At 44.0% G+C, this 109,888-nt stretch overlaps 3 protein-coding genes and 1 pseudogene across 3 annotated transcripts; 2 read left to right on the forward strand and 2 right to left on the reverse strand.

Moving 5' to 3' along the window:
• Positions 1-11,228: 11,228 nt before the first annotated feature.
• On the reverse strand, positions 11,229-17,419 carry LOC135514603 (ankyrin repeat and SOCS box protein 15-like). Its single transcript, XM_064938027.1, has 12 exons — positions 17,340-17,419; positions 17,188-17,225; positions 16,672-16,800; positions 16,386-16,544; positions 15,999-16,105; positions 15,708-15,846; positions 15,302-15,473; positions 14,710-14,870; positions 14,200-14,344; positions 12,088-12,295; positions 11,584-11,767; positions 11,229-11,404 (listed from the first exon to the last, which is right to left on the reverse strand). The coding sequence occupies exons 1-12, from the start codon at positions 17,417-17,419 to the stop codon at positions 11,229-11,231; spliced, it is 1,698 nt and encodes a 565-aa protein (XP_064794099.1).
• Positions 17,420-19,864: 2,445 nt separating this feature from the next.
• On the forward strand, positions 19,865-23,274 carry LOC135514818 (NADH dehydrogenase [ubiquinone] 1 alpha subcomplex subunit 5-like). Its single transcript, XM_064938448.1, has 5 exons — positions 19,865-19,933; positions 20,400-20,444; positions 20,536-20,652; positions 20,902-20,967; positions 23,065-23,274. Exons 1-5 carry the CDS (start codon positions 19,913-19,915, stop codon positions 23,164-23,166), a joined length of 351 nt encoding a protein of 116 aa, XP_064794520.1. The 5' UTR covers positions 19,865-19,912; the 3' UTR covers positions 23,167-23,274.
• Positions 23,275-24,371: 1,097 nt separating this feature from the next.
• On the reverse strand, positions 24,372-102,786 carry LOC135514604 (conserved oligomeric Golgi complex subunit 5-like; annotated as a pseudogene).
• LOC135514819 (G-protein coupled receptor 22-like) lies at positions 100,806-108,734 on the forward strand. Its single transcript, XM_064938449.1, has 5 exons — positions 100,806-101,182; positions 103,344-104,358; positions 105,232-105,358; positions 105,872-106,018; positions 106,297-108,734. Exons 3-5 carry the CDS (start codon positions 105,236-105,238, stop codon positions 107,380-107,382), a joined length of 1,356 nt encoding a protein of 451 aa, XP_064794521.1. The 5' UTR covers positions 100,806-101,182; positions 103,344-104,358; positions 105,232-105,235; the 3' UTR covers positions 107,383-108,734.
• Positions 108,735-109,888: the final 1,154 nt, after the last annotated feature.

Raw genomic sequence — 109,888 nt, forward strand, 5'->3', positions numbered from 1 at the left:
CCAGGCTAGGGTAATAACTCTCTTTTGGTAAAGGGCTTGTTGTTGTAGGTGCCTAATTCCAGAAATTCAAAATGGGGTTGACGTGTGTAGATGTATGATGTGTGCATACTGTTTCAGGCAATGGGCAATGATGTGGAGTCTATGAGACTTTTCTGTACATACATTTCTACGTACAGCAGAATTGTGTGTCCAAGGCCTCCCGAGTGGCACAGTGGTCTAGAGATTCTGTTTGAGTCCAGGCTCTGTCGCAGCTGGCCGTGACCGGGAGACCCATGGGGCTGCGCACAATTGGCCCAGTCTTCCGGGTTAGGGGAGGGTTTGGCCACCAGGGATGTCCTTGTCCCATCGCGCACTAGCGACTCCTGTGGCGGGCCGCTGACACGGTCACCAGGTGTACGGTGCTTTATCTGACACATTGGTGAAGCTGGCTTCCGGGTTAAGTGGGCATTGTGTCAAGAAGCAGTGCGGCTTGGTTGGGTTGTGTTTCGGAGGATGCATGGCTCTCGACCTTCGCTTCTCCCGAGTCCGTTCGCCAGTTGCAGCGATGAGACAAGACTAACTACCAATTGGATCCCACAAAAAAAGGGGTCAAAATAATAATTAAAATGTAAAAAAAGAATTGTGGGTCCAATACATTTTTCCCTTGGGGACAATAAAGTGTATTGTATTGTGTAATGACACCCAGAGAGGGGCTACTGTGAGTGAGGAGGATGGAGGATGGGCTTTAGGTCAATGTGGTCTCAGGGCAATTCATATTATTCTGTATGTAAATCTGTGACAATCCATTTAGTATGTGTTACGTAACATTAGGTTTACAGTACATTATGAATGGAATAGTGGTCGTACTTAACTTACAAATTAGAGGATGTATAGTATCATCCCACTGGGCACACAATGACATTTCAACATGGATAATTGGGTAATATTTGGTTGAGACGATCAATGAGATTACAATTTATGTTGACCCAATCAAAAAGACAGCTAAAAGTTAGTTGAATGTCCAATGTGTTACCACTATGCTTTCAACCATCAAAAACACAACCAAATTCCAATGAAAAAACAATGACAGATTTTTTAAAGAACAGCATAGTTCAAATGGGAATATAATTTCAGATATTTTGTTTATTTATACAACATATTATCACTGTGCTTCATCTAATAGCAGAACCAAATGACCTGGATTGCAGTTGAAATTACATTAAAAGTACATGGTGCAAGTCATCAATGCTGTTCAAGATTCTGCTTCGATTATTACAGTAGTTTTGAAGATCTCCACAGTCCTGCGACAACCCATGCATGCTACTGTATCTTGAACATGCACACTCTATATGATTACATAAGTAGACATTTATAGTAACAGGAACCTCAAAATGTGGCCATGGATGTGTTACTCATTTTAAGGTTGAATGTTACGTTAGTTTGTAAGATAGTCTTAACTTTAGGCTATTTACTCTATTTTGAATATCCCACCGATCCTTTACTTCAACGAAATCATTTACAAAATAGCCTCCAACACTCTACTCAGCAAATCGTATGTGGTCTACCACAGTGCCATCTGTTTTGTCACCAAAGCCCCATATAATCCCCGAGGGCGAGCCCTCGCTTCATATTCATCACCAACCCCACTGGCTCTAGGTCATCTATAAGTCTTTGCTAGGTAAAGCCCCACCTTATCTTAGCTCACTGGTCACCATAGCAGCACCCACCCGTAGCATGCGCTCCAGCAGGTATTTTACACTGGTCACGCCCAAAACCAACTCCTTCTTTGGCCGCCTTTCCTTCCAGTTCTCTGCTGCCAATCAAATCAAATCAAAGATTATTTGTCACGTGCTCCAAATACAACCTTACAGTGAAATGCTTACTTACAGGCTCTAACCAAGTGCAAAAAAAGTGTTAGGTGAACAATAGGTAAGTAAAGAAATAAAACAACAGTAAAAAGACAGGCTATATACCATAGCGAAGCTATACAAGTAGCAAGGCTACATACAGACACAGGTTAGTCAGGCTGATTTAGGTAGTATGTACATGTAGATATGGTTAAAGTGAATATGCATATATGATGAACAGAGAGTAGCAGGAGCGTAAAAAGAGGGGTTGGGGGCACACAATGCAAATAGTCCGGGTAGCCATTTGATTACTTGTTCAGGACTCTTATGGCTTGGGGGTATAAACTGTGGAGAAGCCTTTTTGTCCTAGACTTGGCACTCCGGTACCACTTGCCATGCGGTAGTAGAGAGAACAGTCTATGACTGGGGGGGCTGGAGTCCTTGACAATTTTTAGGGCCTTCCTCTGACACCGCCTGGTGTAGAGGTCCTGGATGGCAGGCAGCTTATCCCCAGTGATGTACTGGGCCATAGGCACTACCCTCTGTAGCTCCTTGCAGTCGGAGGCTGAGCAGTTGCCATACCAGGCAGTGATGGAACCAGTCAGGATGCTCTCGATGTTGCAACTGTAGAACCTTTTGAGGATCTCAGGACCCATGCCAAATCTTTTTAGTTCCCGACTGTCTTGGTATGTTTGGACCATTCTAGTTTGTTGTTGATGTGGACACCAAGGAACTTGAAGCTCTCAACCTGCTCCACTACAGCCCCGTCGATGAGAAGGGGGGCATGCTCGGTCCTCCTTTTCCTGTAGCCCACAATCATCTCCTTTGTCTTGGTTATGTTGAGGGATAGGTTGTTATTCATGACACCACCCGGCCAGGTCTCTGACCTCCTCCCTATAGGCTGTCTCGTCGTTGTCGGTGATCAGGCCTACAACTATTGTGTCGTCTGCAAACTTAATGGTGGTGTTGGAGTCATGCCTGGCCATGCAGTTGTGGGTGAACAGGGAGTACAGGAGGGGACTGAGCACGCACCCCTGTGGATCTCCAGTGTTGAGGATCAGTGTGGTAGATGTGTTGCTACCTACCCTCACCACCTGGGGGCGGCCCGTCAGGAAGTCCAGGATCCAGTTGCAGAGGGAGATGTTTAGTCCCAGAATCGTTAGCTTAGTGATGAGCTTTGAGGATACTATGGTGTTGAACGCTGAGCTGTAGTCAAGAGTCCCGCACCTTGAAAGCGGCAGCACTACCCGGCAGCACTACCCTTTAGCTCAATGCGAATTTTGTCTGTAATCCATGGCTTCTGGTTGGGTATGTACGTACTGTCACTGTGGGGACGACATCCTCTATGCACTTATTGATAAAGCCAGTGACTGATGTGGTGTACTCCTCAATGCCATCGGAAGAATCCCGGAACATGTTCCAGTCTGTGATAGCAAAACAGTCCTGTAGTTTAGCATCTGCTTCATCTGACCACTTTTTTATAGACCAAGTCACTGGTGCTTCCTGCTTTAATTTTTGCTTGTAAGCAGGAATCAGGAGGATAGAGTTGTTGTCGGATTTACCAAATAGAGGGCGAGGGAGAGCATTGTACCCGTCTCTGTGTGTGGAATACAGGTGATCTAGAATTGTTTTCCCTCTGGTTGCACATTTAACATGTTGATAGAAATTTTTTAAGTTTCCCTGCATTTAAGTCTCCGGACACTAGGAGTGCCACCTCTGGGTGTGTGGTTTCCTGTTTGCTTATTTCCTTATACAGCTGACTGAGTGCGGTCTTAGTGCCAGCATCTGTCTCTTGTGGTAAAAAAACAGCCACGAAAAGTATAGCTGAAAACTCTTCTGCACATCTATCACAGTGTTTAATTGCTAAATTTTAATTATTTTGCCACTATGGCCTATTTATAGACTTTTCTATTGTGTTATTGACTGTATGTTTGTTTATCCCATGTGTAACTCTGAGTTGTTTGTGTCGCACTGCTATGCCCTATCTTGGCCAGGTCGCAGTTGTAAATGAGAACTTGTTCTCAACTGGCCTACCTGGTCAAATAAAGGTGAAATAAATAAACAACTTTTTTTAAAGTAAAATTGAATTGTGTTTGGTTGGCAATGCAACCAAATATCAACATTTGACAGAGATGTATTTTCTGCTTGGATCTTTCCATCAGTGCCACTGACTCTGGCTTTAATTCCAGTTTGTCTACAAATTAATAATAGACATTTTGGATTCACATCTACACCTCAACCGAAAATTACAGTTAAAAAATGGGACTATATCAAATCATATTATACTTTAAAATAAATGCACTTTAAATATGGATTTGGTCCTATTTTTTTTCCTTCGATTTTTGGTTGAAATGGAAATGTGAATCCAACATATCAAATATTCAAATTGTAGACAAACTGCAATTAAAGCCAGACTAATTCAGTGGCACATATGGAACTATTCAAGCAAAATAAACATCTCCTTCAAATGTTGATATTTGGATCTGTTGACAGCCAAACACAATTCAATATCACTAAATATCATTTACATCTAAAATCAACCAGAGCTTGAAATGCCTCTATTGAATTGTCTATTTGTTGTTGAATTCTGGGTTAAATTGAAACAATAGCTTTTGATGACTGTAAATGCTATGCAGGTCTAAATAGCTACTAGCTTCCATTTACTATTAGAATGTTATTTTTAAGTAACACTGCATAATCCATAACCCCTGAGGGGGAATTGACTGACGTTGTGACAAAGCTCTTGAAAGAAAAGGAGGAGGGGAAAAAAGGACTGTCTTTTATCCTACTGTTTTGACCTAACAAATGTCAATGAAAAGCATCACTAATGATCTATGAGTGATAAAGTATGGTCACGTTTCATTTGCTCTATTAAACCTACCCTTTGGAATGACTTTGATAGCAACAGTGAATTTCGTTTTTAAGTGGAGGTCTCGCAACAATCACTCTCACGATAGCACATTGGTAATAGTCAGTGACAAATAGCTAAGCAGAGCTGGGCTTGGTTAAAGCCCAGAGATGGGAGACCAAAGGGTACCTGTAGATAGATCACATTTTCCAGTAGGAGGTGCTGCCCAGCATGTATTTTCTTCTTTGGTTACCATGATGACATAATCCTGTGGTTGAAATCTCACCCTCAAAACAACAATTTACTTTCTTTTTCCAAATCCAATGTATTTTCCACCACATTCCACGTCACGACACGTCGACAATTACATTGAAACAACATTGATTCAACCAGTCTGTGCCCCGTGGAATATGTCTTACCCGGTTACGAATTGGATGATAATCATTATCTTATTATACTTCTTTCTCTTGAGACCAGGTTGCTTGTTGCGTCTTAACAACAGAGGAGAATTATGGGGAGAATTTAAGTTGGTGGTTAGGTGAACTAATGATAAAGGTTAGGATCATTTATGTGAAAGGTTAGGGGAACTAAAATGACAAAGGTTGGGCAAGTTACATTGCAGGTTAGGTGAATTGGGTTAAGTTAAGAATAAGGGTTAGGGGAATGATTAGCTAAAATCCTACAGTTGTCTCCGATGTTAACTCGAATGTGCAACCTTTGGAATGCTAGATGGTTGCAGATTACTCTCACCCATCCTCCTTGAACAACTTTTCTACTTTTTTCTGTCTCAAGTAACTAGACCATTAGTAGGTATCATACGTCTTGGTGATGCTAAAAAATGCGTAAGTATGTTTTGTATGGCTCTGAGGCCAGGCTGTTTAGGTAGATGACCAAAGACTCATAGTACTCATAGTACTCATAGTACTCTCTTTAGTGTGACCAGCGAGGTCTATGGCAGAGTTTTCCAACCCGGTTCCTGGAGAGCTACCGTCCTGTAGGTTTTCACTTCAAACCTAATCTAGATGATTTATTCATCACAAAACCATTTGATGTTGGCAATTATTTTAATGAATACTTCATTGGCAAAGTGGGCAAACTTCAGCAAGAAATGCCAACAACGAACAGAGAAACATCATATTCATGCTTCAAATATTGAAAGAAAAGCATTGTAAATTTGAATTTTGTAAAGTTAGTGTGGGAAAGGTGGAAAAATTGATATCGATCAATAATGACAAACCTGGCATTGACAACTTAGATGGAAAGCTACTGAGGATGGTAGCTGACTCTATGGCCACTCCTATCTGTAATATATTTCATCTGAGTCTAGAGGAAGGTGTTTGTCCTCAGGCCTGGAGGGAAGCCAAGGTCATTCCGCTACCCAAGAGTGTTAGAGCGGCTTTTACTGGTTCTAACAGCAGACCTATCAGCTTGATGCCAGCTCTTAGCAAACAGTTGGAAAAAATTGTGTTTGACCAAATACAATGCTATTTCTCTGTAAACAAATTGACAACAGACTTTCAGCATGCTTATAGAGAAGGACATTCAAAATGTATGAATGGCACTGACACAAATGACTGATGATTGGTTGAAAGAAATTGTGGGAACTGTACTGTTAGATTTCAGTGAAGCCTTTGATATTATTGACCATAACCTGTTGTTGACAAAACATATGTTTTATGTCTTTTCAACCTCTGCCGTATAATCTATTCAGAGCTATCTATCTAATAGAACTCAGAGGGTTTTCTTTAATGGCAGTCTCTCTAATGTCAAACATGTAAGGCGTGGTGTACCACAGGGCAACTCTCTAGGCCCTCTATTATTTTCTATTTTTACCAATGACCTGCCACTGGCATTAAATAAAGCCTGTGTGTCATTAAATAAAGCCTGTGTGTCATAGTATGCTGATGATTCAACCATATACACTACCGTTCACTTAGAAATGTCCTTGTTTTGAATGAAAACATACATGAGTTGCAAAATGAATAGGAAATATAGTCAAGATGTTGACGAGGTTATAAATAATGATTTTTAATTGAAGTAATAATTGTGTCCTTCAAACTTTGCTTTCGTCAAAGAATCCTCCACTTGCAGCAATTACAGCCCTGCAGACCTTTGACATTTTAGTTGTCAATTTATTGAGGTACTCTGAAGAGATTTCACCCCATGCTTCCTGAAGTACCTCCCACAAGTTGGATTGGCTTGATGGGCACTTCTTACGTACCATACGGTCAAGCTGCTCCCACAACAGCTCAATAGGGTTGAGATCCGGTGACTGTGCTCCAATTAAGCGCTGTCCACAGGGTATGGCATGGCGTTGCAAAATGGAGTGATAGCCTTCCTTCTTCAAGATCCCTTTTACCCTGTACAAATCTCCCACTTTACCACCACCAAAGCACCCCCAGACCATCACATTACCTCCACCATGCTTGACAGACGGCGACAAGTACTCTTCCGGCATCTTTTCATTTTCTCTGCATCTCACGAATGTTCTTCTTTGTGATCTGAACACCTCAAACTTGGATTCGTCTGTCCATAACACTTTTTCTAATCTTCCTCTGTCCAGTGTCTCTGTTCTTTTGCCCATCTTAATCTCTTTTTTTGGCCAGTCTGAGATATGTCTTTTTCTTTGCAACTTTGCGTAGAAGGCCAACATTCCGGTGTCGCGTCTTCACTGTTGACGTTGAGACTGGTGTTTTGCGGGTACTATTAATGAAGCTGCCAGTTGATGACTTGTGAGGCATCTGATTCTCAAACTAGACACTCAACCTGTCCTCTTGCTCAGTTGTGCACCGGGGCCTCTCACTGCTCTTTCTATTCTGGTTAGAGTCAGTTTGCGCTGTTCTGTGAAGTTAGTACTACACAGCATTGTACGAGATCTTCAGTTTATTGGTAATTTCTCACATGGAATAGCCTTCATTTCTCAGAACAAGAATAGACTGACGAGTTTCAGAAGAAAGCTCTTTGTTTCTGGCCATTTTGAGCCTGTAATTGAACCCACAAATGCTGATGCTCCAGATACTCAACTAGTCTAAAGAAGGCCAGTTTTTTGCTTCTTTAATCAGCACAACAGTTTTCAGTTGTGCTAACATAAAATAACGTAAAATTATTTTCTAGTGGTCAATTAGCCTTTTAAAATGATAAACTTGGATTAGCTAACACAACGTGCCATTGGAACTCAGAAGGGACGGTTTCTGATAATGGGCCTCTGTACGTCTATGTAGATATTCCAATACAAATCAGCAGTTTCCAGCTACAATAGTCATTTACAACATTAACAATGTATACACTGTATTTCTGAACAATTTTATTTTAATGGACAAAAAAAATTGCTTTTCTTTCAAAAACAAGGACATTTCTAAGTGACCCCAAACTTTAGATCAGTAGTGTACGTGTCAGCAACCACAGCTAATAAAGTCACTTAAACCTTTAACAAAGAGTTGCAAGTCAGTTTTGTTATGGGTGGCCAGTAATAAACTGGTCCTGAACATCTCTACAACTAAGAGCATTGTATTAGGCACAAATCATTCCCTAAGCTCTAGACATCAGCTGAATCTGGTAATGAATTGTGTGGCTGTTGAACAAGTTGAGGAGACTAAATTACTTGGCGTTACCTTAGATTGTAAACTGTCATGGTCAAAACATATAGATTCAATGGTTGTAAAGATGGGAAGAGGTCTGGACGTCATAAAGTGGTGCTCTGCTTTTTTGACACCATATTCCAAAAAGTAAGTCCTGCAGAGTCAAGTGTTGTCTTCTCTTGGTTATTGTCCAGTCATGTGGTCAAGTGCTGCAAAATACCTAGGTAATAAGCTGCATTTGGCCCTGAACAGAGCGGCACATCTTGCTCTTCATCTTGCTCTTCATCAGAGGGATAATATAAATAGTATGTATGCCAGTCTCTCTTGGCTAAGAGTTGAGGAGAGACTGACTGCATCACTTATTTTTATAAGAAACATTGTTGAAAATTCCAAATTGTTTGCATAGTCAACTTACACACAGCTCTGACATACACACTTACCCCACCAGACATGCCACCAGGGGTCTTTTCACAGTCCCCAAATCCAGAACAAATTCGATAAAGCGTACAGTATTATAGGGAACCATTATTGCACGGAACTGCTTTCCATCTCATATTGCTCAAATAAACAGCAAACATGGTTTCAATTAACAGATAAAGCAACACCTCACGGCACAACGCCTCTCCCCTATTTGACCTAGATATTTTGTGTGTACGTATTGATGTGTTGGCTACCGTATGTTTGCCATTTTTAAAATGCATGTAGTTCTGACCTTGAGCTGTTTATAAATGTTATGTCATGTTTCATGTTTTTGTGTGGACCCCAGGAGGAGTAGCTGCTGCTTTCACAACAGCTATTGGGGATCCTAATACAAAATGACAAATCTAGCTCACATGATTCTCATAATCAGCTGGTGAATCAGGTCAGATAAAACAGTGATTAGGGCAAAATCCTCGGGAAGTTAGCTTTAGATAAAACAGGGATGAGAGCAAGAGCCTCCAGGAAATTAGCTTTAGATAAAACGGGGATTAGGGCAAAATCGGGAAGTTAGCTTTAGATAAAACAGGGATTAGAGCAAGAGCCTCCAGGAAGTTATCTTTAGATAAAACAGGGATTAGAGCAAGAGCCTCCGGGAAATTAGATTTAGATAAAACAGGGATTAGAGCAAAAGCCTCCAGGAAGTTAGCTTTAGATAAAACAGGGATTAGAGCAAAAGCAGGAAAGCCAGGGATTAGGGCAAAAGCCCAGGAAGTTAGCTTTAGATAAAACAGGGATTTCCAGGAAGTTAGCTTTAGATAAAAAATCCTCCAGGAAGTTAGCTTTAGATAAAACAGGGATTAGAGCAAAAGCCTCCAGGAAGTTAGCTCTCCAGGAATAGGGTTGGAGAGCCCTGGTCTATGGTATGACTAGTGGGTAGGAATACAGTGTCCACTCCACTGTGTCTCGATGAGCGGTAGGCTGGTGTTGACAGGGCAGGAATGCTGCTGTTCAGATAACAACAACAGTCTGGCAAGCGAGAACTCTCTCAACATGATTCTACATTGGACCATGCTACTCTAGTCTACCCTCCGCTAGCTGTGCCTTCACAACAGCAGAACCCACGTTTGGTTCAGTCAGTTAACTGGGGTGTTCTTCAGTTTAAACATATCAACATATCATGATATGATCTGAATACAGCAATTGTTGTTCCGCTACTGTAAAGGCCCAAGGCTTGGTTGGAGTGGAGGATACCAGGCACTGCACAGTGCATAGGACTATAGTCTTATGCGTGGACGCCGATTGTAACATTGCCACCCAATGGTGTTTTAGGGTTACTCAACTTTGCTTTTGGAAAATGGCTGAAATCCTAACATGTATTTGGGGAATGTTACGAGATTTGCCTCATAAGATCTCTGTGTTCCAGGAAGAGTTGAGCTGAGGGTTGTACTACAAAGCAGGATCATTGAGTCAGCCAGCTAACTCCTAAATATTCTGAAATAACTTTTTTTTAAATTTTTTAAAATAAGCTTGAAATAAGCTTGAAAATTAATAGTTATTTGTGGTTGTTTATCAAAGTTAGCTGGCTAACTCATTGATTCTGGTTTGTTGTTCACCCAACAGGTCTCAGTAGCCTTGTTTATACCTGCTGCAAACATGCATCCTGTCCTGATCTTCTCAACAGTCACATTTTCAGACATTCTTTCAAAAACAATGTGTATTTATTTATTTTAAGACTCATATTGATGCCATAAGTCAATGCTCCAATTTGTCAAGGATTTTAGAGTGCTGGATAATTATGATTTAATTGGTTTCACTGTCCAGATCTGTCTACACTTGCAAGCCTGACTACCTCCGGAGGTTGTCAGGGAAATCTGATCACAATCAGATCACAATGTGTCTTTTAATCTTCTACACCTGTCTAAAAATGTGGTCACAATCAGAATGTGGACAAGATCAGGACAAAGAATGCATGTCAGCACCAGTCACGGGGCTAGTGACAACACAACTTGCTCCCAGAACTTTGAGGGTATAATATGGATGAGCTGCTGTCTAGATCTAGATCTCTCTAGATTTAAGCCCTGGTCTTATGAGTCAGGTAGGTGTCAGGGTCACTGTAAAAGTCAACAGTCCATTGCAGCAGAGTCATTCAGACCAGTGTCCCATGAGTGTTTAACCTACTTATAAACTGAATGAGCTCTCAGAGAGTTATTTTTTAGACCTGACCTGCTTTTCCCATGGGGAGATCTTGAAGAGTACATCACACGACATGCACTGTGCCATGCTGCACAGCTGTGCGGTCTAATGTATGCAGTCTAGTAGAAGTAGCAGTACTATGATAAGGACAATTGACACAATTCAGAGAACATGAATCAGTGTGAAAGGAATTGTAGTTATTACAAACATTACATCACAAGAACAGTTGCCATGCTTCATATAAGCATATGTATATGAGCTGATGCATTATTCACGAGAAAGAGCGTAATGTGATTGATCAGTCATGCACAGAACAGGATGACTTTTTGCTCTTCTAAATATGTTTTCATTGATATAGTCCAGTTATGAGTGTGAGGCTTCCAACCCACCATACTCGTCGTACTCCCTGTAGGTGAGGTAGTGTTTGAGTGTCGGGGGGAACGGGACGGTAGCCATGACCTGTGGGTCATTCAGTCTTCTAGGGGTCATCTGTCTCCTAATGACCAAACGACATTGGTGCTGCAGGGACCGAGGGTTGTCTGGGGATACACACACATGGACGGGCACACACACACACACACACACACACACACACACACACAAAGTCAGGTTATTCTGTTCATGATGATGGAGAGTTGATCTGTAAGATATTTCAGTCTTTCCATTCCCACTGTTTTCTGTCCACTACTATTGTTTATTAGCAATGATGCTGCCTTACCCAGAATGTCACAGATGTCTGGCCACTCTTTCTGTTTCTCCAGGACCCGTAGGAGGTTGGGGCAGATACGTGGGTGTCTGACGTAGTCCAGAAGCATCCGTACCACACTCCCCGCCAGGTTGACCACCGACGACAGGGAGATGATTTCACAGAACTGGAGCAGAGAGCGAACAGGACAGTGAGACTGACATCAGAAGGACACGCAGTGGAACTGGACTTGCTGTTATGTTCTAAGTTAGACCAACACATTCTACATCAGTGGCGGCCAACCCTGGTCATAGAGGACCACAGCGTGCGCAGGCTTTAGCTCCAGCCGAGAACAAAAACACAGAACCTGTCTTCCTCCAGAACCAGGACTTGCCTACTTCCTGTATTCTAAATCAAAGATTGGGGGCCTACTCCTGTTGTACTGGAATAGGCCAGGAATAAGTCTACATGACTTACCGAGGCTCTGTAGTCCTGGTTATAAAATAATGTTCTTCTATGGTTATGTTGGTAGTCGACCCCGGAGTCGCAGTCCATATCCTGTCCGTTGCCGTGGTTACACAGGAAGCACTTCTCTATGTCGTAGCCGTTGTTGAGCAGCAGGCGCAGAATCATGTGATCTCTGAGACAGTACTGCAACGCGGTGGGAAACAGTGTGTCACTGATCATTCTGAAGTAGCAGTTGACTTCGGCACCCCTGGACAATAGCAGACGCACCAGCTCATACCTGGGGTGGGATGGGATAGGGTTAGACAGGTGATGTCATAGAAGAGACCAGGAAGTAGGAAATATATGGGAGCTGGGTTGAAGATAAAAGGTTAAGACAACGTCATAATTACAAAAGGAAGCTTAAAAAAATAAACAAATTCATCGGACCTAGCATGGGAGCCAACAAACTGTTCCAATATATAGAAGTTGGTGATGTCACTGCTGTGTTCCATTCAGTTTCATTTATACAGTGCATCTGAAAAGTATTCAGAATCCTTGACTTTTTCCACATTTTGGTACGTTACAGCCTTATTCTAAAATGTATTAAAATGCCCCCCCCTCATCAATCAACACACAATACACCATAATGACAAAGCACAAACACTGTAAAATACCTTATTTACATACTGTAAGTATTCAGACCCTTTGCTATGAGACTCGAAATTGAGCTCAGGTGCAACCTGTTTCCAATGATCATCCTTGAGATGTTTCTACAACTTGATTGGAGCCCACCTGTGGTAAATTCAATTGATTGGACATGATTTGGAGAGGCAAACACCTGTCTATATAAGTCCCACAGTTGACAGTGCATGTCAGGGCAAAAATCAAGCCATAAGATCGAAGGAATTGTCCATAGAGCTCCGAGACAGGATTGTGTCAACACACAGAGGAAGGGGTACCAAAACATTTCTGCAGCATTGAAGATCCCCAAGAACACAGTGGCCTCCATCGTTCTTAAATGGAAGAAGTTTGGAACCACCAAGACTCTTCCTAGAGCTGGCCGCCCAGCCAAACTGAGCAATCGGGGGAGAAGGGCCTTGGAGAGGTGACCATGAACCCAATGGTCACTCTGACAGAGCTCCAGAGTTCCTCTGTGGGGATGGGAGAACCTTCCAGAAGGAAAACCATCTCTGCAGCACTCCACCAATCAGGTCTTTATGGTAGAGTGACCAGACAGAAGCCACTTCTCAGTAAAAGGCACCTGACATCCCGCTTGGAATTTGCCAAAAGGCACTTAAAGGACTCTCAGACCATGAAAGACAAGATTATCTGGTCTGATGAAACCAAGATTGAACTCTATGGCCTGAATGCCAAGCATCATGTCTGGAGAAAACCTGACACCATCCCTATGGTGAAGCATGGTGTTGGCAGCATCATGCTGCGGGGATGTTTTTCAGCGGAAGGGACTGGGAGACTAGTCAGGGTTGGCAGAAATATGAACGGAGCCAAGTATAGAGATGATACTTGATGAAGGTTCACATTCCAAGGGGACAACAACCCTAAGCACACAGCCAAGTCAACGCAGGAGTGGCTTCAGGACAAGTCTCTGAATGTCCTTGAGAGGCCCAGCCAGAGCCCGGGCTTGAACCTGATCGAACATCTCTGGAGAGAACTGAAAATAGCTGTACAGTGACACTCCCCACCAAACCTGACAGAGCTTGAGGGGATATGCAGAGAAGAATGGGAGAAACTCTCCAAATACAGGTGTGCCAAGTTTGTAGCGTCATACCCAAGAACACTTAAGGCTGTAATCACACGAAAGGTGCTTCAACAAAATACTAAGTAAATTTGACATTTCAGTTCTTTATTTTTAATACATTTGCAAAAATGTCTAAAAAAGTGTTTGTGCTTTGTCATTATGGGGTATTGTGTGTAGATTAAGGGGGGGAGGGAACAATTTAATCAATTTTAGAATAAGGCCGTAACGTAACAAAATGTGGAAAAAGTCAAGGGATCTGAATATTTTCCAAATGCACTGTAGCTATTGCAGAGGTAGTTGGTGAAACACAGACTACTCTTAAGTGAGGAATAACCTTCCCCGAGAGAGACATTAAGAATTGCGTTATCCCAAAGCTAACACCTACTGTCGGCTTAGTTCAGTGGTCTAACACGGTCTTGAGTTACCCAAACAGATACTCATACCTCCCAGCGCGTACAGCCACAAGGAAGCAGCGTAGCGGGTCCAGGTCAGTTTTGGCCCCGGCGGCCAGCAGCATCTCTGTGCAGGTGATATCACTGTTGGATACGGCGAAGTAGAGTGGACTCCGCCTCATGTCCCCGTAGCTCTCTGGTAACACAGTAATAACAACATGCTCAATTATCCAAAATATCCTAGGAACTCAGTCGGGGTTGAGAGTTAGAATAGTAGAATAGACAATGTGCCATTTTGAAATGTGGTTGTACATCGGCAGTTTTTCTCTTGTAATGTCAGTCACTCAATTGTCAACTACATTTTTTTAGATAGTCTAGACAGCATGTAAGTTAAGGGCACGTACCCAGGGTCCTTGACCTCCAGAGGGCCCCCATTGGCCCACACAGGAATCAACCTCACAACTCTGAAGTTACAGAGCAGGGCTCCCTTATGAAATAGATTATGTGTCCATGTGTTTGCCCAATTGTACTACCTGGGTTGTGTGTGTCCATGGATTGTACCTGAGATGTGTACGTCCAGCTGAGCGTTGACATCAAAACCGTTCTCTATGAGCAGCTCCAGACAGTCAACATGGCCTCCATCTGCTGCAGAGTGGACTGGGCTCTGGCCAGACAGACGGATGGCCCTCTTAGTGGTGATGGGGATGAAGGTCCTCAGAGCACTGGGACAAACACAGCATCATAGATCAGATTGTTGATTATACCAGCACTATTGAATATGTTGTTGAAACAGGATCTAGACTATGACCTGAACAACTGCTTCTAGACCCAGGGATGGCTAATTCCTCAGGGGCAACACTTTCCAAGAACTGGATCATCAGATAACTCTCTAGCCGATGTCTTGATCAATTGATTTCCACAAAGACCAGCATGCTTTCCAGTAGTTGTTCTTGGCATCCCTGTTCTAGACTGTTAGTAATATATGCAATTTAGCAGACGCTTTCACACCAAGCAATTTACAGTCATTATGTGTGTATATTTTACATATGGGATCATCTACGTCCTGGGAATCGAAACACAGTTCTGGCGTTGCAAGCGCCATGCTCTACCAGCTGAGCTACAGAGGACCGGGTAGTAAGAGTCAGCCACTCACAGGATGTGTCCCTCATAGGCGGCTCTGTGTATGGGCAGCTGGCAGGCCAGACTGGCAATGTTAGGGTTGGCTCCAGCTTGCAGGAGGAGGTATATGCAGTCCAGGTTCCCTGAGCCGGCTGCATCGTACAGAACAGTGTCTCCGTTATATGCCTGGGCGTTCACGTCGCCACCTGGTGGGAAAGGAGGATGATTTACCCTACTGTAGTCCTGTAGACTTGTGTTCAAGCCAAACATTTAAGTAAACTGATATGAACAATCAGTTGATATGAACTATTTTTCAGTTCCTTGTAAATATATTTTTGGCTGTTCTTCAAGAATGTTTATTTGCCTTTTGGTATGACAATACGTTTAAAATGTTTACATTATTCATCAAGGACAATCTAAGGCCTCTGATTGGCTCGTACCGTTCTTTATGAGTATATCCAGGACCTCGGCATGGGCGTACTCTGCTGCGATGCTCAGCGGGGTGACATTGTGCCCATCTACAGCTGTCACCTTGGCCCCATGTCTCAGCAGAAGCACCAGGATTGCACTGCAGCCCACCTGGCAAAATAACACACACACTTTTTAAGGAGAAAGGAATTACAATAAAACGTTGTTTTTTATTACATGTTTTGGCATTCCTGGACCTTGATAATAGGGTATACGGCTGAAGAAGAAATATAAACAAGACTACAGGTGTAACTCAAACTCACCTTGGCTGCCTCGTGAATGGCCATCCACTTCTTCAGACACACCTGTTCCACGAAGGCCCCACAATTGATCAGAGTGGACACCATGTCATATGATCCCTGTCTCACCGCTAACACACATCAACACAGGACGACACATAACAAAACAGAACTTGCATGCTTGATTGATTTACGACATTGTGCCTGAATACAGTATTGGTGTGTGTGTATGTGTGTGTGTGTGTGTGTGTGTGTGTGTGTGTGTGTGTGTGTGTGTGTGTGTGTGTGTGTGTGTGTGTGTGTGTGTGTGTGTGTGTGTGTGTGTGTGTGTGTGTGTGTGTGTGTGTGTGTGTGTGTGTGTGTGTGTGTGTGTGTGTGTGTGTGTGTGTATATATATGACTGTGCGTGTACCAAGCAGCAGTGGGGACTCATTCAGGCTGTTGGTTTTGTGTGGAGACGCTCCATGCCGCAGTAGAGTCCTGACATTCTCCAGCAGACCCTCCTGAGCAGCCAGAATCAATGCTGTGTCCCCGCCTGCAGTCACATCATCCACAGTCCCATCACAGGAAGCTGCAGGGTCACACACACAAAAGTAATGGGAATTAAACACATGTGTTATAGAAGCAGTACTGTGAGTGGCCAGGGGTTTTTCAGGTACTAGTTGTGAGGTACTGCTGGTGGTATGTGGGCCTCTCACCCAGCAGGACCTGATCCAAGACCTGTTCCTGGGACTGCACGACGGCTCTGTGTAGGGGAAGCCACCCTCTGCTGTCCCTCTCTGTGAAAGCCTGCAACCCAGACATCTCCTGCAGGGTACACACATCACCTAGGGAGAGACGCCACACAGAACACTACGTTAGGATTATGGCTAGCGTTATGGCTAGGGTTAGGGTTGAACCCTGATGTGGACATAAAGCTAGGGTTAGGGTTGAACCCTGATGTGGACATAAAGCTAGGGTTAGGGTTGAACCCTGATGTGGACATAAAGCTAGGGTTAGGGTTGAACCCTGATGTGGACATAAAGCTAGGGTTAGGGTTGAACCCTGATGTGGACATAAAGCTAGGGTTAGGGTTGAATCCTGATGTGGACATAAAGCTAGGGTTAGGGTTGAACCCTGATGTGGACATAAAGCTAGGGTTAGGGTTAATGGCTTAAGAGCAAGAGTTGGGCTAGGGCAGTTTGAAAGGCACGGTCGGTGAGGGGTAGTCCTACCTTGCTCGATGGCAGTCACTATTCTCAGATAGTCACCACTGACTGTTGGCATGCTGTTGAGATATGGGTAAACAAAGTCAGGGAGCGGTGACAAACGTACTGCGGGATGTGCGAATAATACATGAACGTAATCCTCTCCATTTTCTGAATACCTGTCTATTGATAAGTCTCGAATACTCTCTCGAATGGCATACTCAATAAGCTCCTGCTCACATCTATCGACGTCCTCCATTCCTACAGAGAAATCAAGAAAAGTAACCAAAAGGTTTCCATGACCCTCAATACTATTTTATTGATTTAACTAGGCAAGTCAGTTAAGAACAAATTCTTATTTACAATGTCAGCCTACTGGGGAACAGTGGGTTAACTGCCTTGTTCAGAGGTAGAACGACAGATTTTTACCTTCAGCTCGGGGATTCGATCTAGCAACCTACCCACTAGGCTACCTGCTGCCCCCTCGATCTAGCAACCTTTGGGTTAACTGGCCCTACGCTCTAACCACTAGGCTACCAGTCTCCCCCAAATGACTCATGTCACTGCAGTCTGCATAGATCACACATCCTAAACTATAGGCATGCAGACAGGAATGTCATTGCAATGACAAATTAAAAGGTTTTAAAGCACCTTCGTCGCTATCAAATATCCGAATGAACGGGCAACTCCAGTCTTACCTGTAAAATCTCCAGTGAAAGTCCCAGTCTCCGAAGGTTTGTTGGCTGCAAACTAACTTTTATGTTGGTGTATGCAGGAGTAATGGGATATTTTTAGACTTGACATGCCTATAATATCAGCCCCACACACTCTGAGAATGCCTGTCACACTGTCACATGCAGTGTTTCACTATCACACTAAACACAGTTTATCATAATGAGATTTAATTGACTATAGGAGCCATACAGTATAGACAGGCTGTCCGGCTTACAGCACACAAGTCCTACATTATTTTGATATTGCCAGTATGTGTAGTGTACCCACTTCGAATGATTTTAAATTACCAATTGTAATACTAATTTTTCCAATCTAATCATTGAACATGTATTGTAGGATCCATTAATAAATAACATGTATTTAGGTTACTGAATAAGAGGACTCATGTCTACAGTCGTGGCCAAAAGTTTTGAGAATGACACAAATATAAATTTTCACAAATTCTGCTGCCTCAGTTTGTATGATGGCAATTTGCATATACTCCAGAATGTTATGAAGAGTGATCAGATGAATTGCAATTAATTGCAAAGTCCCTCTTTGCCATGCAAATGAACTGAATCCCCCAAAAACATTTCCACTGCATTTAAGCCCTGCCACAAAAGGACCAGCTGACATCATGTCAGTGATTCTCTCGTTAACACAGGTGTGAGTGTTGATGAGGACCATGCTGGAGATCACTCTGTCATGCTGATTGAGTTCGAATAACAGACTGGAAGCTTCAAAAGGAAGGTGGTGCTTGGAATCATTGTTCTTCCTCTGTCAATCATGGTTACCTGCAAGGAAACATGTGCCGTCGTCATTGCTTTGCACAAAAAGGGCTTCACAGGCAAGGATATTGCTGCCAGTAAGATTGCACCTAAATCAATCATTTATCAGATCATCAAGAATTTCAAGGAGAGCGGTTCAATTGTTGTGAAGAATGCTTCAGGGCGCCCAAGAAAGTCCAGCAAGCGTCAGGACTGTCTCCTAAATTTGATTCAGCTGCGGGATTGGGGCACCACCAGTACAGAGCTTGCTCAGGAATGGCAGCAGGCAGGTGTGAGTGCATCTGCACGCACAGAGAGGCAAAGATGTTTGGAGGATGGCCTGGTGTCAAGAAGGGCAGCAAAGAAGCAAATTCTCTCCAGGAAAAACATCAGGGACAGACTGATATTCTGCAACAGGTACAGGGATTGGACTGCTGAGGACTGGGGTAACGTCATTTTCTCTGATGAATCCCTTTTCCGATTGTTTGGGGCATCTGGAAAAAAGCTTGTCCCGAGAAGACAAGATGAGTGCTACCATCAGTCCTGTGTCGTGCCAACAGTAAAGCATCCTGAGACCATTCATGTGTGGGGTTGCTTCTCAGCCAAGGGAGTGGGATCACTCACAATTTTTCCACAGCTATGAATAAAGAATGGTACCAACACATCCTCCGAGAGCAACGAACAATGCCTTTTCCAGCATGATGGAGCTCCTTGCCATAAGGCATAAGTGGCTCGGGGAACAAAACATCGATATTTTGGGTCCATGGCCAGGAAACTCCCCAGACCTTAATCCCATTGAGAACTTGTGGTCAATCCTCAAGAGGCGGGTGGACAAACAAAAACTCACAAATTCTAACAAATTTCAAACATTGATTATGCAAGAATGGGCTGCCATCAGTCAGGATGTGGCCCAGAAGTTAATTGACAACATATCTGGGCAGATTGCAGAGGTCTTGAAAAAGAAGGGTCAACACTGCAAATATTGACTCTTTGCATCAACTTCATGTAATTGTCAATAAAAGCCTTTGACACGTATGAAATGCTTGTAATTATACTACAGTATTCCATACTAACATCTGACAAAAATATCTAAAGACACGGAATCAGCAAAATTTGTGGAAATTAATATTTGTGTCATTCTCAAAACTTTTGGCCACTACTGTACTTACTACACAATCAAACATGCTGAGCTTTTATTTTGAAAAAACGAGGACGTGTTGACGTCATTTTTATTCGACAGAAGTGACCCAGAATCCGTAGCGCCCATAATCATGGCTGGCGTTCTGAAAAAGGTACGAGGCGAGGTCATATTATGATGATGATTTTGTGAAATTGTAATGTGCTTTTGTTTATTCAGTTAGTTTACTGTCACTTTACAATCGATATTAGCTTTTGTTGCTTCCTATTGACAAGCATGCGTGTCAGCTAGCTGCTAGGCTGGCTCGTCTCCAAGCTAACAAACTCAGCTAGCTTGCTCATTTGCTGGAGGGTTCGTGGATATATACTTTGATCTGCTATGTCAGGGTTAGTTACATAGGCCAGGGGCTTGTCCGTTGTGAAGTAAATATAGCCAATGTAGATGGCTGACACGATACGAACTCAAAGGTACATGACGTTTTATCCATATGTTCTGTAATGTTCCACCTGAGTGCCGTATGACTATTTTACCCAGGAGATTACAAATGTTAGCTAACGTTAACTATGTAGTCTCGCGTGCTAGCTAGCTATTATGCTCATTGTGTGTCTTATTTCCCCCAGACAACAGGCTTGGTGGGACTGGCCGTGTCCCACAACCCTCATGAGGTGAGTCTCCAGTAATGGCCATAAGACAGCAGTATTGGACCACGCCTACTTTGGTATGATACTGTAACGGTCTGTGCGTGTGTCCCCTCAGCGCCTGAGGATCTTGTACAGTAAGATCCTGGCGTCTCTCCAGGTCATCCCTCAGGACGCAGCCTACAGAAAGTACACAGAACAGCTTGTCAATGATCGCTTTGACCTTATCAAAGCCGTAAGTTTTACACTCCAACCATGCACACTCTCACATCTAGGGTCAGGTGAAGTTTAACAGAGTAGAACTCTTCCTACCAGCTCTCATTGTGACTGTGATTTCATGTATTAGCTTGAACCCGTATGAACTTCTGTGAGGTAATCCCCTTGTTGACTTTTATATTTATGATATCATGTTACGAGACATTGTTTGGAATGGCATCTGCGTTTCAATCCATATAGATAATTTCATTGTCTTTTCAATTGAAAGGAGCCTGATGTGGAGAAACTAGAGAAGAAAATCAACTGTGGTCAGATCGAGGAGGTCATTCACCAGGTACAGAGAGGAGCCTCACTCTTTTCATTCCTTCTTCCTCCTAAAGTTGCTTTCTCTAGCCACGTTTACACCTGGTTTCTACATGCGTCCGTTGTCCTGATCATGTCCAAATTCTGGTTGTGCCCACTTAAGTTGACCGATGTAGACACATTGTGATCTGATTGTGATTATATCTTCCTGACCACCTCAGGAGGTAGTTGAAGACTCATCTTGTGCGGATATCCTTGAAGTGTAAACAAATCCGGATAACAAATATGTATACATTTGGCCAACGTTATGGTTGTCCCGCCCCCTCAAAAAATGGCAAGCAGTTGAATTAAGATCATGGTTCTAAAGAAACCAAGTGCCAACTGGCACTGTGGTCAGAAATGCCACAGTCCAATACCGCGTCCAGCTCTGCTTAAAATTGGCATATAGAAAAATATGTTTAATTAAGAGATATTGTCCCGAATGAGAGAAAAAGGGTTCTCACATCTAATGCCAGGCCAAAATAAAATATTTGAAAACATCATAGGCTACAGAAAGGCCAAGGACTGTAATAGCAGAATTTAAAGTGTTGGGGATGCATGCAGGGACGGACTATGATGGAGCAGAAGAATGAACGGTGGGCAGGTGGTGAATAGTCCATTTCAGTTGTTGTATCAGCTACAGAACATAATACAGTGATGTTATAATGCAGTCCTTTTCGGATGTCAATAAAGTGCAGAAGATTTCCAAACTGATGCGTCGAGGCGCATAGCTTTCTGTAGCCTAAGCGTGAGCGAGGCTACTGTCCAATAGGCTAGTGTAGGCTTCAGTTACGAAGGACTCCTCAGGCTACTGTCCAATAGGCTAATGTAGGCTTCAATTACGAAGGACTCCTCAGGCTACTGTCCAGTAGGCTAGTGTAGGCTTCAATTACGAAGGACTCCTCAGGCTACTGTCCAGTAGGCTAGTGTAGGCTTCAATTACGAAGGACTCCTCAGGCTACTGTCCAGTAGGCTAGTGTAGGCTTCAATTACGAAGGACTCCTCAGGCTACTGTCCAGTAGGCTAGTGTAGGCTTCAATTACGAAGGACTCCTCAGGCTACTGTCCAGTAGGCTAGTGTAGGCTTCAATTACGAAGGACTCCTCAGGCTACTGTCCAGTAGGCTAGGCTTCAGGCTATGTAGGCTTCAATTACGAAGGACTCCTCAGGCTACTGTCCAATAGGCTAGTGTAGGCTTCAATTACGAAGGACTCCTCAGGCTACTGTCCAGTAGGCTAGTGTAGGCTTCAATTACGAAGGACTCTTCAGGCTACTTTTAGATTGACTCTGTTCCTTTATAAAGCCTTTGCATTACATGCTTGCTCCTTTGCACTTGTTATATATATTGCTGCTTTTATCCATGCATTTTCATAATTTGACCACACGTCTTGCTATAGGTTATCATTTTGAGGTACCGTTATCGAATTGTCAATGATTTGGAGGAAACTAAACCACGGTCATTCTCCCAGCATGTTGCTTTTTTATTCCTTTAATACTGTTTAGGCCTATACTAAAGGTTATTTACAATATATTTATGTAAACATCGATGCGTAATGAACAACCCTATCCTGACTTATTTGGATAATGCGTTGCGCCATTCATATATGCACTTTGTAGCCTACTCTAACTTACTGTGCAATAATAGTATTTTGTACACACATCCAGATATTCAAATTGTTTGTGTGGTGACGTTTTTAGGCATTGGAGAGATTCTCTGAATATTGGACAAGTCGAGGTTATCGAAACAGTCTGTTACGCCCAGTCTTAAATCATTGGATAACAAAAGTAGACTGTAATGATGAGTATAAAACTATTGATTATAAAAGCGTGCTGTTTTCTGTCATAACGGCAGGTCGAATTAATTTGCCAACAGGGAGGGACCAGGGAATCTGGTCACAATACGAAGTGGGCAGATAAGAATCCCATTTTATTACCGTGTGTAGACACAACAAATCTCGATCGGATGACGACAGCCATATTAATGGAAGTTGTAACCACGGCTACAAAAACCTCCCACATACTATCTCCCTCCTCTTCCCCATTTATCATCTCTTGCCTTATCTGACCCACCCATTTCCTCTTCCCTTCAGGCGGAGTGCGAGTTGGCTCTATCCAGGAAGATGGCAGAGTGGAAACCATGGGAACCACTGATTGAAGAGCCTCCTGTCAACCAATGGAAGTGGCCCGTTTAAAGACTACTCACTGTATTTGTCTGTTTGTGTCAGTGTAATTACTTCATTCCCAATGAAGCATGTACAAATAAAGCTGTGGAAATATTTTCCCTATCCTTGTAAAACTAATCTTGTACCTTTTTGCCTTGTGGGTACTGAGTGATGACATTTCCATAAAAACACTCAGCCAAACCAAGGAGAATGAATGGACGTTAAATAGCAAGATACTTTTTGTGCTCATTTGTTGCAAACGGTTTGCATTAATGAATACACCATGTGTAAACCTTGAACAGAGTGATTGGATCATCTTGATCAGATCACGAAAAACACAATTAATGCAGGGCTATAAATAGACCACCTATGAGAAAAAGCATTGTACTATCCGAGTGCACCTCACATATTTAAAGATTGGAGAAAAGTCTGAACTGGCACCCATGTGGGTTGCAACATGCATATAATACCCACCTGAAGGCCGTTATTTTATTTGACTTTATTTATACTGGACTTCTTCTCGAGGTCAGGAAGATCAGTCATTTTAATCATCAAGACATGCTGCATGGCTCAAGATACAAGCCTTCACAACTTGTTTAACTTCTCGTTTTATTATAACCAGGACCTCATATGAACAGTTCTGTAGACCAGACAGGGGAAGGAGCTGAATCAGCTATGTGTAATAGACTAAGGGCTTTATTCAACCCAGATAGCACACTCTGAACCGACATCGTTTACCGTGAATGCAGTCTCCACTAACACGGCAAGAACATTGCCTTGAAATTAAAATGACGCTTTAATGTGGAATTTCCGCGATACGGATTGAATAGAGCCCTACCATCAATCATTCACCATAAAGCATTTAATAGTACAAAATTAGGTTAACCATAATAACTAGCTAGCGTGTATTTCCCATTCACTAGTATAAAGCACAGGTAACTGCCTCCTTGTGCTGCCCTCTGTGGCAACGGACTTTTTCATACAATATTGTGGGTAGTTTTCCGTTTGAATTGCTGCTCATCACATCCATAGAAACGAGCAACACTGAAAGTCATTTCAATAATGGAAACTCCTGTTGGGTGGCCCATAAAAAAAGCCAAAGGATTTTCATAGCCATGACAGTTCTACTAATTCTATAGTCATAACATTCCTAATATTGGGATGTGTTCTTCACTGAGCCGTTCTCCATGCCCATGTGAAGTGCAGACAGTTGCATCATGCGAGCTGTAGTTCCCTCAGGTCCTGGAGTCCTGGGCTCCGCTGGTGGCCCTCTGCAGCAGCTGGACCATGATAGGGTAGACAGGGGTGAACTCCTTCCCCTGACGATCCCTCACACTCTGCATGTAGGCCTCCAGAGCACCCCTAGCACACACAGAAGGAGAAGGAGATGGCATTACTAAAGACACACTACCCAATAGAACTGATAGGAATTTTACCACAAGAGGGTGCTCACTCACTCCTCTGAGTGACACCAAACAACCAAACAAAGCTGTCTCAAAGGCTGTAAGACTTTTGTTGTTCTCCTGCAGTAACCTAATGAGTGTAAGGCGGTCTCTCTCTGAAGGGTGGTCATCCAGCCACTGGGAGTAGCGAGCGATGGACCACTCTGCTCTCTGTAGAAGAGTAAGAATTAATACAAAGTTAAAATAATGATGGTTGGAAGCAGAATAGATAAGTGTGTATAGGGGCGGCAGGGTAGCCTAGTGGTTAGAGCGTTGGACTAGTAACCGAAAGGTTGAAAGTTCGAATCCCCGAGCTGAAAAGGTACAAATCTGTCGTTCTGCCCCTGAACAGGCAGTTAACCCACTGTTCCTAGGCCGTCATTGAAAATAAGAATTTGTTCTTCACTGACTTGCCTAGTAAAATAAAAAAATAAAACTCCTATTTTTTATTTTACGTTTATTTTACTAGGCAAGTCAGTTCAGAGGCAGACGGCGGGGAGAATTACAGCTCTCTAACCCTCCAATAATGACTAACATCTTCATTAAGATCCACTCTAGAAACGACCGCTGCTGTTGAGGCGTTCCCCATCTCATCAAAGGTGTAACAGGAGTAGGTGTGACATAATAACAGTTGTAATAACATACCGGAACGATCTCAGCAGGCGGCAGGCTTTCCCCCAGCTCAGACACTCTCCTACAGAGAGGAGCGACAGGCCAGGTCCATCTAAAAACACAGAGAAGAAATAGCACCGCGAGAACACGAATAGAGAGCTACTGGGTGAACTTCAAGATGCACAGAACACCCAAGAGACTGGCAAACAGCGAGGGAGAGCCGGAGGCAGAAACGGAGAGAGACACTGATAACACCCTCACATACAGCCCTTCTCCTCACCTGAGCGAAGTCAGCCCGCCAGTCTCATCTTGCCTCCCTCCCCTAGGGGGCGCAGTAGGCTGGCGTGGTGGATGAACAGTGTGATGCAGCGCCGGGCGATGCTCTCCGTGTTGTCGACACACTGGAAGTGGCGGAAGTCGTCCGCCATCGCACGGCCCATGAAGCCCTGTAGGTCTTGCATGTACAGGGAGCAGGGCACGTCCGCCTTCCCCGGAGGAGGACATAGACCTGGACACAGAGACATATATAGAACACACACACACCCTATGGTTAGTATAGGTCACAGACTAAGGGCCTGACTCATAACCTTGAACCTCAGGTCATTGACCCACAATGCTTGAGTGACTACACACTAAACCTATGCGTGTTACTGAATGTGTTTGTTTATTCAAATGTGTGCATGTGTGTGCTGCGAGTCGGCTAAGTCCCAGCAGGGCCTTGTCTGTGCAAGATCAGAGAGCACAGAGCAGGCTAGTTTGTATTCAGTGCGCTGAATGTCAATCTGAGCTCTCGGTCTCTGTATGTATGGCCGTGACAGAATAACCAGCGTGTGCCAGGGGCCGATAACATTTAGCCAGCGGCAGGAGGCTACAGTACTGACGCAGGGACCCTTTGTGTGGCTCTGTCTAACGGGACCCTGCTAGCTGTGTGTGTGTGTGTGTGTCTGTGTCGTGACTGCAAAGCCCCAAGACTAACGGAGTCTACAGGTCCATTGGGAACCTCTCTATTGTACAGAGACGAGTCTGGCTAATATGAATGGAGGGAGAATAGAGGGTCTAAACCAAGGGTTTCTAAACTTTTTTACTCAGGCCCCCCCTCCAGCTTTGGACCCCCCCACCCCTCCCCCCAGCCCCCCCTTCCAGCTTTGGACCCCCACCCCCCAGCTTTGGAACCCCCCCTAAACAGGCCATGTCTATTTCTATTGGCACAAGCACTGTACACCCCTCTTGTTAGCAGGGAGAACATTTAGCAGGTTTAAAAGATTATTTCCTGTAATTCTATACATTTTGCCATGTCTAATGTGGACTCGTGATATTTGAGTGTCTCGAACATTGCAAAAAAAATAATAATCCATGGGCTAAAAAGACCCAGCTGGAAAACGCTATCCGACATGGGCATATAACGAGCTCTCTGAGGTATGTAATGACGGACACGACAAGAGGAACTGATGATGCACTAACCAATTTAGACACCTTGTGCATTCTACTATTACAACTTTCAGGAGTAGGTAGACAGCTGGACCCCGCCACCCCACCTAGAGGGCGCGCCCCACAGTTTGGGAACCGCTGGTCTAGACCATAGACATCGTATTAAATTCATTGCTAATTCTATAGTCTAGACTGGCTCTACTTGTGTGTACACACACATACAAGTGAGCTGCTGGTCTCACAGCTTGGTTTCACTGGGCTATTGCCTTGGCTGGCATTGTATGGATGCTTGGTGATTCAGACGACCTTTTTACAAAATTAAACCTCTCAGTCTTTTTTTTAACACGTCAATATCGCCGCGGTGACTAACATCCTGCAACAGCTACTCTGCTAGAGGGTGTCCCTATGCTTTATATCTGGGAAACGGTCAATGGATCAGAGAGACTGGGATGGTAGCGAGACCAAGAGTTCACTCAGAGGACGTGTGTGTGTGTGTGTGTGTGTGTGTGTGTGTGTGTGTGTGTGTGTGTGTGTGGTGGTGTGTGTGGAACAGGGTGAGTGTGTTTTACAACTAGTTTTAAGATCACTGCAAGGAGCTCCCTCTGCGCAATGCAAGATCAAATGTGTGTGTGTGTGCGCGCGCAAGTGTATTTGTTGGGGAGAAAGGGGGCAGGGGTGAGTTCATCCACTTAGCCACATTGTGTTTATCTGACCATGAAAGGCCATTTGGACAGGGGGCTGAAGAGACAACATACCCACCCACACCCACACCACACACACACACACACACACACACACACACACACCACACCCACACCACACACACACACACACAGGATAATGTACAAAAGCAGAGCGGTGTGTGCAGAACAGTAGATAGATAGTCTGAGGACGTGTGTATGAGTGTGTAAATGTCACAAGCTCAGGGGAAAGAGAGAAACACTGTAAATGTAAATTAGCAACAGATGCTGTTTAGAGCCAGGTGGAACACAGACAATCAGATAATCACAGATAACTTATTGTCACACATAAAGCTCTGTAGCAGTACGTCACCAAGCCCACCTGTAAACATGACTCTTTATAACAACTTAAACCCCAACCTTACTCCTAGAAACCCCAACCTTACTCCTAGAAACCCCAACCGTACTCCTAGAAACCCCAACCTTACTCCTAGAAACCCCAACCTTACTCCTAGAAATCCCAACCTTACTCCTAGAAACCCCAACCTTACTCCTAGAAACCCCAACCTTACTCCTAGAAACCCCAAACTTACTCCTAGAAACCCCAACCGTACTCCTAGAAACCCCAACCTTACTCCTAGAAACCCCAACCTTACTCCTAGAAACCCCAAACTTACTCCTAGAAACCCCAAACCTAGAAACCCCAACCTTACTCCTAGAAACCCCAACCTTACTCCTAGAAACCCCAACCTTACTCCTAGAAACCCCAAGCTTACTCCTAGAAACCCCAACCTTACTCCTAGAAATCCCAACCTTACTCCTAGAAACCCCAACCTTACTCCTAGAAATCCCAACCTTACTCCTAGAAATCCCAACCTTACTCCTAGAAACCCCAACCTTACTCCGAGAAACGCCAACCATACTCCTAGAAACCCCAACCTTACTCCTAGAAACCCCAAACTTACTCCTAGAAACCCCAACCTTACTCCTAGAAACCCCAACCTTACTCCTAGAAACCCCAACCTTACTCCTAGAAGTCCCAACCTTACTCCTAGAAACCCCAACCTTACTCCTAGAAATCCCAACCTTACTCCTAGAAATCCCAACCTTACTCCTAGAAATCCCAACCGTACTCCTAGAAACCCCAACCGTACTCCTAGAAACCCCAACCTTACTCCTAGAAACCCCAACCTTACTCCTAGAAACCCCAACCTTACTCCTAGAAACCCCAACCTTACTCCTAGAAAGGGGGCGACTAGCTTAAGGTGTCTTAAAGCATGTGTGTATACTGACCCAGAGAACTCTTCCTGATGCATAGTGATGATGATGGAGTCACTGACCGACAGCAGGAGAGGCTGAACTGCACTGGTCATCAGAGCCTGTGCTCCATAAACACACACAAGGCAGTGCATCATTTAATTAGGCATTCAAAAGGGTTGTGTCATAACTTTGAAACAACTCAGTCAGACAAATATCAGTGGACCCATAAACTGAACAAACATTACCATAACTGCTTGCATCTGCAGGCCAGGTGTGTTGCTGAAGGACACCGTCTCCACAGGGACACATCTGATTGGCTTAAGTGTGCCATTGCCAAGCAACCCAAACAGACAGGTGGCTGCTGGTCGTCTTGGCTGAATGTGATTTGCTGATACGCGGACATTTGCAGTGCACTCTAGAAGTGTGTGTGAGGCTGGTTGTGTGTTTGGGCATGTGTGTGTGTGTCGGTCGTGGGGTTCGGAGTGGTGCCGCCAGTTTATCATCCATCTTTAGATCAATCTAAACTCAATAGACTTGACCCAGTGTGTTTGTGTGTGTTTGTGTGCTAGTCAGCTAAGCCCCTGCCAACAATAGATAACCAGATCTCTGTTCAGATCTCCTCTCTAAAGTTAACAATGTCCCCTCCGTTGTGTGTGCGTGTGGGATTGGAGGAAAGCAGTGGGAAACAAGCCTCCGACCGTTTCCCCAGTGACCACAAAATAACTTTGTGAGAAAAAGCGAGTGATAGCCAAAGAAGAGTGGACACACTCCACTCAGTGTTTACCCTTTTACCTCCCAGAGGGAGGTGCAGCAGTAATGCCAATATTTGGTTTTCATAACTCAGTTCCAAAAGTGCCCAATCACAATCCACAACCATCTGCACATCAGATAGAATGGAGAGAGAAAGAAGAGAGGAAGATGAAGTTCTTTTGTTGAATTCAAAAGATGTACGGTGTCCACAACGGAAGACGTTTTCAAGTCTTTTTAACCTTATTTTCCTTTTTCGATTCCACAATTCTGACGAAGGGGGGTGAAAGTCACGTGTACAATATACTCCTTGTACGCGCGAGGGGTAGAGATGAGAGGAGGAGGAGTAGAGAGAGGAAAAGAGTAGATCAGTATGGGAGGAGACGAGTGTGTCTTACCTCTAGGGAAGCAGTGAGAGCATGTTCAGCAGCCGGAGGACATGACCCCAATCCCGATATCACCTGAGAACACGCACGCACACACGCACGCACACACACACAGGTCAGCTTACAGTGAAACCTGACAAACCATAATTGTCTCTTTCCTCACATATCCCTCCCGTATTCCTCTAAGGGTTATTACAGCATTTATCCTCTCTCCTTCCTCTCCTATCCTCAACATCCCTCCTTCCATCCCATCCTTCTTTTCTCCCCCTCCCTCCCTCTTAAAATAACCAGGCATTCTTGCTGAAACGGCCTCACTCTGCTTTCAAATTGTACAATTTTGACAATCTCCCAGGCCACTAAATATTTGATGGCAGAGTAATCTATTTTTATGCCACTATTAATCACGCAGGCCTCAGCACCAGGACACATCATACATCTTTAATGGCCATATGAAGGAATACGGTTCCCCATCTCTCCCTCTAACTCTCTTTCTCTGCCACTCTCTCTCCATCTGACTCCATCCCTTCCTTCGTCATCCTTCTCACCGCTCCTCTCCCCCTCTCACCGCATCTCACCGCCGCTCCTCTCTGCCGCTCCTCTCCCCCTCTCACCGCCGCCGCTTCTCTGCCTCTCACCGCCGCTGCTTCTCTGCTCCTCTCCCCCTCTCGCGCAGCTCTCCCCCTCTCACCGCCACTCCTCTCCCCCTCTCACCGCATCTCTCTCCTTCTCTGCCTCTCGCGCAGCTTCTCTGCCTCTCGCGCCCCTCTCCTTGCTCCTCTCCCTCGGGCCCCAGCTCTCCCTCTCGCCTCTCGCGCAACTTCTCTACCTCTCGCCTCTCGCGCAACTTCTCTACCTCTCGCGCAACTTCTCTACCTCTCGCCTCTCGCGCAGCTTCTCTGCCTCTCGCCCCAGCTCTCCCTCGCGCCCAGCTCTCCCTCGCGCGCCCCAGCTCTCCCTCGCGCGCCCCAGCTCTCCCTCGCGCGCCCCACCTCTCCCTCGCGCGCCCCAGATCTCCCTCGCGCGCCCCAGATCTCCCTCGCGCGCCCCAGATCTCCTCGCGCGCCCCAGATCTCCCTCTCCCGCGCCCCAGATCTCCCGCTTCTCTCGCCCCCAGCTCTCCTCTCGCGCGCTTCTCTGCCCCCAGCTCTCCCTCTCGTGCCCCAGCTCTCCCTCTCGCGCCCCAGCTCTCCCTCTCTCCTTGCATCTCTCCCTCTCGAGCTGCATCTCTCCCTCTCGAGCTGCATCTCTCCCTCTCGAGCTGCATCTCTCCCTCTCACCCTGCTTCTCTCCGTGCTTCTCTCTCACTCTCCCTCTCGCGCCCCATCTCTCCCTCTCTCCTTGCATCTCTCCCTCTCTCCTTGCATCTCTCCCTCTCTCCTTGCATCTCTCCCTCTCTCCTTGCATCTCTCCCTCTCTCCTTGCATCTCTCCCTCTCTCCTTGCATCTCTCCCTCTCCCATCTCTCTCCTCTCGCTGCATCTCCCCCTCGAGCCGCTTCTCCCTCTCCCCGCTTCTCTCCCACTCTCGCCGCTTCTCCGCCCCCCCCCTCTCGCCGCTTCACCCCCCTCTCGCCGCTTCTCCCCCCCCCCCATCTCGCCGCATCTCCCTCTCCCCATCTCGCCTCTCCCTCTCCCCCTCTCGCTGCTTCTCCCTCTCGCTGCTTCTCTGCCTCTCGCTGCTTCTTTCTCTCTCCCTCTTGCTGCTTCTCTCCCTCTCGCTGCTTCTCTCTCTCTCCCTGCTTCTCTCTCTCTCGCTGCTTCTCTCTCTCTCGCTGCTTCTCTCTCTCTCCCTCTTGCTGCTTCTCTCTCTCCCTCTCGCTTCTTCTCTCTCTCTCCCTCTCGCTTCTTCTCTCTCTCTCCCTGCTTCTCTCTCTTTCCCTCTCGCTGCTTCTCTCTCTCTCCCTCTCGCTGCTTCTCTCTCTCCCTCTTGCTGCTTCTCTCTCTCCCTCTCCCCTCTCGCTGCTTCTCTCTCTCCCTCTCGCTCGCGCTCTCCCTCTCCCTCTCTCTCTCCCTCTCGCTGCTTCTCTCTCTCTCCCTCTCGCTCTCTCCCTCTCTCGCTGCTCTCTCTCCCTCTCGCAGCTTCTCTCTCTCCCTCGCGCAGCTCTCTCTCTCATCTTCCCCTCTCGCTCTCTTCTCTCTCTTTCCCTCTCGCTGCTTCTCTCTCTCTCCCTCTCGCTGCTTCTTTCTCTCTCCCTCTTGCTGCTTCTCTCCCTCTCGCTGCTTCTCTCTCTCTCCCTCTCGCTGCTTCTCTCTCTCTCGCTGCTTCTCTCTCTCTCCCACTCGCTTCTCTCTCTCTCTCCCTCTCACTCTTTTTTCTCTCTCTCCCTCCCTCTCGCTGCTCTCTCTCTCTCCCTCTCGCAGCTTCTCTCTCCCCTCTCCCTCTCGCTCTCCCCTTCTCTCTCTCCCACTCGCTTCTCTTCTCTCTCTCCCTCTCACTTCTCTCTCCCTCTCTCTCTCCCTCTCGCTGCTTCTCTCTCTCTCCCTCTCGCAGCTTCTCTCTCTCTCCTCTCGCTCCTTCTTGCTGCTCTCTCGCTGCTTCTCTCTCTCTCTCTCTCTTCTCTCTCTCTCTCCCTCTCGCTGCTTCTCTCTCTCTCCCTCTCGCTGCTTCTCTCTCTCTCCCTCTCGCTGCTTCTCTCTCTCCCACTCGCTTCTTCTCTCTCTCTCCCTCTCGCTTCTTCTCTCTCTCCCTCTCGCTGCTTCTCTCTCTCTCCCTCTCGCTGCTTCTCTCTCTCTCCCTCTCGCTGCTTCTCTCTCTCTCCCTCTCGCTGCTTCTCTCTCTCTCCCTCTCGCTGCTTCTCTCTCTCTCCCTCTCGCTGCTTCTCTCTCTTCCCCCTCTCGCTGCTTCTCTCCCTCTCGCTGCTTCTTTTTCTCTCTCTCTCTCGCTGCTTCTCTCTCTCCCCCTGCTTCTCTCTCTCCCCCTCTCGCTGCTTCTCTCTCTCTCTCCCTCTCGCTGCTTCTCTCTCTCTCCCTCTCGCTCTTCTCTCTCCCTCTCTCTCTCGCTGCTTCTCTCTCTCTCCCTCTCTCTCTCGCTGCTTCTCTTTCTCTCCCTCTCGCTGCTTCTCTCTCTCTCCCTGCTTCTCTCTCTCTCCCTGTTTCGCTCTCTCCCCCTCTTGCTGTTTCTCAATTTAATTCAAGGGGCTTTATTGACATGGGAAACACATGTTAACATCGCCAAAGCAAGTGAGTAGATAATAAACCAAATAGAAATAAACAATAAAAATGAACAGTAAACATTACACTCACAGAAGTTCCAAAAGAATAAAGGCATTACAAATGTCATGTTATGTCTATATACAGTGTTGTAATGATGTACAAATGGTGTAAAGTACAAAAGGGAAAATAAATAAACATAAATATGGGTTGTATTTACATTGGTGTTTGTTCTTCACTGGTTGCCCATTTCTTGTGGCAACAGGTCACAAATCTTGCTGCTGTGATGGCACACTGGTATTTCATCCAGTAGATATGGGAGTTTATCAAAATCTGAAGTGTTTTCAAATTCTTTGTGGATCTGTGTAATCTGAGGGAAATATGTGTCTCTAATATGGTCATACATTTGGCAGGAGGTTAGACATTGAAGCTCAGTTTCCACATCATTTTGTGGGCAGTGTGCACATAGCCTGTCTTCTCTTGAGAGCCAGGTCTGCCTACAGCGGCCTTTCTCAATAGCAAGGCTATGCTCACTAAGTCTGTACATAGTCAACGCTTTCCTTAAGTTTGGGTCAGTCACAGTGGACAGGTATTCTGCCACTGTGTACTCTCTGTTGAGGGCCAAATAGCATTCTAGTTTGCTCTGTTTTTTTGTTAATTCTTTCCAATGTGTCAAGTAATTATCTTTTTGTTTTCTCATGATTTGGTTGGATCTAATTGTGTAGCTGTCCTGGGGCTCTGTGGGGTGTGTTTGTGTTTATGAACAGAGCCCCAGGACCAGCTTGCTTAGGGGACTTTTCTCCAGGTTCATCTCTCTGTAGGTGATGGCTTTGTTATGGAAGGTTTGGGAATCGCTTCCTTTTAGGTGGTTGTAGAATTTTAAAACGGCTCTTTTCTGGATTTTCCTTCTGATGGCATAGAAGGTCCTTCTTGCCTTGTCTCTCAGATCGTTCACAGCTTTGTGGAAGTTACCTGTGGTGCTGATGTTTAGACCAAGGTATGTATAGTTTTTTGTTTGCTCTAGGGCAACGGTGTCTAGATGGAATTTGTATTTGTGGTCCTGGCGACAGGACCTTTATTGGAACACCATTATTTTGGTCTTACTGAGATTTACTGTCAGGGCCCAGGTCTGGCAGAATCTGTGCAGAAGATCTAGGTGCTGCTGTAGGCCCTCCTTGGTTGGTGACAGAAGCACCAGATCATCAGCAAACAGTAGACATTTGACTTCAGATTCTAGTAGGGTGAGGCCGGGTGCTGCAGACTGGTCTAGTGCCCTCACCAAATCGTTGATATATATATATGTTGAAGAGGGTGGGGCTTAAGCTGCATCCCTGTCTGGCTGCTCCTCCCCCCTCCCACCACAGATCCTCTCCACCCCTTCCACTGCTTCTCTCCACCCCTCCCACTGCTCCTCTCTCCCCCTCTCCATGCTCCTCTCCCTCCCTCTCACTGCTTCTCCCCCTCTTGCTCTCCCTCTCGCTGCATCTCTCGCTCTCCCTCTCGCTGCATCTCTTGTAAAATACAATGTTGACTTTGTGAGGGATCAGCCGGATCAAGTGGCCCGACAGCGCGCTCTCCTGGAGGTGGCGCGCAGTACAGCCACTACTGATGAGCTCACCTGAGGCCAATTGACTGTGCTCTCTTTATGTTTGTGCTCTCTTTAGGACCTGACTAAAGGGGCAGAGTGATTATGAGCTGGAGACTATGGCGAATTCCAGGACAATACGATTCCCTGTTATAGGTTCGGCTCAAGCTTTTGGATTTGCGTTTTGTACCACTTTGTTTGTACGGCCCCGGGGAGAGTTGAAACTCCCAATACAGTCATGTCTCTGCGTCTCATTTCGTGCTGTCCCGCCTAGGATTTCGTCAGTGAATAGGTACGGCCATTCACAATGTGTAAAACATAATACTGACGTGTAAAACACAAGGTGGACATGTAAAACATAATGCGGATGTGTAAAACAAGGTAGATATGTAAAACAAGGCAGACATTTAAAACAAGGCAGACATTTAAAACATAATGCGGTAAAACGTGACATTTAAAACAAGGTAGACATTTAAAACAAGGCAGACATTTAAAACATAATGCGGACGTGTAAAACAAGGTAGACATTTAAAACAAGGCAGACATTTAAAACATAATGCGGACGTGTAAAACAAGGTAGACATTTAAAACAAGGCAGACATTTAAAACATAATGCGGACGTGTAAAACAAGGTAGACATTTAAAACATAATGCAGACATTTAAAACATGATGCAGACATTTAAAACATGATGCAGACATTTAAAACATAATGCGGACGTGTAAAACAAGGCAGACATTTAAAACATAATTTAGACGTGTAAAACATAATGCAGACATTTAAAACATAATGTGGATGTGTAAAACAAGGCAGACATTTAAAACAAGGCAGACATGTAAAACAAGGCAGATATTTAAAACATAATGCGGACGTGTAAAACAAGGTAGACATTTAAAACATAATGCAGACATTTAAAACATGATGCGGACGTGTAAAACAAGGTAGACATTTAAAACAAGGCAGACATTTAAAACATAATGCGGACGTGTAAAACAAGGTAGACATTTAAAACATGATGCAGACATTTAAAACATGATGCGGACGTGTAAAACAAGGCAGACATTTAAAACAAGGCAGACATTTAAAACAAGGCAGACATTTAAAACATAATGCAGACATTTAAAACATAATGCGGACGTGTAAAACAAGGCAGACATTTAAAACATAATTTAGACGTGTAAAACATAATGCAGACATTTTAAACATAATGTGGACGTGTAAAACAAGGCAGACATTTAAAACAAGGCAGACATGTAAAACAAGGTAGACATTTAAAACATAATGCAGACATGTAAAACAAGGCAGACATTTAAAACAAGGCAGACATGTGAAACAAGGTTGACATTTAAAACAAAGCAGACATTTAAAACAAGGTAGACATTTAAAACAAGGCAGACATGTAAAACAAGGTAGACATGTAAAACATAATGCAGACATGTAAAACAAGGTAGACATGTAAAACAAGGTAGACATTTAAAACAAGGTAGACATTTAAAACAAGGCAAACATTTAAAACAAGGCAGACATTTAAAACATAATGCGGACGTGTAAAACAAGGTAGACGTGGAAAAAGAGCACAGTGCAAGCTATGCGTAATGTGTGTGATGGTGTGTGTGTATACGTGTGTGTGAGCGTTTTGGTGTGTGTTACCTTGGCAACATCTTGGTGTTGTCTGTAGAGGGAGTTTACCACCGCCATGTTCCTCCTCTGGCCTTCTGTGAGAGGCCCCATCACCTGACTGGCATCCCCCTGGGTAGACAGCCGGAGAGAAAAGAGAGAGTGAGAGAAGAATGGAAGGATGGAGGAAGAGAAATAAAAGAAGAGAGAGAGCGGGAGAGAGAGACAGAGAAAGGGAGAGGAGGGAGAAAGAGAAATAGGTGGAGGGAAGAGAGAGAGAAAAGTCAGGACACCTGCAGTACTCAGCAGACACACAGCATCAGTGAGAGCAAGGGCCCACAGGAGCCAGACGCCAGCTCCCACTGCTATAGCAGAGCGAGGAGGGGCCACGCAGAAATGGGGCAGGAACCACCATCCAGCTGTAGTAGCAGTTTTGTGCTGCTGTCTTCAGGCCATGTTCCACAGGAGGATGGAGATACCTCACCACCACTTATCTCAGAGGTGATGACAAGCAGGTCACACACACAATCTAATCCTCATCATACCTACTAGACTTAATCAAATGATTGGAGAGGAGAAAATAGGAGGAAAAGTCATAGACAAGCTCTGAAAATAACATTGGAAGTGGAATGATCTGGAAGCAATCTGAACCTTCACACCGTAGACAGAGTGCTGATTGGATAACAGAAATAACAGAAGACAGAGAGAGATGAATTGGGGCCATTTCAGGAAGGCAGAGAGAGAGGAATTGGGGCCATCTCAGGAAGACAGAGAGAGAGAGGAATTGAGGCCATCTCAGGAAGACAGAGAGAGGGGAATTGAGGCCATCTCAGGAAGACAGAGAGAGAGGAATTGAGGACATCTCAGGAAGACAGAGAGAGAGGAATTGAGGCCATCTCAGGAAGACAGAGAGAGAGGAATTGAGGCCATCTCAGGAAGACAGAGAGAGAGGAATTGGGGCCATCTCAGGAAGACAGAGAGAGAGGAATTGAGGCCATCTCAGGAAGACAGAGAGAGAGGAATTGGGGCCATCTCAGGAAGACAGAGAGAGAGGAATTGGGGCCATCTCAGGAAGGCAGAGAGAGAGGAATTGGGGCCATCTCAGGAAGACTGAGAGAGGGGAATTGGGGCCATTTCAGGAAGACAGAGAGAGGAATTAGGGCCATTTAAAGAAGATAGAGATAGGAATTAGGGCCATCTCAGGAAGTCAGAGAGAGAGGAATTGGGGCCATCTCAGGAAGACAGAGAGAGGGATTAGGGCCATCTCAGGAAGACAGAGAGAGGGATTAGGGCCATCTCAGGAAGACAGAGAGAGAGAAAAAGCCAGAGTTCAGACAACATGTGCAAAGTGGTGCCATAGCAACAGTCTAAAAAGGGCACAGCAACAGTTAACTATTGCCTCAGAGTGTAGTTGTGTGGATGGCAGACACGCACACACTGGCATTCATGACATGCACGTGCCCACAGAGAGACTGGGATGGTAGCGAGACCAAGAGTTCACTCAGAGGACGTGTGTGTGTGTGTGTGTGTGTGTGTGTGTGTGTGTGTGTGTGTGTGTGTGTGTGTGTGTGTGTGTGTGTGTGTGTGTGTGTGTGTGTGTGTGGAACAGGGTGAGTGTGTTTTACAACTAGTTTTAAGATCACTGCAAGGAGCTCCCTCTGTGCAATGTAAGATCAAGTGTGTGTGCATGTGCAAGTGTATTTGTTGGGGAGAAAGGGGGCAGGGGTGAGTTCATCCACATTGTGTTTATCTGACCATGAAAGGCCATTTGGACAGGGGGCTGAAGAGACAACACACCCACCCACCCACCCACCCACCCACACACACACACACACACACACACACACACACACACACACACACACACACACACACACACACACACACACACACACACACACACACACACACACACACACACACACACACACACACACACACACACAGAAAGTTGTCAGGGTACCAGCCCTGAAGACGCTTCCTGTTCGCACCTGAGTATGTCTGTGTTTGTCAAATCAAATCGTATTTGTCACATGCACCGAATACAACAGGTGTAGGCAGACCTTACAGTGAAATGCTTACTGACAAGAACTTAATCAACAATGCTTTAAGAAGTTAAGAAAAAAAGTGTTAAGTAAAAAATAAAAAATAAAAGTAACAAATAATTAATTGCAGGGGCACCTGTTAGTTGAGGTAACTGAGGTAATATGTATACTACCGGTCAAAAGCTTTAGAACAACTACTCATTCAAGGGTTTTCTTTATTTGTACTATTTTCTACATTGTAGAATAATAGTGAAGACATCAAAACTATGAAATAACACACATATCAAATCATGTAGTAACCAAAAAAGTGTTAAACAAATGAGATTCTTCAAATAGGCCCCATTTGGCTTGATGACAGCTTGCACACTCTTGGCATTATCTCAACCAGCTTCACCTGGAATGCTTTTCCAACAGCCTTGAAGGAGTTCCCACATGTGCTGAGCACTTGTTGGCTGCTTTTCTTTCACTCTGGGGTCCGACTCATCCCAAACCATCTCAAGTTGGTTGAGGTCAGGGGATTGTGGAGGCCAGGTCATCTGATGTATCACTCTCCTTCTTGGTCAGATAGCCCTTACATAGCCTGGAGGTATGTTGGGTCATTGTCCAGTTTAAAAAGAAACGATAGTTCCACTAAGCCAAAACCATATGGGATGGCGTATAGCTGCAGAATGCTGTGGTAGCCATGCTGGTTAAGTGTGCATTGAATTCAAAATAAATCACTGACAGTGTCACCAGCAAAGCACCTCCACATCATATCACCTCCATAATTTACGGTGGGAAACACATGCAGAGATCATCCGTTGACCCACACCACGTCTCACAAAGACACAGCGATTGGAACAAAAAATCTCAAATTTGGACTTTAGACCGAAGGACAGATTTACACCAGTCTAATGTCCATTGCTCGTGTTTCTTGGCCCAAGCAAGTCACTTATTATTATTGGTGTCCTTTAGTAGTGGTTTCTTTGCAGCAATTCAACCATGAAGGCCTGACTCCCACAGTCTCCTCTGAACAGTTGATGTTGAGATGTGTCTGTTACTTGAACTCTGTGAAGCATTTATTTGGGCTGCAATTTCTGAGGCTGGTAACTCTAATGAACTGATCCTCCACAGCAGAGGTAACTCTGGGTCTTCCTTTCCTGTGGCGGTCCTCATGAGACCCAGTTTCATCATAGTGCTTGATGGTTTTTGCGACTGCACTTGAAGAAACTTTTAAAGTTCTTGAAATTTTCCATATTGACTGACCTTCATGTCTTAAAATAATGATGGACTGTCGTTTCTCTTTACTTATTTGAGCTGTTCTTGCCATAATATGGACTTGGTCTTTTACCAAATAGAGCCATCTTCTGTATACCACCCCTACCTTGTCACATCACAACTGATTGGCTCAAACACTTTAAGGAAAGAAATTCCACAAATTCACTTTTAACAAGGCAAACCTGTTCATTGAAATGAATTCCAGGCTGACTACTGAAGAATCTCAAATCTCAAATATATTTTGATTTGTTTAACACCTTTTTGGTTACTACATGATTTTTTGATATGTGTGTTATTATAGTTTTGATGTCTTCACTATTATTCTACAATGTAGAAAATAGTACAAATAAAGAAAAAACCTTGAATGAGTAGGTGTGTCCAAGCTTTTCACTGGTACAATATATACAGTTGAATTCGGAAGTTTACATACAGTTACGTTGGAGTCATTAAAACTCGTTTTTCAACCACTTTTCAACCACATTTTCAGCCACATTTTCAACCATATTTCTTGTTAACAAACTATAGTTTTAGCAAGTTGGTTAAGACATCTACTTTGTGAATGACACAAGTCATTTTTCCAACAGTGGTTTACAGACAGATTATTTCAATTATAATTCACTGTAGCACAATTCCAGTGGGTCAGAATTTCGCATACACTAAGTTGACTGTGCCTTTAAACAGCTTGGAAAATTCCAGAAAATTATGTCATGGCTTTAGAAGCTTTTGATAGGCTAACTGACATCATTTGAGTCAATTGGAGGTGTACCTGTGGATGTCTTTCAAGGCCTACCTTTAAACTCAGTGCCTCTTTGCTTGACATTATGGGAAAATAAAAAGAAATCAGACCTCAGAAAAACAATTGTAGACCTCCACAAGTCTGGTTCTTCTTTGGGAGCAATTTCCAAACGCCTGAAGCTCCCACGTTCATTTGTACAAACAATAGTACGCATGTATAAACACCATGGGACCACACAGCCGTCATACCGCTCAGGAAGGAGACACGTTCCGTCCTAGAGATTAACGTACCTTGGTGTGAAAAGTGCAAATCAATCCCAGAACAACAGCAAAGGGCCTTGTGAAGATGCTGGAGGAAACCGGTGCAAAAGTATCTATATCCACAGTTAAACGAGTCCAATATCGACATAACCTGAAAGGCCGCTCAGCAAGGAAGAAGCCACTGCTCCAAAACTGCCATAAAAAAGCCAGACGACAGTTTGCAACTGCACATGGGGGCAAAGAGCGTACTTTTTGGAGAAATGTCCTCTGGTCTGATGATACAAAAATATAACTGTTTGTCCATAATGACCATTGTTATGTTTGGAGGAAAAAGGGTGAGGCTTGCAAGCCGAAGAACAGGCAGCATCATGGTGGCAGCATCATGTTGTGGGGCTGCTTTGCTGCAGGAGGGACTGGTGCACTTCACAAACAGATGGCATCATGAGGATGGAAATTTATGTGGATATATTGAAGCAACATCTCAAGACATCAGTCAGGAAGTTAAAGCTTGGTCGCAAATGGGTCTTCAAATGAACAATGACCCCAAGGATACTTCCAAAGTTGTGGCAAAATGGCTTAAGGACAACAAAGTCAAGGTATTGGAGTGGCCATCACAAAGCCCTGACCTCAATTCTATTGAAAATTTGTGGGCAGAACTGAAAAGGCGTGTGGGAGCAAGGAGGCCTACAAACCTGACTCAGTTACACCAGCTCTGTCAGGAGGAATGGGCCAAAATTCATCCAACTTATTGTGGGAAGCTTGTGGAAGGCTACCCAAAACGTTTGACCCAAGTTAAACAATTTAAAGGCAATGCTACCAAATAATAATTGGGTGTATATAAACTTCGAACCCACTGGGAATGTGATGAAAAAAATAAAAGCTGAAATAAATATTTCTCTCTACTATTATTCTGACATTTCACATTCTTAAAATAAAGTGGTGATTCTAAGTGACCTCTGACAGGGAATTTTTACTAGGATTAAATGTCAGGAATTGTGAAAAACTGTGTTTAAATGTATTTGGCTAAGGTGTATGTAAACTTCTGACTTGATATATATATATATATATATATATTCAGTTGAAGTCAGAAGTTTACATACACCTTAGCCAAATACATTTAAACTCTGCACTTTATTATGGAGAGACTTCTCCCCATCTTAGCTACTGTTGTATCAATATGTTTTGACAGTTTACAATTCAGAGTTACTCCAAGCAGTTTAGTCAACTCAACTTGCTTATTTTGCACATTGTAATACATACAAGATTTTGGTGGGGTTTGAGGGTTTAGTGAATGATTTGTCCCAAATACAAAGCTTTTAGTAAAACTATATTTAGGACTAACGTATTCCTTGCCACCCACTCTGAAAGGAACAGCAGCTCTTTGTTAAGTGTTGCAGTCATCTCAGTCATTGTTGTCGCTGACGTGTATAGTGTTGAGTCATCCGCATACATAGACACACTGGTTTTACTCAAAGTCGTTAGTAAAGATTGAAAAATCAGCAGCAGATTATGATCGACCATGTCAAAAGCCGCACTGAAGTCTAACAAAACAACCCCCGAAATCTTTTTATCATCAATTTCTCTCAGTCAATTATCAGTCATTTGTGTAAGTGATGTGCTTGTTGAATGTCCTTCCCTATAAGTGTCCTGAATATTTGTTGTCAATTTGTTTACTGTAAAATAGCATTGTATCTGGTCAAACACCATTTTCTCCAAAAGTTTACTAAGGTTTGGTAACAGGCTTATTGGTCGGCTGTTTGAGCCAGTAAAGGGGGCTTTATTATTCTTAAGTAGCGGAATGAGTTCAGCTTCCCTCCAGGCCTAAGAGCACACGCTCTCTAGTATGCTTAAAAAACATGGCAAATAGGAGTGACAATATCGTCCACATTTATCCTCAGTCATTTTCCATCCAAGTTGTCAGACCCCGGTGGCTTGTCATTGTTGATTGACAACAATACTTTTTTCACCTCTTCCAGGCTTGTCTTTCATAATTTGGTCAGATATAATTGGATGTGTAGTGTCAGCGTTTGTTGCTGGCATGTCATGCCTAAATTTGCTAATCTTGCCAATGAAAAAAATCATTAAAGTAGTTGGCAAAATCAATATTTTGTGATGAATGAGCCATCTGATTCAATGAATAATGGAGCTGAGTTTCCCAAAAATGTAATTTAAGTTGCTCCAAAGTTTTTTTACTATAATTCTTTATGTAATTTATCTTTGTTTCATAGTGTAGTTCCTTCTTTTTATTCAGTTTAGTAACATGATTTCTCAATTTGCAATACGTTTGCCAATCGGTTGTGCAGCCAGACTTAGTTGACATTCTGGTCACTGGTCGCCATAGCAACACCCACCCGAGCACACACTCCAGCAGGTATATTTCACTGGTCATCCCCAAAGCCAATTCCTTATTTGGCCGCCTTTCCTTCCAGTTCTCTGCTGCCAATGACTGGAACTAATTGCAAAAATCACTGAAGCTGGAGACTCATATCGCCCTCTCTAACTTTAAGCACCAGCTGTCAGAGCAGCTCACAGATCACTGCACCTGTACATAGCCTATCTGTAAATAGCCCACCCAACTACCTCATCCCCATATTGTAATATTTTTTTTTCTTTGCACCCCAGTATCTCTACTTGCACATCATCTTCTGCACATCTATCACTCCAGTGTTAATGCTAAATTGTAATTATTTCACCACTATGGCCTATTTATTGCCCAGTATATAGATTTTTATATTGTTATTGACTGTACATTTGTTTATCCCGTGTGTAACTCTTTGTTGTTTAAATCACACTACTTTGCCTTATCTTTGCCAGGTCGCAGTTGTAAATGAGAACTTGTTCTCAACTGGTCTACCTGGTTGAGAACTAGTTGAGAACTGGTTGAGAACTAAAATAAAATACATTTAAATAAAATTCCTTTTGCCTCATCCCTCTCACCCACACAATTTTTCAAATCCTCAACAATCAACAGGGATTAAATCGTTTTTACAGTCATTTTCTTAATGGGTGCAAGCTTATTAGTGACTGAAATAAGCAATTTCATAAATGTGTCAAAGTGCAGCGTTTGTTTGCTCCTCATGACACACCAGAGACCAACAAATCACTAACATAGGAATCACTACAAAACTTATTGTATGACCTCTCATACAGTCCCAGCCTTAACAACTGTGGTGTTCCTAGATATGGCTACTATATTATGATCACTACATCCAATGGATCTGGATACTGCTCTCAAGCTCATTTCTGCAGCATTAGTAAAGATGTGATCAATACATGTTGATGATTTCATTCCTGTGCTGTTTGTAACTACCCTGGTAGGTAGACCTACCCTGGTAGATGCCTGCACTGGTTACAATTTGAACAGAGGGCAGCTTGATGAAAGCCAGTCAATATTTGAAATCACACAGAAAATATACCTCTGTTGATATCACATACATTATCAAGCATTTCACACATGTTATCCAGATACCGCCTGTTAGCACTTGGTGGTCCAATGCAGCTTCCCACCAGAATGTGCTTTAGGGAGGCAGATGAACCTGTAGCCATATTACTTCAACAGTATTTAACATGAGATCCTCTCTAAGCTTCACAGGAATGTGTTTCTGAATATAAACAGCAACACCTCCAACATTAGCATTTCTGTATTTTCTGTAGGTGTTATAACCGTGTATTGCTACCACGGTATCAAAGGTATTATCTAAGTACGCTTCAGAGATAGTCAAAATATGAATGTCATCTGCTACTCGCAAATGATTGATTTCAGGAACTTGTTTCTTAAGTTACATACGTTAACGTGGGCAATTTTGAGCACTTTTCTTCCGGGATGCTTAATTGTTTTCATTGCTTTAATGGGAAGCTTAGCAGCAGCAGATGTACTCATGTTATTTATGTTAGAGCAGGGTGAGCTGCTCACAGTGGACTTCCTCCTAGGACACACCACCTCAGTGTTAATAGTATATATCTGGTTCATAGGCCCATGATTACTGCATACAATAGCTGTAGGATCAGCAGAGGCATTCAGGGTAGTTAGAGGGACATAAATGAGGTTATTTACATTGTGTCTACCAATGCTGGTATAATGTACATTTGCTGAAGCATTATGACAACTCAGTCACAATGGTAGGGATTAACTGAGCTGCGCTTGGGTCACTGATAAGTCATTGTCTCAACCCAGCCTTAAAACGCTGTGAAAGGATCATGAAACCCAAATGACTTGGGTGGATCCCATCCTCCTTATAAAATGTGTCTTGTTTTCAAAAAGGTATAGAAATTGTCAACAAAAGTTACCCCCATTCTGCTGCAATAATCACGTAGCCAGAAGAGAAAGAATCCTGCTAAAGTGTTCAATGCCACAATTCAGAGAGGGCACAGGGCCAGATATGATTGTCTAGCAGAGAGTCAATCAGCTCTTTAAAATCCAGTTTCAATCCTTCCGAGCTGCCCTTCATAATGTCATTAAAACCCACATGGACGACGATACAATCGATTTTCCATGTCCTGACTTAGTACATTCGGGAGCAGCTTAGTAATGTAATTTGCTAGAGCTCCGGGACAGGACATTGTTTTTGCACCAGGTACGCTCAAAGTTCTTACCATAGAGCTGCCCAAAATCACAGCAGGCGAGAAGGACAAGGAAATCAACCCAATTCCACAGGTCTCAGGATTTGGAGAACTCTTTATGGATGGCCGAGAGGCAGGATAACTTGAGCCCGTTGCTCCCGGCCTCCGACAGATGGAGAAGCCCCACTTGATCCAGTTTCTGACATAGGCTGGCGACCTGCATGATCAAGGAAGCCACCTCCATCCTAAAATCCTCGGCAAGCAAACAATTACCGCACTGGAACGCTGAGTTATCCAATTTGTCCCGAAACAAAGTGCAGTAGATACAGCTCCCACATATGTGAAGAGCTGGACGATGGAGGGATCCTAGGGTTGCAGGGTTTACTTCCTAGTCCACTATATAAGCAAGAGTGAAAGCCAGGGTGGAGAGATTGTCTCTACACATTTTTTATTTCTTCATGTTCAGGTCAACTCTACCTTTTGAAGACTACATTAGTAGGCAGGAGGAACCACTCAGACACTGTGTGGCTGTGTCCCAAATGACACCCTATTCCCTATATGTTAGTGCACTACTTTTGACCAGAGCCCTATGGGTCACTAACCCAGGTACTATCCTCCTCAGTAACCCTCCTCATCCGACAAGCCAACCAGGCCACTTGATGACGACCATCAGGGAAATTCTGAATGAACACTGACGACAATGGGCTGAGATAGACATTCTCTGACCGGTCTGTACTATTCTATCCCCCTCTATTCTCCTGTTCTCTTCTCCTCGTCCCCTCTCATCTCCTCTCCTTGCGCCCACTGACACACAGGGCTGCCACTTAGCCACAGAACAGGGTTTGACTGATGGACAATTGGTTGTTGTGGTGACCTACCAGCTGCTCAGACTTGACGCAGAAGAGCTGGACGGTCTTGGCAGCGTTCTTGACCTCCGCCAGAGTCAGACTTGTGTCTACCGACGCCACGTTCAGCTCGCTGTGGAGGATGCACACATAATAATATGACATGTAGGACATCGGAAAGATCAGCAAAAGAAAGTGCGATGAACAACAGATGTACGAAATCATATTTCAGTTTTCTTCTCTGAGAATGTTGTCTGAATGGAGAACAGTGTTTGTGTGGGTGTGTACCTGGTGATGGTCTTGATGGTGCTGTCCGGTTCGTCATGGGAGGGCGGGGGTTACGTCCCCATGGGGAACACCAGGTTGACGGGGTCAAACAGACGAGACAGAGACTTGGAGAGGTACGCTGCCTCGTAGGGCTGCAGAGAGTCCTTCAAAGCCTTTTCTGGACCACACACACACACACACACACACACACACACACACACACACACACACACACACACACACACGCACACACGCACACACGCACACACGCACGCGCACGCACGCGCACGCACGCGCACGCACACACACGTTATTTATCTCATGAATGTGTTTACTTACAATATACATTGATGGTTAATTATTTTCCTGGTTTAAACAAAGTTCTACATTTCGGGAACTTGCCTAGAGACCAGATTCTCTGTCTATTTACACGTATCACACACACTGATCTAGACCCACAGCGAGCGCACAGTGGACTCGTCTGTGCCGCTGGAGCGAGATAAAGACATCAGCAGTGACAGGCACGGCTACCCTCTCTTCCAACTCTCTCTCTCCCTTGCCCTCTCTCTTTTCTCTCACACTGATGAAATGGGGAAGAGGTAGAGAAACCCAAACAAACAGCAGCCTGTAGGGCCGTCAAGGGACAAGGTTGGATATGGGGTTGCGAACACACACACACGCACACGCACTTCTCCAGCAGCGCTCCAAACATTGGTTCATCTGGCCAGTCATTTATGCACCATAATTCACCAGACAGGGCGCCTATTGATTAATGGTGCTCTCTCGTTAACTGAAAGGTCGCTAAATGAGAATAATGACAATGACGACGAGTGATTTTTCGCACACGAGCAAATGTGCATTCAATGTTTGTTCTCCATCTCATCACCCTCCCCTCTGACTTATCCCTCCGTGTCAACCAGCAGATTCATCCATCTCTTCCCACCCGTCACTTCTCCGTCTGGGCTTCTTCACACTCCCTCCTTCCATCCTCCTCCCTCACTTTATCCGTCTGTGCAGTTCTCCTTCAGCTTGTTAGTGGACCTTCTGTCCTTTCTTCACACACACCTCTCCCCCCCCCTCCATCCCCCCTCTCTCTTCAGTGCCCTACCACAACAACAGGAATCTTGAGTAACAGAGGTAATTTGGCCCACGGCAGCGCCCGTAATTACAAGGTTAAACACTGAGAGACAACACAAAACACACAGGCTGACAGCTCTACATCAGAGAGCAAACAGAGAGATGGAGAGAGAAAGAGGGTAATGGGGGTAGAGAGAGACTGGCAAAGCAAGGAAATGAAAGAGAGGTAGAGAGTGGGACGGAGTGAGGGACCCAAGAGAGAAAAGAGTACTAGAGAGAGGGAGAGAGAGATTTAATGAAGTCAGGGAGATAACCTGGCTCTCATGTACTCTTGGTTAATCAATACTGACTCAGCTTGACTGAGTGCCAGAGGGAAAACCAGCGGAGCCAGGCGCTGTAGCGTAGCCTGAGTACCCAGGGACATGATCTCCTACTGGGAAACAGGGAGCAGCAAGGGCCCCTGGCTGGGCCTGGAGCTCCACACCTTTGGGTTAATGTGTGACTCATATCAGGCTCCAGCAGTTATAGACAGACGCTAGAGTGGACAGGAGCCATTTCCACCTGTCTGGTCACCTAGCCATACCAACGCAATTTAAACAAACACTCAGGTTGTTGCATCTGTCACAAATATAGTTGCTTTTTCCAGACACCTAAGTTTACCCAGTAGAGAGGGTCTCGGTCCCAAATGGCACCCTATTCTAAAAATCTTGGTTGACGGAGTCGTCCGTTCTTTTGACCAATCGATTGTTCAACATTTTTAAACGTGTACTTTTCCACATATTAAATAAAATAAAATCCAACGTTATTAGTCACATGCTCCAAATCCAACAGGTGGAGACATTACAGTGAAATGCTTACTTACAAGCCCTTTGATTATTTTTTGGGCCTTCCTCTGACACTGCCTAGTACAGTATATAAGTCCTGAATAGCTTGGCCCCAGTGATGTACTGGGCCGTACTCACTACCGTCACTACCGTCTGCCTTACAGTCGGATGCCGAGCAGTTACCCTACCAGGTGGTGATGCAAACGGTTAGGATGCTCTCGAAGCTGCAGAACTTTTTGAGTATCTGGGGACCCATGCCAAATCTTTTCAGTCTCCTGAGGGGGTAAAGGTGTTGTCATGCCCTCTTCACGACTGTCTTGTTGTGGTTGGACCATTCTAGTTTGTTGGTGATGTGGACACAAAGAGACATGAAACTATCGACCCGCTCCACTACAGCCTCATCGATGTGAATTGGGGCGTGTTCAGCCCGATTTTTCCTGTAGTCCACGATCATCTCCATTCTCTTGCTCACGTTGAGGGAGAGGTTGTTGTCCTGGTACCACACTGCCAGGTGTCTGACCTCCTCCCTATAGGCTTTCTCATCTTTGTCGGTGATCAGGCCTACCACCGGTGTGTCGTCAGCAAACTTAATGATGGTGTTGGAGTCGTGCTTGGCCACGCAGTCGTGGGTGAACAGGGAATTCAGGAGGGGACTAAGCACGCACCCAGGAGAGGCCCTCGTTTTGAGGATCAGCATGGCAGATGTTGTTGCCTACCCTTACCACCCGTGGGTGACCCGTCAGGAAGTCCAGGATCCAGTTGCAGAGGGAGGTGTTTGATCCCAGGGCCCTTAGCTTCGTGATGAGTTTGTGGGCACTATGGTGTTGAACACTGAGCTGTAGTCAATGAACGGCATTCTCACATAGGTGTAATATAGATTACCCTATGTTTGAATAAAATCAACTATACTAAAATCAGGATACTTTGCCTGATGCTTTAAGCACTGCAATTAAAAAACAAGACACACAAATTACTAAAGAGGGAACAAGAGATCAATATAGCTTAACGAGAAGAAAAATACCTGTTCCTGACCCTCTTCCTCCCGCTACCAGCTGACGTTCGCAGATTCTGCCATTAGGTTCCTGAAGTTGCCGGTAATAGGCCACACCAGCGGTCGGCAACATTTTCCATTTGGATTGTCAAGTCATCGTACCATTTCTACTGATCCGCGTGCCAGTTATGGTTATCATATGCACATTTTCGTGGGTTATATTTAATTTCTGATAAAGTCTTCTTTTCTCAAAGTCAATGTCATGTGGTTCATCAAAATGATATCTAAATGAAAATGATACAAATCCAAAAGTAACTTCTATTGCCAATATGTGTGTATAGTCTACATATAAAAACATTGCAGCCTGCAGGTAGACCACATCCTGTTAAAAATAAATATCCTATTAATCACATTGGCTATGCATGGCCTGTCTGCAAGGAACTTGAAACATTGTATCAGCTACTAACTTGGATCCAGCCTGAAGCTCACACTAGCAAACTTGCAGCGTTGCATAAAGTGAACACTTGAGAGACAGACACAGCTGTAGGATATTTGCACAAGGGATAAGAAGTAATAAGGTAGGTATTTTTTATGACATTTTCACCGGATCAAGTGGTGCGTGACATTTTTTTCCCCTTTCATGCAGAGTGTTTATCGAAAGAATCGGCTACGTTGAGGAACTGTTGTCATTCTCAATGGATGTAAAAACAGACTTTGTTTACTTGCTTTTTGAGTCGAAGAAAAAAAATGCATTTGAGAAGCTCCACAGTGATGATGAGTTAAGACAATCAGAAATAGTATCAGATTCACAAATGGGTACATTTATAAGCCCAGTTCTATGCGTAATCTGGTGTGTATGAGCACTCCAAACAAAAGACAATTAATATCTTGTAAATGGAATGAAATAAACCCAAACTTTTCCTCACAAGTGTAGCCTAGGTTGCGCACTCCTACAATGACAATGGTAAACCTGCAATATTAAGAATATTTTGAATCCATCAACAGAAATAACCGTAACAAAACAAACATTGTAGATTAGAAATGATAGGAATTAGCAGTAAATGTACTCCTGGTGATACTGGTGTGGCATCCCCGCAGCCTCTGCAATGGATTAGTCCACTCAGACAGGCATCTTGTGTGCCATACATGCCACTGTTCGACCAGTCACCTAAATTAGGTCAGCCCTACCCTATTCCCTTATTTAGTGCACTACATTTGACCAGGGCGATGGGGGGGGGTGAGTCTGGTCCAGCAGGATTCGAGAAAACTCTGATGTTGACGTTCCTTTATCAATCGTTTTCTTCAACTGTCCTTCAATCGTTCTCTGTTTTCTCCACTACAAAGCCCTGTCTCTCCTCAGCGAGGTGCTATACAGCTTTCTCTGGTCAGATAGCTACTGTCCTCCATGTCTGCACTCAAAGACTTCTTATACACTCACACTGGAGGCCTTCGGAAAAGCTTTATCTTTCTCCCTTCTTTCACTATTTCTGGCACTCCGCCCACACACACACACACACACTCCTCCGAGCACTCTAAAATATAGCAGGTTTAATGGACGTTTACTTTCGGCTCCATCCATGCATACTAATCAGTGTGCTGGCTGTGACCGGTTCTGTGGCCTGTTTTAATTGCTAGTGGTCTCCCGTGTTTAAATTCTCCTACAGCTTTAGTACTGATGGAGCAGAATATAAAGAGACTTTACATTCTGAGATTAACCACGCATCACGGAATGTGTGTAGGTGTGTGTGTATGAGAATCTTCATACTGAAATTACGAGTGAGTGAGTGAGTGAGTGAGTCTGTCTGTCTGTCTGTCTGTCTGTCTGTCTGTCTGTCTGTCTGTCTGTCTGTCTGTCTGTCTGTCTGTCTGTCTGTCTGTCTGTCTGTCTGTCTGTCTGTCTGTCTGTCTGTCTGTCTGTCTGTCTGCCTGTCTGTCTGCCTGCCTGTGTGTGTGTGAGAGAGAGAGAGAGAGAGAGAGAGAGAGAGAGAGAGACTCATCCCAAACCATTCGATCACTGTGAGTAGGATGTGAAGAGGCAGACTGCATACTGTAACAAGTTAGCTGAGAGAGAGAGAGACATGGAGAGAGGGGGATAAAAAAAGAGATAGAGAGAAAGAAGGAGAAAGGGGCGAGAGAGTAGTCTAGTCTCTAATGTTTTGGAAGATTACATACACCTTAGCCAAATATATTTAAACTACAATTAATCCTAGTAAAAATTCCCTGTCTTAGTTCAGTTAGGATCACCTATTTATTTTAAGAATGTGAAATGTCAGAATAATAGTAGAGAATGATTGATTTTAGCTTTTTTTTTCTTTCATCACATTCCCAGTGGGTCAGAGGTTACAATACACTCAATTAGTATTTAGAAGCATTGCCTTTAAATTGTTTAACTTGGGTCAAACGTTTTGGGTAGCATTCCACAAGCTTCCCAAAATAAGTTGGGTGAATTTTGGCCCATTCCTCCTGACAGAGCTGGTGTAACGGAGTCAGATTTGTATGCCTCCTTGCTCCCACACACTTTTTCAGTTCTGCCAACAAATTTTATATAGGATCGAGGTCAGGGCTTTGTGATGGCCACTCCAATACCTTGACTTTGTTGTCCTTAAGCCATTTTGCCACAACTTTGGAAGTATGCTTGGGGTCACTGTCCATTTGGAAGACCAATTTGCGACCAAGCTTTAACTGATATCTTGAGATGTTGCTTCTATATATATCTACATAATTTCCATCCTCATGATGCCATCTATTTTGTGAAGTGCACCAGTCGCTTCTGCAGCAAAGCACCCCCACAACATGATGCTGCCACCCCTGTGCTTCATGGTTGGGATGGTGTTCTTCTGCTTGCAAGCCTCCCCCTTTTCTCTCCAAACATAAAGAAGGTCATTATAGCCAAACAGTTCTATTTTTGTTTCATGAGACCAGAGGACATTTCTCCAAAAAGTAACATCTTTGTCCCCATGTGCAGATGCAAACCGTAGTCTGGCTTTTTTATGGCAGTTGTGGAGCTGTGGCTTCTTCCTTGCTGAGCGGCCTTTCAGGTTATGTCGATATAGGACTTGTTTTACTGTGGATATAGATACTTTGTACCTGTTTCATCCAGCATCTTCACAAAGTCCTTTGCTGTTGTTCTGGGGTTGATTTGCACTTTTCGCACCAATGTACGTTCATCTCTAGGAGACAGAACGCGTCTCCTTCCTGAGCGGTATGACGGCTGCATGGTCCCATGGTGTTTATACCTGCGTACTATTGTTTGTACAGATGAATGTGGTACCTTCAGGTGTTTGGAAATTGCTCCCAAGGATGAACCAGACTTGTGGAGGTCTACAATTGTTGTGGTGGCCTTGAAATACATCCACAGGTACAATTGACTCAAATTATGTCAATTAGCCTAATCAGATGCTTCTAAAGCCATGACATCATTTTCTGGAATTGTCCAAGCTGTTTAAAGGCACAGTCTTAGTGTATGTAAACTTCTGACCCACTGGAATTGTGATACAGTGAATTATAAGTGAAATAATCTGTCTGTAAACAATTGTTGGAAAAATTACTTGTGTCATGCACAAAGTAGATGTCCTAACCGACTTGCCAAACCTATAGTTTGTTAACAAGACATTTGTGGAGTGGTTGAAAAACGAGTTTTAATGACTCCAATCTAAGTGTATGTAAACTTCCGACTTCCACTTCAGACTTACTTGTAGTCGTGTTTGGCATGTGTGAAGAGGTCCTGGTTGCCTGTCTCTGTGGTGGGCAGGTCCATGGCGATGTCCAGCCCTGCGCTGCTCGAAATCACCCCCTGGATGCTGGAGCTGTACTGCAGCAGCCGACGCCGCAGGTCGTTATAAAGACAGAGAAGCTTTTAGGGTACTCTCCCTCTAATGCCTGCTTGAGGAAGGATGAGGCTGGATAGAGAAAGAGACGGCGAGAGAGAGAGAGAGGGAGGGGGGGGGGGGGTGAGAAGGAGGTCACAAAAAGAGAAGATTGAGAAGGAGGACAAGCAGGAGAGTGGAGCTGTAAAATGTCACCTTCTGTGTTTTAATAACTGCAAAGGTAAACATCTGCTTTGATGCACACTAACAGTCTTTCTGCTCCCGTGAACTAGAAACGTCACATTATCCCCGAGTACCAGACTAGAGCATGGATGAAGGGATGAGACTGAAACAGAAAGACTATCCTGATTAAAAGAACAGAAAATAAACGGTGACATTTTCCCGCTCATCATTATGTTAATCCCCTGACTTTGCGAGTGATTAGTGGCTCGTTAAGGGATGATATGCAGATTGTTTTAATGTAGATTGATTTGGTGAATGCATAATATAGCGTTTTATAATGATTCGTACAGGTTTGAACTGAAGTACTTCCAGGCTCTAATGAGGTCTGGAGGGAGCAGCGCAGGCAGGAGGAGAAAGGATAATGTGCATGAGATAGCATTCATATACACTACTCTAATTCATATTCTCGTATACAGGAGGAGAAAGGATAATGTGCATACAGCATTTGACATTCAGTATATTTATTCTAATTCTCATATTTCCATATGCTAATAGAACCATAGGTTATATTTCACCATAAGAGAAAGAATAAAGAGAAAAAAATATGAAAATATTTGGAGATGTGGGGGCCACTGGCACAGAGACAGAGACAGATGGAGGAAGGATAGAGAGCGAGTGAGCCAGGGAGACAAAGACAGAGAGAGAGAGGGAGGAAGGATAGAGAGCGAGTGAGCCAGGGAGACAAAGACAGAGAGAGAGAGGGAGGAAGGATAGAGAGCGAGTGAGCCAGGGAGACAAAGACAGAGAGAGAGAGAGGAAGGATAGAGAGCGAGTGAGCCAGGGAGACAAAGACAGAGAGAGAGAGAGGAAGGATAGAGAGCGAGTGAGCCAGGGAGACAAAGACAGAGAGAGAGGGAGGAAGGATAGAGAGCGAGTGAGCCAGGGAGACAAAGACAGAGAGAGAGAGGGAGGAAGGATAGAGAGCGAGTGAGCCAGGGAGACAAAGACAGAGAGAGAGGGAGGAAGGATAGAGAGCGAGTGAGCCAGGGAGACAAAGACAGAGAGAGAGAGAGGAAGGATAGAGAGCGAGTGAGCCAGGGAGACAAAGACAGAGAGAGAGAGGGAGGAAGGATAGAGAGCGAGTGAGCCAGGGAGACAAAGACAGAGAGAGAGAGGGAGGAAGGATAGAGAGCGAGTGAGCCAGGGAGACAAAGACAGAGAGAGAGAGAGGAAGGATAGAGAGCGAGTGAGCCAGGGAGACAAAGACAGAGAGAGAGGGAGGAAGGATAGAGAGCGAGTGAGCCAGGGAGACAAAGACAGAGAGAGAGGGAGGAAGGATAGAGAGCGAGTGAGCCAGGGAGACAAAGACAGAGAGAGAGGGAGGAAGGATAGAGAGCGAGTGAGCCAGGGAGACAAAGACAGAGAGAGAGGGAGGAAGGATAGAGAGCGAGTGAGCCAGGGAGACAAAGACAGAGAGAGAGGGAGGAAAAAGAGATATACTGGGCCTGTGCAGATGAACTCCGTATTGACCAGTGAGAGTGAATGAGGAGCATCATTAACAGGTGATAACACTGAACTGTGTTAGAGCAGGGATCAATAGACACCGATTCGTCCAAGGCAGGCTGCTGTGGGCTTTACGAAATGGTAAAGACACACACAATGATTAGTGCAACGGTGACTGGATCATAGCTCCACTGCTCTCTTTCTTTACCCTGCCAAGGGAGCACTTTGTATCGGTTGTGATGCACACATTTTCCCTTCGTATCTTTTTCATGATATCTGATCTGCTATCAATCAATGTTCTCGAGTCTCTCACCACCAGTGAATTAGATGCAGAACTCGGCAGGAGAAAAGACAACGGTGTCTATAAGAGTTTTTTAGAAACAGTTCCATATGTAGTCAAAAGATCCTATAGGTAGGCAGCCCACAGATTGCAGTGTGAAAATAGAGTTAACAGCACCACAGGAGCCAAACACACCTCTCTTTTACTCACCTCTACATCTACTGACATTTATCCCTTCTGCTGAAATGGCACACTTACTGTAAAAGATAAGGAGGGGGCGGAAACATTTCTCCGCGGCGTGTGTGGAGGGATCCTGTTGGGTTGTCTCTCCACCTTATATAAGGCCGAGCCCATGGTGGGGTATAAATGAAAGGTGTGTGTGCGAGTGTGTATGTGTTTATAGACCCTGTCCTGTCTGAAAGGGGGGTATATATCATCAGAGAGGTGTAATCATACCCCGCAGTGGTTGGGACGGGACAGGGACGGGCGTTTAGGGTTTATAGGAGATGGGAAGAGTGATGGTCCCACCGTCTGTGCTGTACCACTGATACACTCACAAACGCACGGAAATGTAGGTACAGCATTACTTGCAGGCGACGTGGCCTGAAAGAGAGAAGATGAAGAGAAATGTATGAGGGAGAGAGAGAGAGACGCTGAGAGAGAGAGTAAGCACACACACACACTGCTATTAGGGTGCATCAGCGTTACTCTGGGAAACAGACATTACTATGTAGCCTCACCAGCCGTTGCGCTCTGCAACTCCACTGAGAGAGTGTGTGTGACAACACTCCAAAACGTGTAGAGGATATCAGGCTGGCCGTCCTGCAGTGAGAAGAGAGAAACGGGGCCTCCCGGGTGGCGCAGTGGTTAAGGGCGCTGTACTGCAGCGCCAGCTGTGCCACCAGAGACTCTGGGTTCGCGCCCAGGTTCTGTCGCAACCGGCCGCGACCGGGAGGTCAGTGGGGCGACGCACAATTGGCTCAGCATCATCCGGGTTAGGGAGGGCTTGGTCAGTAGGGATATCCTTGACTCATCGCGCACCAGAGACTCCTGTGGCGGGCCGGGCGCAGTGCGTGCTAACCAAGGTTGCCAGGTGCACGGTGTTTCCTCCAACACATTGGTGCGGCTGGCTTCCGGGTTGGATGGCGCTGTGTTAAGAAGCAGTGCGGCTTGGTTGGGTTGTGTATCGGAGGACGCATGACTTTCAAACTTCGTCTCTCCTGAGCCCGTACGGGAGTTGTAGCGATGAGACAAGATAGTAGCTACTACAACAATTGGATACCACGAAATTGGGGAGAAAAAGGGTAAAAAAAATAATAATAATAAAAGAGAAGAGAGAAACAACTGAACAGAGGGTCACACAAGGAGACACACATACACAGGGCTGTGATGAGTGCAGTCTGCACCCACAGGCAGAAGGGCAGTGTGACTGTCATTAACATCATTATCTACCAGTGTGATCCTGGTAGATAATGCTGCACACATTTATCACACTGCAAATCAGCGAGAACACCACCCCCCACACAAGTGCGCGTCCACCATGCTGTGCCATAACTGTCGCCGTGGACAACAATGACAACTCATCACCATGGTTACAAGTTATAGCTGGGCGTCTTAGGAGGTTAGTGCACTAATGAGTGTCCACTCCTCTGAAGCATGCAGAGTTAGTACACACATGAGATCAGACAAATTCAGTCTCCTTGCTTGACATCCTGATTACAGATTGATGTGTCTTCCGGCTCTGTTTAATAGATCTGTATTTCCTCATGCTGTTTGTCTGTAGAGCTGAGCTAGCCCTACACTCATACTAATGACCTGCTCTGATCTGGTCCTAAGATGACAGGAGGAGTAGTGTGTACAGTGGAACAGGACATGGTGATGATGGTGGTGATGATCTAATAGTGATGATGATTTTGATGATCTTAATGATGATGACGATCTTAATGATGACGGTGTGATGATCTTAATGGTCATGATGATGATTTGAATGGTGATGGTGGTGATGATCTTAATGGTGGTGATGGTGGTGACGGTGTGATCTTAATGATGATGATGATGATCAAAATGATGATGATGCTGCTGGTTATGATGACTGTGTTGATGAAGATGGTGATGATCTTAATGGTGATGATAATGATGATGATCTTAATGGTGAGGATGATGATGGTGATGATCTTAATGGTGATGACGATCTTAATGGTGATGATGGTGATGATGGTGGTGACGATGTGATCTTAATGATGATGATGATCTAAATGGTGATGATGCTGCTGGTTATGGTGATGCTGATAATGACTATGATGATGAAGCTGGTGATGATCGTAATGGTGATGATGAAGATGGTGATGATCTTAATGGTGATGATGAAGATGGCGATGATGACGGTGGTGATGATCTTAATGTTGGTGATGAAGATGGTGATGATCTTAATGGTGATGATAATGATCTTAATGGTGATGATGGTGATGATCTTAATGTGATGATCTTAATGTGGGGTGGCAGGGTAGCCTAGTGGTTAGAACATTGGACTTGTAACCGAAAGGTTGCAAGTTCAAATCCCCGAGCTGACAAGGTACAAATCTGTCGTTCTGCCCCTGAACAGGCAGTTAACCCACTGTTCCTAGGCCGTCATTGAAAATAAGAATTTGTTCTTAACTGACTTGCCTAGTTAAATAAAGATAAAATGTGATGATGGTGATGATCATTATGGTAATGATGATGGCGATCTTAATGACAATGATCTTAATGGTGGTGATAATGACTATGATGATGAAGCTGTTGATGATCGTAATGGTGATGATCTTAATGTTGGTGATGAAGATGGTGATGATGAACTTAATGGTGATGATCTTAATGGTGATGGTAATTAGCTTAATGGTGATGATGGTGATGATCTTAATGTGATGGTGATGATGGTTATGATCTTAGTGATGATGATGATCTTAATGGTGATGATCTTAGTGGTGATGATGATGATGATGGTGAGGGTCTTAATGATGATGATGGTGAAGATATTAATGGTAATGATGATGATCTTAATGGTGATGATCTTAATGGTGATAATGATGGTGATCTTAATGGTGATGATCTTAATGGTGGGGATGATGATGGTGATGATCTTAATGGTGATGATCTTAATGGTGATGATGCTGCTGGTTATGGTGATGCTGATAATGACTATGATGATGAAGCTGGTGATGATCATAATGGTGATGATGAAGATGGTGATGATCTTAAAGGTGATGATGAAAATGGTGATGATGACGGTGGTGATAATCTTAATGTTGGTGATGAAGATGGTGATGATGATCTTAATGTTGATGATCTTAATGTTGATGATGATGGTGATGATCTTAATGGTGATGATCTCAACGGTGATGCTGATCTTAATGGTAATGATGATGGTGAGGGTCTTAATGATGATGATGGTGATGATCTTAATGGTGATAATCATGATCTTAATGGTGATGATGGTGATGATCTTAATGGTGATGATGATCTTAATGTGATGATCTTAATGTGATGATGGTGATGATCTTAAAGGTGATGATCTTAATGGGGATGATGTTGATGGTGATGATCTTAATGGTGATGATGGTTGTGATCTTAATGGTGATGATGACGGTGATGATCTTAATGGTGATGGTGACGGTGATGATGATGAACTTAATGGTGATGATGATCTTAATGTGATGATGGTGATCTTAATGGCGGTGATGGTATTGATGTTGATGGTATTGATGATGATGATATTAAATGGTGATGATGACAGCTGTGTGAGATGTGATTTCTTAATGGCCTAAACACTGGATGATTTGCTTATCTTACAGAAACTAAAGTAAATGATGCTTCATGTTCTACATAGTGTACTGTCCTGTGGCCTAACACAAAAAGCACACACACACACACACACACACACACGATCAATGCTAACCTGATAACGTTAAACCAACACAAAATAGACCACACTATGTCCATGTCCTCCTTCATCATCTTAATGGTGATGATGACGGTGATGATGATGATCTTAATGGTGATGATGATGGTGATGATCTTAATGGTGGTGATGATGATGATGATGGTGAGGGTCTTAATGATGATGATGATCTTAATGGTGATAATAATGATCTTAATGGTGATGATGGTGATGATCTTAATGGTGATGATGATCTTAATGTGATGATCTTAATGTGATGATGGTGATGATTTTAAAGGTGATGATCTTAATGGGGATGATGCTGATGGTGATGATCTTAATGGTGATGATGGTTGTGATCTTAATGGTGATGATGACGGTGATGATGATCTTAATGTGATGATGGTTATGATCTTAATGATGATGATGACGGTGATGATGATGATCTTAATGGTGATGATGGTGATTATCTTAATGGTGATGATGATGATGATGGTGAGGGTCTTAATGATGATGATGATATTAATGGTAATGATGATGATCTTAATGGTGATGATCTTAATGATGATATTGATGGTGATCTTAATGGTCATGATCTTAATGGTGAGGATGATGATGGTGATGATCTTAATGGTGATGACGATCTTAATGGCGATGATGCTGCTATGATGATGAAGCTGGTGATGATCATAATGGTGATGATGAAGATGGCGATGATCTTAAAGGTGATGATGAAAATGGTGATGATGACGGTGGTGATGATCTTAATGTTGGTGATGAAGATGGGGATCTTAATGGTGATGATGATGGTGATGATCTTAATGGTGATGATAATGATCTTAATGGTGATTATGGTGATGATCTTAATGGTGATGATGATCTTAATGTGATGATCTTAATGTGATGATGGTGATGATCTTAATGGTGATGATGGTTATGATCTTAATGATGATGATGACGGTGATGATCTTAATGGTGATGATGATGATGATGGTTCTGATCTTAATGGTGATGATGATGTTGATGGTTATGATGATCTTAATGGTGGTGATGGTATTGATAATGATGGTGTGATGGTATTGATGATGACGGTGTGATGATCCTAATGGTGGTGATGATAGTGGTGATGATGGTATTGATGTTGATGGTATTGACGATGATATTAATGGTGATGATGATCTTAATGATGGTGGTGACAGTGTGACCTTAATGATGATGGTGATGATCTTAATGGTGATGATGGTGATGATCTTAATGGTGATGATGCTGCTGGTTATGGTGATGATGACTGGTTATGGTGATGATGACTGTGATTATGAAGATGGTGATCTTAATGGTGATGATCTTAATGGTGATAATGGTGATGATTATGGTGATGATCTTAATGGTGATGATAATGATGATGATGATGATCTTAATGGTGAGGATGCTGCTGGTTATGGTGATGCTGATAATGACTATGATGATGAAGCTGTTGATGATCGTAATGGTGATGAAGATGGTGATGATCTTAATGGTGATGATAAAGATGGTGATGATGATGGTGGTGATGATCTTAATGGTGATGATCTTAATGTTGGTGATGAAGATGGTGATGATGATCTTAATGGTGATGATGATGGTGATGAATTTAATGGTGATGATAATTAGCTTAATGGTGATGATGGTGATGATCTTAATGGTGATGATGATGATCTTAATGTGATGATGACGGTGATGATGATGATCTTAATGGTGATGATGATCTTAATGGTTATGATGATGATCTTAATGGCGGTGATGGTATTGATGTTGATGGTATTGATGATGATGATATTAAATGGTGATGATGACAGCTGTGTGAGATGTGCTTCATTTCTAGGTAAACTGCCCCAGAGCCTAAACACTGGATGATTTCCGCTTATCTTACAGAAACTAAAGTAAACTAGGCCTACTCTGCTTCATGTTCTACATAGTGTACTGTCCTGTGGCCTAACACAAAAAGCACACACACACACACACACACACACACACACACACACACACACACACACACACACACACACACACACACACACGATCAATGCTAACCTGATAACGTTAAACCAACACAAAATAGACCACACTATGTCCATGTCCTCCTTCTGAACATACGCAAACAGGCATGTACACGCACCACACACACACACACACACACACACACACACACACACGCACGCACGCACGCACGCACGCACCACACACACACAGCACTAGACCTTAATTGGAGCAAGCTGATAATAGGTCCACTGCTCTCCTGAATAGAAAAGGCCAATTATAGGACTGTGGACTTTTATAAAGAATAAAGAGAGATGGAGAGACAGAGAGAGAGAGAGACGGAGAGAGCATGACAACGGACGGAACGAGAGGGGACAGAAACAGAGTGAAAGGGAGGAAGGGAGAGAAAGAGAGGGAGGGAGCAAATTAAAAGGTCCATGCTCCTCTAAGAAAGACAATTGGCACAGCTGAATCTCTTTCAGCTTGTATCAGAGAACTTAGTCCCTGCATGCTGTTCTGCTTAACAGCCCAGCATTCTGCTGATGCCAGCAGAGTCAATAAAACCTGGGTAGGTCTGGTCCAGGACAGGCCCAGGTAATGGACCGATCAGTATGGAGAGAGGGGAATGGGAGAGGGAGGGGATGGGAAAGAGGTTGGCAGGGGAAGGCAAAAGAGAAGAGAATGATATTGCCAAGAGTAGATGGATAGATGTTGTGGAAGGGTGTGCTGATGACAGTCCAGGGGCAAGGACACACAAGCCTTTTATGAGGACATGGCGTCTCACCTTAATGATCTCACTGATGAAGCAGACGTGAGTGACAGGGTCTCTCTTCTTCGTCAAGACCTTCTGGAGGTGTTGCACCTAAACACAGAGAGATTACAGGTTAACTCAGTACTCCCTGACTAGGTACATTACTCTACTTCAGCAGGTAAAAGTGCACCTTTGCTTGGGTAAAGTATCTGTAAAGGTAAAAGCATACCTGTCCGCAAGCGGGCACTGATCTGGTCCATGAGTTTCTCTAGGTTGGCCCAGAGAGCAGCTCGGTAAGCTGTCGTGTTACCTGGGGCTCTGCCGGGCGCACCTGACACACACAAACAAAACTACACGGGTTAAAAAGTTACCCAAGACACGAGTACCTAAACTGAAACACAACTTTCCCCAAACCCTAACGCTCACTCACCCACCACCTACCTCTGTTGTCAGCGGACTGGGTGAGTCCCTTGATATCCAAGGCGGTGGTGACGTTTGTCCTGTATGGTGGTCCGGTAGCCCTCCTCCACCAACACTGATGGTCTCCCTCAGACTGCTCAGGTCACGTAACACCTGGAGGGGCGTGACCACCTGGGTCGGGTTCTACATGGGGACAGAGAGGAGACCGTCTCAGTCAGTCAACCCCAACACTGTCTAGTCTGAGACAGTCAGCCTCGGAGCACAGTGGAGTCCAATCAACCAACTAAATACACTACAGACAGTTCTGGTAACCGGACAGACACACAGAATGGAGTGTACCTCACACTCTAGAATAGCACAGAGTGAAACACACGTACAGACTGACACACACACACCTCCAAGCTCAGACGATTGACGTCACTATACGCAAGGGAGGGGCTGGTCCCCAAAAATGGGTCATTTTCAACAATTCTCCTCAGCTAACGGAAAAAAGATCAGGATACGCAAGTACTCTGACATTTTTGGGTGTGTGTCCGAGTGTGAATATGTGTGTGGGTGTGTGTGAGTAATTACTAACAGGGTTTGATAGCAGCTCTTATTAAGGATCCGGCACTCAGGACTAATCAGAGCTTTGTTCACTATCATCCAGAAACCGCTCACACCTTCCCTCCCCCTTCTCTCCAAACCCCCCCATCTCTCCTTCCCCGCTCTCCTCGCTGTTGCACACGTGAAACTGAGATTGAGGTCAGACCCCAATCTTCAAGCTCCCTCCCTCTCCACCTCATTTCTCCGGCCTAACGAGTTCTTGGAAACACAGTTACAACTCTCTCCATTCCTAACTCAAGGCCATTTAGGAAACTGCCCCTAAAGTCAGCTCCAGCTGGGTCATAATCAGGAAGCCAGCGCCAGAGCTCACGGCCCAGTGAGGTGTCAGCTGGTGGATGTGATACTGTCAAGACCCTGTCATGGAGCCTCGACCCCAGCCGTCTGGAAGACGTGACACTATACGTCTCATGTCTGCAGTCCATGGATCAGTCAAATGAGGTGACACAGGTGTTGACTTAACCATGACGCTCTCATGTCCGAAGCCATGATGCAGTACTCCTAACGCCAGAGTTTGCTGTGGATAAAAAGGATGCGTCCGTGTATGATGCACACAGAAAAACACACACTGCCAAGGGGCGAGTTTTGATCAGTTCTTTACATGCTTGAGCGTGCAGCGTCCTTCCGGGTTGGGTGGGTGTGTATGTATGTATGTCATGCACTACATGACCAAAAGTATGTGGACACCTGCTCGTCAAACATCTCATTCCAAAATCATGGGAAATAATATGGAGTTGGTCCCCCCTTTGCTGCTATAACAGCCTCCATCCACTCTTCTGCAAAGGCTTTCCACTAGATGTTGGAACATTTCTGTAGGGACCTGCTTCCATTCAGCCACAAGAGCATTAATGAGGCCAGGCACTGTAGTTGGGCATTAGGCCTGGCTTGCAGTGGGCGTTCCAATTCATCCCAAAGATGTTCAATGGGGTTGAGGTTAGGGCTCTGTGCAGGCCAGTCAAGTTGTCCCACACCGATCAACAAACCATTTCTGTATGGACCTCGCTTTGTGCACAGGGAACAGGAAAGGCCCTTCCCCAAACTGTTGCCAAAGTTGGAAGCACAGAATTGTCATTGTATGCGGTTGTGTTAAGATTTCCATTCACTGGTACTAAGGGGCCTAGCCCGAACCATGAAAAACAGCCCCAGACCATTATTCCTCCTCCACCAAACTTTACAGTTTGCACTATGCATAGAGGCAGGTCGCGTTCTCCTGGCATCCACCAAACTCGGAATTGTCCGTCAGACAGCCAGGTGGTGAAGAGTGATTCATTACTCCAGAAAACGCATTTCCACTGCTCCAGAGTCCAATGGCGGCGAGCATTACACCACTCCATGGCTGCTCGGCCATGGAAACCCATTTCATGAAGCTCACAACAAACAGTTCTTGTGCTGACGTTGCTTCCAGAGGCAGTTTGGAACTCAGTAGTGAGTGTTTCAACCAAGGATATGTGATTTTTACACGCTGCGTGCTTCAGCACTCAATGGTCCCGGTCTGTGAGCTGGTGTAGCTTACCACTTTGCGGCTGAGCCGTTGTTGCTCCTAGACGTTTCCAGCTCTAGCAGGGCCGAAATTTCACAAACTGACTGTTGGAAAGGTGTCGTCCTATGACAGTGCCACGTGAAAGTCAGATTTTACACACCTGTCAGCAACGGGTGTGGCTGAAATAGCTGAATCCACTCATTTGAAAGCATGTCCACATACTTTTGAACAACAGCTGTGTCTTTGTGAGCTGCAGAGTGGGTGAACGGATGATCTCCATATGTGTGGTTCCCACCGTGAAGCATGTGATGGTGTGCAGGTGTTCTAAAACCTTTGACCGGTAGTGTATATACAGTACCGGTTAAAAGTTTGGACACACCTACTCATTCAAGAGTTTTTCTTTATTTGTACAATTTTCTACATTGTAGAATAATAGTGAAGACATCAAAACAATGAAATAACCCATGAAATCATGTAGTAACCAAAACAGTGTTCAACAAATCAAAATATATTTTACATTTGAGATTTTTCAAATAGCCACGCTTTGCCTTAATGACAGCTTTGCACACGCTTTGAATTCTCTCAACCAACTTCAACTGGAATGCTTTTTCAACAGTCTTGAAGTTTGTGTGTATGTACACACACACACACACACACACACACACACACACACACACACACACACACACACACACACACACACACACACACACACACACACACACACACACACACACACACACACACACACACTACCGTTCAAAAGTCCTTGTTTTCCATGAAAACACACATGGAATGAGTTGCAAAATGAATAGGAAATATAGTCAAGATGTTGACAAGTTGATAAATAATTATTTTTAATTTAAATAATAATTGTGTCCCTCAAACTTTGCTTTCGTCAAAGAATCCTCAATTTGCAGCTATTACAGCCCTGCAGACCTTTGGCATTCAAGTTGTTTGTTGAGGTAATCTGAAGATATTTCACCCCATGCTTCCTGAAGCACCTCCCACAAGTCGGGTTGGCTCGATGGGCACTTCTTACGTACCAAATGGTCAAGTTGCTCCCACAACAACTCAATAGGGTTGAGATCTGGTGACAGTGCTGGCCACCATTATAAACAGAATATCAGCTGACTGCTTCTTCCCTAAATAGTTCTTGCATAGATTGGAGCTGTGCTTTGGGTCATTGCCCAGTTGTAGGAGGAAACTGGCTCCAATTAAGCGCCGTCCATAGGGTATGGCATGGTGTTGCAAAATGGAGTGATAGCAAGATCCCTTTTACCCTGTACAAATCTCCCACGTAACCAGCACCCCCAGACCATCACATTGCCTCCACCATGCTTGACAGATGGCGTCAAGCACTCCTCCAGCATCTTTTCATTTTTTTCTGCATTTCACAAATGTTCTTCTTTGTGATCTGAAGACCTCAAACTTAGATTGGCTGTCCATAACACTTTTTCCAATCTTCATCTGTCTGTGTTCTTTTGCCCATCTTCATTTTTTTGTTTTGTTGGCCAGTCTGAGATATGGCTTTTTCTTTGCAACTTTGCCTAGAAGGCCAGCATCCCGGAATCGCCTCTTCACTGTGGACGCTGAGACTGGTGTTTGCGGGTCTATTTATTGAAGCTGCCAGTTGAGGACTTGTGAGGCATGTGTTTCTCAAACTAGACACTCTAATGTACTTGTCCTCTTGCTCAGTTGTGTACTGGGGCCTCCCACTCCTCTTTCTATTCTGGTTAGAGCCAGTTTGAGCTGTTCTGTGAAGGGAGTAGTACACAACGTTGTACGAGCTCTTCAGTTTCTTGGCAATTTCTCGCAGGGAATAGCCTTCATTTCTCAGAACAAGAATAGACTGACGAGATTCAGAAGAAAGTCTTTGTTTCTGGCCATTTTGAGCCTGTAATCGAACCCACAAATGCTGATGCTGCAGATACTCAACTAGTCTAAAGGAGGCCAGTTTTATTGCTTCTTTAATCAGAACAACAGTTTTCATCTGTGCTAACATAATTGCAAAAGGGTTTTCTAATGATCAATTAGCCTTTTAAAATTATAAACTTGGATTAGCTACGCAATGTGCCAATGGAACACAGGAGTGATGGTTGCTGATAATGGGCCTAGATATTCCATAACAAATCTGCCGTTTCCAGCTACAATAGTTATTTACAACATTAACAATGTCAACACTGTATTTCAATTTGATGTTATTTTATTGGACATAAAATGTGCTTTTCTTTAAAAAACAAGAACATTTCTAACTGATTCCAAACTTTAGAACGGTAGTGTATATATGCACACACACACACACACACACACACTTGTCCCCAGTGTAGAAGGTACCGAGGGGGATCTTTCTCTTTCGGCAAGACAAAATCAGGTTAATTAGTTTGTCTTGATTGGGCACGCATGCACGCACACACACACACACGCACACACACACACACACACAGAGTAGTGAGACCATCTCTGTCGATGGGGAGGTGAGAGGAGCCGTCTAAAAACACCCCCACTCAGTCTTAACGAGCATGTGCTGGATGTGGCAGCATACACAGGCTGAGTCCCAAATGGCATCTTATTTCCTACATGGACCCTGGTCAAAAGTAGTGCTCTCTGTAGGGAGTAGGGTGCCAATTGGGACACAGCCATACAGTACAGGGGAAGAAACCACCCTTCACAGACCATTAATGTATTGTTGTCGTCAGGCAGGCAGCTGCAACACTAAGCCAAGACTATTACCCAAACACCCTATATCCTTATGGACACCATGTCAGATAACCTCATTAAACCAGGTCGGGAATGTAATATGCACAATGCTGTGTAACACAAACACCTGTCTAGGCTCTTGGCTTCCTTCACTGCTAGGCCTATACTTTGACATGAAAGTGATGCAATGACTGTGAGGCTGCTGTCATGGTTTCTGGACTTCTAATTTCAAGAGACATCCCGGTTAAATCAAATATTCTGATGTTCATTCTGACCACATGAGTGTAGCCAAGGGCATTTAAATTCACTCAGTGTTACATATTCAGCCGGCAGTGCCTGCCTCTTTACAGATGAGCTGGGTCTGCAGTACTAAAATATGCCTGCTGCTAGTACAAGGTTTGGTGTGAACTGGATCCCACACAGTCATTGAAGACTTCCAAAAAAGGTACATCATTACACAGAAAACAACCATTTCTCATTAGAAGTGAGGAGGATAGCAGGCCTGGCCATATGTGCAGGCATATTCACATTCACAGCAGGGAGAAAGGCTTATTTTGGTGATTCCAGGATTAGAAGTGTTTCTCTAGAGGAAGGTGGGCAACCATGGAGAAGAGGCTTCGCATGCTGTGTCTCTATTTCGTTTCGGAGAGAGGCATGTTTTCATGTTTGCGGTTTTGTTCTCTCTAAAATATTACGGGCATGTTGAAATGTTTGTTTTGTGGTGTGCACGCATGTGTGTGTGTGAGTGTGTGTGTTTGTGATGGTGGGCTGGGGGGTCTTTTCCTGATAGGAAGTGTAATGTTTGACTGGTATTTGAGTGAAAGCAGCTTAGAGGAGCAGTAATGTGAGCAACAGAGGGCCATCAACAGTATTAATCCTTGCAACCAGACACATACGTTCACACACACACAATTCATTATACAGAATACATACCAATGACCATGACTGACTCAAACTGAGAAACGTTCCTCTTTCATGTACCTCTGCTAGAATGAATAATTGAATAAGTCATCTCTAGTGATCTCTTTTATTTTCCAGAGGATTTGACGTCAGTGGTTTAAGGCACTTCTGGAAGTAGTTACAGTAGCTTCCGTGACAACCCTCTGCTTTCTACTTCATTGGTTCCGTCCTACAGACAGACACCTGTTGGCCTGAACCACTACTCACTGTCCATATGCCCTGTTAGCTTTTACCAGAGAGTGGACATTTACTCACTCACCTCACTCACTCACTTGAAGGGATGACAAGAAATTGGTCAAACAAAGCAAATCGCTGAGAAGAGGATGGGTGAGATGGTTTACACACATGCTGGTGGGTTATGTACCCTCTGACGTTTACTTTCCTGTAAGTGTGTGTGTGTGTGTGTGTGTGTGTGTGTGTGTGTGTGTGTGTGTGTGTGTGTGTGTGTGTGTGTGTGTGTGTGTGTGTGTGTCTCTCTCTCACGGTTTCATGTCCAATCTGCTTTGAGGTAACAATATCAAACAACACAAGTACAAGCCTTTGACATATAAAGGGAACACTTGAGTAAATGAGGGATACAAAGTTTATTGAAAGCAGGTGCTTCCAAACTGGTGTGGTTCCTGAGTTAATTAAGCAATTAGCATCCCATCATGTTTCGGGTCATCTATAAAAATGCTGGGCAGGCCCAGTTGCCCATTATTTTGCCTACCATGGCTGTGTCCCCATAGAATGACAACGCCTTCATCCACAGGGCACGAGTGGTCACTGAATGGTTTGATGAGCATTAAAACAATGTAAACCACATGCCATGGCCGTCTCAGTTACCAGATCTCGAACCAATTTAACACAGCATTTTCCATCACCATCAACAAAACACCAAATTATGGAGTTTCTCAAGGAAGAATGGTGTTGCATCCTTCCAATAGAGTTCCAGACACTTGTAGAATCTATGCCAAGGTGAATTGAAGCTGTTCTGGTTTGTGGTGGTCCAACGCCCTATTAAGACACGATGTTGGTGTTTCCTTTATTTTGGCAGTTACCTGTATGTTGGTGGGTTAGGTACGCTCTAATGTTTTCCTTCCTGTAGCTCTCTGTGTGTGTGTGTGTGTGTGTGTGTGTGTGTGTGTGTGTGTGTGTGTGTGTGTGTGTGTGTGTGTGTGTGTGTGTGTGTGTGTGTGTGTGTGTGTGTGTGTGTGTGTGTGGTGTGTTCTGGGAGTAGTTCCAGCTACAGCAGCTTCCAGGTAACATCACCTGCCAGAGAGACTGAGGCAGAGTCACACATATGACAACCCTCTGCTTTCCACTTCATTGGTTCCTTCCTACAGACACCTGTTGGCCTGAACCATTACCCACTAACCATAGCTTTTACCACGGAGTGGACATTTACACACGCATACACACACGCCGTGTATTTGTCAAACAAGCCAATCGCTGATAAGAGGATGGGTGAGACTGTTCACACACGTTGGTGGGTTATGTACACTCCGATGTTTGCGTTCTTGTAAGTTTGTGTCTGTGTGTGTGTCTGTTTGATGACAACAGGTCCAATCTACTTCGAGGTAACAATATCAAACAACACAATAACAAGCCTATGACCTAACTTGACTCTACAGCTGTCGGATTTCCTCACAAAGTAGTATGTCTAAGTTGCTGAGCGGGACATTTGTTTTAACTAAGGTTAACGAGAGGGTTAAATGCACTAAATCATTCAGGAGGAAAGGAGATAATAAAAAGGGCATGAAAGTAGAGCTTCTAAAAGAGAGATGAAGAAAATAGAGGGCTGTTTGGCAGCAGAGCCAGAATTAAGGGAGAAATACATTCTGACTACTACCGCGTAACCAAGGCAACCCCACAACAAACATCAGGAAGGCCTATTCAAGTATTTTAGGGCTGGTTGTGTACATTTAACAGACAGACCCAAAACGACCAGGAGAAAGAACACACTTTTTAGGAGAGGAAGATGGGAAGGAGACAGGAGGTGGGGGGAACGACAGAGGAATGGAAAAGGTGACAAACAGTCGCATGTAGAGCGGCGTCACACGTGAGTCAATGAGAGAGGACGCGTTGGAGAAGTGTAAGAAACAAAAATCCCTTGGCAAGCAACCCATTTAGTGTCTATTTGGACATCACAGTACTGACTCAAAACTGCACTCAGAAGACTTACAGTGGGGCAAAAATGTATTTAGTCAGCCACCAATTGTGCAAGTTCTCCTACTTAAAAAGATGAGAGAGGCCTGTAATTTTCATCATAGGTACACATCATCTGCATGGAGGAATGGGCCAAAATACCAGCAACAGTGTGTGAAAACCTTGTGAAGACTTACAGAAAACGTTTGACCTCTGTCATAGCCAATAAAAGATATATAACAAAGTATTGAGATAAACTTTTGTTATTGACCAAATACTTATTTTCCACCATAATTTGCAAATAAATTCATTAAAAATCCTACAATGTGATTTTGTCTGTCATAGTTGAAGTGTACCTATGATGAAAATGACAGGCCTCTCATCGTTTTAAGTGGGAGAACTTGCACTATTGGTGGCTGACTAAATACTTTTTTGCCCCACTGTAGGTAATTGGCTCATTTCTTCAAGGTTGGGAGAGATGTAATATCGTCAAATATGGATATAAAATGAGGACTTCATCAATGTGCATGAAGCGCGAGCACGCACACGCATGCACGCGCACGCACGCACACACACACACACACACACACACACACACACACACACACACACACACACACACACACACACACACACACACACACACACACACACACACACACACACACACACACGCACGCACACGCACACAGAGAAATAAAGAGACTAATGAATCTTTGGGGAGACGATAGCTCAGTACTGTCATATTTATGGCAGTTTAACTTCCTGTTGTTGTTAGATGACAAACCTCTTTCCCTCTGCTAATGTCTTGAGCATGAGGTAACTTGTGTTTCCCCCAACATTACTAGCATTTAGTTTCCCTTGATTTGACATTCAAACTAAAAAAGGTCAACATTTGAATAGATGCTGAAATGCTATTCAATATTCAAGACCCGTAACAATAGCAAATGATGCCCATTAATTATCATACATTTACCACCAACCAGAGTCTTTCTGCTCGATGAACCGGAACTCAAAATAACAGGAAGTGGTCCCGTGCTGCTCAGTTGGAAGAGCATGGTGCTTGCAATGCCAAGATCGTGAGTGAATTCCCACTGTGGCCACCCATGTGAAAATGAACGCACGTATGACTAAGTTGCTTTGGATAAAACCACCTGCTATATCGCATATATCATATACTGCATTATAGAAGGAAGAAGTGTCCGACGAGGTACATCTTCCACAAAACAAGTGTAAAGTGGTTTTTCTTGTGGATCAGTATACATCTCCGTAGAGACAATCACCAGGTCAGCACAATGGCTTGTTCTGCTCTCTTTCCACCCAGAGCTCTAACTAGAACACATTTTAACTCGTGGGCCTAGTAATGTAAGACAGAGAGTGAAAGTGTTTTTACAGCACAGAACACTTGTCTCCCCTCTGGTACACAGAAGGAGCAGCTTCCACATCCTGACAAATTGGTCCTCACAGAACACTGAGCAACATCAAAGCAAATTACACTGAGGAAACAATATCGCTTTGTTTCAGACAACTTGGCCCGCTGCCAGATATAGCCTGTAGCTGACAGAGTGTGTGTGTGTGTGTGGTTGTGTACAAGCATTTGAGCATGTGCGTGTTCTGCCGCGTGTGCGTGTTCTGTCGTATGTGCATGCGTGTTATGTACACGCAGAGACGGTGAGCTAAAGAGCTCATTCCGGGAGGATCTCTCCTCATTTACTGACAGGCCACACTAGGAGCTTTGAACAGCTCTGCTCTGTCTCGGTCTGTATGAGGAACAATCCCAAAGTCCCAATTAGATCATGAAGGGACTGTAGCATGTTGGTAGGAGGACGGACTCCCCAACTTTCTGAAAACTGGCGAAGAGACCACAGTATGGTAGTAAAATACCTTGGCAAAATGTTCCATAACATTTTTTAAAAAGACAGTACCCAATCAGTCCTTAAGGGGCAATAGTTATTAACACCACCACACAGTCTCTACTTTATGGTGCCTCAAAGATCAGCTCACAATAATGATAATGAAACCGTCATTACCATGCCATAAATAACCAGTCAAATGAAGTGTTATAAGGTTTATGCCGCTCCACACACGATTATCGTCACTCCCGTTTTCATTGTTGTCGTTTCAAGGCCATACTGTTGACCAGAACTTTCCCTCTTTCTGCCTTCAAGGAATACAAGTCGGCCTAATACAGGTGTGAGCGCATTCTCTCTCTCTCTCTCTCTCTCTCTCTCTCTCTCTCTCTCTCGTCCTGTCTCTCTCTCGTCCTGTCTCTACTTAACCAATCAGCTGGGTGTAGCACCCAATCAGATTGAGGATTATTTTTTAACCTAAACATGCAAACACCATCAGATGGACTGAATAGCAAGCAGAGCAAGGGAATGACATTCACTCTCATGGGATGAGAGGTCAAAAATGACTAACTGAAAAGCCAAACGCCCCATTATTACCATACAGAGGCATATGTCACTGTCATTCTATGGCTGCACGCACGCACGCACGTACGCACACACACACAATGCTACTGCCTACTTTATTTGTTCATTTAGCAAACAAGACAGCTCATAATCCAATGCCGTTGTCACAGTCAGCACACCTATATTTTAGCTCTAATTAGCTTTAAAATAAAAGCATCTCTCTCAGCATCATGGAAATGTTGAATAGTATCAGATTAGCTATACAACTGGTCATTTTGCTCTCTGCCCCATGACAAAATGTTTAGAGTTGCAGGTAATTAGCTTTAAAAAGAACATTTTCTCTCCGGCCTCATGGCAAAATGTGTAGATTATCAAGAGATTAGCTATACAACTGCAAAATGTTTTTCTTTGCCCTATGGCAAAATGTGTAGTTAATTACCCACATTGTGAAGTTAATTACCCACATTAATGCAGACCCACCCACCAATGAATTTCTGGCTACGGTATTGCAGTGTAGGCTAATGATTTCCTAGAAAACGTCACTGAAGGATCATTTTGCTGTTTAAGGGAGATGTTAAAGCATACAGTATATGCATGGTGACAAGACTTTCAGCCAAGTGTCTGACGGTCACTTGTCAACTGGTGAAGGATAGCGAAGACAAAGTTAAGCAAAGGTTATAGGTGTGTGTGTGTGTGTGTGTGTGTGTGTGTGTGTGTGTGTGTGTGTCTCTGCCTGGCTGTGTGTGCGAAAGCCACGGGGTTCAATTCTCGGGCCGACTCTTTTCTCTGTATATATCAATGATGTTGCTCTTGCTGCGGGCGATTCCCTGATCCACCTCTACGCAGACGACACCATTCTATATACTTTCGGCCCGTCATTGGACACTGTGCTATCTAACCTCCAAACGAGCTTCAATGCCATACAACACTCCTTCCGTGGCCTCCAACTGCTCTTAAACGCTAGTAAAACCAAATGCCTGCTTTTCAACCGATTGCTGCCTGCACCCGCTTGCCCGACTAGCATCACCACACTGGATGGTTCTGACCTTGAATATGTGGACACCTATAAGTACCTAGGTGTCTGGCTAGACTGCAAACTCTCCTTCCAGACCCATATCAAACATCTCCAATCGAAAATCAAATCAAGAGTCGGCTTTCTATTCCGTAACAAAGCCTCCTTCACTCACGCTGCCAAGCTTACCCTAGTAAAACTGACTATCCTACCGATCCTCGACTTTGGCGACGTCATCTACAAAATTGCTTCCAACACTCTTCTCAGCAAACTGGATGCAGTTTATCACAGTGCCATCCGTTTTGTCACTAAAGCACCTTATACTACCCACCACTGCGACTTGTATGCTCTAGTCGGCTGGCCCTCGCTACATATTCGTCGCAAGACCCACTGGCTCCAGGTCGTCTACAAGGCCATGCTAGGTAAAGCTCCGCCTTATCTCAGTTCACTGGTCACGATGGCAACACCCATCCGTAGCACGCGCTCCAGCAGGTGTATCTCACTGATCATCCCTAAAGCCAACACCTCATTCGGCCGCCTTTCGTTCCAGTACTCTGCTGCCTGTGACTGGAACGAATTGCAAAAATCGCTGAAGTTGGAGACCTTTATCTCCCTCACCAACTTCAAACATCAGCTATCTGAGCAGCTAACTGATCGCTGCAGCTGTACATAATCTATTGGTAAATAGCCCACCCATTTTCACCTACCTCATCCCCACAGTTTTTATTTATTTACTTTTCTGCTCTTTTGCACACCAATATCTCTACCTGTACATGATCATTTATCAATCCAGTGTTAATCTGCAATATTGTAATTATTCGCCTACCTCCTCATGCCTTTTGCACACATTGTATATAGACTCCCCTTTTTTTTCTACTGTGTTATTGACTTGTAATTGTTTACTCCATGTGTAACTCTGTGTTGTCTGTTCACACTGCTATGCTTTATCTTGGCCAGGTCGCAGTTGTAAATGAGAACTTGTTCTCAACTAGCCTACCTGGTTAAATAAAGGTGAAATAAAATAAAAATAAAAAATGATCCCCTATTTCCAATACAGTGCTCCACTTCTTATACAGTGAATATAGTCATTTGCTATTTGCACACAGTCTTCTGTATGACAAACGGGAATATATCCTGGTTGTGATTGCAGGACGAGGTGTTAGTTAAGTGTTCTGTTGATCTAGCTGCAGGCCAATCAGAGCAGTGGGGTGCTGCCATTAAGAGAGGAGAACATAGAAACCCAGCTGGGATTGCACCATCACATGACAGTTCTCCTGTTCATCTCTCCATCCATCCAGAGATGACAGAGGGGAAAGGAGAGAGAGAGAGAGATGGTTGCAAAAGAAGGAGAGGATCATGGAGAGTGAGGGAGGCAGAGAAGGAACAAGAGAGTGTGTGTGAAGAGAAAATAAAAAGGAGAAAGACAGAGTAGTGACAGCTGCTGTAGAATAGCACCTTTTCACACATTCTGTCTGTTCCTCTCACCTTTTCTATCCCTCCCTCCCTGCCTTGCTCTCTCTCTCTCTGCATGTCCTCATGTCTCCTGTGGTTCTCATGACACACACAGACACAGGCGGTCAGATAGACTCACACAGACACACACTCACGCCCAGGCTGAGGGGCCATCTGCTCCCGAGTCACCTCTGATCACGTCTATCCCACTCTCCATCCTTTAATTCTCCGCCTATTCCCCTCTCATCGTCCCTGCGTCCTCCTCCCGTGTCTCCAGATCCTCTCATCTGCTCTCTCTCTCTGAGTTCAGATCAGTAAGAGACAGGTCTAGGAATGGTGCTGGTAATGGCTGGCTGACATTTCAGGACTGTGCTTCTAGACCATTAACAGGCTCTGGGTTTGGATAGAAGCTCATGAAATGTCAATTTCTTGATTGTGCTAATGAACTCCAATGAGGATAAAACTGTGTCTACAGGTACAACGGGAGAGGGCTGCAAGCACATTTCTTCCTGTTGTGCTGACAGTGTACTTGTTTATGCCTTTTAATACAGAGGTTTCATACCAGCTCCCAGTGTAACCACAGCAGAAAGACAGAGTTAAGGTGCAAACCAGCGTGAAACTAGCTTTCATCTTCTCGGTTTCTGGTGATTATATAACAGCTATAAATAAGTCGAGTACTGCCGCTGAGACACAGGCAACTAAATAGACACATAATAATAAATATGTTTGAGGGAGAGAATTGGGGGGGGGGTGACTGAACATGAACGCTTCTTCCAACCTATTTCCCCCCCATCTTTACCCACGGCAACAGAAGCAGAATAGCACCTTTTTTGTTGTTGTATTTTCTGAGTGAGCTAAGTGAGAGAAACAAGTTGACACTGATTTCCTTCAGGTTTAGCTGGAGGGATACACAGTCAACGCCCATTTGTAGCATCAGACAACGACACTTCAGTAACATCAGAATGGATTTAGATTAGGGCTATTCAACTGGGCCTCCAGGACAACAGCTCTGCTGTTGTTCAACTGGCCCCTGATTCAGCCCTGGGGACACCAGGTGAGTGGGCCTCTCTGGGCAATCAATGATAATACATCTGTGGGGATTTAACGATGATGCATCTATATACAGTGCCTTGCGAAAGTATTCGGCCCCCTTGAACTTTGCGACCTTTTGCCACATTTCAGGCTTCAAACATAAAGATATAAAACTGTATTTTTTTGTGAACAATCAACAACAAGTGGGACACAATCATGAAGTGGAACGACATTTATTGGATATTTCAAACCTTTTTAACAAATCAAAAACTGAAAAATTGGGCGTGCAAAATTATTCAGCCTCTTTACTTTCAGTGCAGCAAACTCTCCAGAAGTTCAGTGAGGATCTCTGAATGATCCAATGATGACCTAAATGACTAATGATGATAAATACAATCCACCTGTGTGTAATCAAGTCTCCGTATAAATGCACCTGCACTGTGATAGTCTCAGAGGTCCATTAAAAGCGCAGAGAGCATCATGAAGAACAAGGAACACACCAGGCAGGTCCGAGATACTGATGTGAAGAAGTTTAAAGCTGGATTTGGATACAAAAATATTTCCCAAGCATTAAACATCCCAAAGAGCACTGTGCAAGCGATAATATTGAAATGGAAGGAGTATCAGACCACTGCAAATCTACCAAGACCTGGCCGTCCCTCTAAACTTTCAGCTCATACAAGGAGAAGACTGATCAGAGATGCAGCCAACAGGCCCATGATCACTCTGGATGAACTGCAGAGATCTACAGCTGAGGTGTAATAGCATCAAGTATGATTAGGCTCTGATCTAGACAACACACTACTAAAAGCGTAGGTAGGTAGTCATGTATGTGTATGTGTGGGGGGGGGGGGGTTATATTTTAAAAGGAATTGAACCCTGGGTCTGTATTTCCCTGTTCCTCAGATGAGACTCAGCATGGTGGTGTTTGTGCCAGGAGTCACACACACACACACACACACACACACACACACACACACACACACACACACACACACACACACACACACACACACACACACACACACACACACACACAAACTAATGAAGGGGAATTACAACCTACACAGATGTATGTTAACATGGTAAAAATGTATGACCTGGACAGTGCACATTGGTAGCCTTGGGCAGATTCCCTCTAATGAAGGAGAGGTGGTCCCTTACAGAGACCTGATATACCGTGCATAGCCTCAACCTACACACAGACACACTTCTATCTTTATCACAGTGGGCCGAACAGAACGTGACCCATTACAGACTACGGAGAACAGACAGAGGCCCAGATTGTCCTGTTTATGTTCTCACCTGGGCTTTACAGGCACAGTTCTTTATTATGGTCAAAACCATTCTGGTCCCCGGGTGAGACTGAGCAGACTGCCTATAAGCATCCCCCCTAATCTCTTCTCTCCTGACCTCCTCTCACCCCCCCCGAGTCTCTGAAACAGGACACCGTCCCCCTGAGAATACAGCTTTCTGGGTCACGATGACAACGGACAGGATTTACACACTCTGCTCTGTGTGTGTGTGTGTGTGTGGAGGTAGCGAAACACACTACAGTTTAGAGAAACAGAGGAGTTTGTAATGAATAAGAAACTCACTTCAGACTAAAGATGAGGATATTAAGCATTTAAAACTCTCTCTACCTCCATCTCTCCCACACTCGTGCTCACTTTCTCGCTGCCCGTCTCTCTCTCCCACTCTTGTCTGAGCTGCAGTTTTGAGAAGTCTGTCTGCCTGCCTGTCTGCTGTACTGCATAAGTGAATATCTCAGAGGGAGAGAGAGGCCTGCTGCCTATCTGATAGCAATCTGGCCTTGACACGTTCACCTTGAATCCCCCTCTCAAAACAACCCTCCACCCTCCTCTGTCAGCTACCCTTCCCTCTTCTCTGGTGAATAACAAGTAGAGCACTTTACTACATTCTCAACATCAAACCATAATAATGCTTGATGAATTAAACAAATTACCATGTGCTGGGAGAATGTAACAGTACAAAGAAAAAAAAACTGGAAGTAGAGTTTGACTGTTTCAAGGGCACCCACGCACTGCACTCCGGACAGACGGACGGACAGACAGACAGACAGGTTCCTAACTTCCTACTCCTTCAGAATAATACCTCTGTAGAACTATATCAGTCACCGACACACAGGTACAGGTACTCAAGCAGTTGGAGGTGCCTGTTCTCCATTCCTGTCAGCATCGGTCTACTGTGACCGCTATATAGTGCACTACTGTTGACCATATATAGGGAATAGGGTGACATTTGGAACGTAGCCTTAGTCTTTTATCTGAGATGCTTTGATAAGAACCAGGGACTGCGCAATATAACGTGCCACAGTGATGCTCTGACCATGCAGACACACATCTATGTGCCTCACTCTCAAATTGCCAAGCCAGGCCTGAAATTGCAGGAGAAGTCGATATAAATATTAGATGATTTATTAAGCAGTAGAAACAAAAAGACAAATAAAGTCCTTGAGGGTTTGACTATTCTCCAGAGGAGTTTTCACCTCTAGTATAGGCAGGACGGAGGAAGGATTGGTGGGATGGATGGGTGGAGGAACAGGGTCTAAATTTGTCAGGCAAAAAGCTGTCCCCTCGGGAGATTTAGTTGAATAAAAATGAAAGGAACAAGAGAATAGTGCTTTTATGGGTAGGACGAAACAAAAGAGGGCAATAATTGGAGGACTATAAATACATGTCTCATAAAATGTTTACACACACAGGTGAGAGGCCACAAGGAATCATGATAGGACTAGAAATGTTTCCCTGGATTTCAGAGCATCCGGCAATAGGAGTCAGTTTGTTTGGCCTTGCAACACGATCACACTCCAGGTCACGATGTAAAAACATTTTTACGTAATAAATCATTTTCATTTCTATATGTACTAGAAAGCTAAGTGTTTGTTTCTTGGGCTTCAGGAATGTGACTGAAAAAAGTGCCCCAGGTCTTGAAAAATAAAACAATTCAACTGATTGAAAGTATAAGGCGGATATCGACAAACAAACCCCGTTGTCAAGGCTCGGACGGAGCCAGTGGAATGAGTGGAACTTACTTAGGTGTTCAAAAGCTCTTATCAGACCGAGAGCCTAATTATTCTTATGTAGTTATTTTTGGAGTTTCCGTTTAGAAAACTATCTATTTGCAGAAGTGACAGTTACAGGGATGATAAAAACAGCTTGGTAGCCGTAGCAACATCAGGGAAACTGTGCAGAAGGGAGGGGTGCATCAAATACAGCAGTTCTGTAGCATCTTTAATTGAGCCTCTCATTCTCCTTCATTTCCAGCTACAACATGTTATGGAAAGAGATTAACTGTATAGGAAGCTCTGGGGACAGGTTGTCAGGATACTTGACAACCAATAAATTGCCAGATGCAAACAGATGATCATATTTAGCGGACAACAGTTCTTCAGGGCTTGAACAGAAAGGGAAAGGGGGATACCTAGTCAGTTGTACAACTGAATGCCTTCAACTGAGACGTGTCTTCCACATTTAACCCAACCCCTCTGAATCAAAGAGGTATGGGTGCTGCCTTAATCGAAATCCACGTCTTTGACGCCCGGGGAACAGTAGATTAAATCAAATCAAATTTTATTTGTCACATACACATGGTTAGCAGATGTTAATGCGAGTGTAGCGAAATGCTTGTGCTTCTAGTTCCGACAATGCAGTAATAACCAAATAACCGAGTAATCTAGCTAACAATTCCAAAACTACTACCTTATACACATAAGTGTAAAGGGATAAAGAATTTGTACATAAAGATATATGAATGAGTGATGGTACAGAGCGGCATAGGCAAGATGCAGTAGATGGTATTGAGTACAGTATATACATATGAGATGAGTATGTAAACAAAGTGGCATAGTTTAAAGTGGCTAGTGATACATGTATTACATAAAGATGCAGTAGATGATATAGAGTACAGTATATACGTATACATATGAGATAAATAATGTAGGGTATGTAAACATTATATTAAGTAGCATTGTTTAACTTCTTCGATATAGGGGGCTCTTTTAATTTTTGGATAAAGAAACGTTCCCATTTTAAACAAGATATTTTGTCACGAAAAGATGCTCGTCTATGCATATAATTGACAGCTTTGGAAGGAAAACACTCTGACGTTTCCAAAACTGCAAAGATATTGTCTATGAGTGCCACAGAACTAATGCTACAGGCGAAACCAAGATGAAATTTCATACAGGAAATGCCCCAGATTTTGAATGCGCTGTGTTCCAATGTCTCCTTATATGGCTGTGAATGCGCCAGGAATGAGCCTACACTTTCTGTCGTTTCCCCAAGGTGTCTGCAGCATTGTGACATATTTGTAGGCATATCATTGGAAGATTGACCATAAGAGACTACATTTACCAGGTGTCCGTTTGGTGTCCTCCGTCGAAATTATTGAGCAATCTCCAGCTGCGTCCACTTTTCCATTTGGTTCAGAGGAGAAAGGCAACTGCCACGAATGATTTATCATCGAATAGATATGTGAAAAACACCTTGAGGATTGATTCTAAACAACGTTTGCCATGTTTCTGTCAATATTATGGAGTTAATTTGGAAAAAGGTTCGGCATTGTAATGACTGAATTTTCGTGTTTTTTTCTTAGCCAAACGTGATGAACAAAACAAAATAATCTTTTTGGATAAAGTGAACATTTGCTATCTAACTGAGAGTCTCCTCATTGAAAACATCCGAAGTTCTTCAAAGGTAAATGATTTTATTTGTGTAAAAAATTTTGCCTGCTGAATGCTAGGCTTAATGCTATGCTAGCTATCAATACTCTTACACAAATGCCTGTGTAGCTATGATTGAAAAGCATATTTTGAAAATCTGAGATGACAGTGTTGTTAACAAAAAGTTAAGCTTGTGAGCCAATATATTTATTTCATTTCTTTTGCGATTTTCATGAATAGTTAACGTTGCGTTATGCTAATGAGCTTGAGGCTATGATTATGCTCCCGGATACGGGATTGCTCGACGCTAGAGGTTAAAGTGGCTAGTGATATATTTTACATCAATTCCCATTATTAAAGTGACTGGAGTTGAGTCAGTGTGTTGGCAGCAGCCACTCAATGTTAGTGGTGGCTGTAATCTGTTTGAGATCGAGCTACTTTTTTCAACATTCTGTTAAAAATCGCGCAACATTTCAACGTCCTGCTACTCATGCCAGGAATATAGTATATGCATATGATTAGTATGTGTGCATAGAAAACACTCTGAAGTTTCTAGAACTTCTTCAATGGTGTCTGTGACTATAACAGAACGAGTTCCGTTGTCAAAATCGCAAGAAAACCTGGTCACTAAATCGAAGAAGAAAAAATCCATCCGCCAGTGTTTGTTTTGTCTAAGGCTTGTCATAAATGATGGAACAGTGCTTGCAATTCCTACAGATTCCACATGATGTTGCCAGTGTTGTGATTTCCAGGCCCATTTATTCTTGGTCTGATCACTGAATACCACATCCGGTCTTCAGATGTGCACCCAAAAAAGATGTCGACTAGAAATTGGACTTCGTTTTCTAAACTTCTAGTTATTGAATACACATCGCTCCGTGATCAATTTGTTTGTTTATTAACGTTTACTAATACCTAAACTTGGATTACAGAAGTAGGTTGAAGTGTTTTGTCAAAGTTTATAGGCAACTTTATGAATTTTTTAAATTACGTTGCGTTGGGAAACGTGCATTTTTCCATGGATTTCACCGTGTTCATAAATGGACATTTTGGGTATATATGGACCGATTTAATCGAGAAAAAAAAGACCCAATTGTGATGTTTATGGGACATATAGGAGTGCCAACAAAGAATCTCGTCAAAGGTAATGAATGTTTTATATTTTATTTCTGCGTTTTGGGTAGCGCCGGCTACGCTAATTTCTTTGTTTACGTCCCCTTTCTGTGTTTCTGGGGGCTGCATGCTATCAGATAATAGCTTCTCATGCTTTCACCGAAAAGCATTTTACAAATCTGACATGTTGGCTATATTCACAACGTGTATGGCTGGAATTGAGTACCCTGCATGTGAATTTTATTGAAAGTTTGAGTTTTAACGAGTACAATTAGTTGGTGCTCTGGAATTTCCGCTCATTTGGTTCCTGTACAGCCACTCAATGTTAGTGGTTGCTGTTTAACAGTCTGATGGCCTTGAGATAGAAGCTGTTTTTCAGTCTCTCGGTCCCAGCTTTGATGCACCTGTACTGACCTCGTCTTCTGGACGATAGCGGAGTGAACAGGCAGTGGTTGTTGTCCTTGATGATCTTTATGGCCTTCCTGTGACATCGGGTGGTGTAGGTGTCCTGGAGGGCAGGTAGTTTGCCCCCGGTGATGCGTTGTGCAGACCTCACTACCCTCTGGAGAGCCTTACGGTTGTGGGCGGAGCAGTTGCCGTACCAGGCGGTGATACAGCCCGACAGGATGCTCTCTGTAGAAGTTTGTGAGTGCTTTTGGTGACAAGCCGAATTTCTTCAGCCTCCTGAGGTTGACGTTGAGTGTGAGATTGTTTTCCTGACACCACACTCCGAGGGCCCTCACCTCCTCCCTGTAGGCCGTCTCGTCGTTGTTGGTAATCAAGCATACCACTGTTGTCATCCGCAAACTTGATGATTGAGTTGGAGGCGTGCGTGGCCACGCAGTCGTGGGTGAACAGGGAGTACAGGAGAGGGCTCAGAGCGCACCCTTGTGGGGCCCCAGTGTTGAGGATCAGCGGGGTGGAGATGTTGTTACCTACCCTCACCACCTGGGGGCGGCCCGTCAGGAAGTCCAGTACCCAGTTGCACAGGGTGGGGTCGAGACTCAGGGTCTCGAGCTTGATGACGTGTTTGGAGGGTACTATGGTGTTAAATGCTGAGCTGTAGTCGATGAACAGCATTCTCACATAGGTATTCCTCTTGTCCAGATGAGTTAGGGCAGTGTGGTTGAGATTGCATCGTCTCTGGACCTATTTGGTCGGTAAGCAAATTGGAGTGTGGTAGGGTGGAGTAGATATGATCCTTGACTAGTCTCTCAAAGCACTTCATGATGACGGAAGTGAGTGCTACGGGGCGGTAGTCGTTTAGCTCAGTTACCTTAGCTTTCTTGGGAACAGGAACAATGGTGGCCCCCTTGAAGCATGTGGGAACAGCAGACTGGGATAGGGATTGATTGAATATGTCCGTAAACACACCAGCCAGCTGGTCTGCGCATGCTCTGAGGGCGCGGCTGGGGATGCCGTCTGGGCCCGCAGCCTTGCGAGGGTTAACACGTTTAAATGTTTTATTCACCTCGGCTGCAGTGAAGGAGAGTCTGCATGTTTTGGTTGCGGGCCGTGTCTGTGGCACTGTATTGTCCTCAAAGCGGGCAAAAAAGTTATTTAGTCTGCCTGGGAGCAAGGCATCCTGGTCCGTGACTGGGCTGGTTTTCTTTTTGTAATCCGTGATTGACTATAGACCCTGCCACATACCTCTTGAGTCTGAGCCGTTGAATTGTGATTCTACTTTGTCTCTATACTGACGCTTAGCTTGTTTGATTGCCTTGCGGAGGGAATAGCTACACTGTTTGTATTCGGTCATGTTTCCGGTCACCTTGCCCTGATTAAAAGCAGTGGTTTGCGCTTTCAGTTTCACGAGAATGCTGCCATCAATCCACGGTTTCTGGTTTGGGAATGTTTTAATCGTTGCTATGGGAACGACATTTTCAACGCACGTTCTAATGAACTCGCTCACCGAATCAGCGTATTCGTCAATGTTGTTGTTTGACGCAATACGAAACATATCCCAGTCCACGTGATGGAAGCAGTCTTGGAGTGTGGAATCAGATTGGTCGGACCAGTGTTGAACAGACCTCAGCGTGGGAGCTTCTTGTTTTAGCTTTTGTCTGTAGGCAGGGAGCAACAAAATGGAGTCGTGGTCAGCTTTTTCGAAAGGAGGGCGGGGCAGGGCCTTATATGCATCGCGGAAGTTAGAATAGCAATGATCCAAGGTTTTACCAGCCCTGGTTGCGCAATCGATATGCTGATACAATTTAGGGAGTCTTGTTTTCAGATTAGTCTTGTTAAAATCCCCAGCGACAATGAATGCAGACTCAGGATATGTGGATTCCAGTTTGCAAAGAGTCAAAAAAAATTTGTTCAGAGCCATCAATGAGTCTGCTTGGGGGGGAATATATACGGCTGTGATTATAATCGAAGAGTATTCCCTTGGTAGATAATGCGGTTGACATCTGATTGTGAGGAATTCTAAATCAGGTGAACAGAAGGACTTGAGTTCCTGTATGTTGTTGTGACCACACCACGTCTCGTTAACCATAAAGCATACGCCCCCGCCCCTCTTCTTACCAGAAATATGTTTGTTTCTGTCGGCGCGATGCTTGGAGAAACCAGCTGGCTGCACCGACTCCGATAGCGTCTCTCCAGTGAGCCATGTTTCCGTGAAGCAAAGAACGTTACAGTCCCTGATGTCCCTCTGGAATGCTTTAAATTAGGCTAAATTAAAATATATTTAGACCAAATTTAACTTGGATTTAGGCCTAAATTATTTTACCTTGAATATTGCAGCACATTTGTGTATACTAGCCAGACAAAACCCGCTGAGTTCAACAATAGTGGCAGAATGTATCCTCAAGCTTACTACTTTCTCCTTCATTGTTAGGCTGATGTGTAATTTTCATAAAATGTTTATAAATAGAACATAAATCGCAGATAGTACACTGCATAATGAAACAATCCCTTGTGAGTTGGTGTTTTGAGGGTGGACTGACTATTATTGGTATTGATGCAGAGAAACTGCGCTACGTCAGTGTTCCAGGTACGATATACATACAGGGCTGAGGCCAATCGAGGTCGGACCAGGCGAGGACAGTGTTATTTTAGCTGCCGAGCGGTGCTGTGAGGGTCAGTATCAGATATGTATTACATTCAGAGCCTTGACCGACTGCAGGGCGTGTCTCCCCGATAGCCGTACAGGGGGGGGTGGACCCTGGCCTCCAACTCAAGGCTTCCTGTCTAATATAATGTGAGTTTCCTGCCAATCATTTTTTATTAATAGTTCTGTGGCCAACCTGCTCGCTGGGGTATGGGTTGACAAATTACACGTAACCTTGGAGAACTCCTAACATTTCCAGTAATACATTTGTAATAGAAGGTTAATATTGATTCAACTCTATTGAAAAAGCATTCGCTCCAGTATCCGCTCTGTGAATCTAAAAGTAGATTTTAAATCTGAAACTGTACACTGACCAACAGAATGATAGACAGAGAGAGAGAGAAAATAACAGAATTCTTTAACCAGGGGCGGGGCCTTCGCCAGGGTTGCAATCTGAGCCCTGCACTCTTCAATATTTACATCAACGAATTGTCCACTATTCTAGAAAATCCTCAGCCCCTGGTGTTAGTCTCCAGAATTCAGAGGTTAAATACCTGTCTTCGCAGATGACCTATGCCCGCTGTCACCCACAGCACATGGCCTACAGCAGAGCCTAGACCTGGGGCCTTGGCTGTATAACCCCAAAAGACTAAAATAATGATTTTCCAGAGAAGATCCAGATCTCAGGGAATTAAACCAAAGTTCTCAATTGGTGCAAAATATATAGAGTACTGCACACACTACAATTACTTAGGTTTAAAAATAAGCTCAACTGGACACCTTAATGATGCAGTGAATGAACTGAGGAAGAAAGCACGCAGGGCATTCTATGCCATTAAAAAACAAATTCAAATTGCAATACCTATTAAAATTGGGTCATTGAACCAATTGCACTGAACCAATTGCACTTCATGGCAGTGCAAAACAAGATTTCACCAAATGGGACAAACACCCCCATTGAAACCCTGCATGAACAGTTATGTAAGATTCTCCTACATGTCCAGAGGAAAACTACAAACAATACATGCAGGGCAGAATTAGGCCAATATGCACTAATAATAAAACTCAAAAAAAGGGCAATTAAGTTTTGGAAACACCTCCAATACAGTGACCCCCTCTCATATCATTACCAAGCCCTGCAATGACAAGAGCTGAGCCAAAAAAAATCTAAAATAAATAAAGAGTCCCATCATCCAGCTGTTCCTGGGGCTGAGTTCACAAACCTGTTCTACTAACACACTGAAGGATCAGGACCAGAACATCCAATCAATCAGAATAAACAAAATTACAACACAGTCCAAACAAAACGATATTGCAGTGCTATCTGGCCCAAAATGCAGTGCTATCTGGCCCTAGCTCGACAGTACACTGTGGCTAACTATTTGACCATGGTTACTGATCAAAACCTTAGAAAAACCTTGACAAAGTACAGGCTCAGTGAGCACAGCCTTTCCTCTACAGGGAGTCAGGTTTTCCTGTGTCTACCCTTCTCAATGGCAAGGCTGGGCTCACTGAGCCTGTACTTTGTCAAGGTTTCTCTAAGGTGTGAAACCACTACACCACAGCAGAACCTGAGACAGAGCTGCATTTCCTGACAAAATGTCAAAAATACATTTTAAACCCTTATTCAAGGTTTCAAAGACCTCTCCGATGGGGGAGGATGCAGAGAGCTGTGGGTTGGCAGCGCATTACATTGCTGCCTGCCATAAGATGAGGGACTGTGTCTGACAGACCAACCAACCTGCACATGTCCTCTATATTGCTATTGTTAAATAGTTATTTTGACCCTTGGTGATTGTTGTTACTGTTGTCCCATTGACAATATTGATTATTATTATTTTAATACTGTAAATATCCAATATCCAAAATATATATTGTTACGTCATGCCAAGAAAGCACATTTAATTAATTGAATTGAAATTGAGAGAGAGAGAACAAGAGAGGTGGGGGAGTAGAGCAAAACAGAGGGGGAAGAGAGAAAGAGATTGAGAGAGGGAAAGTTTGAGAGGGAAGAGATAGAGGGGGAGGTATAGAGAGCAGGAAAGTGGTAGAGAGAAAGAGAGGGGGAAGAGAGGCAGAGGGGTAGAGAAGTAGAGGTAGAGAGAGGGGGTAGAGAAGTAGATTGCGAGAGGGGGAAGAAAGGCAGAGGGGGTAGAGTGAAAGATAGAGAGAGGGGGTAGTGAAGTAGAGGTGGAGAGAGGGGGATTGAGAGAGGGGGATTGAGAGAGAGAAAGAGGGGGATATTGTGTGAGAGAGGGGAAGAGAGAGAGATGGAGGGGAAGAGAGAAAGAGAGAGAGAGGGATTGAGAGTGGGAGATGGGGGAGAGAGAGAGAGGTAGAGGTAGATCAGTGATGACCATCTGGTCCTCACAGTGAGTGTGCTACAGGCCAAAACATCTCAGTGGAAGTCGTCACTGGAACTCAGCGTCAGCTGGGCCACACCGGGTCATATATTACCCAAAGGAAACCCATCTTGAGCCTGCTTGTTTAAGGCTACAGTGAATTCTCGTTTTGGCCAAATGGCAAAAATTATATGAAAACTATTTTGCATTTTGTTTGTAGACTAATCCGGACACCTAAAAGAAATTGTGCTGTGCCCTCAGACGAACAATCAAACAAGCAAAGCGTCAATACATTATTAGGATTGAATCCTACTACACCGGCACTGACGCTCGCCGGAAGTGGCAGGGCTTGAAAATGATTACGGACAACAAAGGGAGCAGGCGCGAGCTGCCCAGTGAAGCAAGCCTACCAGACAAGCTAAATGGCTTTTATGCTCGCTTTGAGGCAAGCAACACTGAAGCATGCACAAGAGCACCAGCTGTTCTAGATGACGGTGTGATAACGCTCTTGGTAGCCGATGTGAACAAAACCTTTAAACAAGTCAACATTCAAAGTCGCTGGGCCAGACGGATTACCAGGACGTGTACTCAAAGCATGCGCGGACCAACTGTCAAGTGTCTTCACTGACATTTTCAACCTTTCCCTGACCGCATGTAATACCTACATGTTTCAAGCAGACCACCATAGTACCTGTGCCCAAGGAAGCAAAGATAACCTGCCTAAATGATTACCGCCCCGTGGCACTCACGTCGGTAGCCATGAAGTGCATTAAAAGGGTGATCATGGCTCACATCAACAGCATCCTCCCGGGAACCCTGGACCCACTCCAATTCGCATATGCCCCAACAGATCCACAGATGAAGCAATCCTCAATAGCACTCCACACGGCCCTTTCTCACCTGGACAAAAGGAACACCAATGTGAGAATGCTGTTCATTGACTACAGATCAGCGTTCAACACCATAGTGCCCTCAACGCTCATCACTAAGCTAAGGACTCTGGGACTAAACACCTCCCTCTGCAACTGGATCTTGGACTTCCTGACAGGCCGCCCCCAGGTGGTAAGAGAAGGCAACAACACGTCCGCCACGCTGATCCTTAACACTGGGGCCCCTCTGGGGTGTGTACTTAGTCCCCTCCTTTATTCCATGTTCACTCACGACTGCGTGGCCAAACACGACTCCAACACCATCATTAAGTTTGCTGACGACACAACAGTGGGGGAAGAGCCAGACTGATCACCGACAATGATGAGACAGGCTACAGGGAGGAGGTCATAGAACTGGCAGTGTGGTGCCAGGACAACAACCTCTCCCTCAATGTGAGCAAGACAAAGGAGCTGATCGTGGACTACAGTAAAAGACGTGCTAAACAGGCACTCATTAACATCGATGGCCTGTAGTGGAGCGGGTTGAGAAATTCAAATTCCTTAATGTCCACATCACCAACGAACTATCATGGTACAAACATACAAAGACAGTTGTGAAGAGGGCACAACAACACCTTTTCCCCCTCAGGAGACTGAAAAGATTTGGCACGGGTCCCCATATCCTCAAATGGTTCACCAGCTGCACCATCGAGAGCATCCTGACTGGTTGTATCATCGCCTGGTATGGCAACTGCTCGGCATCTGACCGTAAGGCGCTACAGAGGGTAGTGCGTACAGCCCAGTACATCATTGGGGCCAAGCTTCCTGCCATCCAGGACCTACATAATAGGCGGTGTCAGAGGAAAGGCCATAAAATTGTCAGAGACTCCAGTCACCCAAGTCATAGACTGTTCTCTCTGCTACTGCACGGCAAGCGATACCGGAGCACCAAGTCTAGTACTAAAAGGCTCCTCAACAGCTTCTACCTCCAAGCCATAAGACTGCTGAACAATTAATAAAATCGCCACCGGACAATTTACATTGAACCTCCTCCCTTTTTGTACACTGCAGCTACTCTCTGTTTATTATCTATGTAGTCACTTCGTCCCCACCTACATGTACAGATTACCTCAACTAACCTGTACCCCCGCACACTGCCTCGGTACTGGTGCCCCCTGTATACAGCCTCGTTACTTTTATTCTTACTTTTTATTTTAATCTACTACTTTACTTCTTAACTGTACTTGAACTGCACTGTTGGTTAAGGGCTTGTAAGTAAGCATTTCACGATAAAGTCTACACTTGTTGTATTCGGCGCATGTGACAAATAACATTTGATTTGACTGTGTGTGTCCCTTACCTGTGTCTCCATGCCCTGCTCCAGTAGTCTCCTAGCCTGGTTCTCCACCTCCAGTCTGGCTCTGCTGATCAGACAGATCCACCCCCTGCTCCAGTAGTCTCCTGGCCTGGTTCTCCACCTCCAGTCTGGCTCTGCTGATCAGACAGATCCACCCCCTGCTCCAGTAGACTCCTAGCCTGGTTCTCCACCTCCAGTCTGGCTCTGCTGATCAGACAGATCCACCCCCTGCTCCAGTAGTCTCCTGGCCTGGTTCTCCACCTCCAGTCTGGCTCTGCTGATCAGACAGATCCACCCCCTGGGACAGGTAGTCTGCAGAGAGAGACAGGAGAACAGGGTGTTAGAGGGTGTGTGTGTGTGTGTGCGCGCATGCATATGTACACCTTCAGACATTTGCCTGAGATCTAGAAAAACACCCTCCGACATTTGACAATATGACATTCAGCAATCAGCGTGATTTATTGTTCATTTCGATAGAAAACCACAGCCTCCTACAATACAGTCTTCTACAGTATTGATTTGAGAAGAGAGGAAGCGAGAGGAGAGTGAAAGTCGAGGGGAAACCACGACAGGAAGAAGCACACAGCTGTTTACATCAAAAACAGGTGGAACTGCAGTCAATAGGAAAAGTAGCAGTACATGAGGACCTTTAAATATGCGTGTGTATATTATGTAATGTAAATGTAATGTAAATGTGTGTGTGTGTCAGCCAGATGTTCTATTCAGATGAGTTGATCCAATTAACCCCTCGGCAACATTCATTAAGACTCATTAAGACCCACACAAACACCTTCAGTCCCTTCTACAACCCATTGTGTTAAAAACAATATACAGTTGTATCTTTCAAAACCCCGCTACAAAAGTTCACGTGAACCAGCAACACAGGTGGGGAAAGCTTAAGCTACCATTTCAGTCCAAAAGGAGAGAGCAGGCAGATATAAAAGCTATATCGGGTGTTATTAATTGTCTGTTTGTCTAGACTCCCTGCTCTGCGATGAGCGCTGTGCTCCCCAGCGTGAGAAGTCAGTTCGCAGACTGGCCAGGGAGAAGAGATTGGACAGCAGAATATCTAATCCAAAGACAATCCACTCACAGACACAACTAAAATACAAATCCATAGTATGCCGGGCCCTGTGTGTGTGTGTGTGCGCATGTGTTTCAGGCAAGAAGTGTGTGTGTGGGGCAGCCCTGGGAATAAGTGTCATAGGCGGTTGACCACCCCCAAAAAATAAGTATATATTATTACATTTTGGGGGGGGGGGACAAAGTCAGGGTTTCATCTTACTGTCGAGTGTTAGAATAATAGAATACACAAGGTGCAAATTTGGTTGTGCATCAGCGATTTCCATCTTCTTATGTCAGTCACTCAATTAGCTGGGTAGACTAACTTACCAACAGAGTCATTTATTTTGGTACTGTCCAAATGCAGCTTGTTTTTGGTCACAGGTCCAGGAATGGCTGAAGAAATGCAACATTTACCTAGAGGTAACTCTGCAGATAGCACTACTGGGTGATGTGAAAAGTGATAGTCTTGGGCCAAGAAACATGAGCAATGGACAATAGACCGGTGGGAATCTGTCCTTTTGTCTGGAGTCCAAATTGGAGATTTTTGGTTCCAATCGCCGTGTCTTTGTGAGACGTGTTGTGGGTGAACGGATGACCTCCGCATGTGTATTTCCCACCATAACGAATGGAGGAGGAGGTGTTATGGTGTGGGGTGCTTTGCTGGTGACACTGTGATTTATTTAGAAATCAAGGCACACTTAACCAACATGGCTACCACAGCATTCTGCAGCGATATGTCATCCCATCTGGTTTTGGCTTAGTGGGACTATCATTTGTTTTTCAACAGGACAATGACACAACACACCTCCATGCTGTGTAAGGGCTATTTTACCAAGAAGAAGAGTGATGGAGTGCTGCATCAGATGACCTGGCCTCCACAATCTCCCAACCTTAACCAAATTGAGAAGGTTTGGGATGAGTCGGTGTCACACCCTGGCCTTAGTATTTTGTGTTTTCTTAATTATTTGTGGTTAGGCCAGGGTGTGACATGGGTGATAATGTGTTTGTCTTGTCTAGGGGTTTTGTAGATTGATGGGGTTGTGTTCAGTGTAGTATTCTAGGTAAGTCTATGGTTGCCTAGAGTGGTTCTCAATCAGAGGCAGGTGTTTATCGTTGTCTCTGATTGGGAACCATATTTCGGCAGCCATATTCTTTGGGTATTTCGTGGGTGATTTTTTCCTGTCTCTGTGTTTTGCACCAGTTAGGACTGTTTCAGTTTTTCCACGGTTTGCATATGTATATTGTTCACGTTATCATCTTTATAAAAGATGTTCAACCACAACCATGCTGCATTTTGGTCCTCCTCTCCTTCCCAGGACTGCAAAGTGAAAGAAAAGCAGCCAACAAGTGCTCAGCTTATTTGGGAACTTATATGGGAACTCCTTACTTGTGTCATGCACAAAATAGATGTCCTAACCAACTTGCCGAAACAATAGTTTGTTAACAAGAAATTTGTGGAGGGGTTGAAAAAGACTTAGGTTGGAGTCATTAAAACTTATGTAAACTTCTGACTTCAACTGTATATATATATATATATATACATACACACACTTTTCTTAGGGGGTAGATCAGCTTTAATATTGCAGATAGCTTGTATCTTCCATCAATGTAATTGTCTGAATCACTTCCAATCCCCCATACATTGTTTTGTAAATATATATACAGTACCAGTCAAAAGTTTGGACACACTTACTCATTCCAGTTTATTTTTTATTTTGACTACTTTTTACATTGTAGAATAATAGTGAAGACATCTAAACTATGAAATAACACATCTGGAATCATGTAGTAGTGTGTAGTAACCCAAAAAACAACGTGTGAAACAAATCCTTTGCCTTGATGACAGCTTTGCACACTCTTGGCATTCTCTCAACCAGCTTCTTGAGGTAGTCACCTGTAATGCATTTCAATTAACAGGTGTGCCTTGTTAAATGTTAATTTGTATAATTGAATTCCTTCTTAATGCGTTTGAGCCAATCAGTTGTGTTGAGACAAGGTAGGGGTGGTATACAGGAGATAGCCCTATTTGGTAAAAGATAGCCCATATTATGGCAAGAACAGCTCCAATAAGCAAAGAGAAATGACAGTCCATCATTACTTTAAGACATGAAGGTCAGTCAATCTGGGAAATGTCAAGAACTTTGAACGTTTCTTCAAGTGCATTCGCAAAAACCATCAAGCGCTACGATGAAACTGGCTCTGATGAGGACCGCCACAGGGAAGGGGGGGGCACCTTCCAGGCAAAACATTTCCGTACCCCAAATAAATGGGGGCTTAGGGCCCACAAGCCTTTCCAGTATTTCAAGCCTTTCCAGCTTGGCCACTGGCCAGGTAGTGATGGCTAGCAAGGTCCTCAGTGGGCTCTTTGGCATTGACATGGCACTGCGGGCACCATGATGTGCATGTTGTTGGCTTCTTGTGGTGCTTCTACACTGGGAACTGGGTCTGTGGTGTGCCATTGCTCTGGGCAGCTGTTACCTCACAGGCAGTGGAGGCTACTGGTTCCACATCAATCAGCCTGCCTCATCGTCGGCCATATTTATCAGCACTGAGCAGACACTTCTCAACACAGCCTGGGAAACGGAGGCAATACACTGAAAATAACTCCAACTGTCACCCTGGAAACACAATCTAGCCATTACAATGGGAGAAAGGGACTTCTGATAAGAAACATTAGCTGTGATTCAATATGGCCGACTGGAAGCTCACTAGGAGGGGAGAGGATGCTGAAACAATTTCACAAAAAACTGCAATTCACTTCACAGCTGATAAGAAGGAGGCGACAAATAGAGAGAGATTGTTCTTGTCCTGAGAACCTCCACTTTTAAATTAGAAGGGAGGAATGAGAAAGAGAGAGCGAGAGAGTGAGGAGACAATTTCTTGGGATAGCTTATTTAGCACAAATTGGAAGGCTATCTAAATTCACTTCTGCTATATATGCATCAGCTCTCTGGCTCCATCAATATCTGAACCTCTTAAAAAAGGTCTTCACAAGAACACAATGCAGCAGGAGCAACGATGATTCCTCGTTTCACTTTCAAAGGGAAAGGAGGAAGCCTGCAAGTAACATCAATAGCGATGACAGAGAGAGCGTGAAATGACATTGGATTGTCCACATTTCCAGAGAAAATGCAACCATCCAGGACACCACAGCGTGACAGTGAGCTTGTAGGCTACTACTACAGTACTGCAGGTGTGAAAGCCATTTAGAGAGAGAGAGTCAATGTTACCATAAAGCATCCAGTAAATGTCAGTGTGGATGGCTGGCAAAGACAAATCACAGCCCACTGTTTTAAGTGCATAGATAAAGCTGAAGAGAATAGCTCTAACACTGGCACAGTCAGAGTCATTATTGTGACAGTGTCACACTCACTCAGATAAAAACCCATTTTTCCTTATGTTGACCAGAGAAAGGGTTAAAACTAGTGCACTGTTTAACGACGAGAGGCAAATGATCATTGTTGTCTCTGCCCGCCTGTGATTGGACAGACTGTAGCAACTGTACCATGAGTTCTCATTGGTTCCATACACAGAGCTTCCCTTCTATTGTCTCACTGTCAGATGGATGAGAGGATAGAGAATGTGTTTGTTAGTCAAAGGGCCGGGAACACCAAAAAAATCCACACACAAGGGGACACAAGGATTAGGGAAGAGAAAGGGCAGAGAGAGACTAGACAGGGACTGGGTACAATTGGAGTCAGCCTCTCTCCTAATGGCTATTTTTTAACCCAAGTTTCTGAGAACCAGTTTCAGAGTGGAGAGCTAAAATAGCTCTGTAGTCATTATATCTGGACACCAGGGACACAGAGACGACACAGAACCCGTTTCCACACTTGTTTGTATGTGTAACTGCTAACATAAACCTCAGTGTGAATTTGCTGCCAAAGCAGAGGTGTGAAATAGACAGAGGAATAAGATAGAGATGTTTAGATGTTTCTTTGCCCAGCAGAGCACGTATGTGTGTTTGTGTGTGTACATGTGACCTCCGCACTGCTTGAAGGTCACCCCCAGTGTTTCTTGGCACTCAGTCCTTTCCCATGGCTTCCCCTCAGACAGCAACACATAAACACATGCTCCCTCCACAGCAACAGGAAGTGTGTGTGTGTGTGTGTGTGAGGGGTGGCTTGGACACCCTCCCAGTGGGACAGTGAACAACAGGAAGAGACAGGAGGCTCCAGCTCCAGGGTCTAAAGAGGGGCCTAGTGCATTAGATCTCACCAGCCAGATTATCACACTATCTCCATGTTTTATTAGATCTCACCAGCCAGATTATCACACTATCTCCATGTTTTATTAGATCTCACCAGCCAGATTATCACACTATCTCCATGTTTTATTAGATCTCACCAGCCAGATTATCACACTATCTCCATGTTTTATTAGATCTCACCAGCCAGATTATCACACTATCTCCATGTTTTATTAGATCTCACCAGCCAGATTGTCACACTGTCTCCATGTTTTATTAGATCTCACCAGCCAGATTATCACACTATCTCCATGATTTTATTCCATGTTTTATTAAATCTCATCAGCCAGATTATCACACTATCTCCATGTTTTATTAGATCTCATCAGCCAGATTATCACACTATCTCCATGTTTTATTAGATCTCACCAGCCAGATTATCACACTATCTCCATGTTTTATTAGATCTCACCAGCAAGATTATCACACTATCTCCATGTTTTATTAGATCTCACCAGCCAGATTATCACACTATCTCCATGTTTTATTAGATCTCACCAGCCAGATTATCACACTATCTCCATGTTTTATTAGATCTCACCAGCCAGATTATCACACTATCTCCATGTTTTATTAAGAGGGAAATACACAATTTTGTTTCACATGCCTTTCAGTGAAGAGATTTCAAATGTGTTCAGCTTGGCCAAATATATGCACGTGCTGAGACACAGCCAGCCAGCTGCAGTGGGTTGCACTCAGCCTTCTACCGGATGACCCCTGAACTCAGATGACCACACGCAGAACACACTAAAATCAGCTCTCTCAGTATGGGGCCATGAGTGAGGGGGAGAAGAGAGGGATGAAACGAAGGAGCGAAAAGACACTCAGAGGTCAAAGGGACATGAGGTACTGTGATTAACACAGAGTGACATAATATAAGAACATTCTGCAATCCTGTCCGTCATCAGTAAACAGGCAGACTGGGTGAGGTCATCAAAGAGGGTCAGTCAATGAGGTCATCACAGGGGTAATCCATGTTGTTGCCAGTGATGTGACCTCAGTGAGGTTTAATGATTCAGAATGGAGTAATGCTGGGGTGTGTGCGTACACATTTGTGTGTCTGTCAAAAAAGGGTTTAGATTTTCCCACTTTGGTCGACTTTTTTAACGTTCTTGATTTTTCGTTCATTTTTAGGCTCATGTTAAACTGGCAGTTATGGTGCACAGGTGGGTTTTTTATATCGATGCATCATTAGGGAATTTAGGTCATAAGTCTCAATGTAAACGGACTGGGGAGTGCCATCAGGAGAAGGTAATAGCAAAGATGAAACGGGAGAGAGTTGACATACTATTCTGTCAGGAAACTCACTTATCCACACCTGAACATGAGAAACTCAAGAAAATGGGATATAGGATTTTTTATTTTTTTACTTCTTACAAAATGGATAGAAGGAGAGTTGCAATCTTGATCCCAAATTTAGTTTATTTTGAGTTCATATCAGAAATAAAAGACAAGGAGGGTAGATGTATAGCTGTTAAATGTAAACTGGATAACAAGGAAGTTACATTATTTAATGTATACTCGCCCCGCAGGGAGTGACATGGTCTTCTACGGGAAGGCGTTTGATTTAATTGCCACAGAAACCTCTGGCACGCTTATCTGAGGGGAATTTAACATAATTTTAAACAACAAAAAAAAATCGCATAGCACAAATCAAAATAGGAAAATTAGCCTAGTAGTTAAAAAGTAAGACAGGACATTACAGGATTCAGGAATGCTTGATGTATGGCGAGACATCCACATGACAGATAGGGAATATACTATTTACTCAGCCATACATTTTCATGTACAATGCAGATCGACACAGGCCTAAGGATTGTAGGATCGCCCAGAGCGACTTATCAGATCATAGTTTACCTTACTCTACACCGTGATAGCAAACCAAGAAATACTCTATGGAGGCTTAATACAAGCATGCTGAATGATCCAGCATTCAAGGAATCAATAAAGACAGAATTGAACGTCTATCTGGAGAATAACGATAACGGGGATGTATCTCCTGCTACATTGTGCGATGCAGCTATGGCGGTTATTAGAGGGAAGATCATCGCCACATCATCTCTCAAGAAAAAGATTAAAGCACAGAAACTGCTGAAATTACAGGAAACATTAAGAAACTTGGAACGATTTAGTCATTGCAAAGACCCTCTTATATACGAGAGATTCAAAAGATAAAACAGGAAATTGACTAGATGTATAGTGAAGAAGTAGAGAAAAAGCTCAGGTTCCCAGAGAAATGATATTATGAAGCAGGCTCAAAAGGCAACAGAATTACTAGCAGAGAGACTCAGGAAACAGGAAGCACAGAAAATCATTTACAAAATAAAAGAGTCCAAAACAAAGAAGATTACATGCAAATTGGATGAGATACAGAATGCATTTGAATCATATAACACAAATCTGTACAAGCAACCTGAGAAGGCAGATGCACAGACAATAGAGCATTTTTTTTTAACTCCCTTGATCTCCCCTCGATTGGCACAGAGCAAAATGATAGACTTACTTCAGAAATAACTACTGAGGAAATTAACAATGCAATATCTCATCTAAAAGCAAAGAAATCTCCAGGCACTGACGGTTTCCCTTCAGAATGGTTCAAAGCCTTCAAAGAACAACTAACACCTCTACTTCAGGCCTGTTTTAACTGGACTCTGCAGGGGGGGGGGGTCTACCACCATCGTGGAGAGAAGCTATCATATCTGTAATCCCAAAAGAGTGTAAAGATAAGAAGGAATACAGTTCCTATAGACCAATTGCAATTCTTAACACGGATTATAAATTATATGCATCAATAACAGCCAAACGAAGTGCTATACAAGTGCTACATTAATCAGTCTAGATGCAGAAAAGGCATTTGATTCAGTGGGATGGGATTATCTATTCCAAGTTATGGAAAGATTTGGTTTCAACAAGAAGTGATACAGTGCATCAAAACACTGTATTCATGTCCGACCGCTAGAATAAAGATAAATGGACATTTGTCACGAATGATAAAACTAGAGCGAGGGGCAAGACAAGGCTGTAATCTTTCACCCACGCTCTTCTTGTACATCGAGCCATTTGCACAGGCAATAAGACAGGACATCTTTAGAGGGAATAACAATAAGAGGCAGTGGACATAAGATATGCATGTATGCTGATGGCGTTCTGTTACTCCTTAAAGGCCCAGGCTCAAGTGTACATTTACATTACATTTAAGTCATTTGGCAGACGCTCTTATCCAGAGCGACTTAGATTGATGGATGTTTTACAAACATTTGGAAAATATTCAGGATATGTGCTTAACGTACACAAGACCCAAGCCCGAGTATATAATTATACCTCACAGGGAGAGCTGAAGAGAGTAGGTAGAACTTCCACTGGACCTCGTCATCCATTAAATATCTGGGAGTATACCTACCAAAAGATACACCCAAACTTTATGACACGAATTACGATCCCATCAACAAGAAAATATATGATGACCTGGACAGGTGGAATTCACTTCCTGCAGATCGTAGTGGTAGAATTGAAACAATCAAAATGAACGTCCCACCGAAACAGTTTAGTGGGATAAACGTATATCAAGGTCTATCTGGAACAGTAAGAGTCCAAGAATTAGATATGCAACATTACAATTAACTAAAAACTGTGGAGGTGTGGCCCTACCAAACCTAAAATATTATTTTGTGTCAGCCCAAAGAGACCTCTGGTGTGTTGGTGCAATCCAGAATATGAATCCAAGACAACTTTGACAGAGATACCCATACAGTCAGTTTTGGGAAATAAGGACAAGGTCATAGAAATATACAATAGACAGAATCAGTGGATTCATTTCTCTTTTAAGACATGGTTGGGGATAGTTAAGCAAAATCATTTAGACAGAGTAGTCAAACTGCTGAGTTGGCCCGCATACGACCCCAGCTTCATCCCTGCAACTCAGGACAGCAGATTTAAACAGTGGACACAGAAAGGCATCACATAATTCAGCACAATTATAAGGAATGGGGACATAGAGAACTTCCAGGACCTAAGTAAAAAACATGGATAAAAAAGCTTGGATAAACAAGATTTTTCAAGATACCTACAAGTTCGACACTATTTCTTAAGGGAGATAACAGTGATTGACCCTCGAACACCTCAAAATGTATCCAAGTATTCACTAATGCACACAACTTGGGGAGTAACAAAAAAACTGTTTCAAATCTTCTTCTTGGTGACAGGGGGCAGTATTTTCACATCCGGATGAAATGCATGCTCAAATTCAACTGCCTGCTACTCATCACCAGAAGATAATATATGCATGTTATTAGTAGATTTGGATATAAAAACACTGAAGTTTCTAAAACAATTTGAATCATGTCTGTGAGTATAACAGAACTTATGTAGCAGGCGAAACCCAGATGAAAAGTCATTCAGATTTCTTTGTTTTTGAGGTCACTCTTTTCAATAAGATTTCATTGGGATTCCAGATTTCTAAAGAACCTTCTTGCAATTCCAACCGCTTCCACTGGATGTCACCAGTCTTTAGAAATTGGTTGAGGTTTTTCCTTTGAAGTCGCCCTGTTCAAAACGAGGGTCACTTCATGTGTACTGTTAGATAGAGGCGCGTGACCAGAAAGGTAGCGTCAGTTTGTTTTCTTCCTGTATTGAACACAGATCATCCTGTCTTAAATTTGATTGCCACTTCCACTTCAATCAAGGTGTGGATGGAGGACTACCAGATCAAGACCATGCCATGGCCAGCCCAATCTCCAGACCTGAAACCCATTGAAAACCTCTGGAATGTGATCAAGAGGAAGATGGATGGTCACATGCCATCAAACAAAGCTGAGCTGCTTGAATTTTTACGCCCAGGAGTGGCATAAAGTCACCCAACATCAATGTGAAAGACTGGTGGAGAGCATGCCAAGACGCAATTGATTTCTGAACTCTTCCTAAGTTAAAACATTAGTATTTTTTGTTTAAAAATGAATATGAACTTATTTTCTTTGCATTATTCGAGGTCTGACAACACTGCATCTTTTTTGTTATTTTGACCAGTTGTCATTTACTGCAAATAAATGTTCTAAATGACAATACTTTTATTTTTAATTAGGGTGAAATGTTGTCAGTAGTTTATAAAATAAATCAAAAATGTAAATTATACACAAAAACATACCTATAAATAGCACATCCATAGAAACGGATCAATTTGCAGTGGTCTCTTAATTTTTTTCCAGAGCTGTATATTCCCAACAGGCTGCATCCAATCTAACCTGGTCATGTTGACAGATATTCTTCATAAATTAGCCAACTCCATTGTCATTCACAGTGTCATTTGGCATTCAAATCAACAAAAGAGTTAGAAAAAACAGTCGGATCTGGCAACCAGGCTAGTGTGACTAATGGATTGAGGGTAATTATGTCTGTCCTATCAGACAGGTGTATAACAACCAATGATTGGCCAAAAGTCCCCTAGGGTTCAAGTACCATTACACTCGCCACAGTTGCCGAGCCCGGTCTTCTAGAGAGTGCAAACACACAGACTGGCATGGTGACAAAGAGATGGAGAAAGACACAAAGAGTGAGAGAGAGGGGGAGAAGGGAGAAAGAAAGCAACAGAGATCATTTTGAATTTAAAAAAAAAATTGCCACAATTCCGAGATGTCATCCTTCAATCTAGTGACACAGGCACCAGTGGAAAACACCCTCTGAAGAAAACAGTATGTGCTCTGAAGCCTCGGAGTTGAGACAGAGACAGCTCCTCTTAAATGTTTCCATTTCCTGCCAAAATATGACATCATTATCCTCTGCCTGACATTGACATCCCAATTTCAGTACTGAAACCGGGCCAATCTGTGGAATGTGAATCCTAATGACTGTGTTCCAGAGCTTACGTGGAGAAAATAGCCATTACAGAACAACACAGGCTTGATAGGTGTCATGTCTGTCTGTGGAGCTAGTGCCACTTAGGCTACAGACACACAAGAGCAGTGGGCTACAGACCTCCCAAAACTGGCCCACGACTGAATATTTTTTGGGTAAAAAAATATATACTGTAAAATCATAAAGATTTCAACAAAAAAACTATTTTAATTTAGCAAACTTAAAATTATTCCCACAAATAAAAAAAAGAGACGTGATTGTGTCTCAATCTAATCAAGGAATTAAATTGTTATTTTCAAATACAATTTCTTGGGCTTATTTATGGTCAATTTTCAGTGTACATTATAATTGCAGTGTACATGATAATATAATTATATTATTATAATAATAATGTTCCGGCCCCCAACCATCCGCTCCGACAAAAATCGCCCCCAGACTAAATCTACTTGCCTACCCCTACACTAGACACAATACTACACTGAACTAAAGACTGCTCAAAGCTAACGAAAGGATGAAATGAGGGACCTGTTACATGAGACCAATCAGAGGAAAGAGGAGATGTAGAGAGGGGAAGAGAGAATAGGGAAAGAGAGGGGTTTGATAGAGAGAGAGAGAAGAGAGAGAGTGAGAGAGAGAGAGAGAGAAAATGTTGAGCGCGAAAGGGTGATACAGAGAGAAATAGACCGTGTGAGAGACATGCTGCCAGAGAAGGGAGAGAGGGAGGGTGGCTGAGGTGAGTAGGAAGGGCTATTAGTGCTCTGAGACGAGAGAGTGAGAGTGGGAGAAGGAGATGAGAGCGCAGAACAGCCAGAGAGCAGAACAGTGATCTCTCTACTCCAGCCTGGATCCTTACACACCCTGAGGACTAAACTACACCATCTGACCCGCCACGCACAGCCAGAAACCGTCTCAGCAGCTTCAGGTCCTTTTCTTTCGCTCTCTCGTCCTCCTTCACTCTACCTGGGAGGGAGTGTTCCACCCGGCTCTCTATGCTGACAGTGCTGAGGTAGAGGACGGAGACACACACACGCGACTACCTCAGAGGACAAGGTAAACATCTATCACTGCACTGATTTCTCCATTCTCTGTTACAATTGCGCGCTTGATAATGAATGTCAGTGTGTACACTGAAGAAAATAAATGCATTTCAGATGCGTTCAAAAACAAACTCAAAATGACAACAGTAATGACTTCTTGCCAAAAGCACTCATTTTCTACCTCTGCTGAACCGTGAGGAACGGTTGTCAAAACACAAAACGCCACCATACTGTACAGTACGTGCACACTATCAGCAGAGTTCAAAAGAACAACTGGAGCAAAAAGCCTGCAAACTTCTCACTCGTATTGTACCAACAGACAAAGAACCACCAGCCGTGTGCACTCACTGCACGTACAGTACCATAGCACTCTAGTAACGTCTCTGCCTGTCTGCTCCGCCAGCCTACAGTCACACAGTAGAGACATACCTCGACCAATACAGCACACAGTCTCATCCAAAGGGATTATATTTCTGCTCCTTCTCCTGCCAGCCCACTTACTCAACACTCTGATAATGTTAAGCATCACTTATGAGCGCAGTGTCTCTGAAGCCTTGCTCTTAGCGTGGAGCGGAGCACGGGGGCTTTTGTGCAAACACACCGTTCTCATAACAGCCCGAGCCTTCCATTCATCTCACACACACCCACCCACCCACCCACCCACCTTCTCAGAGTGCACTGTGAGCTGTCATGTGTGCAAGTGAATAACTGAAAGCCAGTGGCTTAACCTCTGTGTGCAGTGACACTGCGTGAAATTACAGAAACAAAACCATATTCTCTGTACGCTGTCATGTGCTCTGTGACATACGGATCATACGCTGTCATATGCTCTGTGACATACGGATCATACGCTGTCATATGCTCTGTGACATACAGATCATACGCTGTCATATGCTCTGTGACATACAGATCATACGCTGTCATATGCTCTGTGACATACGGATCATACGCTGTCATATTCTCTGTGACATACGGATCATACGCTGTCATATTCTCTGTGACATACGGATCATACGCTGTCATATTCTCTGTGACATACGGATCATACACTGTCATATGCTCTGTGACATACGGATCATCCACTGTCATATAGTCTGTGACATACGGATCACACGCTGTCATATGCTCTGTGACAAACGGATCATACGCTGTCATATGCTCTGTGACATACGGATCATACGCTGTCATATAGTCTGTGACATACGGATCATACGCTGTCATATAGTCTGTGACATACGGATCATACGCTGTCATATGCTCTGTGACATACGGATCATCCACTGTCATATAGTCTGTGTCATACGGATCATACGCTGTCATATGCTCTGTGACATACGGATCATCCACTGTCATATAGTCTGTGACATACGGATCATACGCTGTCATATGCTCTGTGACATACGGATCATCCACTGTCATATAGTCTGTGACATACGGATCATACACTGTCATATGCTCTGTGTCATACGGATCATACGCTGTCATATGCTCTGTGACATACGGATCATCCACTGTCATATAGTCTGTGACATACGGATCATACGCTGTCATGTGCTCTGTGACATACGGATCATATGCTGTCATATGCTCTGTGACATACGGATCATACACTGTCATATAGTCTGTGACATACGAGCTTGTCTCTTCTCCCAGTAGCACTGCTAGTCTCTGGCCCTCTTAAGCTTCTGTTCACACACAGACAGACACAGCAAAAGATGGAGAGAGAGAGAGATGAAGAGAGAAAGAAAGAGAGAGAGCGAGATGACAGATGACAGAGGGAGGGAGCCTGCACAAAGGACCAGTTCAAAGGCTGAGGGCTCATTTGTCAAACAAACGCATGACAGGCCTTGAATAGCCAAAGGTATAATAAGTAAGACATCCACTAGGAATCAAACAAGAGTCAGATCACCTTTCTCTGTCTCTCCATCTCTCTCTATCCCCTTTTCTTGGGGGGGGGGGGTTAATTCAATACAAACCCGATTAGAGGTTATTAACAAAACACACAATGACAACAGACAGGCAGATCTATCACTGGGTTGATTTAACGTACTGATACAGCTCAGACTGTCTGGACAATGATCATTTGGGGCTGAAATATCATGACACACTTTCTTCTCATTCATTATCCTCCTTTCATTTACGTCTCTTCCTCTCTCCATCTTTTTGTTCTCCAGGTCGACGATTGAGGGAGGAAAAATAAACGGAAGGATGATGTCATCCCCTGATTTGTCCCACTCTCCTACTCTGTGACAGAAAGAGAGAGAGAGCGCACGCACCAAATGCCACATAGCTGATGGCCCAGTGTTGTAATATATTCTCCTCTCTCTCTCCAAAGCAGCTAATGACCTTCCTCCCAGCTTGGTCTGACTTTGTATAAGGTGCCACAGCACTGAGGTGATCCTGCCTCACCCCAGTGGAATTACAAAGTGTGAGGAGACGGAAACGCCATTGACCTTTACTCTCCTCTCTGGAAGGTGATGGAGGGGTGTTTCTGAAGGGTGTCGGAGGGAATACATACAGAAGGAAGAGGGGAGGACAGTTGAGTATGAGCCAGGCACTGCTCTGCCTCTGTTAAGATCCGAAGAGGACTACAGATCAAATAACAAAAGGACGACAAGCAGCTGCCTAAAAGAAACCATTCATTTAGTAAAACCACGTGGCTGGATGCTACGAAGCACATCCTCTCCCTGCCCATCGCTGACGACAAGTGCGTGTGTTCCTGCGTTTAATGAATCCTCGGCGCTTTCCCCAAACCGGAATACAGTGTTTTTTTATTGGATGTACGAGAGTATAGGGCAGTCCTCTGTGATCCATCACTGTTGTATACAGCCTCTGGGTAAAGTAAATGGAGAAATGTTTTGAAGGTGGACTGGTCTTTCTCTTGTGGTGGAGCTGAGTTTGTATCCGTGGAAATAGAAAAGGAAGGATCCAAGAAACGCAGTTTCAGTTGGCCCCAACTGCACTCATCTGCATATTAACACTCCCATTATTTAGACAAAAGGCTGCCACATCAGGATTAAAAGTGGGCCAAGTGGAGATTTACTGCATTAGTATTACTACTACTACTACTACAAAAGCATTACTACTACAGAACTATGGTTGGTTCTTGTGATTTCCTGTCGGGGCCTCAGAAAGTCGGCTCCGGCTGGTTCATGGACTCTTGAAGGGGAGACGGCACACAAGGGAGAGGTGAGTACAGTGTGTCTGCAATATAAATGCCTATTGAGCCACAAAAGGACTGTCTGGTTCTGGATAGTTTCTCTGGACATGACCAGCCTCTGGGCAGATCACACGGGAAACTGTGTTATATCTAGACATGAAAGCAAAGCAAGGACGTTCATGAAGCGAAATACCTAAAGAACATGGACACATTGATCAAAAGTAACCACAAACACAACTCTAAGCCTAGCGTAACAACAAAACACTGACACGACTGACTAAAGTGAAGCACTATTAGTTTGAGTCAGCTAACAACGTAACACCAGATAAAAGGTGTCAGCAATGAAGGGATAAAGGGAGTGTACTCATTTTCACTCTTTCCACAAAGCGAAAATCTTATTATCACACACGGCAGAACACCATTATTTTTTTAAAGCACAGCGGAAAACTTTGGAAATTGGCTTTTTGATTTTTAATTGCCACCTTTTGAAAGATTCCATCAAGATGACATCACAAAATCAGTTTGAGATTGAAACTTCCACACTTGAAAAGGTTCACACATTGGCCACATTTCACACTAAATGGAATCCCAGTGAGGTACAAATACACTCAGACAAATTCACAAAGACAGCCAGACAGATAGACAGATCAGCTAGATGAGATTTAAAAGGAATAGAAATAGCCTCTTCTACACTGTTGTATGCTCCCATATAACCTAGTTCATCAGGAAATGACAATGAGACACGTAAGACATAGATGAGAGGCAGTCAATAGTCATGCATACGATACACTTCTGTGGTGAAACACAACACCTTTCTCTCCCACTATACATAAGTTAATGCAATCAGTCTCTGTCCTGATCTTTCTCTCCTCCTCTCTCTGTGTGTCACCATGTCTCTCTAGGATAATGCATACCCCTCCTGTGCTGATCTCAGAAGCCACCATGAGCAACGTGACTGTCCTCGACACCTCGGAACCCTCTGACCTTGACATGACCCAGTCTGCCGCCCCCTACCCCGTCAGCTTCCAGGTACACGCTTACATGTATACCACTTCGACTTTAATTAAGAGGGTAAATGTAGTTCAACGTCAGTTATCGTGAAAGCAGATATCCCGATTAAAGCATATCGCAATGAAAGCAGATATCACGATTAAAGCATATCGCAATGAAAGCAGATATCCCGATTAAAGCATATCGCAATGAAAGCAGATATCCCGATTAAAGCATATCGCAATGAAAGCAGATATCCCGATTAAAGCATATCGCAATGAAAGCAGATATCCCGATTAAAGCATATCGCAATGAAAGCAGATATCCCGATTAAAGCATATCGCAATGAAAGCAGATATCCCGATTAAAGCATATTGCAATGAAAGCAGATAGCACGATTAAAGCATATCGCAATGAAAGCAGATATCCCGATTAAAGCATATCGCAATGAAAGCAGATATCCCGATCTCGACACAAGCAGTTATTACAATACTATTATTGTGATACTATGATTATCGTAAAACAAAATGCTATTACCCTCCGGATTTCCAGGTGTCGCTGACAGGGTTCCTGCTGCTAGAGATCGTGCTGGGCCTAAGCAGCAACCTGACAGTGCTGGTCCTTTACTGCATGAAGCAGAACCTCATCACCTCCGTGTCCAACATCGTCACCATGAATCTCCACGTTCTAGACGTACTAGTGAGTGTCAGTATTTGATGTTTCCATTAGGCACAGACCTCGGATCAGTTAATACATTGAAAATACAAACTTTAACCATTGGAAGGGAAAACACAAAACTGACCTTAAATCAATGTTTAGAGACAATTCCAGTGAGTGTCTAGAATGAGATGATTGCAGTGCAATTATTCTGTGACAAATCTCAAGATTCTTCAGGAAGCAGGCCACTATATCTGCTGTAGAAGGAGACAAATTTAACTAATGATAATCCTAATCCTTATTTATCTCTCTGGTTCCAGGTTTGTGTGTCTTGCATCCCTCTGACTGCCGTGGTAATACTCCTCCCCCTAGAGGCTGATACGGCGCTGGTCTGCTGCTTCCACGAGGCCTGTGTCTCCTTCGCTAGCGTAGCCACTGCCTCAAACGTGCTAGCCATCACCGTCGACCGCTACGACATCTCAGTGCGTCCAGCCAACCGCATGCTAACCATGGGCCGCGCCGTGGCTCTGCTGGGCTTGATTTGGGCTATGTCCTTCTTTAGTTTCCTGGTCCCCTTCATGGAGGTGGGCTTCTTCAGTGATTTTGGCTCGGAGTCCGTCAACCAGACTGCAGTCGCCTCCGTGGTCCATACGAACGAGTACTACACAGAGCTAGGGCTGTATTACCACCTCCTGGCTCAGATCCCCATCTTTTTCTTCACGGCCGTAGTCATGCTGGTGACCTACTACAAGATACTCCAGGCCCTGAACATCCGCATTGGGACCCGCTTCCAACACAACCAGCCCAAGAAAAAGCCCCGCAAGAAGAAGACCATCTCCTTGACCACCGCAACGCAGGTGGAATCTACAGATGCGTCCCAGGGCAGCGGGGCGGTCAGAGGGGGCGGAAACCCACCTGCTGTCCTGTCCATGCGGACCTCCGTCTCCGTCCTCATGGCTCTGCGCAGGGCCGTTAAACGCCACCGGGAACGGCGGGAGAGGCAGAAACGCGTCTTCAGGATGTCCCTACTCATCATCTCCACCTTCCTGCTCTGCTGGACGCCCATCACAGTCCTCAACACGGTCATCCTCAGCGCAGGGCCCTCAGACTTCACGGTCAAGTTGCGGTTGGGTTTCCTGGTCATGGCCTACGGGACGACCATCTTTCACCCACTGCTCTACGCCTTCACCAGGCAGAAGTTCCAGAAGGTGTTGAAGAGCAAGATGAAGAAGAGGGTGGTGTCCGTGGTGGAGGCTGAGCCCATGCCCAACAACGTGGTCATTCACAACTCCTGGATTGACCCCAAGAGGAACAACAAGAAAGTCACCTTCGAGGAGACTGAGGTCAGGCAGAAGTGTCTATCTTCCCAGGACCTGGAACAAAACACCATCGTCTGTCATCCATGATAAGGCGGCAGGGTAGCCTAGTGGTTAGAGCGTTGGACTAGTAACCGGAAGTTGCAAGTTCAAATCCCCGAGCTGACAAGGTACAAATCTGTCGTTCTGCCCCTGAACAGGCAGTTAACCCACTGTTCCTAGACCGTCATTGAAAATAAGAATCTGTTCTTAACTGACTTGCCTAGTTAAATAAAGGTAAACAAAAAAGGAGATTGTGAAGATCGGCTTGGAGGCACTTGTTAGGCCGAAAGACATACCTCTCAACAGAGGTGGCAGAGTGGGATAATGGGATGTCCACCTTCAGAGAAAGTGGAATAAAGACCATTTCTGAGAAGCCATTGAATATCTGCATGGCTAGAGGGAGTTGGTAGACATGAGTCTGAGCCAAGGTCAAGATAGAACAGCTTCTGTTCAGAAGATGTAGAATAAGACAATGTGGATTATGAGGATGTGAAATAAGAATAAAATGGAATAAGCAATGGACACTCATACAAGGTGACAAAACATTATCAGAAACCAACTCATTTAAAAAGGGGAAACCACTTATCCAAAGCAGTAACGTAAATGAAAGTGTTTTACCTGTATAGTTACCATAAAGGGGATCATGTGTTATTATTTATTGTAAGAGGTTGCTGTGGCATCAAGGACAATTTAAACTAAGTACAGTACTGCATGGTGTTGTTATAAAATGTAACATAATTATTGTGTATAGTCATGTACAGTGTATAGAATAAATATATGTTTACAACACATAAAGGAAAGATTCACCCATTTTGAATATTATATGAAATTTGTGCATCTCTGAGCTATGAGCAAAATGCATCATACCAGCTGTGTTTCTGCCTGCTTGAATGGCTAATAGCTCAGATAAACATGAAAACATGAAATGAAACCTGGAATCGATAGAACCCAGCTCAGAGATAGACAAATATGATAGAACATTTAAAAATGGGGTGACTCTTTCCGTTAAGCCCTAAGTATTTGTCCTTTTATAATAAATAACGTGAAAAAGGTTTAGAGGGGATTCTACTGGGTATTCTGGTTAACGGGTCTTCTGTCACATACAGTGGGGCAAAAAAGTATTTAGTCAGCCACCAATTGTACAAGTTCTCCCACTTAAAAAGATGAGAGAGGCCTGTAATTTTCATCACAGGTACACTTCAACTATGACAGACAAATTGAGAAGAGAGAAAAATCCAGAATATCACATTGTAGGATTTTTAATGAATTTATTTGCAAATTATGGTGGAAAATAAGTATTTGGTCACCTACAAACAAGCAAGATTTCTGGCTCTCACAGACCTGTAACAACTTCTTTAAGAGGCTCCCCTGTCCTCCACTTGTTACCTGTATTAATGGCACCTGTTTGAACTTGTTATCAGTATAAAAGACACCTGTCCAAAACCTCAAACAGTCACACTCCAAACTCCACTATGGCCAAGACCAAAGAGCTGTCAAAGGACACCAGAAAAAAATTTGTAGACCTGCACCAGGCTGGGAAGACTGAATCTGCAATAGGTAAGCAGCTTGGTTTGAAGAAATCAACTGTGGGAGCAATTATTAGGAAATGGAAGACATACAAGACAACTGATAATCTCCCTCGATCTGGGCTCCACGCAAGATCTCACCCTGTGGGGTCAAAATGATCACAAGAAAAGGAAAGAATGAATGGGGCCATGTATCGTGAGATTTTGAGTGAAAACCTCCTTCCATCAGCAAGGGCATTGAAGATGAAACGTGGCTGGGCCTTTCAGCATGACAATGATCCCAAACAAACCGCCCGGGCAATGAAGGAGTGGCTTCGTAAGAAGCATATCAAGGTCCTGGAGTGGCCTAGCCAGTCTCCAGATCTCAACCCCATAGAAAATCTTTGGAGGGAGTTGAAAGTCCGTGTTGCCTAGCAACAACTCCAAAACATCACTGCTCTAGAGGAGATCTGCATGGAGGAATGGGCCAAAATACCAGCAACAGTGTGTGAAAACCTTGTGAAGACTTACAGAAAACGTTTGACCTCTGTCATTGCTAACAAAGGGTATATAACAAAGTATTACGATACATTTTTGTTATTGACCAAATACTTATTTTCCACCATAATTTGCAAATAAATTCATTAAAAATCCTTTCAATGTGATTTTCTGGATTTTTTTCTCATTTTGTCTGTCATAGTTGAAGTGTACCTATGATGAAAATTACAGGCCTCTCATCTTTTTAAGTGGGAGAACTTGCACAATTGGTGGCTGACTAAATACTTTTTGCCCCACCGTATACTCCACTTTTTACGCTTTTGTAAACTTGTCCACTTAGGCACTGAGGACATCTAGCCAGTGTAAAGCCACAAATACTTACATGTGAAATTCCACTTCCCATTTCCTGTCCTCTCAGAGTGTCTTTCCATGTGCCTGTTATATGTGTGATTTAGTGTAAGATGGAGGGATATAAAGAGGCCAGCAGCACTTTGCAACCTCAGCGAGAGTCTACAATCTGAAAACTAATCACAGCATTACTAAGACGTGAC

This window comes from Oncorhynchus masou, chromosome 26 (assembly GCF_036934945.1).
Source record: "Oncorhynchus masou masou isolate Uvic2021 chromosome 26, UVic_Omas_1.1, whole genome shotgun sequence".
Classification (NCBI taxonomy): Eukaryota; Metazoa; Chordata; class Actinopteri; order Salmoniformes; family Salmonidae; genus Oncorhynchus; species Oncorhynchus masou.

What these genes read in the sequence shown, in the direction of transcription:
- LOC135514603 (XM_064938027.1), bottom strand. Translation starts at nt 17,419, where the DNA reads ATGGAGGACGTCGATAGATGTGAGCAGGAGCTTATTGAGTATGCCATT. An exon ending in GGATATACTCATAAAGAACG is followed by an intron (nt 15,474 to 15,707) that starts GTACGAGCCAAT and finishes CTTTCCCACCAG; the next exon opens with GTGGCGACGTGAACGCCCAG. An exon ending in ATATGGACTGCGACTCCGGG is followed by an intron (nt 11,768 to 12,087) that starts GTCGACTACCAA and finishes TTCTGATGTCAG; the next exon opens with TCTCACTGTCCTGTTCGCTC.
- LOC135514818 (XM_064938448.1), top strand. Translation starts at nt 19,913, where the DNA reads ATGGCTGGCGTTCTGAAAAAG. An exon ending in TGGCTGGCGTTCTGAAAAAG is followed by an intron (nt 19,934 to 20,399) that starts GTACGAGGCGAG and finishes TATTTCCCCCAG; the next exon opens with ACAACAGGCTTGGTGGGACT. An exon ending in TGTCCCACAACCCTCATGAG is followed by an intron (nt 20,445 to 20,535) that starts GTGAGTCTCCAG and finishes GTGTCCCCTCAG; the next exon opens with CGCCTGAGGATCTTGTACAG.
- LOC135514819 (XM_064938449.1), top strand. Translation starts at nt 105,236, where the DNA reads ATGCATACCCCTCCTGTGCTGATCTCAGAAGCCACCATGAGCAACGTG. An exon ending in CCTACCCCGTCAGCTTCCAG is followed by an intron (nt 105,359 to 105,871) that starts GTACACGCTTAC and finishes CCGGATTTCCAG; the next exon opens with GTGTCGCTGACAGGGTTCCT. An exon ending in TCCACGTTCTAGACGTACTA is followed by an intron (nt 106,019 to 106,296) that starts GTGAGTGTCAGT and finishes CTCTGGTTCCAG; the next exon opens with GTTTGTGTGTCTTGCATCCC.